General features: G+C 45.3%; 2 protein-coding genes across 5 annotated transcripts; one reads left to right on the top strand and one right to left on the bottom strand.

The window, feature by feature from the left end:
- Nucleotides 1-27,697: 27,697 nt before the first annotated feature.
- DCAF15 (DDB1 and CUL4 associated factor 15) lies at nucleotides 27,698-66,740 on the top strand. The gene is made up of 13 exons (XM_073622760.1): nucleotides 27,698-27,853; nucleotides 29,824-29,921; nucleotides 44,086-44,221; nucleotides 51,497-51,603; nucleotides 51,685-51,806; nucleotides 54,185-54,343; nucleotides 54,495-54,923; nucleotides 56,686-56,777; nucleotides 56,867-56,995; nucleotides 58,899-58,984; nucleotides 59,059-59,163; nucleotides 59,298-59,413; nucleotides 66,227-66,740. The coding sequence occupies exons 1-13, from the start codon at nucleotides 27,707-27,709 to the stop codon at nucleotides 66,280-66,282; spliced, it is 1,782 nt and encodes a 593-aa protein (XP_073478861.1). The 5' UTR covers nucleotides 27,698-27,706; the 3' UTR covers nucleotides 66,283-66,740.
- Nucleotides 66,741-72,886: 6,146 nt separating this feature from the next.
- RFX1 (regulatory factor X1) lies at nucleotides 72,887-138,974 on the bottom strand. 4 transcript variants are annotated; one of them, XM_073622756.1, is made up of 21 exons: nucleotides 138,659-138,973; nucleotides 124,226-124,433; nucleotides 121,088-121,194; nucleotides 112,342-112,410; nucleotides 111,514-111,609; nucleotides 107,796-107,861; nucleotides 106,223-106,318; nucleotides 102,166-102,260; nucleotides 96,723-97,026; nucleotides 96,119-96,300; nucleotides 95,342-95,461; nucleotides 93,368-93,483; nucleotides 93,171-93,289; nucleotides 92,195-92,295; nucleotides 91,910-92,061; nucleotides 89,747-89,844; nucleotides 88,419-88,568; nucleotides 85,828-86,036; nucleotides 85,327-85,480; nucleotides 85,166-85,211; nucleotides 72,887-78,544 (listed from the first exon to the last, which is right to left on the bottom strand). In XM_073622756.1, the coding sequence occupies exons 2-21, from the start codon at nucleotides 124,395-124,397 to the stop codon at nucleotides 78,393-78,395; spliced, it is 2,604 nt and encodes an 867-aa protein (XP_073478857.1). In that variant the 5' UTR covers nucleotides 124,398-124,433; nucleotides 138,659-138,973; the 3' UTR covers nucleotides 72,887-78,392. The 4 variants fall into 4 exon arrangements, with proteins under 4 accessions (XP_073478857.1, XP_073478858.1, XP_073478859.1 ...); XM_073622757.1 differs by lacking the exon at nucleotides 107,796-107,861 and having other exon boundaries at nucleotides 138,659-138,974; XM_073622758.1 differs by lacking the exon at nucleotides 112,342-112,410 and having other exon boundaries at nucleotides 138,659-138,972.
- Nucleotides 138,975-144,179: the final 5,205 nt, after the last annotated feature.

Genomic DNA, 144,179 nt, shown 5'->3' with positions numbered 1-144,179 from the left:
TTTTAAAGAAACATCCCTAGGGAAGCAGGGGCTTCCAGGATAAAGAGTGGCGGTGCTTACCGCAGCTGAAGCCACCCCATTCTTGCTGAGCGCGGCATCAGGTCGTGGGGGACCCCTATCGCGTCCACAGGGCCGCAGCATGGAGACTGTCCGCTCTCCCTGTACTCTGTACAGGCCGCAAAATTTGGAACCAGCGGGCTGGACGACGGGTGACGTCATTTCCGGTGGGGGGGCGGACGCTTTCCCTTTGACCCGCGACTTCCGGTTCCGGGTCGCGGTGCTGATAGGGGGCCGGGCTCAGGCTGGAGTGAGTCGCTACACGTGGAGACAGTGTGAGACTCTACACAGGCAACCACCTGCAGTCATGTCTGAGGCAGATGCTGCAACTCATACGGACGCTATCTCCAGCCTTCCAAAGGTAAGAGTTCCCTGGGGAAGGGTCCTCTCTATCTAAGGATTGCTCCTCCTCATGTATGGTTCCTTACTTAGAGGGGGGGCAGACCCCCTGGGTGGTCAGGGGGTGGGGGGGGTGTGCGCAGTTCCCTTAAGGTGGTTCTGGTACACTCCCAGGGTTGTTTCCACTTAAACATGCTGAATGTAATATGTGGTTTTTGTATGTAATTTCAGAAATCTACAGAAAAAACAAAGTCCACTCATGTCTCTAAAAGGAAGTGTGCCTCTTGCAGAGACAGTTTAGGGGAAGCATGGACTAAGGTTTTGTGTAAAGAATGCATATACTCCCTGGTTAAGGAAAGGGAATCTGAACAGCAGTCTGGTTTGGCAGCTTCTGTGAAGGAGCTGTCATCCACCTTTTCATCCTTTAAAACGTTTTTTGAGACGTTTCAGCTTCCCTCTAAACCCATTCAGCAGGATACAACCCCGCCTCATGCTCAGGGCTCTGCACCTGCCAGATCTTCTAATTTAGTTATGGCAGAGGAAACGTCAGGCCCTTCTGGGGTGGAGCTGAGGCAACCGGACAGTGACATGTCTGACTCCCATGAGGAGTCAGAAGAGGAAGACCAGGACGGGGAGTCCAGGAAAATCTCCAGGTATAAATTGTCCCTGGATGAGGTGGAAGACCTCTTAGGGGCAATATATACAACCCTCGGTATACACGAGGATAAGAAACCCCTATCCCTCCATGACCTTATGTATAAGGGCTTGGGAGATCAAAAAAGAAAAGTTTTTCCAGTACATGAAGTTCTGGTGGAAACGATTAAAAAGGAGTGGCAGGATCCTGAGAGGAAACCCTTTTTTTCTAGGTCCCTTAAAAGAAGGTTCCCATTTTCAGAGGATCCAGGGTCCATTTGGAATAAAAATCCCAAATTGGACGCCGCCTTCTCTCAGGTCTCTAGACACACAGACCTGGCATTCAAGGATATGGGGGCCTTGTCGGATGTCATGGACAAGAGGATAGACTCACTTCTAAAAAAGACGTGGGATTCAACTGTGGGTAATTTAAAGCCAGAAATGGCTGTTACTGTGGTAGCCCGCAATTTAGAACATTGGCTTTTCCAGATTCAGGAGCATATTGAAGCTGGCACAGCCAAGGAAACTATCCTAGCCTCGTTCCCCACGATTCTGCGAGGAATCGCATACATTGCAGACGCCTGGGCAGAGTCAGTCCGTATGTCGGCCAGATCAGCGGCGCTGGCAAATTCGGCCAGAAGAGCGCTCTGGCTGAAAACTTGGCCGGGGGACACCGCCTCTAAAGTCAAATTGTGCGGGATACCCCTGACAGGTGATCTACTCTTTGGTCCTGGGTTAGAGACGGTCTTAGACCGTACAGCGGACAAAAAGAAGTCCTTTCCGCTTAAACGGAAAGCCCCAGCTCAGGCAAGGAAGGGGTTTCGTCCGAAAAAAGGCAAGGATTCTCCCAAACGAGGGAAGAAAACTTGGGGCCAAAGAGGCAAGGGCAGAGAAGGGGCGATTTTTCGCCCTCCTGAGAAAGCCCGCAAAGATCAATGACTCTCTAGGCACGGTGGGAGGAAGATTGGGGGCCTTCCTTCCACAGTGGGAGACCCTCTCACCCAATCGATTTATCCTGGGGGTCATAAGAAGGGGGTATCTCTTGGAATTCTCAAAGCCCCCCCCGCAAAGGTTCCTTGTTACACAGCTTTCCACCTGCACAGCAAGGGCCGAAGCTTTGGTAGACGCCCTGAAGGAACTGGAGATTCAGAACGTAGTTCACAGAGTACCAAAGGGGCAGGAAGGAGAGGGGTTCTATTCCCACGTATTTGTAGTGAAAAAACCCTCAGGGAAATTCAGGTTGATTCTGAATTTAAAACCCTTAAACAGGTCAATTTGCTACAAAAGATTCCGCATGGAGTCAATTTTTACGGTCAGGGCCCTGCTGCCGCACAACGGTTACATGGTGTCTCTGGACCTCAGGGACGCATATTTACACGTCCCTATCGCAGAAACCTCCCAAAAGTTTCTCTGGTTAGCAATAGACCTGAAAGGTACAATGCTGCATCTACAGTTTCAAGCACTGCCTTTCGGGCTATCCTCCTCGCCCCGCATATTCACAAAGGTACTGGCAGAGGCGTTGGCCTTCCTGCGACTCCAGGGGGTGTCAGTCATAGCCTATCTGGACGACCTGCTCCTATTTGCAGTATCCCCAGAACAGTTGATCAAGGACCTCGATCTTACAAAGCGGGTACTAACAGGGTTGGGGTGGCTGCTGAACTTAGAAAAGTCCAGTCTCATTCCCTCACAGCGCATTGTGTACCTGGGATACCTGCTGGACACTACGCTTTTGAGAGTTTTCCTTCCAAGGAAAAAGATTCTAAAGCTGGACAGAGCAGTTTTCTCCCTCCAGTGCAACCATCTGGTGTCAAAAAGGTCCATAATGTCAACGTTAGGCCTTCTAACGTCTACTGTTCCAGCGGTGCAGTGGGCAGGATTACATTTTCGTCCCCTGCAGTCATATGTACTAAGAGTATGGGACCACAGTCAGAGGGATCTAGACACCTTAGTACAGGTTCCCCATCAAATAAAAAGATCTCTTTGGTGGTGGAGGAAGGAAGTGAACTTGTCACAGGGACGTCTGTGGCTTATCCCAGTCCCGCAGATCGTAACCACGGACGCAAGTGGCAAAGGCTGGGGGGCACATTTGGGATCCCTTCTAGCGCAGGGCACATGGAAGGGCGACGAACTGCAAAGGTCTTCCAACTGGAAAGAGCTGAGGGCAGTAGGCCTAGCCCTCAGATTTTTCAAAAAGGAACTCCAGGGCCACCATGTACAGGTACGGTCGGACAACTCATCCACCGTGGCCTATATAAACAAGCAGGGAGGCACCAGGAGCGGAAGTCTGTTGGCCCTAGCAAAAGATATTCTAAGCTGGGCCGAGTCCAACACCCTCTCACTCTCAGCGTTTTTTTTGAGAGGGGAGAGGAATATAATCGCAGATTTCCTCAGCCGGAGGAGTCTAAAGGAAGGAGATTGGGCCCTCAACCAGGAGGTCTTCAATCTCATATCCAAGAAATGGGGACCCCCGGAAGTGGATCTTTTCGCTTCAAAAGACAACGCGAAAACCCCCTGGTTTTTCTCCCTAAATTCAGGGGAAGGAGCACTGGGGGTGGACGCATTGTCTCAGAATTGGCATTTCAGGACATGCTACGCCTTCCCTCCTCCGGTGCTGTTACCGGCGGTTCTGAGGAAGTTTCACCTAGAGAGCACCTCTCTCATTCTAGTAGCTCCACATTGGCCGAAAAGGGCATGGTTTTCAATCCTCAGTCAGTTAGCAGCGGAGCCGCCCCTTTTCCTTCCACCTCGAAAGGATCTTCTGTCGCAGGGTCCAGTCCTCTGCCCACAGGTGCAGCAGTGGAAATTAGCGGCCTGGCTACTGAGGAGGGTATATTAAGATCCAAGGGGTTTTCGGAGAGCTTAATCTCTACCCTCCTCAACAGTAGGAAAAAGGAGACACGTAGGATTTACAAAAAGGTCTGGCTCCTTTTCAACAAATGGTGCATAGAAAACTCCTTCTCGGTGCAGAGTCCCGTAGCTGTGTTGGAGTTTCTGCAGTGTGGAGCGGACAAGGGTTTATCTGTAGGTACCCTTAAAAGTCAGGTTTCAGCACTCAGTGCTTATCTGGAGAAGTCTCTGGCTACCAATCCATGGGTGGTCAGATTCTTTAAGGCACTGTCAAGACAGAGACCTACCAGGGGTCCTCCCTTTCCCGGGTGGGACCTATCTCTGGTTTTACAGAGCCTTACGGGAAATCCCTTTGAGCCATTGGACAAGTGCCTGTTAAGGGAGCTTACCCTAAAAACAGTATTTTTAGTAGCAGTGACAACTGCCAGGAGGGTCAGCGAAATTGAGGCGTTATCAATTAGACCTCCTTTTTGTGTTATTTTGCCAGACAGGATAGTCCTTAAGACTGAACCAGCTTTTTTGCCTAAAGTGGCGTCAGGCTTTCACAGAAGCCAGGAAATAGTCCTACCCTCGTTTTGTCCCAATCCTTCAGGTGAAAAGGAACTAAAATTTCATTTTTTAGATGTAAGGAGGTGTATCCTACAATACCTAGAGATGACTAAAACAATAAGGAAGTCTGATTCTCTATTTTGTTTTCTGGGGCCAGAAAGGGTCTCAGAGCGTCCCGACGCACGATTGCCAGGTGGCTTAGATTAGCTATTGGGCAGGCATATTCTTTAGCAGGGAAGGAGATCCCTAGAGGCATAAAGGCACACTCCACCAGAGTAGTGGCAACTTCCCAGGCAGAGAAGGCTGCAGCAACGCCAGAGCAAATATGCAAGGCAGCAACCTCGTCCAGCTACTCCACTGTCGTTAGACATTACAGAGTGGACTTGGTGGCGGCAGGTGAGCAGGCTTTTGGGCGAAAAGTTCTGCAAGCTGTAGTCCCACCCTAATTGGTAAGTGCTCGATTATCCTCTCTATTGTGGCTGTCCTGAAATGACGAAAAGGGAAAATTAAAGTTACGTACCGGTAACGTCTTTTCCTGTAGTCTTTCAGGACAGCCCTAGTTACCCACCCTAAGCTTGAGGGGGTCTTATTAAAGACCAGAACGCAATATGGTAATGATATTGATTGGTATGTTATTAATGTGTTCTTGTGTCTCCCCAGCTGGCCGGAGGTACTCTTCAAAGAACTGAGGTCCGGCAGGGGAGGAGAGAATTTATGGGCTGGCGCAGTGTTTCCAGAGGAAGGGGAGGAGACTATCTCTCTCTATTGTGGCTGTCCTGAAAGACTACAGGAAAAGACGTTACCGGTACGTAACTTTAATTTTTTTTGTATAATGTGAAAGATGATGTAACACATCCTCAAGAATCGTGAGAGAATCGTGATCTCCATTCTAAGCAAAAAAAAATCATGATTCTCATTTTAGCCAGAATCGTGCAGGCAAGCCTAAAGCTGGCCATAGATGGTTCAAATCTTGGTCGGTTCAGCAGGGACCACCCGAGATTTGAACCATGGGCAGGCTGATTGTACCCAAGTTGATTGATCACATTGAGTACAACCAGCCTGTCAGATTTTCCATGCGATTTTATTTCCAGTGGCCATAGTCGCTAGCAATAATCACTGTGTTCTCGAAGCAGGGACTGCTCTCCATGTCCCCTACTGGGAGAACACAATAGATGACTGTTGATGGGGGAATCAAGTGATTTTTCTTTCCTGCAACCTGTGGTTACAGGAAAGAAAAAAACGCACCATCTATGGGCGGTCTAACTTTCTATTCAGGTGGCAAGAGTTGGGCAGAGCAGGTAAAGATGGGATATAAGGTAATGTCTTGTACAGCAGCAATTAGACTGGGAGAGGGAGGAGCAGCAGTAGAAGGTGTCCTACGTAGACATGTGCCCACAAGGATGATGCTGGAGAAGAGAGCAGAGGGATGTCCTCCTCAGCTGTTGCTGCTCCTTCACTATCCAGTCACAGACTGGAGTCAGAGAGGTGATTTAGCTGTGTTGTTGCAGTAGAGAAAAGTCTCATCACTGGGCAGGCGGTGCTCTCTGGTAAAGTGCTGTATTTTGGCTTTATAAGCGTGGGCAAAGTTTTCATCCTTTGTCAGGTTTTTATTGTTTTTTCAGTTCCCTGCCATGTTGTCACCTTCGCACGCTCATTTCTTGTCCTGCTTTTACAAAGACTGGAAGTGAGGGGGAATCTCCCCAATAGGGTCACAGACAGCACTCACTCCTACACACTCCATAGAAAACAAAAGTTTTGCCGGGAATTGGGCTTTAAAGAAGAATTCATGGTCCTTGTCCCTTGCTGACCCCGGCTGTGTGCTGGTTTTCCGCTATCTTCATTGGCCGGTGCCGGATGACATCACTCCTCTGCATGCGCAGGACCTTGTCATCCTGGTTTTCTCTATCGATTTGTGCCCTCCGTCGAAAAAGTCCGCGGAACTGAAGGGCACTCCAGCTGATTTGCTGATCAGCCGGAGTGACGTCACCATAGCGCATGCGTACATCGTAGGAGGGTTTTTTCCACGGGAGATACCATTTCACAGCCAAAATTTAAAGCTATGCAAAGAGCAGAGGGACACCGTAGATGTCAGATTGTCTCTTGATGTAAACCCGCGGCGCAACAGCGAGGCACGATATGACAAATACGGTGTTTGTATAGCTTTTATTTGTGGCAGAGAAATGGTATCTCCCGTCGAAAAAAGGCTGCTACGATGTGCAACGACGCCATGGTGACGTCGCTCCAGTTGATCCCCTGCCATTGCGTTCTGCGCATGCGCGGGCACTTTATGACGGTGGGCACATATTGACAGAACACAGGCACACAGGGATCGGGCCGCTGCTTTAAGCTGAGCTGTGCATGCATAGGTCAGTTTGCATGCTGGGGAATGCTGAGAGCAGGCAGGCTAGTCTCTTCTGCAATAAAGAGCCTGCTCGCAGCAAATGACTGTGGAACTTTAAAAGCGATACTTGCCTAGATAGATGCGGCATTGGCGCCTCTAACACTGAGAACTGAGCGATCAAGCACTGCCGATCACTCGGTTTTCACAGCTCCCCAAGCAGCTCTCTGCTCTGCCCCCCCCCCCCCCCCATGCTCACTGGAGTGCTTGGCTCTGGAGGGGGTGGAAGCAGCTGGCACATGCTCTCATCAGCTCGCTGAGAGGCTGAGCCGGGTGCCAGTCCAGGCATTTGGGTGGATCCCGACTCAATTGTATCGGCTCTGTGACGTCAGCCGACAGTGGGCTTCGGCCCGCTGTCTGCTGAAAACTGGTCACAGGAGTGCAAAGCAAGCTACACTTCTGTGATCCATAGAAGTACTGCCAAACCAACTTTGGCAGTACTTCTCCTTTAATTCTGCTTTAACCGCTTCCAGACTGCCCCACATACACAAACTGCGGCAGGGCGGCCCGGCTGCGCGAAATCATGTACCTGTACGTGATTTTGTGCACGCGGTTTAGGGGGTGTGCGCGCCGCTCCAGCTGTAATTGGACACAGCGGGAGCCAATCGGCGGGTTCGGCGGCCGTGATGGCCGCCGCGATCCGCCGATCGTTCACAGGAGAGATGGATTAGCGGTATACTGATGTAAACAGAGCACACCGCTGATCTGTCAGGGAGCAAAAAGTGAGAGATCGTGTTTCAGCTAAGCTGTATCACGGTCTCTTTTTTTCCTCCAGTGAATCCCCTCCCCCCCACAGTTTAGAAAACACATCCCAAGGAACACATTTACCCCTTGATCGCTCCCTAGTGTTAACCCTTTCCCTGTCAGTGCCATTTATACAGTGATCAGTGCATTTTTTTTTTTTTTTTTTTTTTTTTTTTAGCACTGATCATTGTGTTGGTGTCACTGGCCTCCAAAAAGTGTCGCTTGGTGTCAGATTTGTCCGCCGCAATGTCGTAGCCCCGCTAAAAATCGCAGATCGCTGCCATTACCAGTAACATAAAAAAAAAGTCCCTAAATCTATTCCGTAGTTTGTAGACGCTATAACTTTTACGCAAACCAATTAATATACGCTTATTGGGATTTGTTTTACCAAAAATATGTAGCCAAGAATACATATTGGCCTAAATTAATGAAGATTTCTTTTTCCTTTTTTTATTTATTTATTTATTTTTGATACATGCATTAAAGCAGAAAGTAAAAAAAAATTTTTTTTTTTTTTTTCAAAATTGACGGTCTTTTTTTTTTTTTTTTTTTTTTTGTTTACAGCGCAAAAAATAAAAATTGCAGAGGTGATCAAATACCACCAAAAGAAAGCTCTATTTGTGGGAAAAAAGGACGTAAATTCTATTTGGGTACAGCGTTGCACGACCGCGCAAATGTCAGTTAAAGCGTCGCAGTGCCGTATCGCAAAAAATGGCCTGGGTAAATCCTTCGGGGGCTGAAGTGGTTAAAGTATAACTAAAGTCATAACTTTATTTTATATATTTTTTTTTTTTTAGCTTTGAATAGAGTGGAGAGGAATTAGGACCCCTGTCAGTTTTTATTGCTGTCTGTGCCCCCCGTTATGGTGATTCACTTGTTTTAATTGTCCTGTTTATTATGATAATTGAAAGTAAAAGAAAATCCCAGATTTTGGTTTGTCCCCAGAAAAGTAATAAAGGGGAAATCTTCCAATGGGGACACTAGTTGTGGTGACCTGGGGGTGACTAAGGAATTTCCTTGATTTGCAGGGATTTCTTCTCACTTCCTGTTTGGCTATGGGACAGGAAGTGAAGGGAAATCTCCCCCATGGGACACAGATGGCAAAAAATTAACTGACGGGTTATAACCCTCCCTTATTCTATCCAAAAGGGAAAAAAAAAGTTTTGCCTATAGTTCTACTTTATGAAGTAGCTCTCTATGATGGATTTGGTTATGATGTTAGAAGTTTACTTCATCATCACTTGGCATTTTTACCTGTCTATTCTTATGGTGTGCACCACCCTGCCAGCTCGGTACAGCCCTGCCAGCTCGGCCCAGCCCTGCTGTGTCTGAAATTGCAGGCAGTAAATTGTGGTTAGAATTCCTGGTTCACACCTATGCAGGTTGCGGATGTTTTTTTTCACACATGTTTTTGACGCATTTGTAATGCGTTTTTATGTGTTTTGCGTCTTTTGGGAGGTGTCTAGTGTCTTGCAGGAGAAACCAGCAGAAACGCATCAAACAACGCAAGCACTGTGTTTGTGGTGCCTTTTTTAGTCCCTGGCCCTTTCCAAAAAACGCTTTGGTGGAAAACCTCACAGATGTGAACGTGACCCATAGGAAACCGTGTAAAATGGACTGTAGTGCATTTCTCCAAAACTGAAAACGCAACTAAAAAATGCATAGGTGTGAACCAGGCCAAAAAAAATTACTTTTCTGTAGGGAACTATGAAGCATTTCTCTGACCGTGATTTTTGATCTAGCTCTCAGCTTTGTACAAGCTTGCGGTTCATATTTGGTTGGTTGTGGTTCAAGAGGAACTGCGGTCTGCTCACATAATTTGTAATAAAAACATATTTGCCGTTCTGAAGCTTCCCTCCAACCACTTTGCATATTATTTTATATATACTCTGATTCTGTACTTGCCAAATATGCTGCAGAAATCTCCCTCCACTGAGTCTGGCTGCAGCCATTTTAACTGTGGGCAGCTGAAGCTGCTGCCTGTTCACTTCCTGGATTTACACAGACACACAGCTGCAGCTCTCATTGGCCCTCTTATGACTCACCCCCCCTCCCTTCCTAGCAAACTCTCACAAGAGTGAGAGAGAGAGAGCTGTGCATGATGTGGGAGCTACTGTGACAGAGGAGAGAGCACATAGGAGGGGGTTTGAGTCAGCTGTGAGCGTCTTAGGAAGGTCCCACAAACAAGACAGTACTTGATGCCATCTCTGGGAGTTATGACCTTTGACAGCTTTGACTAAACTCCCAGAAATGACCTCATCCCATCCTGCCTTGTTGCTACGACACTCCCAGCCATTACTGCTCCTCATCACAGGAGCGAGCTTTTAAACCCCCACATATGTGTAGTTTTACTATCTCTGACGTCACCCCATTGCTGAGGCGAGAACTACTGTGGCAGAAGAGAGAACGCATATGAGAGGGTTTGAATCGGCTGCGAGTGTCTTAGCAACGTCCTAGCAACAGGACAGGATAATCCCATCTCTGGGAGTTTCTCAGTCAGGCTATGGGAGTTACGTAAATGTCCTACACCTAAAGCAGGGGGATTATACAACTTTAGTCAAAGCCGCACATTTTGTTTTATCTACAAGCGCCCTTCACCTGCATAGGCAGTTTTGTGGTAAAAGTGAACTAACCCTTTTAATATGTTTTGGCTGGACCCTAAAAACACAATTTACCCATAATAATGTTTATACCACAAATCAGGTTCCACAGAGGAGCTATTTGTGTGTTATAGATATTTTGCTGTGACAGATGATGATTGCGTTATGGACGCCTTGTGTACTCTGCGCAAATTCAGTCATGTGAACAGATAGCCGGGGGGGGGGGTGGGGTGGTGACTGAGACTATAGTCCATGTGTGGGGTGCAGTGTGATTGTCCTACCTCAGCTGAGTAGTAGACATGTGCAATTCGTTTAGTTCCGAATTAGTTTTTTATGACAAATTCGTTAATTCCAAATGTTTCAATTTCCGAATTTTTGAATTTCCGATTTTCGGAAATTAGGAATTTCGGAAATTCAAACTTTCGGAAATTGAAACTTTCGGAAATTGAAACTTTCGGAAATTCGAAAGAATGAAAATTCGAAAGAATGAAAATTCAAAAACCTGAAAATCTGAAATAATAATAAATATTAAATTATAGGTATTGGAATTCCCTTTCAAATTTGGCTGTTAGTGAACGTAATGAGTACGAATTTATCCGAAGTTACGAATTATCTGAAATAACGAATGCCGTATTTAAACGAATGGAACGTAATGATCTAATAATAATAATAATAAAACCTTTTTATTATTATTTATTATTAATTTGTTCCATTCCATTTGTTTAGATGTGGCATTCGTTATTTCGGATAATTCGTAACTTCAGATAAATTTGTATTCGTTACGTTCACAAACAGCTAAATTTGAAAGGAAATTCCAATACCTATAATTTAATAGTTATTATTAGTTATTTCGAATTTTACTGATTTTTGGATTTTCACATTTTTGAATTTCCAAAAAAAGCAACTGAATGAAACGAAAATGAACACATTTTTTGTCAGTGCACATGTCTACTGAGTAGTGTAGTACATGCACGTAAATACGCGTCAAGCATGTGCGGTGAGCACGGCATGTACAGGAAATGTGTATATAACGAGGAGACCGAACATTTGGTATTATGCAGCACAGAAGCGCACTGCTACCGACTCCTATCACGGCGGCCATTTTGTCAGACAAATGAGGCCTAACCAGTAATCCCAGGCCTGTCCAGTACTGGAAAGCCATTGCTGTCACTTGAGGCATGTCTTGGACCTCTTTTCTAACCAGCACAAAAGGTTTCTATACTGGGATTTTTTGGTTTACCAGGAAATGGCCGCTCTGGACGGTATGGGCCTTGTATAAACACTATGCACTCTATTGTAGAAATGTACTGTGTTTACTATATAGACTGACTGACACCTCCAATAAAGGCCATATATAGAACAACAACGTGTCCGCCTGAGATTTTTATTTATTTTTTTATAACAGGGATATAAAGCTTTTGTGTAACTAAATCCTGGTTCACACCACAAAAACGCACTCCAAATCCTTTCTGGATGCGTTTCAGCACTTGCGTTTTCAACGTGTTTTGTTTTTTTTGAGGTTTTTTTTCCATTGTACTAGGATCCAGTGATTTTTGATGCGTTTCAGTGCATTCTGGTGTGTTTTTGATGCGTTTACTGCATTCCAGTACAGTCCATGGGAAGGAAAAATGTAGCAGGTTCTACTTTTTTTTTTTTTTTTTTGTAGCACCCTGATGTTTAGGGAGGGTTGCTAGTAAATTTACCTACCAAGTGTAGTTGCCTTGGCCAATTGATAGGAGATCAATTGATTCCACCCTATTTCTGGAATTGCTGCACTTCTCTCTTCTGCCGCTAGATGGCCGGGTATCTGCAGGCATTGGATAGGAAAAGGGCATTGAGAGGACAGATTAGGAATAGACGGGGTGTCTCAGTCAATGGGCAGGGATTTTCTTGGGTCCCTTGGCCTACTGGGAGAGCCTATTTATTTGGGTGAAGTCAGGTGATCGGGGTTCTGTGCCACCTGGACGGCTGTCTGGGTGGACATGTGTTGTAGTGCCCCGGGCTGCTAGGCCAGAGCCTGAGGGCTATCCCGGGAACATCTGGCTGCTAGGCTGTCTGAGGGCCTATCCAGAAGCAGGAGAGCAGCTCAGGGTTGGGACAGCGGCTTGCAGTCCAACCAAATGTAACGGTTCTGCCGGTCGGAGAACCTGTCGTGGTCGGAGGTAGAGGGGAAGCTGTCGCAACTAAGGGAGCAACCACCTTAGTACCAGGGACGACAGTGAGTAACTGAAGCAAGTACCAAAGCAGTATTCTCACCAACCGGAGACGGTGAAGAATTGGGAAACTTCAGCAGGTATCAAGCCAGGGACCCAACCAGCGGAGGTGACGCTTGCAGAGCAGCCTTCTGTGTCAAGCCAGGGACCAAGCAGGCCAGTGGGGTGACGCTTGAGGAGTATTTGTGAGTGCCAAGCTAGGGACCCAGCAGGGGCGCAGGGGTGATGCTTGAGGAAGATATTCGGTGAGAAGATTGGAATCGCTCAGGAGATCCAGTGGCAGTGGATCAGCGGGTCTAGGTGATAGGCTGGGAGCTCAGTTGAGTGAAGATCCAAAAAGGAGATTGTGGAGGAAGAAAAAGAGTTCATTGCAACCTTTGTTAGAAACTGTTTGATTGTTGCCATAGGAAACAGCGTGTCCGGCTGGGTGCTTTTCCCCACGTGGCTGTCTACCTATAGAAGTCTCGAAATCTGCCAATTAACATTGCAACTACTAAAGGGTGTCCTGAACCTAACCCCATCTCCCACAGTTCTGTTTAAGAGAAAATAAATCTCTTTGCAATTTTTTTAAGAAGTGTCTGGCGCCCATTAATCTACCTACATTGCACCCACCATGCCCCGTAACCTACTCTACACAGAAAGGGATGTCAGCTGTCCCTAATTCTGGAGGTCACCATTAGACCTGGAGAGGCTCGGGACTTGGCTACATTATTTTTTTGGAACTGGAAAGCCCTGGAACTGCAAGCACTGGTGTGAACTATGCCATTGGAAACCATATAACCTACTTTCCATGTGTTTTTGATGCAGAAAAAAAAAAAAAAAAGCACTGGACTGCAAGTGGTGTAAACTGGCCCTGACAGGGACTGGAGTAAAGATGACAGTGTTGTTTGTAGCAACCGATCAGATTTTAACTTTCATTCTCAGAATGGAGGATAGTATGTGGTGGATTGACTAAAAGACACTAATATATGCAATGTAATGAAAGTAAAACTAAGAGCAAAACTTTTTTTTTTAAGGGAGGATTATAACCTATAAGGTTTTATTTTTGTCGTGTCCCATTGGGGAGATGCCCCTTCACTTACTGTCTCCTAGACAAAACAGGAAGCGAGGGGAAATCCTCTAAAGCAGGGGTCTCAAACTGGTGACCCTCCAGCTGTTGCGAAACTACAACTCCCATGAGGCATTGCAAGGCTGACGGTTACAAGCATGACTCCAACAGGCAGAGGCATGATGAGAATTGTAGTTTTGCAACAGCTGGAGGGCCGACAGTTTGAGACCCCTGCTCTAAAGTAAGGCAATCCTAAGTTGTCACCAATCCTAGTGTCCCCACCGGAAGATTTCCCCTCTATTCCTGTTCTGGGGATTTTCTTTCGGTCTTGTTGATAAACAAGACAAATAGAGAGGGTGAATCTCCTTAAAGTCGGGTACACACAGGCCGAATGTCGGGAGACAACAGCGGTTCAAAAAAAAAAAAAAAAAAATGTCCGACATTCAGCACGTGGGTTTGAACAGAAAAAAGCTAGTGTTCCCGGCTTAAGGGTTTGTTCACACAAGAGGCCAGGGGGCTATAAAAGCTGGTGGTTGAGCTGTGGTTTTACTGCCCCCAACCGCCCACCTAATAAAGGGACAGCAGTCGCTCAAGGCTGTATATATGCCACGGCTGTGATGCTTGTCAACTGACGTCAAATACAACCTATGTAAGTGCAAAGGACAGCGACCTACAAGGCAGAGCATCTCTTCATTCCAGCTGCAGTGAGCCGGCAGTAGGGGGTGGTGTGTAACGCGTTTCGCATCACAGTCCCTTTTTTTTTGTCAACTTTATTTAAAGTACACAAAGTGACACAATATTTAAGTCCCTACACAGCAGCCCCATGTGATCCCTTCCTGTACACTGCGATAAAATGCAGCATGCCTCCTGGGCTGTGTTGCAATGTGATCAGAATAGAAAATAGTTTTCTGTGTGTCCTAGGGGGGTGACCTGGGGTCATCCAGTGCAGGAAAAATCAGGTCACCACACTGTATGTGAGCAGGGTCTTGAGGTAGAGGTCCGCTTTAACAAACAGAAGCCATACTCCAGCTAATGCTTTTTAAAGGGCTAGTTCACTCCATAGAAACGCAGTCCGGATGTGTTCCAGATGCTTTTTTACATGGGTATTTTTGATGCGATCCTGTGCATTTTTTCACCCATTTTACTGTGTGCTACAGTGCATTCTGTTTTTTTTTGTTATGCATTTTACTGCATTCCAGTACAGTTCAGTGCATAAAAAATGCAACATGTTCTACTTTTTTTTTTTTTTTTTTTTTTTACTGGAACTAGAACACACTGGGACTAACTGCACTGGTGTGAACTCTTCCATTGGAAACCATATAACCTACTATGCGGGCCAATTCACACCACAGAAACGCAGTCTGGATTTGTTCTAGATGCTTTTCTGCATGTGCGTTTTTGATGCAGTCCAGTGCATTTTTTCCCCTTCTTTTTTTTTTCTCAACCTTAAGGGCCAGTTCACATCACATGCAGGCCAGTGCCTTTTTTTCTGCATCAAAAACGCATAGAAAGTAGGTTATATGGTTTTCAATGGCACAGTTCACACCAGTGTTTGCAGTTCCAGTGTCTTCCAGTTCCAGAAAAAAAAAAGTAGAACATGTTGCATTTTTCCTGCACTGCACTGGACTGGAACGCTGTAAAACGCATCAAAAATGCACTGGAACGCACCAGAATGTACCTAAACGCACTTCAACCAGGGGCGGACTGACAACTTATGGGGCCCCCAGGCAATAGATTATGGGGACACACACACACACACACACACACACACGGGGACACACACACACACACACACACACGGGGACACACACACACACACACACACACACACACACACACACACACACACACACACACACACACACACACACACACACACACACACACACACACACACACACACACACACACACACACACACACACACACACACACACTGAAAAGGTACTGGAGAGGCGGGGCAGCTATAATCTTGGGATTTTTAAAAAAAAAAACACAGATTTTTACATACTGTCCCTGGTTTTATTGAGGCTGGCAACCCTGATGGGTCCCCTTAGTGGCATGGGGCCCTCGGGCAGTGCCCGAATGGTCAATCCGCCCCTGACTGCAACACACACGTCCTTATTTAAGGTTAAGAAAAAAGAGGGGGAAAATGCATTGACTGCATCAAAAACACACCAAAAGCACACTGGAATGCATCAAAAACGCGCATGCAGAAAAGTATCTTGAACGCATCCGGACTGTGTTTCTATGGTGTGAACTGGCCCTAAATAAGGACATATGTGTTACAGTGTGTTTTTACAGCATTCCAGTTTTTCTCTGGAACTTCAAGCACTGGTGTCAACTATGCCACTGAAAACCATATAACCTACTTTCCATGCGTTTTCGATGCAGAAAAAAAACGCACTGGACTGCATGTGATGTAAACTGGTCCAAAAAAGGAACTAAACCGTCCTATTATTTTCAGCCAAGGAAGCTGCCATCTTAGCCTCTGTTTGATCTGCCATTGCTGTGGTCCTGCACATGTGATCAGTTATGACACCAGACATTTTGGTTTGACAGTTCAGTTGAGGAAACAAGCAAATGTGTAACTGTTTTTTGAAACTGTTAAATCGATGGGTTTAGTTCCACTTTAAGCGATCACAGCAACAGTTTTTTTTGTTCCTTTTTGGGATAGAGGAATTATTTAAATGAATAAAAACTGACCATTATAAGTTCTTCCGTCAGTGGTTTGGTTTGTTGGTCAACGGTTTGTCTCAACCCTCTAACTGCCACTTTCGGTTAGAGGAAGTTGAAAAATAACAGAATTACTGGAGCGGATCACCAGGTGAAAATAAAGTCAAAAAGCCTAAAAATAGAAAACAAAAGCAGCCATCGCATTACAAGTAGTGCTAACGTCTTAACATTGAGGATCTTTACCCTAGGAAGAGAAAAATTAAAAGTCAGCAGCTACACATACTGTAGCTGTTGACTTGTAATAAAAGGACACTTCCCTGTCCATGGATCCAGTGCTGTTCTCACCTGGGCCGGTTCTTTGCCAGTCTTTGGGTCTCTCCCCAGTGCCGGCATGTTTACTGCGGAAAGCTGGCTCTGAGTCTTTACTTACAGCTGGCTTCCCACTGCGCATGTGCAAGCGTCTCTGCGCTTTGTGAATGATCCTGCAGCCTTCTGGGTCCTGTGACGTGTACCAGAAGGCTGCGAGCAAAGGAAGGGGAGGAGAACTTCACCTCGGATCACTCAAGTGATCCCAGCAGAAGTGGGAGCGGGTACCTATCAAAATTAGGTACCCATCCCCCAAAAAGAAATAATGTACTAAATGTGATGGGGGGAGGACATAAAGTGGAATGTTTTCTTTTGAGTGAAGTTTAATGCTTTAATGCATTTTGTCCAGTAAAATAAAGAAAATGCCCCACTACCTGTCCTGATCTCCTCTGCTCCATCCCTAAACACCTACCTGGCCCCAGTGTCCTTCCCCTCACTTCCAGATTTTATAGGAGAAAGCGAGGGCAGCCAATCCTGTAATGTGTGTCTATGTACATTAGTTGGCTGTGCGTCCGTACCCTTACACTGCAGTTTACAGCTGCCGTTTTGACAGCCGGGAATTGCCAGCAAGGGTAGGAGCAGCAGAGCAGGAGGACAGGACGTATCCCATATGCCCTGTGTACTCTGTATTTAGCCCGGGTTCACACCTATGCGAACTAGATGTGCGTTTCCGCACATCTAATTCGCATAGCAGGAGAATGTGACTGGCTCCCTATGGAGACGGTTCACATATCTCCGGGGCGGCTGCGGAGCGCACTGCACAAAAACGCTGTGCTTCTTTGGCTCCGTTTCAGGGCCGAATTCAGGCATAGAATCGGCCCTGATTCGTCCCTGAAATGGGGAACAGGGACGCACAGCGCTTCTGTGAAATCCGCAGCCCGTTATGGTGTGAACCCGGGCTCAGGGAAAAAAAAAAAACCTTCCAATGCCTGTCCCCCCTCCCACGCTAAACACTTACCAGAGTCCTCTCACGCTCCAGCGCTGTCCCAGCTGCAGCGCCACTCTTTTCCTTCCCTCACAGGATATATGGAGAGAAGCAGGAACCATTGGCAGTACAGTATATGTACATAATCAGCTGTGTGTGAGAGATCATACATGGGTTATATAGACCCATAGACTAGTATGGGAATGTACGACGCGTCTAAGGTGAGCAAACGCCAGCTCACAGACCCTTATGTACGACTCTGTTATCATGTATAATGTTATATATTGTTCCTAGTCATAATGCAGACTCCTCTACCCTGGCACTGCATGGAAGCAGTGGGCTCTCTGCAGCAGTCATCATGCCTCAGCAACTCCAAGCGATACAAAGCAGAGGATCAGCATACCAATAAGCCAACCAACATTTACAGAAGGCAGTAGCAGCCTGAATATTATTCTCATGATGACTGGTTTCCTCTACATCTCTGGTGTCCAACACGTGGCCCGCCAGCCTTCTGTATACGGCTGGCGAGTTACTGGGCACCAGTTAGACAGCAGGGTGGCAGGAGCTAAAACACACTTTGTGGGTGTGGGGATGGGGGGGGGGGGGTAAAATTAAATGCTTTGACCACTAATGCAACGAGGCTGGGGAATTACATTTCACTGTACGTGACCACCCATGGGGGCTTTTATTGCATCAACTGACACCGGTGCTGGGGGTTATTATTGTGTCCACTGATACCAGTGTTGGGGGTTATTATTGTGTCCACAGACACCAGAGCTGGGGGTTATTATTGTGTCCACTGACACCAGTGCTGGGGGTTATTATTGTGTCCACAGACACCAGCGCTGGGGGTTATTATTGTGTCCACTGATACCAGTGCTGGGGGTTATTATTGTGTCCACAGACACCAGCGCTGGGGGTTATTATTGTGTCCACTGATACCAGTGTTGGGGGTTATTATTGTGTCCACTGATACCAGTGTTGGGGGTTATTATTGTGTCCACAGACACCAGTGTTGGGAGATATTATTGTGTCCACTGATACCAGTGCTGGGGGTTATTATTGTGGTCACTGACACCATTACTGAGGGTTATTATTGTGTCCACTGATACCAATGCTGGAGGGTTATTGTTGCCTCCACTTATACTACAGCTGGGGGTTATTACTGTGTCTGCTGGTACCAATGCAGAGGGTTATTACTGCATCCGCTGATGTTAAAGAGGAAGCAAACTCTTACTGTTTTTTTTTTCTTCCCTGCAAAGAAAAGGCATAATGTGCTAGTATGCATCGCATACTAGCACATTTTGTGACACTTACCTGCAAACGAAACCCACGTCGTCACTGCTGGAGGCTGCATCCATCTTCGCCCGTCTTCCTTTCGGGGCTGCGGACTCCAGCTGTGTGACTGGCCGGGGCCGCGTGACATCACTCCTGCGCATGCACGTGGGAGCTACTGGTCACGGCACATGCTTCTGAAGAAACGGGACAGGCGGCCGTTCCTTTAGAGCACATGTGCCGATGATGGAATATCTCCTAAATGGTGCATGTTTAGGATACATTTACAGTACCTATAGGCAAGTCTTATTATAGGCTTACCTATAGGTAAAATTATACAGGAAGGTTTATTTCTCTTTAATGTTTGGGGTCATTACTGCATCCACTGACACCAATGCACGGGGTTATTATCGCATGCACTGACTCCAACGTTTGAGGTTATTGCACAATGTTTGGGCTTACTATCGCATCCACTGACAGCAATGCTCCTGCTATTATCCCATCCACTGACACCAATGCTGGGTGTTATTATTGCATCCATTGACACCAATGCTGGGTGTTATTGTCCTGTCCACTGACAGCAATGCTGGGGGTTATAATTGTGTCCACTGACAACAGTGTCGGGGGGGGCGCGCTATTATTATATCCACTAACACCAATGTTGGGGGTTATTATCGCATCCACAGACACCAATACTTATTGATATTATTGAATCCACTGACACAGTAATGGGAGTTATTATTGTGTCCACTGACACCAATGTTTGGTTTGGGCAGCCTAACTTAACATAACGCACTGCTACTGTGTGGCCCTCTGAAAGTGTTGGGGCCACGCTTGAGGCCCTCTATAGGTGAGTGGTGATGTCCCTTGTCCCCTCCATATCACTGTAGGAGGTGAGGACACAATGAAGGTGAGTGGTGAGGCTCCTTGTCCCTCCATATCACTGTATGAGGTGAGGACACAATGAAGGTGAGTGGTGATGTCCCTTGTCCCTCCATATCACTGTATAAGGTGAGGACACAATGAAGGTGAGTGGTGATGTCCCTTGTCCCTCCATAACACTGTATGAGGTGAGGACACAATGAATGTGAGTGGTGAGGTCCCCTGTCCCTCCATATCACTGTATGAGGTGAGGACACAATGAAGGTGAGTGGTGAGGCTCCTTGTCCCTCCATATCACTGTATGAGGTGAGGACACAATGAAGGTGAGTGGTGAGGCTCCTTGTCCCTCCATATCACTGTATGAGGTGAGGACACAATGAAGGTGAGTGGTGAGGCTCCTTGTCCCTCCATATCACTGTATGAGGTGAGGACACAATGAAGGTGAGTGGTGATGTCCCTTGTCCCTCCATATCACTGTATGAGGTGAGGGCACAATGAAGGTGAGGTCCCTTGTCCCCCCATATCACTGTATGAGGTGAGGACACAATGAAGGTGAGGTCCCTTGTCCCCCCATATCACTGTATGAGGTGAGGACACAATGAAGGTGAGTGGTGAGGTCCCTTGTCCCTCCATATCACTGTATGAGGTGAGGACACAATGAAGGTGAGTGGTGATGTCCTTTGTCCCTCCATATCACTGTATGAGGTGAGGACACAATGAAGGTGAGGTCCCTTGTCCCCCCATATCACTGTATGAGGTGAGGTCCCTTGTTCCTCCATATCACTTTATGAGGTGAGGACACAATGAAGGTGAGTGGTGAAGTCCCCTGTCCCTCCATATCACGGTATGAGGTGAGGACACAATGAAGGTGAGTGGTGAGGTCCCTTGTTCCTCCATATCACTGTATGAGGTGAGGACACAATGAAGGTGAGTGGTGAGGCTCCTTGTCCCTCCATATCACTGTATGAGGTGAGGACAGAATGGAGGTGAGGACAGAATGAAGGTGAGTGGTGATGGAGCTTGTCCCCCCATATCACTGTATGAGGTGAGGACACAATGAAGATGAGTGGTGATGTCCCTTGTCCCTCCATATCACTGTATGAGGTGAGGACACAATGAAGGTGGGGTCCCTTGTCCCCCCATATCACTGTATGAGGTGAGGACACAATGAAGGTGAGTGGTGAGGTCCCTTGTCCCTCCATATCACTGTATGAGGAGAGAACACAATGAAGGTGAGTGGTGAGGTCCCTTGTCCCTCCATATCACTGTATGAGGAGATGACACAATGAAGGTGAGTGGTGAGGTCCCTTGTGCCTCCATATCACTGTATGAGGTGAGGACACAATGAAGGTGAGTGGTGAGGCTCCTTGTCCCTCCATATCACTGTATGAGGTGAGGACACAATGAAGGTGAGTGGTGATGGAGCTTGTCCCCCCATATCACTGTATGAGGTGAGGACACAATGAAGGTGAGTGGTGATGTCCCTTGTCCCTCCATATCACTGTATGAGGTGAGGGCACAATGAAGGTGAGGTCCCTTGTCCCCCCATATCACTGTATGAGGTGAGGACACAATGAAGGTGAGGTCCCTTGTCCCCCCATATCACTGTATGAGGTGAGGACACAATGAAGGTGAGTGGTGAGGTCCCTTGTCCCTCCATATCACTGTATGAGGTGAGGACACAATGAAGGTGAGTGGTGATGTCCCTTGTCCCTCCATATCACTGTATGAGGTGAGGACACAATGAAGGTGAGGTCCCTTGTCCCCCCATATCACTGTATGAGGTGAGGTCCCTTGTTCCTCCATATCACTTTATGAGGTGAGGACACAATGAAGGTGAGTGGAGAAGTCCCTTGTCCCTCCATATCACTGTATGAGGTGAGGACACAATGAAGGTGAGTGGTGAGGTCCCTTGTTCCTCCATATCACTGTATGAGGTGAGGACACAATGAAGGTGAGTGGTGAGGCTCCTTGTCCCTCCATATCACTGTATGAGGTGAGGACAGAATGGAGGTGAGGACAGAATGAAGGTGAGTGGTGATGGAGCTTGTCCCCCCATTTCACTGTATGAGGTGAGGACACAATGAAGGTGAGTGGTGATGTCCCTTGTCCCTCCATATCACTGTATGAGGTGAGGACACAATGAAGGTGAGGTCCCTTGTCCCCCCATATCACTGTATGAGGTGAGGACACAATGAAGGTGAGTGGTGAGGTCCCTTGTCCCTCCATATCACTGTATGAGGAGAGGACACAATGAAGGTGAGTGGTGAGGTCCCTTGTCCCTCCATATCACTGTATGAGGAGATGACACAATGAAGGTGAGTGGTGAGGTCCCTTGTGCCTCCATATCACTGTATGAGGTGAGGTCCCTTGTCCCCCCATATCACTGTATGAGGTGAGGACACAATGAAGGTGAGTGGTGAGGTCCCTTGTTCCTCCATATCACTGTATGAGGTGAGGACACAATGAAGGTGAGTGGTGAGGTCCCTTGTTCCTCCATATCACTATATGAGGTGAGGACACAATGAAGGTGAGTGGTGAGGCCCCTTGTCCCTCCATATCACTGTATGAGGTGAGGACACAATGAAGGTGAGTGGTGAGGTCCCTTGTTCCTCCATATCACTGTATGAGGTGAGGACACAATGAAGGTGAGGTCCCTTGTCCCTCCATATCACTGCATGAGGTAAGGACATAATGAAGGTGAGTGGTGAGGTCCCTTGTCCCTCCATATCACTGTATGAGGTAAGGACACAATGAAGGTGAGGTCCCTTGTCCCTCCATATCACTGTATAAGGTGAGGACACAATGAAGGTGAGGAAGGTGAGGTCCCCCCATATCACTGTATGAGGTGAGGACACAATGAAGGTGAGTGGTGAGACCCCTTGTCCCTCCATATCACTGTATGAGGTGAGGACACAATGAAGGTGAGTGGTGAGGTCCCTTGTTCCTCCATATCACTGTATGAGGTGAGGACACAATGAAGGTGAGTGCTGAGGCCCCTTGTCCCTCCATATCACTGTATGAGGTGAGGACACAATAAAGGTGAGTGGTGAGGTCCCTTGTCCCTCCATATCACTGTATGAGGTGAGGACACAATAAAGGTGAGTGGTGAGGTCCCTTGTCCCTCCATATCACTGTATGAGGTGGGGACACAATTAAGGTGAGTGGTGAGGTCCCTTGTCCCTCCATATCACTGTATAAGGTGAGGACACAATGAAGGTGAGGAAGGTGAGGTCCCCCCATATCAGTGTATGAGGTGAGGACACAATGAAGGTGAGGAAGGTGAGGTCCCTTGTCTGTCCATATCACTGTATGAGGTGAGGACACAATGAAGGTGAGTGGTGAGGTCCCTTGTTCCTCCATATCACTGTATGAGGTGAGGACACAATGAAGGTGAGTGGTGAGGTCCCTTGTTCCTCCATATCACTGTATGAGATGAGGACACAATGAAGGTGAGTGGTGATGTCCCTTGTCCCTCCATATCACTGTATGAGGTGAGGACACAATGAAGGTGAGGTCCCTTGTCCCCCCATATCACTGTATGAGGTGAGGACACAATGAATGTGAGTGGTGAGGTCCCTTGTCCCTCCATATCACTGTATGAGGTGAGGACACAATGAAGGTGAGGTCCCTTGTCCCCCCATATCACTGTATGAGGTGAGGACACAATGAAGGTGAGTGGTGAGGTCCCCTGTCCCTCCATATCACTGTATGAGGAGAGGACACAATGAAGGTGAGTGGTGTGGTCCCTTGTCCCTCCATATCACTGTATGAGGAGATGACACAATGAAGGTGAGTGGTGAGGTCCCTTGTGCCTCCATATCACTGTATGAGGTGAGGTCCCTTGTCCCCCCATATCACTGTATGAGGTGAGGACACAATGAAGGTGAGTGGTGAGGTCCCTTGTTCCTCCATATCACTGTATGAGGTGAGGACACAATGAAGGTGAGTGGTGAGGTCCCTTGTTCCTCCATATCACTATATGAGGCGAGGACACAATGAAGGTGAGTGGTGAGGCCCCTTGTCCCTCCATATCACTGTATGAGGTGAGGACACAATGAAGGTGAGTGGTGAGGTCCCTTGTTCCTCCATATCACTGTATGAGGTGAGGACACAATGAAGGTGAGGTCCCTTGTCCCTCCATATCACTGCATGAGGTAAGGACACAATGAAGGTGAGTGGTGAGGTCCCTTGTCTCTCCATATCACTGTATGAGGTAAGGACACAATGAAGGTGAGGTCCCTTGTCCCTCCATATCACTGTATAAGGTGAGGACACAATGAAGGTGAGGAAGGTGAGGTCCCCCATATCACTGTATGAGGTGAGGACACAATGAAGGTGAGTGGTGAGACCCCTTGTTCCTCCATATCACTGTATGAGGTGAGGACACAATGAAGGTGAGTGGTGAGGCCCCTTGTCCCTCCATATCACTGTATGAGGTGAGGACACAATAAAGGTGAGTGGTGAGGTCCCTTGTCCCTCCATATCACTGTATGAGGTGAGGACACAATGAAGGTGAGGTCCCTTGTCCCTCCATATCACTGTATGAGGTGGGGACACAATGAAGGTGAGTGGTGAGGTCCCTTGTCCCTCCATATCACTGTATAAGGTGAGGACACAATGAAGGTGAGGAAGGTGAGGTCCCCCCATATCACTGTATGAGGTGAGGACACAATGAAGGTGAGGAAGGTGAGGTCCCTTGTCCGTCCATATCACTGTATGAGGTGAGGACACAATGAAGGTGAGTGGTGAGGTCCCTTGTTCCTCCATATCACTGTATGAGATGAGGACACAATGAAGGTGAGTGGTGATGTCCCTTGTCCCTCCATATCACTGTATGAGGTGAGGACACAATGAAGGTGAGGTCCCTTGTCCCCCCATATCACTGTATGAGGTGAGGACACAATGAAGGTGAGTGGTGAGGTCCCTTGTCCCTCCATATCACTGTATGAGGTGAGGACACAATGAAGGTGAGTGGTGATGTCCCTTGTCCCTCTACATCACTGTATGAGGTGAGGACACAATGAAGGTGAGGTCCCTTGTCCCCCCATATCACTGTATGAGGTGAGGTCCCTTGTTCCTCCATATTACTGTATGAGGTGAGGACACAATGAAGGTGAGTGGTGAGGTCCCTTGTCCCTCCATATCACTGTATGAGGTGAGGACACAATGAAGGTGAGTGGTGATGTCCCTTGTCCCTCCATATCACTGTATGAGGTGAGGACACAATGAAGGTGAGTGGTGATGTCCCTTGTCCCTTCATATCACTGTATGAGGTGAGGACACAATGAAGGTGAGGTCCCTTGTCCCCCCATATCACTGTATGAGGTGAGGACACAATGAAGGTGAGTGGCGATGTCCCTTGTCCCTCCATATCACTGTATGAGGTGAGGACACAATGAAGGTGAGGTCCCTTGTTCCTCCATATCACAATGAAGGTGAGGTCCCTTGTCCCTCCATATCACTGTATGAGGTGAGGACACAATGAAGTTGAGTTGTGAGGTCCCTTGTCCCTCCATATCACTGTATGAGGTGAGGACACAATGAAGGTGAGTGGTGAGGTCCCTTGTCCCTCCATATCACTGTATGAGGAGAGGACACAATGAAGGTGAGTGGTGAGGTCCCTTGTCCCTCCATATCACTGTGTGAGGAGATGACACAATGAAGGTGAGTGGTGAGGTCCCTTGTGCCTCCATATCACTGTATGAGGTGAGGTCCCTTGTCCCCCCATATCACTGTATGAGATGAGGACACAATGAAGGTGAGTGGTGAGGTCCCTTGTCCCTCCATATCCCTGTATGAGGTGAGGACACAATGAAGGTGAGTTGTGAGGTCCCTTGTTCCTCCATATCACTGTATGAGGTGAGGACACAATGAAGGTGAGTGGTGAGGTCCCTTGTTCCTCCATATCACTATATGAGGTGAGGACACAATGAAGGTGAGTGGTGAGGCCCCTTGTCCCTCCATATCACTGTATGAGGTGAGGACACAATGAAGGTGAGTGGTGAGGTCCCTTGTTCCTCCATATCACTGTATGAGGTGAGGACACAATGAAGGTGAGGTCCCTTGTCCCTCCATATCACTGCATGAGGTAAGGACACAATGAAGGTGAGTGCTGAGGTCCCTTGTCCCTCCATATCACTGTATGAGGTAAGGACACAATGAAGGTGAGGTCCCTTGTCCCTCCATATCACTGTATGAGGTGAGGACACAATGAAGGTGAGTGGTGAGGCCCCTTGTCCCTCCATATCACTGTATGAGGTGAGGACACAATGAAGGTGAGTGGTGAGGTCCCTTGTTCCTCCATATCACTGTATGAGCTGAGGACACAACGAAGGTGAGTGGTGAGGCCCCTTGTCCCTCCATATCACTGTATGAGGTGAGGACACAATGAAGGTGAGTGGTGAGGTCCCTTGTTCCTCCATATCACTATATGAGGTGAGGACACAATGAAGGTGAGTGGTGAGGTCCCTTGTCCCTCCATATCACTGTATGAGGTGAGGACACAATGAAGGTGAGTGGTGAGGTCCCTTGTCCCTCCATATCACTGTATGAGGTGAGGACACAATGAAGGTGAGTGGTGAGGCCCCTTGTCCCTCCATATCACTGTATGAGGTGAGGACACAATGAAGGTGAGTGGTGAGGTCCCTTGTTCCTCCATATCACTGTATGAGCTGAGGACACAACGAAGGTGAGTGGTGAGGCCCCTTGTCCCTCCATATCACTGTATGAGGTGAGGACACAATGAAGGTGAGTGGTGAGGTCCCTTGTTCCTCCATATCACTATATGAGGTGAGGACACAATGAAGGTGAGTGGTGAGGTCCCTTGTCCCTCCATATCACTGTATGAGGTGAGGACACAATGAAGGTGAGTGGTGAGGTCCCTTGTTCCTCCATATCACTGTATGAGGTGAGGACACAATGAAGGTGAGTGGTGAGGTTCCTTGTCCCTCCATATCACTGTATGAGGTGAGGACACAATGAAGGTGAGTGGTGAGGTCCCTTGTTCCTCCATATCACTATATGAGGTGAGGACACAATGAAGGTGAGTGGTGAGGTCCCTTGTCCCTCCATATCACTGTATGAGGTGAGGACACAATGAAGGTGAGTGGTGAGGTCCCTTGTTCCTCCATATCACTGTATGAGGTGAGGACACAATGAAGGTGAGTGGTGAGGTTCCTTGTCCCTCCATATCACTGTATGAGGTGAGGACACAATGAAGGTGAGATCCCTTGTCCCTCCATATCACTGCATGAGGTAAGGACACAATTAAGGTGAGTGGTGAGGTCCCTTGTCCCTCCATATCACTGTATGAGGTAAGGACACAATGAAGGTGAGGTCCCTTGTCCCTCCATATCACTGTATGAGGTGAGGACACAATGAAGGTGAGTGGTGAGGTCCCTTGTTCCTCCATATCACTGTATGAGGTGAGGACACAATGAAGGTGAGTGGTGAGGTCCCCTGTGCCTCCATATCACTGTATGAGGTGAGGACACAATGAAGGTGAGTGGTGAGGTCCCCTGTGCCTCCATATCACTGTATGAGGTGAGGACACAATGAAGGTGAGTGGTGAGGTCCCTTGTCCCTCCATATCACTGTATGAGGTAAGGACACAATGAAGGTGAGGTCCCTTGTCCCTCCATATCACTGTATGAGGTGAGGACACAATGAAGGTGAGTGGTGAGGTCCCTTGTCCCTCCATATCACTGTATGAGGTGAGGACACAATAAAGGTGAGTGGTGAGGTCCCTTGTCCCTCCATATCACTGTATGAGGTGAGGACACAATGAAGGTGAGTGGTGAGGTCCCCTGTGCCTCCATATCACTGTATGAGGTGAGGACACAATGAAGGTGAGTGGTGAGGTCCCTTGTCCCTCCATATCACTGTATGAGGTGAGTGGTGTTACTGAGGCTCCTTATCCTCCCCATATCCCCGTATGTGATGACACAATGATGCCATCACACTACACCCAGCCAGCTCTGCAGTACTGAGCACCGAGCCCAGGCGTCTGCAGCGTTTCCATGGGACCTGGTCCCGCCCCTCCCCGGCGCCCTGATTGGCCAGATTCCCCTGCAGGACAAAAGTCGGCGTCAATCACACCGCGGGAACTTCAAGTTCTCCTCCCGCCAATCAGCGCGCGGGGAGCGCCGGGACATGACGTCACAGGAAAGGAGGGCGGGATTGGTTGCCGGAAGCGAAGGCACCGGCGGGGAAATGGCGCCGAGCTCGAAATCGGACCGGGGCGCAAGCCGGAAATGGGGACCCCGGGACCACGTGATCCGACAGCTGGACCGGGTGAAGGTACCGGGAGGGGCGGGTCCGGGGCTGAGAGGTGTTAATACTGAGGAGGGAGGATTACAGAGAGCGGGGGTGGGAAGAGGGACAATAATAGACCATGGGGGGGATGGGCTGGAGTGTAATAATGGAAAGGGGCAGTGTGTAATGGGGGAGGGGCTGGAGTGTAATAAAGGATAGGAAGCAGGATGTCATAAGGAAGGGGGAGGGGCTGGAGTGCAATAAGGAGAGGGGGGGCTGGAGTGTAATAAAGGGGAGGGAGCAGGTTGTAATAAGGGGGATGTGCTGGTGTACAAAGATCAGGGGGAGGGGCTGGAGTGTAATAAGGGGAGAGGATAGAGCGTAATAAGTAGAGGGGCCAGAGCATAATAAGGACTTGAGCTAGAGTGTAATAAGGAGAGGGGGAGGGGCTGAAGCATAATAGAGGGGAGGGATGGAGCATAACAAGAGGGGGGACTGGAGTGCAATAAGGAGAGAAGGGGGAGGGGTTGAGTGTAATAAATGGAATGGAGTGTAATACGGAGAGGGAGGAGCGTAGTGTAATAAGGGGAGTGGTTGGAGCATAATAAGGAGGAGAGGGAGGGACCAGTATGTTATAAGGGGAGGGACCAGCATCTTATAAGGGGAGGAACCAGCATGTTATAAGGAGAGGGGGAGGGTCCAGCTTATAATAAGGGGAGGGGGGAAGGACCAGCATGCAATAAGGGAAGGGTCCAGTGTATAATAAGGGGAGGAACCAGCGTGTAATAAGGAGAAGGGGAGGGACCAGTGTGTAATAAGGAGAGGGGCAGGGACCAGCGTGTAATAAGGGGAGTGACCAGCGTGTAATAAGGGGAGTGACCAGCGTGTAATAAGGGGAGGGACCAGCGTGTAATAAGGGGAGGGACCAGCGTGTAATAAGGGGAGGGGCAGGGACCAGCATGTAAAAGGGGAGGAACCAGCATGTAATAGGGGAGGAACCAGCATGTAATAAGGAGAGGGGGAGGGTCCAGCGTGTAATAAGGGGAGGGTCCAGCGTGTAATAAGGGGAGGGTCCAGCATGTAATAAGGGGAGGAACCAGCATGTAATAGGGGAGGGACCAGCATGTAATAAGGAGAGGGGGAGGGACCAGCGTGTAATAAGGGGAGGGACCAGCGTGTAATAAGGGGAGGGACCAGCGTGTAATAAGGGGAGGAACCAGTGTGTAATAAGGAGAGGGGCAGGGACCAGCATGTAATAAGGGGAGGGACCAGCGTGTAATAAGGAGAGGGGGAGGGACCAGCGTGTAATAAGGGGAGGGACCAGCGTGTAATAAGGGGAGGGACCAGCGTGTAATAAGGGGAGGAACCAGTGTGTAATAAGGAGAGGGGCAGGGACCAGCATGTAATAAGGGGAGGGACCAGCATGTAATAAGGAGAGGGGGAGGGTCCAGCGTGTAATAAGGGGAGGGTCCAGCGTGTATTAAGGAGAGGGGGAGGGTCCAGCCTGTAATAAGGGGAGGGTCCAGTGTGTAATAAGGGGAGGGACCAGCATGTAATAAGGAGTGTTGGATGGGGCTGGATATTATTCTGATGACTAGTGAAATGCGGTATTATGGCCACTAGGTGGAGCTGAGAAGTGCAGGAAATACAAATGTGATGTAACAAGGAATACAATGTAACAATTGTAGAGGATTGGGAAATATAAGGCGTGTATTTCCTGGGCTCCTCCCTCCAGTCATTGTTTGTAATGTAAGATTATAATACAGAAGATGGGGGTGTGAGGAGGATCCGGTAATCAGAGTTGTCCATACACACATATACACACACACACACTGGGTGGAGGAATGTCTGTGACCCCTCAGTGTGTGGATATCGGATCCATGGACTCTCCTGGTCTCTCTCCCTCCTCCTCCGGGGTGTCTGTAGTAGAATTCTCCTCCTTGCAGTGGCCATAAATGTTGGTATTATTTCCAGTATGTGGTCCTGGAATAAGGAAAGGTTTCTCTCTTCCTCAGATCACAGGTCAGCTCTCCCCTCGTCTGTTCCGGAAGCTTCCGCCCCGCCTCTGCGTCTCTCTGCGCAATATTGTGGATGAGGAGTTCCTACAAAAAGGGTAAATATCACATCCTTTCCGCACCCCGCCTGGGAGAGTGCTGCTTGGTTTACACACCAACTGATCCTCATGTTTATTAGATTCCAGGGACATCCAAACAAACCTTGTTCATAGAATTCCAGTTAGTTTTCCTTAGGAAGCGGCCAACTGCCATCAGCTGCAGAGATGGATCCTTGCTCTCTATGTGGAAGCAGTGGTCTCTCTGCAGAGATCTGACACGCCATGGGCACCATTCAGAGAATGCTTTGCATTTTCTAAAAGAATACGAAGAGGGATACTTACTAAAACTGGAGCACTCAGAATCTGGTGCAGCTGTGAATGGTAGCCAATCGGCTTCTAACTTTAGCTTGTTCAATTAAGCTTTGACAACAAAACCTGGAAGCTGATTGGTTTCTATGCACAGCTGCACCAGATTTTGCGCACTCCAGTTTTAGTTAATCTCAAGTGGTTTCTGGTTGGATGATGTGGAGGGGTGGGGCTGTGAGCTGTCTCCATCCTGTCCAATCAGAGAACGCTTTGCATTCATTCAGAACACCCAAAGCATTCTTTTGAATGGTGCCCAGCTGACCTCCTGTGTTCTCAATGCAGCAGAGCTTGGTGAGGGACCTGGAAGCTAGCGGAGATCACTGGAGTCGGGGTGTCTGAGTGATTTCCAGGAACTTCAGACAAGTATGTTCTATACAGAGTTACATTTGATCCAAGCTATATAAAAAGTATAAAATAGCCATACCTGGGATTCCTCTTTAAAGCTACAATATACACAAATAGTGCTTTGCAGCATCAATACATGAGGGTTTTTTTTTTTTTTTTTTTTTTTAATTGCAAGCAGTATAAGTACCTAAGCTTGCCTTGGTATCGGCCTCCTGCAGGCCCTATACAGCATAGCTTAGGGAGGGTGAAGGAGAAGCAGCACAAGGAGCTAATCAGTCCATGTGCTGATAGGAGGAGAACACAGAAATGAGCTCATCATGCGGTTTCACCTTTACTGTCTGGTCATAGATTAGGGTAAGGGTATACGACAGGCTTGGGCTCAAGGATGTGGGATGAATGATGCAGACAGTCATTCATTCTAAAAGAATGAGCACATCATGAGGCCAAAAAGTACTGTGGGGGGGGGGGGGCAGGTCTATATTGAAGGTGAGTAGCAAAAGCCACTTCTTTCTAGCCCACAGAGAGACTGACCTTTAAGTTATACTGCCACCTACAGGAGGATTTAACACATGCAATAAAAAAAACTGTTGGCCAGCTCAGTATAACCCCTCCCACTACCAGCATGCCTCGGTGTTTTTGATTGTCCTCTAGGAGAGTGGACATATTTTCTGCCGCTCTGCTAGAGACTCGCCTATTCTTCTTTATTCATGGTGTGTTCTCTACACTGCTGCTGAAGGCTTCCCTCAGATTTGCAGCTATCCGGAGTGATTGTCCTCAGCCTGACCTTTTGGAGTGCCTCACCCAGACCCTGCTGGACTAGATGTTGCCGGGGTGGTGACCTTTGGGCACTGGGCTCCTTGTCGGGCGCTTTGGAACCACCTGCATTGCCTCAGTGCTTACCCTGTTGTCTCTGAAGAGTCACTGTGGGTAGGCGGGTCAGGCTGAGCATTGGGAGCCACGTAATTTTTATCGGTCGCTGGGTGCCATTATCACCGCCCCCCTTTTTCTTCTTGTCTGGAAAGGGGGTTAACAGTGTGGGACTGAGCTCACAACAACCTAAACGCTTGCAGCGAGGTCACTGTATCCCTTTGACCGCTTTGGTGATCCACAATTGGGAAGGGTGCAGGCGCCTGAAAAACTCATCTAGGAAGTGCCATGGCGGTGCAGTACAGAGACGCCGCACACCTCCAGCGAAATGTTTGACAGAATTTAAGAACGGCCTCAGCCTTGGCTCCTCTTAGGCCGTGTCCCCGACGTGTTTCGCCCTACCCCCCGGGGGCTTAGCCATAGATGTCACTAACCCCTGGGGGTGGAGTGAGACATCAGAGGGCGTGGCCTAGGAGGAGCCAAGCCTGAGGCTGTTCTCTACATCCTGTCAAACATTTCGCTAGAGGTGCCCAATGTCTTTGAGGGCTGATTTCACCCTGTTGGTGGAGTCTGTGCTCCCATCTGCTATAAAGTAGCATCTTTCTGCTGCTGCTCCTCCCTCTTATAAAGACCAACGTGGAATTTCAATCTTTGATCCATTCCTGCTGCTCACCTACAGCAACTTGTCACCTGAGGCCATCGGACCCTCACTTGCTATCAGCTGTATGCCTGGGTACTGGAGACTTTGCCCCTTACCTTGAGCCCTTTACGCTGCCTTAGAGCACTGTGGCAGCAATATGTCTTATCCTAGATATGAAGGTCCGGCCCGATGCCTCAGCTCACTTTCTGCCAACACTGCTTGCAGCATGGCTGCCGAGTGGAATCATGCTGTTCGTCTCTCCTATTTTTGTTCTTTCTGTTGTCACTGGATCCTCTGCCCTCCAGGGTGGGGTTTTTACTACAGTCATACAAAACTTAATGACCCAGGTATTTACTGACCTTGAACACAGAGGCCAGAAGCGCACACCCACGCCTTCTAAAGCAAATTCAAAGCAAAGCAAATGTATCTGGTTTACCCGTGGCCCTGGCTGCTTTTGACTTATCAGCCACAGAGACTAAGCCTGGGTTCACACTATAGCGATGCGGGAACCAGAGCGACTCCAGTGCCTGTTCCCGTATCGCATCTCTCCCGCAGGTAGTTCACACCGCCTCCTGCGAACCGCTGCGGGTGTAAATACGATGTGAATGACACCCCCAGATCGGTTCACAGATCTCAGTGTGAACTGTGGATTCGGACAGGAATCAGATCGCATGGGTGTGAACACTTATGCGATCCGATTCCAGTGCGGGGGGGGGGGTAGTCTCTGCACCTTTTTTGTGCGAATCCAATGGGAGTTCAGCCATACAACTGTATGGCTGATCTTGCATTGCACAGACATTGGCACAGCAATGCGGGTGCGAATGACATGCAATGTCTGTGTTGACATATGTGTGAACCCAGGCTAAAACTGGAGAGTACAATCTCTGGTGCAGCTGTGCATGGTAGCCAATGCAGCTTGCCAAACTGACACTATGTGCGATGACAGACGTTTTACTGAATGGTAAAATGTCTGTCACTGCGGGGACACGCCAGAAATAATTGTTTCCTATGTGTCCCATTCACACTGCAATGCAGCCCAGTGCTGCACTAAAATGCAGACATGCTGAATTTTATCGCAGCACACCAGCCTGAATAGCATTGTTCTCCCGGACATTGCAGTTAATGAAGTGCACGTTTTGTAAACACAAATGAAAAAGGGAGCAGTGCGATGCGATTAAATTGTGCACCACACTGCCCCCTAGCATGGCTGGAGTTGCGAATCATTCCTGCCACTCTGTGTTGCAGTGTGAATTAGTGCTTAAATTTGACAAAAAAAACCCCAAAAACCTGGAAGCTGATTATAATGCAGAGCTGCACCAGATTTTACATTCTCCGGTTTTAGTAAATCCACCCCTTAGTCTGATTCTGATCGCTCAAGCCCCTGACTAATAAGATTGCTTCTGAAGAGTCTTCTGCTATTACTCCTAAATTAACACTTGATTTGATTGTAGCTGTATTAGTGCAATAAATTAACAAAATCCAATTTGACTTTTGTTATACTGTGCACCACTCAGAAACTGGAGGATTATCGTTTTGCTTCTTTAAAGACTCCACATTGCACCTGCTTTTCCCTTTTTTTTTTCCTTTATGGAGATTGGACTTGTCATGATAAGTGACTTGCTTCCCCAAAAGCGCTTGTTAGCAGTGTATGCTTTTTTGTGAGGATTTTGTTCAGAAGTGGTCTATTCCCATTGAACCTGGCTGTGTCTCACCTTAGTACTGTGCTTGCTCTAAAGGTAAGAGTATACATCTGTCTGTCGGCACCCAACATGCAGTTAGAAGCTCTTTCCAGGGCTCTGTTTTCACAGATGGATCCTGCTCTACACCTGATTCAGGCTGCTTTACTCTGTTATATCATCTCTGACTGGCCAAAACCCCATAAAGCGGAATTTCACCCAAAAGGGGAGGTTCCACTTGTTTGCATCCTCTACCCCCGCATTTGGCACTTTTTAGGGGGAACAGGTATCTGCTCCTACTTCCGGTCAGATTACTGTGGCGATCTGTGTGGAAGTTTGCCCCCCCGTAGGAAACTGGCTGTGAAGCCGCAAAGCTTCACTGTTGGGTTCTCTTACTTAAGATGCCTTCTACACCCAAAGCCAATTGACGAATCCGCTCGGGTGAGGACATCACTGGATCCCTGTCCTTGGTTTAAAATAGATTTTAATTTTGTGGGGGGGACTGGAGCTCTTCCTTTAAAGTGGTTGTATACCCTGTACAACCACTTTTCCCTACAGGTAAGCCTATAATGAAGCTTACCTGTAGGTATTGAAATTATCGGTTTAGGAGATATTCGTCATATACACTTGCTCTGACGTCATTGGCCCATGCGCACTGAAGAAAGGGCACGGTCGTGCCATTTCTATAGTGACCGTCGGCTCCCGCGCGGAAGGTGACACCGGCCAGTCACAGAGCCGGAGTCCATGGCCCCAGAAGGAAGAGGGGTTGAAGATGGACGCGGTGACATCGTGGACCAAGTAAGTGGCACATAATGGGCTAGTATGCGATGCGTACTAGCCCATTATGCTTTTACTTTGCAGGGAACAAAGAGGAAGTAAAACCCACTAGGGTTTACTTCCTCTTTAAGGCCCCTTTCACACTGAGGCGGTTTGCAGGCGGTATTGCGCTAAAAATACCGCCTGCAAACCGCCCCTAAACAGCCTCCGCTGTTTGTTCAGTGTGAAAGCCCGAGGGCTTTCACACTGAAGCGGTGCGCTGGCAGGACGGTGAAAAAAGTCCTGCAAACCGCTTCTTTGGAGCGGTGAAGGAGCGGTGTATTCCCCGCTCCTGCCCATTGAAATCAATGGGACAGCGCGGCTATACCGCGGCTATAGCCGCGCTGTACGAGTGATTTTAACCCTTTTTCGGCCGCCAGCGGGGGTTAAAACCGCACCGCTAACGGCCGAATACAGCTACAAGATCGACGGTACAGCAGCGCTAAAAATACCGCTGTTGTACCGCCGACGCCCCCACCGCCCCAGTGTGAAAGGGGCCTAAGGGATCTAGCCAGTGCTGCGGTTGTTCCCTTGTTTTTGTACTCGTGGAGCAGATGGCTGCAACATTTAATTTTGGCTGTGATGGTTTCCTGGCAGCCTTCCATCTCCTCTCTCACATGAGGTGCCTCAATGTGGATGCATATGTATAAGGCACTTTGGCTAAAGTACTGGTTTGAAGAACCTTACTGACAACAAGATCATCCATCTTCCTCAGCGCAAGTAACCTAAGCGCTAGACTACAAAGTCATCTCCCACTCTGGCCGTCAAACATTTCTTTGGTTTCTCCACTTCCTCAACTTCCACTTCAAGGATACTTTGTTCACCATCTACCCACAAAGTTTGGCATTCCATATTTGCCAAATCCTCACAAGCCCCCCTCCCTTATAGAAGTGCACCCCAATTTTTTTATCTTACATCACGGGACACAGAGCCACAGTATTAATTGTATGGGTTATAGGCAACCTTTAGGTGATGGACACTGGCACACCCAAGACTGGAAATTCACTCCCTATATAACCCCTCCCTTTACCAGGAGTACCTCCGTTTTTTCGCCAGTGTCTAAGGTGTTGGTCACAAGTAAAGATGTGCTGAGCTCCGCTGGAATAATCCTTGTTGGAGCAGGCCATGCACCCGGATCCATTCAAAGTGTCTTTTTAGGCCAAATTCAATGGTACCCAGGCCTCATGTCGGAATAAAAAAGGTTTTGCCTGTAACGCTTCTCTTTTTAGAGAGCTGTACCCCGTGATCCAGTGCTTTTGTTTTTTCAGCCATATTTCCTGGCGGGGTGCTTTACAGGTCCAAGGGTGTGGAACCCCTGATAAAAAGTGGCCCGGGTCCTTGAAGGTTTCCTAACGGAGCCCACCGTGAAGAGTGAAGATTGGGTCTGTTTGGTTTACCACAGAACCCTGCAGCAGGATAAGGTAAGGCAGATTCCTAAAGAATTTTTTTAGTTCTCATGGGTTTTCTCCTTTAACTAAATGTTGTCATGCCTAAAGTCGCCACCGGGGGCTGTCAAGAGCACGTACCTGTTCCATGCTTGTCAGTCTCGCTTTGTGTCAATACAAGCTGCACGCTTCCTCCAGTCCCAAGCCTCAGGTAAGATGTTGGAAGGGGTTTTTTTTTCTCTTTTAACATCCCCCACCTGGACAGAAGTATCTCTTCTCTCTCCAGGAGGCAGAGGGAGCACGGACCAGTCGGCGGTATGCTGCGCTGCTGGCGGTTCTCCGTCCATCAGCTTCCCTACAGAGTGGCGGGGGTGGTGGGAAGTCGGAGAAAGGGACGGGGCTTAGCGCCGCGTTGACGTACCTCAGGCATTCATAACGCGGGGCTGTTTAGAGCAGACGGGGCATGTGAGTGTTAGTGACAAAGGCATTTCCAGGGCACATTTAGTTAGCATCAGGCTGAGCATTAATAGCAGCGGCAGTTGCTGGACTATTTGCTCAGCAGTCGGTGCGTTTTTATTAGTACCTCTGCATTTGTGTTTAGCACTATGGTCAGAAGGGGAGGTACAAGTACCCCAAAAAACAAGGGCTCAAAGGGTTCGCCCTCAGGCTGTAAGGACCCTCCCTCTGCAACACCATCCCCCCTGAAGGGCCTAGGAAGAGTGGTCAGAGTAAGCCGTCGGGGTCGTCAGGGGTTGCAATTGCTTCCGTCATTTCAGCCCCTGTCTATTACTGAGGAGGTTTTCTCCTCAGCCATGATTGGATTAGAGGAAAGGTTAACATTTTTAATCGCATGTTCACAGAGTGGAAGAAAATGCATTAAGTCCCCTTCTACCACTAGGACCCTCAAACAGAGGAACAGTGGGAGGGGGAAGATGAATCCCCCTCAGGGGACCGTGATGAGACTGATGACTCCTCTTCTGAGGAATCAAAGTGGGGAAGGACCTTCTGCAGCTTCACAAGCTGAGAAATTGCTGGTGCATTCTCTTACTGAAATGGTCCGCTCCACATTTAAAGTTTGGGTTCACTAAAGCCTCCTCAAGCTTGCATGACTTTCCTGTCCATTCATTGCTGGAAAAGCTTAAGTATTCTGAGTGGGATCACCTAGAGAAGCACTTTTTCCCTCCTAAAAATTTTTCAACACTTTATCCTATGGGAGAAAAAATTTACTAAGAGGTGGAGTATACCAGCAATTGACGCTGCTATATCCTCTGTAAATAAAAGTTTGACTTGTCCGGTTGACAATGCACAAATGCTTAGGAATCCAACTGATAAAAAATTGGAATTCCTGTTAAAAAACATATTTTTTCTTTGGCAGGTCCAGTAGCCCAACCTGCAGTGGCAGCAATTGGGGTGTGTCAACCCCTGAGAGACCATTTGAGACAGGTGCTCAAGGTTTTCTCTGAACAGCAGGCCCAGGATTTAGCTGAGCTGCCAGGGGCTTTGTGTTTTGCAATTGATGCAATCAGAGATTCTAGTCTGCAAACCTCTCGCCTTACTCTTGGGTTGGTGCATATGCGTAGAATCTTATGGTTGAAAAGTTGGTCAGCCGAAACGCCATGCTAAAAAGCTCCTGGCTGTTTTTCCTTTCAGCGGTGAAAGGCTGTTTGGGGATGGGGAAATGTACCCTTTTGCCAGTTAAGAAAAAGAGTAAATGTCCCTCATTTAAACGGGGCTCTTTCTCCAGTGCCAGGGGCATCATCCTCCAGGTATTTGCGACTGCCTCCACCGTCAGGTTCAAGAGGACCTCAGGGTCAACCCCAGGGACAAAAGAAGTCCTGGGGGAGCAAACCTACAAGACAGAACACTAAAGCCTCTTATGAAGGGGCGCCCCTGCTCACTTGAGTGGGGGGAAGACTTCTGTAGTTCTCAAGGGTCTGGCAGGAGGAGTTTTGAGACAGATGGGTGGTCTCCATAATAGCTCTAGGTTACAAACTAGAGTTCCGAGATTTCCCACCTCCTTGTTTTCCTCAGGTCAAATGTCCAAGGATCCAGAGAAAAAGAAGTCTCTTTTTCAAGCATTAGACCGACTTTTGTCTCAAAAAGGGATCATGTCAGTCCCCGCGGAGGAGCAGGGGGTTGGGGTTTTTCAAACCTTTTCACGGTGCCAAAACCAAATAGGGATGTCAGACCCATTATAGATCTCAAGGATCTAAACCGGTTCCTGAATATCTGCTCTTTTCGCATGGAATCAATCCAATCTGTTGTCTCCATCCTACAAGGGGGAGAACTTCTGGTGTCAATCAACATCAGGGATGCATACCCACATGTACCTATTTTCCCTGCTCACCAAAAATATCTGCGTTTTCAAAGTAGAAAGGCTCCATTTTCAGTTTGTAGCCTTGCCTTTCGGTCTAGCTACTGCACCTCGGGTGTTTACAAAACTTCTGGCCCTTCCTCTGGCCAGATTAAGGACTCAAGGTATAACAATTGTAGCATACCTAGACGACCTACTCTTGATAGACATGCCATTAGTCCGCTTAGACCAAAGCATGGTCACCACAATCGACTACCTGGAATACCTAGGTTGGGTCTTCAACCTAGGGCTGGGAGATTTTCTTAAAAAAAAAAAAAAAATGTTCGATTCTCTTAAAAAAAAAAAAACTCGATTCACGATTCGAATCGAGTTTTTTTTTTTTTTCTTTTCTTTTCTTTGGAAACCGTGCCGGTCCCGAGGCGCTGCGGGCATGAGCTTTTAGGCGAGGCTTCGGCCTAGTCCGCGGCGTCCGGCCTCGCGGACTAGGCCGAAGCCGCGGCCTCACCTAAAAACTCCTTGCCTGCAGCTCTTCAGGCCCGGCGCGGTGTCAGCGCCGGTCCGGAGGCGCTGCGGGCATGAGTTTTTGGGCGAGGCCACGGCTTCGGCCTAGTCCGCAGCGTCCGACTGTAGCCGCGGACTAGGCCGAAGCCCCCGCCTAAAAACTCATGCCCGCAGCGCCTCGGGACCGGCGCGGTGAAAAAAAAAAGATCTAAAAAAATTGATTTGCTTAAATTTTGAATCGATTTGACCTCTCAACTCGATTCAAGATTTAAATCGATTTTTTTTCCCAGCCCTACTTCAACCTAGAGAGATCTTCTTTAAAACCATTAAGAAGACTGAGAGTACTTGGGTCTGAATATAGATACAGCCGAGAAGAGGGTGTTTTTACCCCAGGCAAATATCAGTTCCATAAAGGAGCTGGTTCAGGTGGTCAGGGCAAAGAAGGGTCCTTCTATTCGCCTTTGCATGAGTTTGTTGGGAAGCATGGTGGCTTCATTCGAAGTGATTCCCTTTGCTCAGTCTCATTTGAGACTGCTGCAAAACAGTATCCTGTCTGCCTGGAACAAGGTGGTCCAAACGCTAGATTTTCCAATGCGTCTGTCACCAAAGGTGTGCCAGAGCCTGAGTTGGTGGAGGATATCCAAGAATCTGCAGAAGGGGAAATCCTTCTTACCAGTTACCTGGAAGGTGGTAACAACAGCTGCCAGCCTTTCGGGTTGGGGAGCAGTGCTGGAAGAGGCGACTGTCCAAGGAAAATGGTCCAGAACTGAAAGGACCTTGCCCATCAACATTCTAGAGATTCGGGCAGCGCGTCTAGCCCTAAGGGCCTGGACATTCAGGTCGTGGAATTGTCCTGTCAAGATTCAATCCGACAATGCCACAGCAGTGGCTTATATCAATCACCAAGGGGGCACCAGAAGTAATGCAGCTCAGGGAGAGGTAAACCATATCCTAACCTGGGCAGAAAAGCATGTACCGTGCATATTGGCAATCTTCATTCCAGGGGTAGAGAATTGGCAGGTGGACTACTTGAGTCGCCAGCAGTTGTTCCCGGGGGAATGGTCCCTTCACCCTGACATCTTCCTAGCTATATGCCAAAGATGGGGGATCCCGGACGTAGATCTGTTTGCACCCAGGTTCAACAACAAAGTCGATAACTTTGTGTCAAGTACAAGGGATCCACTCACATAAGGAACAGATGCGTTGGTGACCCTGTGGGATCAGTTCTCACTGATTTATGCATTCCCTCCTATTCTGCTGCTACCACAACTTCTTTGCAGGATCATGCAGGAAAGGAAGTCGGTGGTTCTTGTGGCCCAGAAGATTTTGGTATGCAGAGATTGTAAAGATGGCGGTAGGGGCCCCATGGACCCTACTACCACATCCAGACCTGCTATTGCAGGGGCCGGTGTTCCATCCTACCTTACAAACGCTGAATTTAACGGTTTGGCTATTGAAACCCACATTCTGAAGAATCGTGGGTTTTCAGGTTCAGTGATCTCTACCTTGATTCAATGCAAGGAAGCCAGCTTCCAGAGTCGTTTATTATAGAGTCTGGAAGGCATATGTTTCCTGGTGCGAGTCCAGGGGTTGGCATCCTAGAAAGTAGGTTATAGGTAGAATCCTTGCCTTTCTGCAAATAGGATTGGAGATGAAGCTGGCCTTGAGTACTATCAAAGGCCAGGTCTCGGCCTTATCAGTATTGTTTCAACGTCCACTTGCTTCGCATTCCCTGGTCCGTAGTTTTATACAGGGGATGACATGGCTTAATCCGCAGGTTAGGTCACCCTTAAGACCTTGTGTATATATATATATAGTATAGTGAACCACAGAGGGAGATTACATAACCCTCAATAACATGTTGCCAACATTCCAAATTATAATACAAAAAAGCAAGGACCCTAGAAGAGGGAAACCTTTGTACCCCCTGGTACAGCGGGACTTTATAGGCGAACAAAACAGTTAAGTTATGATAAAAAGTTTGTTTGTTAGAAATTGCTTAAAAAAGCATAAAAACAAGTCGATCTAAACATAGATCTATACAAAAGTGCTTATACAAAGTGCAACAAGATTTCTTCTCATGATATATTTCTTTACACTTTCGATTATGAATACATATTTCTCTATAAGCCTGACATGTTTCAGGACACCGTACCGGGGGGGTACAAAGGTTTCCCTCTTCTAGGGTCAGGGCCGTCTTTAGCGCAGGGCAAACAGGGCACTTGCCCTGGGCCCAATCTTTGTTGGGGGGCCTGCGCTAGCCGTGAATTGGGGCCCCGATGACAGCTTTGCAGAGCGCACAGAGTACACGGGAGGATGTATTCCTCGCTAGCCAGCTGAGGGGGGGTGGGGCCGGGAGCTCCACTGACGCTCTGACCCCGCCCACGTGCACGTGCAACCTGTGTACTCGGAAAAGAGCTTCTGTAGTGAGAGCCAGTGATCGGAGTGGGAGTATCAGTGGAGCTTCCGGCCCCACCCCATCTATACTGGCTGGTGAATACAGAGGTCCGGGGGCGGGGCCGGGAGCTCCAATGACACTCCGATCACTGTCCCTCACTACAGGTGCTCTATTCCGAGTACACAGGCTGCACGTGGGCGGGGTCAGAGCGTCAGTGGAGCTCCCGGCCCTGCCCCTCTCAGCTGATTAGCGCGGAATACATCCTCCCATGTCCTCTGTGCGCTCTGCAAAGCTGTCATCCGGGGCTCAATTCACGGGTAGCGCAGGCCCCCCAACAAAGCATCAGTGGAGCTCCCAGCTGCTTTAGTGAGAGCAGAGAGTGGAAGCCCCGCCCACAGTCCTGAATGTATGTAGTGAGTTTGGCTGTCCAGGTATGTCCTTACACCCATAAAATGCCTGACTGCTTAAACCCTGAGCTGTGTTATTCAACTGTAAAGCTATGCATTGCTGAAAGTTCTCTGACCATCACCTGTATAATGTCCGCAGTCTCTGATTGTCTCCTGCAGTATGTCCGCAGTCTCTGATTGTCTCCTGCAGTATGTCCGCAGTCTCTGGTAATCTCCTGCAGTATGTCCGCAGTCTCTGAGTGTCTCCTGCAGTATGTCCGCAGTCTCTGAACCTCTCCTGTAGTATGTGTATTAATGTGCCCCTTTACTTGCTCAATTATTTGGGATTGCTCCACTGCTCAGTGAGAGGTAATGATGTGCATGAACCTCTAGCAACCAATCACCAAACAGTAGTGATCTGCTTTAATCTCTAGCAACCAATCAGTAAGTGGTAATGATGTGCTGTAACCCCTAGCAACCAATTAGTGAGCACTAATAATGTACATTAACCTCTAGCAACCAATCGGCAAGCAGAAATTATGTGTTGTAACCTCTACAAACCAGCCAGTGAGCAGCAAGGATAGGCTGTAACCTCTGGCAAACAATTGCAATCGCTGCGTGATCTGCTGCAGTAAACTGATTTTGAGTCTACCTGCTATTTTTTGTATGTCTCAGAATGGAGGGGGGGGGGGGCCCAAGAAAATGTTTGCCCAGGGCCCAATCAAAATTAAAGACGGCCCTGTCTAGGGGCCTTGCTTTTTTGTTTTCCCATAAAACCTTGGGACTTGAATTTGGTTTTGTCGGTTTTACAAAAACAGCCTTTTGAGCCGGTATGACATACTTCCTTGATCCTTTTGACAAGGAAGTTGTTTTTTTCTGGTTGCCATATCTTCTGCAAGAAGGGTATCAGAATTGGCTGCTCTTTCTTGTAAAGAGCCATATTTAATTATTCACAAGGATTAGGTGGTATTGCGTCCTCCTCCTAGCTTTCTGCTGAAGGTGGTTTCAGGTTTTCATTTAAACCAGGATATTGTTCTACCTTCATTTTTTCCAGAACCCTGTTTTATGGAAGGAAAGTCATTACATTCTCTTGATGTAGTGAGAGCAGTCAGTCTATTTGAAGGCAACTGCTCAGATTCAAAAAACGTTTTGTTTGTGTTACCTGAAGGTCCTAGAAAAGGACAGGCAGCGTCAAAATCTACTATTTCTAAGTGGATTTGGCAAGTAATTATTCAAGCAAAGGTTCCACCTTTTCAAATCAAAATGCACTCCACCAGGGCTGTTAGTGCTTCGTGGGCAGTGCATCACCAAGCCTCAATGGCTGAAATCTGCAAGGCCACAACTTGGTCTTCAGTTCATACATTCACCAGATTCTATCAGGTGGATTTAAGAAGGCATGAGGATCTCTCCTTTGGGCGCAGTGTGCTGCAGGCAGCAGTATTGGTCCTCAGTTCTGATGGCAACCTACTTTTGTTTGTGTCCCCTCCCCTCAGGTGGCATTGCTCTGGGACATCCCATACAGTTATTACTGTGGCTCTGTGTCCCCTGATGTACGATAAAGAAAATAGGATTTTTATAACAGCTTACCTGTAAAATCCCTTTCTTGGAGTACATCACGGGACACAGAGGTCCCTCCCCTTTCTGGTTACACGTGTATTGCTTTGCTACAAAACTGAGGTACTCCCGGTAAGGGGAGGGGTTAAATAGGGAGTTGAACTCCCTGTTTAGGGTGTGCCAGTATCCATCACCTGAAGGTGCCATATAACCCATACAGTTATTACTGTGGCTCTGTGTTCCGTGATGTACTCCAAGAAAAGGATTTTACAGGTAAGCTGTTATAAAAATCCTATTTTTCAAGCTCCCCTTTTCTGTTCCCCTGGGATCTGAATTTGGTTTTCTCCTTGCCTTTAGAAATTGTCATTTGAACCCATTAAACAAATTTCTCTATTAAAGCGGAGTTCCACCCAGAAATGGAGCTTCCGCTGATCCGGTTACTCCCACCCCCCACCCCCTCCGGTGTCACATTTGGCACCTTTCAGAGGGGAGGGGGGAGCAAATACCTGTCTAATACAGTATCTGCGACAATCTACGCCATGTCCGACCCCTCCTCCGTTCCTCCTGCTGTCTTCTGGGAGACACACAGGTCCCAATTTTCACTGGAGTTCTGCGTTGGGGTTTTTATTTATGAATGCATAGATTAAATGTTTTTTTTTTTTTGTTTTTATACCTGAATGTAGTTCTGCTTTAAAACACATGCAATTTTTTTTTGAAGGAATGCCAGGACTTAAATGTTGGTATGCCACTTTATGTTGTTCCCTATATATAATTTGCCTAGATGATTCAATAAATTAAAAAAAAAATGACCTTCCCTTCATAAAATCTAACAACAAAATGCTAGAACATACTTGCTGCCTTCATATTCCTACAGCAGCAGGTAGCTCCCTTTTTCCGTAATTCCTCCTGCAGGGCACTGGCCCTCCATACATTATCTGTTCTTTCATTTGACTTGTATGTGTTTCTGTCCCTGCAGACACATCTTCCTGGGTTTTTCCAAGTGTGGCCGCTTTGTGTTGTCATATACCAGTGATGTCCTGGACGATGACTTCTCCTTCTACTCCTATCACCTGTACTGGTGGCATTTCCAGGGACACAGCAAGCTGCGTCTGGTAAGAGCCATTTCATGTTAAGACTTTTTACTAACAGACACCAACATCTGACCTAATCTGTTACAGCTGTGCAGAAATTCACGAATTGTGGCTGCCAAAAAGATGTTTTCGAGCCCAACGGTCCACTACAGCTAGTCGCCAAGAGGGGAGCATTAAGGTTCATAAATGATTTCACACTGCACATATACAGCTATGAGGGTCAAGGCATGAGAAGTGCCTTTTAGGGCAGGGGTCCCCAACCCCTGGCCTGCGGACCAGTGCCGGTCTGTGCCTTGCTTGAAGCCAGGCCGCACTGAAAGAGGTGGGCAAGCAGAGACCAGAGCATCATTGCTTGTCACCAAACGCCTGATTCTCAACTCTCATAGGAGCAGAACCCTGTAACCAACTGCATATGTGCTGGTTTCCCGCTCCGGCCGGATTCCTTGCAAGGCCGTAGCACCGGGGAGAGGCTTTAGTATTGGTAAGTTCTTTCACTGCACTTTCACTGTCGGGATGATTAAAGCGCTAACACCCACCCCTCCAACCGCCAAACACCCATCCCTCCCACCCAGGCCACGAAAGTGGTCCCTGGTTCCAAAAAAGTTGGACTGCTGTTTTCGGGTACTTCTTAGGTACAATTAAGACTGCTAAATGTTTCCCATAACATCTTCTAGATTGTAAGCTCTAACGAGCAGGGCCCTCTGATCCCTCCTGTATTGAATTGTATTGTAACTTCTGTCTGCTCCTATGTTGTAAAGCGTTGCGCAAACTGTTGGCACTATATAAATTCTGTATAATAATAATAATCACAAATCTGGACTTTTTGACTTCAGGTCCACTTTATTTATAACCCTTCACTTCTCTACAGAAAGGGCTAGTGGATGAGTATTGTTTGATACCTTATGGGCAATAAGGAGGTTGAGCAAAGCGAAATAATTTTTTGCTGCCTTACTTCTTAGACAGCGACTGTAGGTTATCAACACTAGCAGGAACTGAGATTTAAGCCTAATACACACTGCTAGGTTTTTTTTGTTCAACCCAGTGGGCTGAACGAAAAAAAAATTGACTGCTCCAGTCACAGCTGCTGTACTAACAATCTCGTCTACTGTTCTATTGTGTTCTGACAGGGGGACTGCCCCCCCTCACCAGTACACTCTGGTCAGCACTGTCAGCCATTGGCTATGAGCGCGGATCTGGAGCCGGTCGTCAGACCTTTTTCGGTCATTCCCCTTCAACAGAAGCCAGCCGAATGGACCAGCTGCAGTACACATGTGCCGCCCGACATTCGGCCCATGTGTACGAGGCTTAACACACTAACCTCTGGTTCTCTAAGTGTCCATTGGTAAGATCAGGGAGCAGGGTTTGCAGACTTTTGGCCTGGAATCTTACACAAAGGAATTTGAAATGTGTTGAAATTCTTGTATTACCTGTAAGTTGCAGAGGCTACTTCTCTTGAAAGGGATCCTGACTTGCCTTTTGAGTATCTGCAAACCATGTGGAATTTCCTTCTTAAGTGAAATATTTGCGGCCAGTACAAGTCACTGTCAGATTGCTCCTCAATCCACCCCTTTTTAATTGTCCAGCAAAACAGCCCACTAAATCTTTAGTTGACAGCGTGACTGGACATATTCTGACACAGACTGTGGGAGTGTGCTAGAGCCACAGATCGGGACCCTAGACCAGGGACTGACTCTTCCCCCTATTTCATTAAATATTACTTCTTCCTTGTTGTTTCTGGTTCATCTGACATGGAAAGGGTAGACTCCAATAAACCTGGTGCCACCAAAGGCAACGTCTACACGGCTTTTCACTCTCAATTGCTTTTGGCACTTGCAAGTTTTTGTTTTTCAAATGCAGAGTTCCGCCGGAAAAGAAAATTTAAGTCAGCAGCTGACTTTTTTAAAATGAGGACACTTACCTGTCCTGGGCGTCCGTGATGTCCTCACCCGAAGCCGACCCCGTCCCTCGGCTCTGGGTGGAGGCACCAGCATGTAAAGTAAGGGAGTCGGGAAGTGAAGCCTTGCGGCTTCACAGGCTGTTTCCCTACTACGCATGCGTGAGTTGCGCTGCGCGTTCTGACTAGTCCCTGCTGTCTTCTGGGACCTATGTGTCTCCCAGAAGACAGCAGGGGGAATGGAGGAGGGGATGGACATGGCATAGATCGCCGTGGATACTGCATTCCCTACTACGCATGCACTTTCTGAGTGGTCCCTGCTGTCTTCTGGGACCTGTGTGTTTTCCAGAAGACAGGAGGGATGGAGGAAGGCCCGGCGGATTCTGCAGCGCTCTTTAGCCGAAAGTGGGAGCATATACCTATATTGGACAGGTATCTGCTCCCCCCCCCCCCCCTCCCTCCTGAAAGGTGCTAAGTGTGACACCAGGGGGGGAGGAACCAGATCAGCGGAAGTTCCACTTCTGGGTGGAACTCCGCTTTAAGTTTAAAAGCAGGCAAGTATACACCTCTCTCTTATACATTCCTTTATTCATCAGACCTCAGAGAAAAAGTGAAAGAACAAAAAGAGAGGCCTAGTGCATCATCAGAAGACCCTTCGTGGTAAAATAAAATGAAATAAAATCCAATGTATTTACAAAGGTACACAGCTGTAAGCATATAATCAGTTCAGTCCCAGTGCTTGAGCGGTGCCCATCTGCAGGGGCATAGCTTACCTGTATCAAAGGGCAATGCCCTCTTCATACAGCTCTGGATTGGAGAATGGTTAACTAAAATTGCAACAATAAAACAAAGGTTGGCACTTGAGTTGTGTGGTGTTTTCTTTAATCCCTACTGAGGGAAGTGAAGATATAAAAAACACATTTTACATGTGGTCACAGTCCGATAGAGCAAGAGGATAAGAAGGGAAGGGGGCTAGTAAAAAGAGGTTGGGAGATGGGCAGGGTACAGGGAAGTTGGTAGGGTGATTGGGCAGAATGGGTAAAGGAAGAGGGTGTATCAGGAGTGATTTTGTAAGTGTACACAGATCTGGAAGTGATTTTCTTTAGGAGGAGGTGAGGCAACGGTTGTATGGGAGCCAGCGGTGCCAAGGGAGTCAGTTTCATACTTGGCCCCTCAGAGAACAAAAGAAAAAATAATTGCACCTGTGGTCCAGGCATGTGTATGAGTAAATGAGAAAAAGAAATAACCCCTCATGAAATGGTGGGACTTTAAAGGCAACGGAGTAAAATAAAAGCAATTTTATTGGCACAAATATACAAAAATATACATATAAGAAAACATCTACTACAAACACATAGAATAGTCGATTAACAATAAAATCAGGAATATACTGATGAGCGAACCAAATGTGTATTCATGTAGTCTTCCACCTGAGCCTACGCGTTTCGGGACTGCTAAAGGAGTCCCTTCATCAAGGGCAAATTGTAGGAGGATTTTACACTACATAACAAAACATGAAATAGCGTAATTAGAAAAAAATGCATTGAACATATTTCCTGCATCTAACATCATTCTGTACATTTTAACAAACAAAAAAAAAAAAAGGAAAAATGCACATACCCAAGTATATTCAGGAAGGGAGGCTGACTGTCAGAGTAAATCTCGGGGGCAAAAACACACAGGACGCCAGGAATCCAATTAAGGAAACGGGCGTGCATCTGGCCCCGCCTTCTCCACACTGGTCCCAATGCGCCACCCCAGGAGAGGATTCCGGGAGTGACAGCACTATCCCGAAGGGGTCCAAAAAGCGAAGAGCCAGAGGGGGGAGGAAAATTGTCTGAAAACACAAAAGAAAGGGGCCAAATAGGCTGGGGTACTGTAAAGAAGCAAAAAGCACCCATATGCTAAAAATGCATGGACGCAACGCATCATGCAGGTATGCGTACAGGCCGGGTGTAAAAACAGTAAGTATGCAAGGGGACCACATATTATGGAATGTCTCCTCTTTATTATGAGGAATAGCAATAAAGTCTCCCATTTTGTGAACTTCTATTCATTTTCACAAACCATAAGGACAGAGGGGTTAATGGTTTGTTTATCAAAATGAAAATTCCGGTTCCGAAAATTCAGGATGCACTTGGCCGAAAAACCGAAATGGACAGTTTATTATTATTATTATTATTATTATATATATATTTTTTTTTAGTTTACAGTTTAACTCGGCTGGCGTTTTCTGCATGCAAGTCATGGGGGGGGGGGTTTGCATGGAAGTCAGTGGGACACAGCACACAGCATGCTATTAGCAGCTGCTTTTTTTTTTTTTTTTTTTCCCTCTTATGAGCAAAACGCTGATAACCCCTATTTTTTTTTTTTTTTTTTATTTTGGCTGATCCTTTTTCACGGTGCATTCCTAATTTTAAAGAGAGGTATTAACCCAGGGCTTTCCCCAGCATGCAGACATACATCCAACCTGTACTTTACCTGTGCAAGACAAACAAACAAACTGGTTCTTAATACCTCCTCCCACCCAGTTCAGCTGTTGGAAGTAGGGAAAGAAAGCACTGTGTAATCTTCGAGTGACCTACTTGGCTATAGATATATACAGTGCCTTGAAAAAGTATTCACACACCTTGAAATTTTCCACATTTTGTCATGTTACAACCAAAAACATAAGTGTATTTTATGTGATAGACCAACACAAAGTGTCTGAAAAGTGTGGCGTGCATTTGTATTAGGCCCCCTTTACTCCGATATCTCTAACTAAAATCTAGTGGAACCAATTGTCTTCAGAAGTCACCTAATTAGTAAATAGAGTCCACCTGTGTGTAATTTTAACCTCAGTATAAATACAGCTGTTCTGTAAAGCCCTCAGAGGTTTGTTAGAGAACCTTAGTAAACAAGCAGCATCATGAAGACCAAGAACACACCAGACAGGTCAGGGATAAAGTTGTGGAGAAGTGTAAAGCAGGGTTAGGTCATAAGAAAATATCCCAAGCTTTGAACATCTCACGGAACACTGTTCAATCCATCATCCGAAAAAAGAATATGGCACAACGGCAAACCTACCAAGACATGGCCGTCCACCTAACCTGACAGGCCGGGCAAGGAGAGCATTCATCAGAGAAGTAGCCAAGAGGCCCATGGTAACTCTGGAGGATCTGCAGAGATCCACAGCTCAGGTGGGAGAATCTGTCCACAGGACAACTATTAGTCGTGCTCTCCACAAATCTGGACTTTATGGATGTATGGCAAGAAGAAAGCCATAAGAAGTCCCGTTTGCAGTTTGTGAGAAGCCATGTGGGGGACACAGCAAACGTGGAAGAAGGTTCTCTGGTCAGATGAGACCAAAATTGAACTTTTTGGCATAAAAGTAAAATACTATGTGTGGCAGAAAACTAACACTGCACATCACCCTGAACACATCATCCCCACTGTGAAACATGGTGGTGGCAGCAGCATGTTGTGGGGATACTTTTCTTCAGCATGGACAGGGAAGCTGGTCAGAGTTGATGGGAAGATGGATGGAGCCAAATACAGGGCAATCTTAGAAGAAAACCTGTTAGAGTCTGCAAAACACTTGAGACTGGGGCGGGGGGTTCACCTTCCAGCAGAACAACCCTAAACATACAGACAGAGCTACAATAAAATGGTTAAAATCAGGGCTCTCCAAACTGCAGCCCGAGGGCCAGATGTGGCCCTTTCCTAGTTTTTATCCGGCCCTTGGGGGACTATTCCTCCCACTGACACCAACAAGGAGGGGCTATTTCTTCCACTGATAGGGGCACTAGTCGTCCTCCTTACCACCAATCCTGAGGCCATATTAATTCTCACTGATGCTGGGCCCAGGACATTTTCGGCCTCCACTGGCCACAAGTCTAGCACTCCAAGTCTGAAGGACAATAAACTGGCCCTTTTGTTTGCAAAATTTGAAGACCCCTGGTTTTAGATCAAAGCATATTCATGTGTTATGCCCCGTACACACGAGCGGAATTTCCGTTGGAAAAATCTTGGATGTTTTTTTCCGACGGAATTCCGCTCAAGCTTGGCTTGCACACACACGGTCACAGAACGCGGTGACGTACAACACTATGACAAGCCGAAAAAATTAAGTTCAATGCTTCCGAGCATGCGTTGAATTGTTTCCGAGCATGTGTGTTTTTTTGCTTGTCGGAATTGCATACAGATGAACGGAATTTCCGTCAAGAACTTTTTTCATCGGAAAAATAGAGAACCAGTTCTCAATCTTTTGCTGGCGGAAATTCAGACAGAAAAAGTTGGATGGAGCATACACACGGTCGGAATATCTGACCAAAAGCTCCCATTACACTTTTTTTGATGGAAATTCCGACCGCGTGTATGCAGCATTAGACTGGCCCACTCAAAGTCCAGACCTAAATCCAATTGAGAATCTGTGGCAAGATTTGAAAATTGCTGTTGACAGACCCTCCATCTAATCTGACAGAGCTTGAGCTATTTTGCAAAGAAGAATGGACAAAAATGTCACTCTCTAGATGTGCAAAGCTGGTAGAGACATCCCCCAAAAAGACTTGCAGCTGAAATTGCAGTGAAAGGCGGTTCTACAAAGTATTGACTAGGGGGGCTGAATATAAATGTACCCCACACTTTTCAGATATTTTATTTGTAAAACATTTTGAAAATCGTTTATCATTTTCCTTCCACTTCACAATTATGTTCCACTTTGTGTTGGTCTATCACATAAAATCCCCAAAGAATACATTTAAATTTTTGGTTGTAACGTGACAAAATGTGGAAAATGTCAAGAGGTATGAATACTTTTTCAAGTCACTGTGTGTATGTGTATATATATGTGTGTGTGTGTATGTATATCTGCTTAAAGTGGAGTTCCACCCAAAAGTGGAATCTCCACTCATCAGATTCCTCCCCCCCTCCGGTGACACAGTTGGCACCTTTCAGGGGGGAGGGGAGTACAGATACCTGTATATTACAGGTATCTGTACTCACTTCTGGCATAGATAGCCGCAGAATCTGCGGTTATTTACGCCACTTCCTCCTCCCTCCCCGCTGCCTGCTGGGAAACACACGGGTCCCAGAGGCAGCAGGGACCATCCATATTGCGCTGCGCGACTCGCGCATGCGCAGTAGGGAACCGGGAAGTGAAGCCGCACGGCTTCACTTCCTGATTCCCTTACCGAAGATGGAGGCGGCAGCACCCGAGGACGGAGAGACGGTTCGGCCTCGGGTGCCGACATCGCGGGCACCCTGGACAGGTAAGTGTCCATGTTTAAAAGTCAGCAGCTGCAGTATTTGTAGCTGCTGACTTTTAAAAAAAAAAAAATTTTCGGCGGAGCTCCGCTTTAAGAACTTGTAAAATTAAAAAGAATAAAATTGACCTTTTTTAATTCTGTTGCGCTTGTCCCCAGGTACGGCAGGTACGTCTCTTCCAGGATGAGGAAATCTACAGTGACCTCTTCCTGACGGTGTGCGAGTGGCCCAGTGACAGCTCCAAGGTCATTGTGTTTGGCTTCAAGTAAGTCTTCCCCCTTCATACATCCTGACAGTCCTTTACCTGTCCAGTCCAGTCCGCAGTAACCTCTATTTCCCTGTTCAGCACTTCTGGCAATGGGATGATAATGAATATGATGAGCGATGAGAATCATCGAGATATTTACATCAGCACTGTGTCTGCTCCTCCAACATCGCCCTGTATAGACTGCCGGGAGTCAGGGACTGGTAGGTAGAGTTTGTAATATGTCACCTCTTCCAGTACATTATACTGTCATGTTTCCGCAACTCTAAATTGCCCTTATTAATTCAGGAAAATTTCATTACCTTTCTGGTTCTCCATGTCTGCATCAAATATAGTACCTAAAAGGGAAGTGTTTTTATTTTTTTGCTTCTTGCCATTGGGGAGCTGTAATCATATTTGTGTGTATGGAATGCTCTGTTTCTGTAACAGTAATATTTGAAAAATTGCCTGCTGGGAACAGTCTACACAGAGTCTGTACCTGGGGGCAAGCTCTGTATTAGCTGCTGTTTTACAGTGTTAATGGTTTTGCTGTTTGGATTTTCATATCTTAAAGTGGTACTAAACCCTTTTGTGCCATTTTTACCTACAGGTAAACATATATTAAAGGTTACCTGTAGGTAAAAGGAATATCCCCTAAACGTGCACAGTTTAGGAGATATTCCAGCGAGCAGCAGCCGGTGATGTCACAGGCGCATACGCTCTGAAGGAACGGCATACCCGTGCCATTCCTTCAGGGCTCTGTACCATGCCTGGGGCTCCCGCGTGCACAGGCAGGGGCTCGTGAAGATTGAACCCCTGTCAGCGCTGACAGGGCACAGCTGGAGGGATCTGTTCTAAAGGTAAGTCTAACATAATGTGGTAGTATGCAGCACTGTGACATCCATCTATGTCTCCACTAATTATTTGGTTGAGAAATCGCTTTAAAAAACGCCCCCCCTACCATTTCTCATCATAGCCAAATGATTCATGTAGCATTTACTTCCTGGAATCCATCTGCCTTTAGCTCAGGCATGCATGCAGGAGCATGTGTTTAGCTGAGAAAATCCCTCCTGATGACTCCAGGGATGCATGACATAATTTGCCTATGCAAGAAACCAAGAAGTAACTGAAGAAATAAACTTTTTTTATTTATTTATTTTTTTTAAGGCTGGGTTCACACCATTGCGAATTGGATGCAGTTTTCCCCGGAATCAAATTTGCATGACAGGAGATTGTGACAGTTTACATATCTCCGGGGCAGCTGCGGAGCGGCTTGCACAGGAGTCCTGTGCGTCTTTGGCTCCATTTTAGGGCCGAATTCAGGCAAAGATTCATCCGTGAAATGGAGAACAGGGATGCACCGGACCCCTGCTGAGATCCGCGCCCGTCTGCAGTGTGAAACCAGCCTAAAACAAGTAAATGATATACTTTCCTATCTGTTTACTAATGCTAGCAGCATGAGGATTAAAAATAATCCAATGTTGATTGGGAGAGTGAAGTTCCACTTTAATGTTGTTTGGGTGGCGTTTACTCTCTAACTTGTTCAGAATAGTGACTTCAAAGAGGCCAAAACTTTGGTGTCCATACGTCTCTTGTGGGTCACAGGAGTGCACTTACTTTTGCTCTCCTGTGACCGAGTCAGTGGAGAGCAGGCAGGTCACTGAGTCAGCTGCTCCCGCCCCTCTACTGCTCAGCACCCGCCCCTCTCCTGCTGGGCAGCAGCTGCTCCCGCCCCTCTCCTGCTGGGCAGCAGCTGCTCCCGCCCCTCTCCTGCTGGGCAGCAGCTGCTCCCGCCCCTCTCCTGCTGGGCAGCAGCTGCTCCCGCCCCTCTCCTGCTGGGCAGCAGCTGCTCCCGCCCCTCTCCTGCTGGGCAGCAGCTGCTCCCGCCCCTCTCCTGCTGGGCAGCAGCTGCCCCCCGCCCCTCTCCTGCTGGGCAGCAGCTGCCCCCCGCCCCTCTCCTGCTGGGCAGCAGCTGCCCCCCGCCCCTCTCCTGCTGGGCAGCAGCTGCCCCCCGCCCCTCTCCTGCTGGGCAGCAGCTGCCCCCCGCCCCTCTCCTGCTGGGCAGCAGCTGCCCCCCGCCCCTCTCCTGCTGGGCAGCAGCTGCCCCCCGCCCCTCTCCTGCTGGGCAGCAGCTGCCCCCCGCCCCTCTCCTGCTGGGCAGCAGCTGCCCCCCGCCCCTCTCCTGCTGGGCAGCAGCTGCCCCCCGCCCCTCTCCTGCTGGGCAGCAGCTGCCCCCCGCCCCTCTCCTGCTGGGCAGCAGCTGCCCCCCGCCCCTCTGCTGCTGGGCAGCAGCTGCCCCCGCCCCTCTGCTGCTCGGCGGAGGAGCAGATCGAGAAGCGGTGACTGGCAGTCACTGCTCTCCACTGTGAGCAGACTGAGAATCATGTGATCGCTCAGTTCTTGGTGTAAGAGCCAACGTGGGACAGCTGCCGCATAGGGGGAGAGTGTGTGTTTGTGTTTGGTTTTCAAATCCCACACTTCTCCTGTAAGCGGTAGTGAAGCAAACAATAAGGATCACAGTTGACAATAATATTTCCTGTATTTCTAGATTTGTAAAGTGTATGTTGTGTGTAGGATTCCTGATTGTATCCTCTGTTTTCAGGCCCGTGCTTGTTGCACAGTTTCATGCTGCATACAAAGTATCAGGTGGTCTATCCGTTCCCCACCTTTCAGCCAGCCTTCCAATTGAAGAAAGATCATGTTGTATTGCTGAATACGAGTTATTCCCTGGTGGCCTGTGCCATATCTGTACACCCTGCAGGTAAGTGGTCTGTCCAGCTTCGTTGACTCGCACTTGATCAGCACTGTCTTATGTACCTCCATATGACCAGACAAGGCTGTGACTTGCTCTTTGTTTAAAGCTTGTAATGGGAAGAGCATAGGTTTTATTTTTATTCTTTTGTTTATAAAAGGTGACCAGGAATCCAGCCGTATCCTCTATAGCAAGCAGAGCCACCACAGCACCCGCCCTAACTCCTCCCCTTCAGCCAGCCCCTGTACCCCTTCTTCTTCAAGCAGCCAGTCCCCTCACCTACCTGACCCCAGTTCCCCCCCTCCTCCAGAAACTCCTCCCGCTGTCACCCGCGCACGTGAGTTTGTGGCTGGGATATTCCGGCGAGCTCGCGAGGCTTCAGGCATAGAGCACCAGGACAAGGGAGAGAAGGCCGGGCCCAGCCGACAGAGCCCTTCGCAGCCTGCTGAACCAGACTCTCCTGTATGGCACAGGCCTGCCGGGGAAGGCTCAGCACACAAGAGCAATCGCAGCGAGGAACCCAGCTATGTCAACTACTCAAGACTGCGATACGTCCTGGGAGAGGTGCCCGAGAATGATCGAGCGAGCGGTAAGAGCGCTGGGGTGTTGGTATAGAGCGTTATACTACCCTTTGTCTATGTATGCATAATTGACATTGCATCTCAAATAGAAACTGAGGGAAAGTGCAATATGTAAATAAGACACACGACACAGAACTAGTAAGAAGTGGTAATTTTATTGGAAATAAGTAAAAAATGGAGGATCTTTAATGGGCTGGCATGTAATATGTGATGCATATTCACATCTATTTGGTCTCCTTCACACGGGCATACTTTAGCTCATAATGGCGATATAGCTGAGTGACCGCTATGGCGAGCTTGCACATTGCCGGGAGGGCGTCCTATGATGTCCTCTTGTAATTGCACTTCTCGTGCGCCCCCCTGAAACGCACATCCGCAGGCATCTGTGATCACTGTGTCCTTGAGACACAGTTGATCGCAGATTGTGGTAAAGAGCAATACAGCAGCTCTTTACCACATGTACAGCTGTGTCCAATCACAGTGTAAACAGGATTTGCTGGTTATTGGCATTCTCCCTCCTCACGCTGACGGCACATGAGGAAAGGAGATAATCAGGGCACTGATCATCAGTGCAGTGCCCACCAGTATTGCCAACCAGTGCCCATCAGTGCTGCCTGTCAACCTGGGCAGGAAGGGGGTAAAGGTGCCCAGTATAAATAAGTGACAAAACCTGCGCTATTATTTTAAACTGTTGAAGATGTGAGGCGACTAGCACAAAAGGCAGTATAGCAAACCTTAGTCAAACTTGCACTGATATACAAGATTAAGCATACGTACCCGCGAAGGGCTGTGTTTGCCAGCACAGCATTCGCAGGTGTTCCCAGGAGCCAGGGCTTTAAATAGGCGCTGCCTTGCCCAAGATGGTCGTCGAGTCGCATGGGGCAGCAACATCCAATTGGATCCCTTCCCCAGTGACCCAGGAAACTATAGAGGAACCATGTTCCTCTTGGCTTCCCTTCTAACTGCAGGATGGAAGAGTGCCACCTGCAACGCAGAAAGTGGACTGCACCTGCCTACATCCCCACCCCCTCTTTAACAGATGCAGTCCTCTTCATCAATATAACGTTGAAATCCCCCCCACCCCCTCTTTAACAGATGCTGTCCTCTTCATCAATATAACATGGAAACCGCAATAACACCGGTGACGAAAAAAGTGCAATAAGGGCAGAGCAATAGGCAATTTCAAACGACAAAGTCCCATTCATGTATGTTGGTACACAGCAGCTGAACAGACACAGCCTCAGATCCCAATTTGACAGCCATGAAGGGGTGTGTCCCTAAACGCACGCTGTCTGCATTCGGGGACAGGCACTTGCACAGCAGTCAAATGGGGACCAGCGACTATGTCTGGGCTGGAGTACATCTGGGGGTAGTCACCTCATCGAGAAGTGCCAGAACAAAGACCACCCTATTATAATCTAATGAAAGCTGCAGACTTAAAAAGGACTAAAAAAAAAAAACCTCATAAAATTATGTTAAAATGTTACAGCTCGAATGAGATTTTGGAGATTGTATTTGCATCTATTTTAGACACAGAAAATATCTTCAGGTGAGGATTTGCACCCGGCCTGCCGTTTTCTGATTTATATGAATTGGCATATGGTTGAGAATTCCAGTAAAGCTTTCTGGGGACAGTAGGGGCAAGGGAGACGGTTATATTTGCTTGATTTTTTTTTTCCCCTGGATATATCAAGAGCCAAGTGTTTTCCAAGTTATTCTTGTTATTCTAAGTGGGTTCGATCGCATTTTAATACTTTTGTGTCTAAGCAGAATATGAAGATGACAAGATGTCTCTGCCTTTCCTGGTCACTGATCTGAAGGGTCAACACCTAAAGCCTCTGAATGACAAGGCGTGTTTTCAGGTGAGCAGTGATCCTCCTCTCTGCTGTGTCATCTAAACATGCTTTCCAATCTTATCTTATCTCTGTACTCTCTTTTTATTTATTTTTAGGGCCAGCACCTTTGTGTGGAGCAGCTGACACTGGACTTTGAATACGTAATTAACGAGGTCATACGACATGATGCATCGTGGTCCCAACAGTTCTGCTCCTTTAGTGACTATGATATTGTCATCCTGGAGGTAAGCAGTGTGTGTGGCTGCTATAGGTTTATCACATTGTATCTCATGCAGTGAAAGACTCCATTATTGTAGTCTGGACCAGTATGGGAATGGAAGCCAATCCGTTTACTGGAAACTGTCCTGGGGTTTTCAAGTGACAGGTTTCCTTGCTCGCCACTACAATTACATTCACTCTGTATGTTAAACCTAAACCTTATTTAAAGCTCATCTCCAGCTTTTAGTGATGTTTATATAGTTTGTTTGGACTAAGCTGGTCCAAATGAGCTATTACCTCCACTATGAGATGCAGCGGCTGGGAGCGCTTTATAATCTGTGTGTAGCTTCAGCTACATATAGTACACAGTCCTGTGTTCCGACAGAGGGATGGGAACTTTCCTTCACACTCCTGGGACAAATCAGAGTCTAGCTGAGAGATGCTCAGCCTTTTCTAGGGAGCTTTGTATTATGTGAATGAATACAAAGGTTCCTCTGATTGGATGAGTCAGAGAAGCGGGTGGATAACATCAATCAGAGGAAGCTTTGTATTCATTCATAGAATACAAAGCTTCCTGTGAAAGGCTGAGCCTTTGTTTCCGGAGGTGGGACAGGAAGTTCTCATCTCAGTGCTGGAACACAACACTGTATACTCTATGTAGCGGAAGCTTTATACAGCGCTCCCAGCTGCTGCGTCTTAGTGAAGGTAATAGTTTGTTTGGACCACCTTGGTCCAAACAAACTATTTAAAGTGGAGCTTCACCCCCACCCCACCCCCCCCCCGGGCATATTTCCCCCTATCCACACATTCTCTCCTTCTCTGCTGCAGAAATATTTCATTTTTTTTGTAAAAAAAAAAAGGCCTGGCCTGCAACCCTGTGCACGTCCTTTGTCTAGGTGAATGATGCGCACTTTGCCTGCATTGCCTCCTGGGATGAGTATGTCTCATATCCGTGGAGGCATAGTCCTTTATTGGCAAAGGAGGAGGGGGCGGGGTCAGGCGGCACATCAACAGTGAGGCAGTCGACTTAACCCAAAAGAGCTGGCAGCTTACTGATGGAGTCACAGAAGAAGATGGCGGCGCGAGACCGAGGAGGACGCAGAGAAGAAGTGAATCTCAGCAGGACAACACTGGATCTGCTGGACGGGTGAATACCGTAAAAGTGCAGGACCTTCAACCAGTTTAGATGGGGTTAAAAAAAAGTGGTGGGGTGGGGGGAGTTGGGACAGGGAGCGTAAAGTTCCGCTTTAACATTTGGCACTCTTTGAGGTGGGGGAGGGGAGCAGATGCCCGTTCCCACTTTCGGTCTGATAGCCTTGGCGAACCGAATGGAAGTTCTGGGACACATCATAGGCCCCCAGAAGACCGCAGGACCATTCAGAGTACAGCGTGGCTTGCGCAGTGGGAAAACCGGGTGTGAAGCTACCAACTTCTGGAACTGAAGTGAGGACATCGCTGGATCCCTTTACTGGTAAAGTGTTCTTTTATTAAAAATCTGGAGCTACAGTATTTGTAGCTGCTGACTTTTTTTGCTCCTTGTGTGAGCCTAAACAGACATATGGTGACCTGATCCCCCCTCGCTCTCTCATAAGTTTGGACCTGATGACGGACTGGCAGGGCATTGAATCCTGGGTTAAAGGGCTGAAGGTCACATGCTCCGTCATTCCCAGAAACACCAGATGGACTCCAATCCAACCAAGGACTGGTGTGTGGGAGACAGCAGTGATATTGCGTATCTATGGGCCGGAGGTTGCTCTTTCAAGAAAACAGTCACTTTGGCCTGAATGAACAATTGTCATATTCTCATTAACCCTTTTACTGCTGCCACTGTAAGTAATATGGCACAACAATAACTGGGTGTATTCTTACGGACAAATTTTGGTTTAAAAAACTACAATTTTGCCAATTTTTTTTCTTTTTGTCCCTCAGATGTGTCCAGACACCAACAAAGTAATCATGAACATCGGCCTGTTACTCCTGGCTTTCCCCCCTCCTCAGGAGGACACTCAGCTCAGGTAGGCGATGTGACAGCTTTTCTCCCTGTCTATCTGTGTCAGGACCCGCTTAGTGATCTTCTCTTTTTTCATAGGCCGAAGACTCATCACACAAGCCTGAAAGTGGCCTGGGACCTGGACACCGGTGTCTTCAGCACGCTGAGTGTAGATGACCTCACTGAAGTCAAAGGTCAAACCAGGCAAGTCCTCTGTTTCTAGTGTTGCAACACATGAAAGTCCTATCCGCTCCCCCCTCTAGGCAGTGGATAACAATAGTCTGTCTTCCATTATACTGTATGTAGAAAGAGTGGACTGACTTGTTTTGCTCCCACAGTGGCAGTGTCTGGAGCTCGTACCGGAAGAGTTGCGTAGACACAGTTATGAAATGGCTGGTTCCAGAAAACAGCGTGCGATATGTGCATCGTATGACCAATGAGGCTCTGCATAAAGGTATGGGGAGTCTGAAGGGAGTTTGATATATTACCAAAAGTATTGGGACACCTGCCTTTACACGCACTTGAACTTTAACTACTTGCTGCCCGCCCACCGTCATATGACGGCGGGACGGCGCAGCTGTTATCCTGGGCCGCCGTCATATGACAGCGGCCCTGCCAGGTCCTCCAGGGGGCGCCCCCGCCGCGTTACTCAGGTCCCGATGCGCGTGCCCGGCAGCCGCGATGTCCGCCGGGCACCCGCGATTGCCCAGTAAACGAGCAGGACCGTGTGTGTGTGTGTGTGTGTGTGTAAACACACACATCCACGTCCTGTCAGATGGGAGGAGACCAATGGTGTGTTCCTTGTACAGAGGAACACCGATCGGTCTCCTCCCCTTGTGAGTCCCCTCCCCCCACAGTAAGAATCACTCCCTAGCAACATGATTAACCCTACAGCGCCCCCTCCTGGTTAACCCCTTCATTGCCAGTCACATTTATACAGTAATCAGTGCATTTTTATAGCACGGATCGCTGTATAAATGTGAATGGTCCCAAAAATGTGTCCGATGTGTCCGCCGCAATATCGCAGTCACGATAAAAATCGCAGATCGCCGCCATTACTAGTAAAAAAAAAAAATAATAATAAAAATGCTATAAATCGTTTCCCTTATTTTGTAGACGCTATAACTTTTGTGCAAACCAATAAATATACACTTATTGCGATATTTTTTACCTAAAATATGTAAAAGAATACGTATCGGCCTAAACTGAGGAAAAAATTTGTTTAAAAAAAAAAATTGGATATTTATTATAGCAAAAAAAGTAAAAAATATTGTGTTTTTTTTCAAACTTGTCACTCTTGTTTCGTTTATAGCGCAAGAAATAAAAACCGCAGAGGTGATCAAATACCACCAAAAGAAAGCTCTATTAGTGGGGAAAAAATGATAAAAATTTCATACGTGTACAGTGTTGTATGACTGCGAAATTGTTATTCAAAGTGCGACAGCGCTGAAAGCTGAAAATTGGCTTGGGCAGTAAGGGGGTGAAAATGCCCTGTATGGAAGTGGTTAATGGCAGTTGGCCTGCCCTTTGCAGCTATAACAGCTTCAACTCTTCTGGGAAGGCCGTCCACAAGGTTTAGGAGTGTGTCTATGGGAATGTTTGACCATTCTTCCAGAAGGGCATTTGTAAGGTCTGATGTTGGACGAGAAGGCCTGGCTTGCAGTCTCCGCTTTAATTCATCCCAAAGGTGTTCTATCGGGTTGAGGTCAGGACTCTGTGCAGGTCAGTCAAGTTCCTCCACCCCAAACTTACTCATCCATGTCTTTATGGACCTTGCTTTGTGCACTGGTCCAAATCATTTGGTGGAGGGGGGCATTATGATGTGGGGTTGTTTTTCATGGGTTGGGTTTGGCCCCTTAGTTCCAGTGAAGGGAACTCTTAAGGCGTCAGCATACCAAGACATTTTGGACAATTTAATCCTCGCAACTTTGTGGGAACAGTTTGGGGTTGACCCCTTCCTGTTCCAATATGAATGCGCACCAGTGCACAAAGCAAGGTCCATAAAGACATGGATGAGCAAGTTTGGGGTGGAGGCACTTGACTGGCCTGCACAGAGTCCTGACCTCAACCCGATGGAACACCTTTGGGGTGAATTAGAACGCAGACTGCGAGCCATGCCTTCTTGTCTGTTATTTGTATTAATACCGATATTCTGTAAATTATATTGACAAGGAAAGTTCCAGGAAAATCTGTTAGTTCTTGTGTAAAAACTTAAAAAATTGATTTAATAATAAAATAGCAAAATATTACAAGAACAATATCAAAATGTAAAAATAACATCAATATTGTCATTTATTTCTTAAGATGAAGATTGAATCAGATGTGTGTCTTTGTGTGTGAAGCTGTGGCAGCTTCCTTCAATGTCTGCCTGCATCAGTCCGCCCAACTGTGTTTCTGTTTCTAGCTTTTACTCCTAAAATCTGACCCCCACTTTATCTTTAAAAGGGCTGGTTTAAAGTTCCTCTGAGCCTTATTGTCCTACAGACTCTTCTAATGAGCCCTAGCTTCCCTCCTACCTCTCACGCAAGGATGGGGGTTATTCAGTCTCTATGCATTGACATTCCTGAGAAGTGGGCAAAAACAATGTATGAAACTATTAAGTATATGATATAACTTCTTTAACATTTAAATCAAATGCTACATATACTAATTAATATATATACATTATATTAATTGAAAACCCAATGTTCTTATTAATATCCTAGTCAAGAAATATTTGTAGTATAGAGAACTTATATTCCTAACTAACATACTGAACCTTTTACATCTTAAGAAATGTGAAACCTTTCTTCTCATGTGATTGGGGAAGGTGAGGGGAACCAACTCAAGATTCCTAATTACTAACAACACGTTTGGTTCTCCATAGGAATGCTTATAACAAAATGTATACGGTACCTTTTACAAGTATAAGAGTCTATATATTCTTACTTTTCCATATCTAGAAATAAATATATTAAATTCAATCATGCTATAAAGACCCAATCCATTCATTCATTTGTTAATATTTGGTAATTGATAAATATTAGATTAAAGAAACTTTCTAACATCATCCAACATCACTCCCTGACCTCACAACATAGACACACTCCTAAACCTTGTGGACAGCCTTCCCAGAAGAGTTGAAGCTGTTATAGCTGCAAAGGGTGGGCCAACTCAATATTGAACCCTACGGACTAATGCCCCGTACACACGGTCAGATTATTGGACGAATTTTCGTCATTTTTTTTGTTTGATGCTAGTCTCAAATCGAAAGTGAAGAGGGTACTCCCCATCAGATAATTTTGTGACGACAGAATTCAATGTCAGAAGTGACGTAATGTGTTGAATTGTTTTGTGTTCTTTCATTTCTGAGCATGCCTAGTCTTGCTCTGCCGAATTTTTTTTTTTTTTCTGTTAGAAAACCGTACTAATGAAAAGAAAATCGGACGTTGTGGTCACATCAGACAAAAATTTTCAAGCCTGCACATCCCGTTTTTGTTTGCCGAAAATTCGTAATCGGCTGTCAAAACAGCATACTACAGATCAGAAAATTGGCAGATCGTTCACCGGACGAAATTTATTTTCAGATTTTCTGACCGTGTGTACATGCCTTTAGACTGGGATGCCATTATAGTTCATGTGTGTAGAGGCAGGTGTCCCAATACTTTTGGTAATATAGTGTGTCTGGCTGAAGCTTTGTGTTATTGGTTGGTATAGCGACCCCATATAATGCGAAGATTAGCCTGTTCAAAATTCTACACCAGTCACATTTGCTCAATGCAAATGCAGAAGTTTGCTTGTTGCTTTGCAATGGTTTGTGTTTTTCTATTTCTTGTCATCTCTGTAAGTCTGGCTGATCAACAACAACAACAAAAAAAGAACTGAAAGTGAATATATGTCCCTTGAGGGGACAAACCAGTAAAATAACAACTCAAGCTTTATAAATAGGCCAATTAAGATTTACACAGTAGGTTTCTTTTGTCTATTCAAGATAAATTGGCAGTCTCTTGGAGGCTTACCCCGCCTGACCCATTTACACTCATCTTTCCTCTGCTCCCTGCTGCTCTGTTTTTCCAAAACTCCATGTCAAATCTGGAAACGCTGGTAATTTGTGACGGCTCAGATGGTGTAAAAGAGTGGTGGGGAAGCTTGGAAGAAGGTGAATAGAAGTGGGTAGAGGCAGTTGCATTCATAAAACTCTTTACACTGAATAGACAATGTGATTGTCTCTTTAACCACTTCAACACTGGCCATTTTCACCCCCTTGCTGCCCAGGCCAATTTTCAGCTTTCAGCGCTCCCACACTTTGACAATTATGCGGTCATATGACATTTTAATTATTGTTTTCAGACAAATAGAGCTTTCTTTTGGTAATATTTAATCAACACTGAGTTGTGTATTATTATTATTATTATTATTTTTTTTTTTTTTTACTAAACAAATGAAAAAAGACCGAACATTATGGAAAAAGAAAACATGTTTTTCTTCATTTCTGTTATAAAACTTTTACAAATCTTTCTTCATAAATTTAGGCCAAACTGTATTCTGCTACATTTCTTTCGTGCAAATAGCCCCAAACAGTGTTTTATTAGGTCTGTAGGAAACATCTGAAAATCGATCAATCTTGATGTAGTGATGGCCTATCTCAATTCTTGAGGCCTGAAAATGCCAGGACAGTACAAATACCCCCCCAAATGACCCCTTTTTGGAAAGTAGACAGTCCAAGGTATTAAGTAAGAGGCATGCCGAGTTGTTTTGAAGTTGCAATTTTTTTGTTTTTTTTTGTTTTGTTTTTTTGTCACAATGTTTTGGAAAATGAAGGAATAAAAACATTTCACAATTATTATTATTATTTTTTTTTTTTTACATACTATCACCAGTGCAGTACACTGTCATCACATAACTGGTGTGGCTGTAATAAGACTGGTGACAGTGTAAAAAAATTATATATATATAGTGTGTATGTGTATATATGTGTGTATATATGTATATATATGGTATATATAATATAAATTTAATTTTTTCACTGTGACGAGAGCAATACAGTGTTAGCATAGTAACCTTGTGTACTACTCTGGGGAAGTAATCAGGATTTTTTTTTTTTTTTCTTTACACATCATTACTTATACCAGTGAATTTCGCTGTTGTAAGCAACCATTTTTACTGAATGAAATTGATTCATTCAGTGTGTATTGTGATTAGCTGTGATTGACCACAGCTAATCACATGGCACAGATGGTCTGTGATTGTGATCACTGTGACCAATCACAGCTAGCAATACAATTGTACACAATGGCATGAATCAACGCCATTCATTGTTTACAATTGTAATGTGATGTGATTGGTCAGTGATACATGGTACTGACAGCGAGCCAGTACACTGATTAGTCATCGGTGGACACAGCCAGTGACAGATTGCGCTGCAGCGCGGCCCGATCTGGGAGGACGTCCTCCCCGAAATAACGAAGGTCACGCCCAGCCTATTCTCAAATGAGCTTCGAAGTGGTTAAGTAGTTTGTGGATTTGCACATCCAAAATATTTCATATTGTTGTCTAGGGGTGCGCATCTTCACTGGTCTCACGATTCGATTCGATTACGATTATCTGCTCAACGATTCGATTCGATTCCGCGATGCATCACGATTACCGACGAGCGAAAACAAACTGAAAAATACTGAACCTCCCCCATCAAACGCAGCCACTTGTGCCCGTCAAACGCAGCCACTTGTGCCGTCAAACGCAGCCACTTGTGCCCGTCAAACGCAGCCACTTGTGCCCGTCAAACGCAGCCACTTGTGCCCGTCAAACGCAGCCACTTGTGCCCGTCAAACGCAGCCACTTGTGCCCGTCAAACGCAGCCACTTGTGCCCGTCAAACGCAGCCACTTGTGCCCGTCAAACGCAGCCACTTGTGCCCGTCAAACGCAGCCACCTGTGCCCGTCAAACGCAGCCATCTGTGCCCGTCAAATGCAGCCACTTGTGCCGCCCAAACGCAGCCACTTGTGCCGCCCAAACGCAGCCACTTGTGCCGCCCAAACGCAGCCACCTGTGCCCGTCAAACGCAGCCACCTGTGCCCGTCAAACGCAGCCACCTGTGCCCGTCAAACGCAGCCACCTGTGCCCGTCAAACGCAGCCACCTGTGCCCGTCAAACGCAGCCACTTGTGCCCGTCAAACGCAGTCACTTGTGCCCGTCAAACGCAGCCACCTGTGCCCGTCAAACGCAGCCACCTGTGCCCAAACGCAGCCACTTGTGCCTGTCAAACTCAGCCATCTATGCCCAAACAATGCAGCCATCACTAACCCCCCACAATTACTTTATTTTAATTAATGTTATATTACAATAGATGCTGTGCCCCCGCTGTATGTGCTTTTAAAAAACCAATGTCACCTCATACTGAATTTCTCCATAGTAGTACGATCATGTGACTCCCGGCTTGTCCCGTCCCGCCCCTCTCCGCTCTCCTCTCTCCTCTCCTCTCACGTGTCTCCTGAGTCCTGACGTCAACGGGGAATTCTCAGTCCCGCCCGCTGACTATAGTTATCGTATCAGAAGAGATGCGGGCGGGACTGAGAAATCCCCGCTGACGTCAGGACTCAGGAGACGGAAGAGGAGAGCGGAGAGGGAAGAGCAGAGTGGAGAGGGGAGGGACGGGCCGGGAGTCACATGATCGTAATACTACGGCGAAATTCGGTATAAAGCGACATTTTTTTTAAAAAAGCACATACAGCGGGGGCACAGCATCTATTGTAATATAACATTAATTAAAATAAAGTCTTTTTAAAAATCCGCTCGGAGCGCTTTCCCGGGAGGGGCGGGGCTAGTAATGACGTCACCGAACATCGATTTTCCGGTCCTTACGCATCGATGCCGCATCGGGGACACCCGAATCGCGATGCAGCGATTAATTTCAGCACCCCTATTGTCTGAGTCGGCCATCGCATTGCTCTTTTTCTAATGAGATCAGTAGTGCGATTGCTACAATGCAGTTTCCAACTGCGGTTATTTCACATTGCTGTTTTCTTCATTGGATTCTACATGTGGATGATCAGATTGAAAAGGGATAGAGAGACAAAGCTGTCATTGCTGACTTTGGTTTTTATAGGTGCCAGTTCAAGGGCTGGCATTCATATTTGCCACTTATTCACACAAGTGGTGGCACAAGGATGAAGATGACACAACCCCAAAAGACTGAAATGGCTTCTTTCCTTGTTTTTTGTCCTGGGTTGTTCCTATTGTAATGGTCACATATCACCGTTGTTTGACACACTGGTTTATTTGTCTGCAGGTTGCTCACTCAAGGTTTTGGCTGACAACGTTCGCTACACATGGATCGTGCTGTAATCTGGCTTCCCCAGAGACCTGAACACTACCTCAGCACATGTGTCTCTGTGCACCTGGATAAAGGGATCCTGTGGATTGAAGCTTCATAGCAGTTCTGTGTTGTTGTTCTGCCATCTAGTGGCCACTGAGTGGGGGGGGGCACCCATTACGGCTATTATGAAGAAAGGTACCGTGTCCTGTAGCAGGATAGGTGGACTTGCGTTTTAGAGGTCTGTGACATTCCCCGCTGAGGTGACAAGCATTCCTCTCGCTGCAGGGGACAGATCACCACAGCATCCATTTTAATTTTAAATTTTTTTTTTTTTTTTTTTTTTTTCTGTCCGGACAGGAGCAGTCATTTTTCAAGAGCATGTGTATGTAATTGTGTATATAAAGTGTATTCTCTAGAATTTTTTTTTTTTCACTATATGTAACTGTTCATTTTTGTGAAAATAAATCAGTATTTCAGTTTATGAGCAATTTGTGGATGGGTTTTATTTTCTGTTAGCAGGATTATCTTATTAAACATTAGCCTTATAGTTTTCCTTAATACACAGGGGTTGATTTACTAAAACTGGAGAGTGCAAATCTGGTGCTACTCTGCATGGTAGCCAATCAGCTTCTAACTTCAGCTTCTTCAATTAAGCTTTAATAATAAAACCTGGAAGTTGATTTTTTTTTTTTTCCGAACGGCGACTTTCAGCTCTGCTCAGCTCCAGCGCCCCCCACCTCAGGCCAAAAGCGGTACTGCACACCGCTTTTGGCCTGAATCCTGCTAGTTTTGCGAGACATCACTCGCAAACCGAGCTAGGGCTTTTAGAAATACAGTGCTCGGTTTGCCAAACGCTCGTTAACCGCGTTACTCTGTATATAAATTTACAGTATCTCACAAAAGTAAGTACACCCCTAACATTTTTGTAAATATTTTATTATATCTTTTCATGTCACAACACTGAAGAAATTACACTTTGCTACAATGTAAAGTAGTGAGTGTACAGCTTGTATAACAGTAAATTTGCTGTCCCCTCAAAATAACTCAACACACAGCCATTAATGTCTAAACCGCTGGCAACAAAAGTGGGTACACCCCTAAGTGAAAATGTCCAAATTGCGCCCAATTCGCCATTTTCCCTCCCTGGTGTCATGTGACTTGTTAGTGTTACAAGGTCTCAGATGTGAATGGGGAGCAGGTGTGTTAAATTTGGTGTTATCGCTCTCACTCTCTCTTACTGGTCACTGGAAGTTAAACATGGCACCTCTCTGAGGATCTAAAAAAAAAAAAGAATTGTTGTTCTACATAAAGATGGCCTAGGCTATAGGAAGATTGCCAAGACCCTGAAACTGAGCTACAGCACAGTGGCCCAGACCATACAGCTGTTTGACAGGACAGGTTCCACTCAGAACAGGCCTCGCCATGGTCGACCAAAGAAGTTGAGTGCATGTGCTCAGCGTCATATCCAGAGGTTGTCTTTGGGAAATAGATGTATGAGTGCTGCCAGCATTGCTGCAGAGGTTGAAGGGGTGGGGGGTCAGCCTGTCACTGCTCAGACCATACACTGCATCAAATTGGTCTGCATGGCTGTCGTCCCAGAAGGAAGCCTCTTCTAAAGATGATGCACAAGAAAACCGAAAACAGTTTGCTGAAGACAAGCAGACTAAGGACATAGATTACTGGAACCATGTCCTGTGGTCTGATGAGACCAAGATAAACTTATTTGGTTCAGATGGTGTCAAGAATGTGTGGCGGCAACCAGGTGAGGAGTACAAAGACAAGTGTGTCTTGCCTACAGTCAAGCATGGTGGTGGGAGTATCATGGTCTGGGTCTGCATGAGTGCTGCCGGCACTGGGGAGCTACAATTTATTTAGGGAACCATGAATGCCAACATGTACTGTGACATACCGAAGCAGAGCATGATCCCTTCCCTTCATCGACTGGCCGCAGGGCAGTATTCCAACATAATGACCCCAAACACACCTCCAAGACGACCACTGCCTTGCTGAAGAAGCTGAGGGTAAAGGTAATGGGCTGGCCAAGCATGTCTCCAGACCTAAACCCTATTGAGCATCTGTGGGGCATCCTCAAATGGAAGGTGGAGGAGTGCAAGGTCTCTAACATCCACCAGCTCCGTGATGTTGTCATGGAGGAGTGGAAGAGGACTCCAGTGGCAACCTGTGAAGCTCTGGTGAACTCCATGTCCAAGAGGGTTAAGGCAGTGCTGGAAAATGGTGGCCACACAAAATATTGACACTTTGGGCCCAATTTGGACATTTTCACTTAGGGGTGTACTCACTTTTGTTGCCAGCAGATTAGACATTAATGGCTGTGTGTTGAGTTATTTTGAGGGGACAGCAAATTTACACTGTTATACAAGCTGTACACTCACTATACATTGTAGAAAAGTGTCATTTCTTCAGTGTTGTCACATGAAAAGATAGAAGAAAATATTTACAAAAATGTAAGGGGTGTACTCACTTTTGTGAGATACTGTGTGTGTGTGTGTATATATATATATATATGTGTGTGTATATGTATATATTTATATTATTACACACCCCTAGCCACACTCTCCCTTGCCATTTCCCTGCTGCAGCATCCCTGTCTGTCTAAACTTCTTGGCATCCCCCCACATGACAATGTTTGGGCCTGGTGGTGATTGGCCGCTAAGACCGAGCACTGTCGCGTAGAATAGATCATGTGATTCCCCCATACCTGTAAGCTCTCCTTTTATTAGTTACAGCAGTGCAGGGAGGTGGCTAGGGAGTGGGGCTAGCATACATGCCTGTGGGGTTGGGGGATGCCTCGGTGTTTTGCTAGTGTCCTATGAGGATAGATGTCATTTCTTCAGCTTTGCTGGGAAAAGTCTTATTTTTGTTTAGCACATTTCTCTTTAATTAAGGTTCTCCTGTGTATCACTTCCAGAGCCAGTCATTATGAGCGTGGCTTTTGGAATGCCATTATCAGACCCTGTTGGACTGACCGCTGCAGAGTCCAGTCCAGCCTGGAATTGGAAATGGGTTCCACGTAGAGCGAGTTTCAGACCCCGTTCAGGTAACAAGTTGGCTGTACAGTGCTTTTCAGGTCAAGAGCCTTTGCCATTGCTACAGCACTTGCCCTATCTCTGAAGACTGTAAATTGACTGGGCTGAGCAACAGGAACTACTTCGCTTAGATTGCTGGGCACCTTTTATAGTTCCCGCTGTCAGTTGGTCTCCACTAGGGAAAGGGGTTAACAATAAGGGACTGATTGCTGACGCCATCCGCTGGACAGTGTTTCACGCTCTCCACGCTCTTTACCACCATCCAGCATCAAGGAAATATCTCTCTGCTGCTGTGCAAAGAGCCGTGTGGAACTCTGATCTTTGGTCAGCTCCACCTGCCTGTTTGCAATGGCTTGGTCACCTGAGGCCTTCTGATCCTCACCGTCTGCCAGCTGTCTGGCTTTGTTAGTACCTGAGGCTTTGCCTTGTACCCTGAGCTTAGTTGCCTTACTTCCATATACAGCCAGAACACTTACATACTGAGCCACAGAGGAAGGCGGTCTCACCCTAATGGGGGACCCCACCTCACACTCCCCTAACGGTTCTAGGGAAATTTGTTCTGTGCTTTTCGAAGGTACTGATGTCTGGAATCCTGTTATACTAATTGTAAGGTCTACCTTCTCATCAGAATCCTCAACTACTCCTGATAAAGCAGCTGAAAGTCTGACCACATTCACCCGGTTCCTTGCTGGTCTTGACCACTGAGGCTCTAAGCCTACTCCTGCGGCATTGTCTGCAGAGTCCATTGGTAATCTACACAGCCTTGGAGGCAGCCAGCCCCTCTGTTGCAATGACAAGTTTGTGAATTGTTTCTGGGTCCCTTTAGTCTCTGACAAGACTATCTTTGAGGAAGCACAATCTTCTGCCACTGCCCTAGATTTAGGAGCTTGTTTTTGTTCTTTATAGCTGTAGCATATACTATCCTGCATCTAGAGTGTTACCCTGTTGTCCCCAGGTCTTTCAGAGTTCCTACAGCTGCAAAGACTTTCCCATTACAACTGCTCTTCAAGTTATTCCTCTATGGCACATATGTAAAACACAAGGCCCCACCAGGTCTTGTCATGTGGCTGTCCCAACCAGTTTTGCAGCTGAATCGTGGGGGAACTCCATTCTGCCACCTCTGGCTATCGCCCTCTGCTCTCGATCCACGTTGCCACTTAGGGTTGGTGTTGAACACTGTGCATAGCCCACCCCTGCACCCTGTACATAACGCACCCCTGAACTCTGCATTCTGTAGGTAACATTCTGTAAGTAAAGTGAATGGCACTTTGGATAAAGTCAGGAATGTGGACACTGAATTCAAGGGGTCCCTTACCCACTTGGTCTTCAATGGATGATTTCTTTTTGGACCTACCTATGACATTGTCTTCAAGGATATCGCTGAAGGGCAGAGCGTCCACCTGCCTCAGCAAAAGAAGTTTAGAGGAACGTTGGCTAAGTCCCCTTACAGTTTTCCCCACCTGCTCCTGGAGTAGGGACACCTAAGCCTTCTAAGCTGGTTCTCTGGTCATCAAGTTACACTTTCAACCATTTAGGCATGGACATGCTTTTGCTTTTATACCTTTTTCATTATGTGCTCAGTTGGAATTCCTCAGATTTATGACCAGTCTAAATTGGAACTAAACTCCGCAAGATACTCTCCTCCACCTTCAGTGTTGCAATGTTATATCCCCTATTGATCGCTGTCTTCTTCTCCCCAGGCTGCTTCGGGGGGCTGGGTTTTTGGCCTCTTGCTTTGCCAGCGGAGGATGACCTGATCCTGCAAACGCTTATGGGAGTCAGGCATTCTGGCACAGCCACAGTGCAAAAAAGCACTCTGATCTGATAGTAGGCAGATTGCATGTCTCTTCTGCGGTAAAGAACTGCTTGCTCCAATTTTTTCAATTGTAGGTTTAGTTCTGCTTTAAAACCAAATAGAACAACTGCATAAGTTGGGGAGTGTCTGCCAACAATTTTTTTTTGATGGATTTGAGTGGTAAAAGTTTGATTATTTTCCATTAACAAGTTACATTTAGTTATTAAAAAGATTTATAAAATAGTACACAGAGCATACTTCACCCCTACAGAGTTCATAAAGTGGATCTGAATAACCCTCAAAATTGTTGTCACCCCTTGGGAGATTTCACTCATATCTTCTGGACTTGTCCTGCCATTGCACAATATTGGGAGTCAGTGTTATCGACGCTGTCTCGGGAGTTCCTCCCCCCCACTATGTGTCTGTATGTTGGGCTTGGTTGAGGATCTAATCCCTACAGTGGCTTCTCTTATTTTAAACTAGGAAGGCCAACACCCTTACATAGAAAAGCCCAATCCTCCAACAATCGAGTTTTGGAAACAGCTGGTCAAAACACCTCAGCCTTTGTATAGAGACACCTACTGCAAATGGGTTACCCTAAAAAGTTTGACAACGTGTGGTCCAAATCGGGTCCTTCACGATGATTCCATGGCGCGAATGTAGGATACTTTTAACTAAAGCCTAGTACACCCTATCCATTTTTTTTTCATTAAACCCAGTGGGCTGAATAAAAAAAAAACTGAAAAGTGCGAGAGGAGCCACTGTACTAACTATGCAATGTTAGTACATTGATCTCCCCCACTGGGGCTATTGTGTCCTGATGGGGATTACCTCTTCTCCCCCCATCAGAACACACACACTAGTCAGGGCTCTCAACTATATCGGCTGAGAGCGCTGATTGGGTGCCGAATCGGCAGACTTTTTTTTTTTGGTCATGCCCCTTCGACTGGCTGCTGTACACAGAAGCCAAATGTAGGGTTTCTATTGAACTGGCTGATACTGCCCGATATTGGGCCTGTGTTTATGGCCCTTAAGTGATGCCACTCCACGTTTCATGCTGCTTAGAATGTGGGAGGGGAGATTTCTGAACAGGGGGTGGTATCTCTTCTCTTCTGATTCCTTAAAGTGATTGTAAGGGTTCTTTTTTTTTTTTTAAATAACAAACATATCATACTTACCTCCACTGTGCAGCTCATTTTGCACAGAGTGGCCCCGAACCTCTTCTTCTGTGGTCCCCCGGTGGCTCCTCCCCACATCAGATAACCCCCTAGGAGAAGCGCTCTCCCGGGGGGATTACCTTGCGGGCGTACTCCCGAGTCCAGCATTTGCGTCCATAGACACGAAGGCCAGACTCTGCCCCGCTACACTGGCGCTCGTGTCATTGGATTTGATTGACAGCAGTGGGAGCCAATGGCTACACTGCTATCAATCTATCCAATCAAGACCCGGGACGAGAGGGGGAGAGTGCATCTCCGCCAACAGAAATACGGGGCTCAGGTAAGTAAAATGGGGGGGGGGGGGGGGGGGGGGGGCTGGTCACTGCCAGGTGATTTTTCACCTTAATGAAACAACACGAAGGTTTACAACCCCTTTAAGATGATAGTGTGAGCCACACACACATAGGCCGTTGCAGTCTTGTTTTCCACAAAGTTTTATGGTTTGTGTGGCAGGCGCCCTACGGTCTGCCACCGTTTTGGCCCCGTGTGGGCTTTTTCTCTGTACTACCTTTTAAAACTTTCAATAAAAAAAAAAAAAAAACACATTCATAAATCCTGATAATGAACAAGCTTGTTAAGTAACATACAGAACACCGCAAAAATTTATTGTGCATTTAAGAAATATTACAAAAAGTTAGAAAATGGTTTGCTTGCTGTTTCCCCCTCTGCTTGATCATCTCGTCCTTCACGCAACATCCAGACAAAAATGAAGATTTAAAGAGATTTCATGTATACAAAATACAACGTATTCCCTCATACAGACTAACCATCATCACAGGTCTGACAATTAAGAGACAGGTAAGGCCATAAGGTGGGGCAGAGCACAGAGGCTTCCCACTGCGACATCACAATATCCAACAGATGAACGATTAGTCATTTTTTAGCACAGACAGAAGCACAGAAGAAGCAGTCAGAGCCGGGAGTCGCTCTGCTGTTGATGGGGCGGTTTAAGGCAATAGACTGTAGCTTTAGATTAGAGGTAGGCCGTTGCTGGACCTCCAGGCCCTGAGGAACTACATACCCAGCAAGCCTTGATTTGTAGCTCGGCAAGGAGTAGGGAGGGGGGGCTCGGCTCCAGTTTTGATCACACCTACTGGAGGGGAAATTTGGCCACAGGAACAACATGTGCCCCGTGTGTACAAATGTACATGTCAGTCATAATTAGGCCTTCAAAGTGTCGCAAATTAAGATCTAACAGAAGGATCATATTATGAATAGGTGTAGGTCTTCATTATGAGATCAAAACGAGGATTATTCCGACATGTTGGTGACAATGACAATGTCACACCAAGAACCACACACTGTTACTAAATTCCCCAACCATAGGACATAGAATGCATGTACTTACTATGTTACCTTCCTTTTAAAGCTAAACTGATTTAAGAAAATCTCAGTACTTCACATCTGTGACTGTTCTTTTAATCAGCAGAGAACGGCTAGTTCTGAATGCAGACAACTGGAATTATCACGATGAATGGCTCCTATTCAGAAGTATCTTATTCGCTAAACCATTGGTCTCCAAACTGTGGCCCGGGGGCCGGATGCGGCCTTTTGCTTGCCTTTATCCGGCCCTTGGAGCACTATTCCTCCCACTGATGACACTACTCTGCCATCTGACACTGACAACGGGGCACTATTTCTCCCACTGACAAAAGTAACGGGTCCCTATTCCTCCCTATGGTGACCATGATGGGCCACTATTCCTCCTCCAATACCAAATGTGGTGATATTTACTCCCACTGATGCCAGGAAAATTTTAATCCCACTGGTCAAAGTCCGGCCCTCCTAGAGTCTGAAGGACAATAAACCGGCCCTTTGTTTAGAAAGTTTTGAGACCCCTGCACTAAACCATCAGGTCACGTCTGTTACTCTAAATACAATACATCCCAAACAGAAGGGGACAAGAAAGAATTGGGGCTTATTGAATGACAGTAAACACTAGTTTGAAAGTATCAAAAACTGTAATTTATTGAATAGATATAAAACATGGAGGTAAAAAGAAGTAACAAGTACTAGACGTCTGTTACTCAGCCTTAAAGCCGGCCATAGACGGTTTGAATCTCGGGTGGTTCAGCAGGGACCGGCCGAGATTTGAACCATCTATGGGCAGGTTGAATGTACCCAAGTTGATCTATCAACTTGGGTACAACCAGCCTGTCAAATTTTACATGCGATTATTTCCTACGGGTATTGCATCTGCTAGCAGTAATCACTGTGTTCTCCTGGCAGGAGGACACAATAGCTCTGTGGGGTGGATTCCCCCATCAACACTGACTGTGTTGATTAGGGAAGCAAGCGATTTTCTTTCCTGCAACCAAAATCGCTCCATCTATGGCCAGCTTAAAAGATTAAGACAAAGGGCTGCTAAGACTACAACAATGTTCTTTTTTAAAGGCATCAATCATGGCCATGGGTTGAAAAAACTGGAATCAATTGATTCTCCCCATTCATGCTAACGCCGTGGTTAGAAGAGTCTCCAATGCTAGCTATTGTAATCAGGCAGCTGTCTAAATACAGGGGCACTGCCAAATGTGACTGCATCTGCAGCTACTGTCCACCCGTTAAATTTCCACCCAGATCAGTCGATATATATATATATATATATTATCAAGCTGGGTGCTGCTTGCAAGGCCACTCACAGCTCCAATTTCAGGCCAAATCAGCATAGAACACATCAACAGCATGAAAAGCAAAGGTGGATCCACTCACATGTACTTCTTTGGTAAACAGCGCTGTGAGTGGATCCACCTGTGCTTTTCATGCTGTTGATGTGCTCTATGCTGATCATTGCGCAATGATGAATTTCTCTTATTTTATGAATGAAACACCATAATCGGAGGATTTAAGTGGCGGAGCGGGAGTCGGCAGCAGTGTGTGATCCAGGCTGTGTAGCCCGCTGAAAGTGATTTTACTACACCCAGAAACTGGTTTGGTTTTCCATATATATGGTACACTTTGGGACCTATATTGAACCTGGCTATATCCATTATGGTGTAGGTGAGTCTACTATGCCCTATCACTGGTGATTGAACAAGAGCATTTATTGATGGGTTTTTTTTGATGATTTTTTTTTATGTGCTTATTGCTGCTTTTACATTATTTGTTTTTAGCACTCAGCACTTTTATTTATCACTTATTTTCCACTGCTTGTTTTGGAGTTTGTGCAGATATTAGGAAATTAATTTATAGCGCACTATTATTTGTTTTATCATTTACTATAGAGGTGTCAGATCACTTTTAGAATGGTTGCGGCTTGATTATTTGGGTTTTTCCTAATATTGATTCATTACACACAATATCAGTGCTTTAGTACACCACTGCACAAAGCTTTGTTGAAGCTTGTAGGCCCCTTTCACACTGGGGCGGTTTGCAGGCGCTATTGCGCTAAAAATAGCGCCTGCAAACCGACCCGAAACAGCCGCTGTTGTCTCTCCAGTGTGAAAGCCCCGAGGGTTTTCACACTAGACCGGTGCGCTAGCAGGACGGGAAAAAAGTCCTGCTAGCTACATCTTCGGAGCGGTGAAAGAGTGGTGTATACACCGCTCCTGTCCATTGAAATTAATGGGACAGCGCAGCTATACCGCCGGCAAAGCGCCTCTGCAGAGGGGCTTTGCGGTGGTTTTTAACCCTTTCTCGACCGCTAGTGGGGGGTAAAACTGCCCCGCTAGCGGGCAAATACCGACGGTAAAGCGCCGCTAACAATAGTGGCGCTTTACCGCCGTTGCCCCCGCCCCAGTGTGAAAGGGCCCTTAATGTACCATTCAGCTCCAGTTTGTACATGTTGATCACAGATCCTAATGGGAGTGCTGATAGGTGCAGACATGTACCCAGTATGTGATCGGACACCTCCGGGTCTGGGGCACGCACGCCGCCGGCGACCTGCTTCCGCTGTGATCACACACACAGCGGGAACCCAGCGACAGGTACCGCGAACTCACACCTATGCGAATTGGCTTACACTGCATTCCAATTCGCAGGACATTTTAAAATCCGTTAATTTTAATGAGGCTGGTTCACATATGTGCGTTGCATTTGCACTCTGCATTACCCAAAAAACGCGTGCGTTTTCTGGGCATTGCAGTGCAAATTGCAGGCGCATAATCTTCTATGGGAACGCATCTGATTCGCAAGAACAAGAATTCTCTCCCCCTCCTCACTACACCTCCCCCCTCTCCCTGCTCAGCTGATCCGCAGATACAACGGAGAGGAATCAATGAACAGCTGCTTTTTCTCTTTGCAGAGAAAACGGAGCTGGAATTCGCACCACACGTGTGAATCCAGCCTCAATTTGTGCAGAAGCCTGCTAGCAGCTTGCTTAAAGTGGCAATCAGCACCCCGTATTAGGATCTGTGTTCAACATTTACAAACTGGAGCTGAATGGTACTTTAAAAGCTTCAATAAAGCTTGCTGAAAGCTCTGCAAATGATTTGTCAAAGCTTGCTGTTCACACTGCTCTTATACAAGCTGAACCCGTGTGAAACAGGCCTTACGATTTTGCAGTGTTTCCACCAACAGATGCAATTTGGGATTGTGTCTGTTGTACCTCTGGCAGTTCAGCCACTGGTGACAGCTTACTAGTGGCTGAATCACAGTGTGACATGACCTTCATCATGCATGACAAAGAGGTCCTGTGTGGCCCCCCTGACCTGCACTTGTGATGTGATCATTTTCATAAACTTTTGGACTATGGATCCATGGGGTGCTGGTAAGAGTTGTTCTTACCTTATGACCTGAACAGATCACCTCTTTCCTCCATTATATTTAACTTGCTAATGGATGCAGCAATATGCCTGCTTTAGACGTCAGCTGCCTTTCTCCTAAAGCCTAAGTTGCAGAATAGCCCCAGGACCCTGACGTTACTCAAGTTGAGACCTCACTGTCTTGCAACAAGCAAGCAGCCCAGGGTTCAACTTCCAATTGAACCTTTGCATGCGTTAGGCCGACCATGCACAGTTCGAATCGATTCGAACCATTAATGGGCAGGCTCAATGTACCCAGTTGATTGATCAATCAACTTGGGTACCAACCAACCTTCTGGATTCTCTTGCGGTTATCGGTAGCGGTTGCTATAGCCGCTAGTGGTAATCACTGTTTTTTCCTGGTGGGGACTGCTTCCCCCCGCCAGCAGAAGACAATGGACCGGCAGGAGAGATTCCTGTATCAACACTGTCTGTGTTGATGGGGGAATCAAGCAAATTTCTTTCCTGCAACCTGGTTGCAGGAAAGAAATTCACTCCGTTAGGGCCGGCCTTAGTTTTACGTCATGTTCGTTAGACGAAATACAGTTCTGCCAACATGTTGGCAATGCTGGGGTTTCTGTTAGACACCCCTGCATGATATGCAAACTGTGTCATGCATGCAGTCTGTAACCAATATTAACTTTCTCTAAAAATAAATATAAAAGTTATACAAAACATCAAGATTTCAAACCGTTTTTTTTTTTTTAAAACATACCAAAAACCATTCTATTTTCCCTTATCAATAAGCTTTCAGAGGGATCCTTCTGTCAGATCTTGGTGTACGGCACACTGAACGTTTTAATTACGACCTCCCCGTACACTTGTCATGGCACAGAGAATTTACCCGGCTGGCACAATACGGGTTCTTGTTTAAGACTGATGGACCTAGATTTTCCAAAATTTTGCAGGATTTCATGAGGGCAGGACTTCTGCATTTTAAAATACATTTACTCTATATATAGAATATGAATATACATATAGACACGCACAAGATAAGCTTGCATTAAGCTCGCCGAGCTATGTACACATGTTGAATGCACAGCAGCACAATGGACAGTATACTGATATATACAATTAGCTTTCCTTGCAGTCTGTGCTTTGTGGGAGGAGTTGTATGTATATAGAGTTGATTATATACATACACATATAGTGGTCATCGGTGACTGGTATAGAGGACACAGCCAGGTCTTACTGGTACAAGAGCCCTTATCCTTGTAGTAATGATCTCATAAATAGTGCATTGTGGGGATTTTGTTGGTACGGAGGTAATATCCCCCTCCCCCGTCCAATCCATGTGCTTCCCAGAAGGCTCTGGTGTAGCGTTGGCCAATCAGGTGCTGATTAGGTAGTGGACGGGACCTGCACAAAGATCCCCTGCGAGTCCGTACGTGCTAGCTTGCTCGGTGGCTCGAGGGAGCTGGAGGAATCGATATTTAGTGAAAGCTCATGGGTTACTTCCTCATCACTCTCATCATCTTCTTCCTCTTCCTCATCTGGCCAGGTAGAATTAAATAGACAAAAATGAACATGTAGAACTTTTTTTATATACCTTTTAAAAAAAATAATAGATTGTATTCTTTATTACAGCTCATTCACACGTGTGTTGATTATGAAGAACGAAGCAATGCTCATGAATGCTCCTATAGCATTTATGAGATAATTGGAAGTTGGAATAATGGACTTTAAAGGCACGTATAAAAAATAATACATTTTATTGATCTACATTAAAATGAATAACATCATACAAAAACAATAACGTCATAAAAAATGGGTAGGACTACATGTGGTTCCCCTGGAGGGTATAATAAATAGTACTTCCTGTGTGGCAGTATCTGTGTGGGCATATCTCAATTATTGCCACACAGGAAGTACTATTTATTATACCCTCCAGGGGAACCACATGTAGTCCTACCCATTTTTTATGACGTTATTGTTTTTGTATGATGTTATTCATTTTAATGTAGATCAATAAAACGTATTATTTTTTTATACGTGCCTTTAAAGTCCATTATTCCAACTTCCAATTATCTCAAGATTATCTAGAATGTGGCACATTTATACTATGGGTGCCCCATTACCACCTAAGGGCACTGTAATTTGATCAAGTATCCTATAGCATTTATAATTTGTTGTGTTTTTGTTGCGTTTATGAAGCATTTAAAAAGCTTCAAGAATTCTCAATAAGTGTTGCTTTGATAGTGGGAAGTGATATCAGGGCCTGGACAAGGGGTGGGCAGGAGGGGCAGCTGCCCTGGGCATTCTGGTATCATGTGAGGTGGGGGTGCACCACAGGGAAATTTGGGGGGGGGGGGATATGGGAGGCGAGAATTGTTCTAGGAGGGCAAATTTCGGGAGGTGTGTTAAGAGTGGTGAGTTGGGGGTATTTGTGTTGGAAAGGGGGATGGGGGAAGAGGATTTATGCTAAGAGGGGGGATTTGTGGGAGCGATTTGTGCTAGGATGGGGGATTGGGGGAGGGGACTTTGTGCTGGAAGGGAAGGGATTTGTACTTGGAGGGAAAATTTGGGGGATTTTGTTTTTGTGGAGGGGGGGGTTGTGCTGGGGGCCTATGGGGAGAGAGAGGGTTTTTATAAATGTATTCTTAGGGGGTGAGCATTCAGATTAGTGCTACTCCTTTTTTTTGGGGGGGGGGGGGGTATTTAGTGTGCTTGCCCTAGGCTCTAGATGACCTTGTCCCAGCACTGAGTGATGTAGAGGACATGATCCACATTTGGAGTGGTTAGATTGTGGAGTGATAGCAGACATATTTGTGAATTCTCTGCAAGATGTATTCATATGCTTTGACCTTTTTGACACTTGGCTTGGTTGAGCTCAGCTTTGCTGAAACAAAAAGCTTTGTCACAACAATACTCAATGCCTCTACACCTGCCTGGCACTGTCAGTATTGCTGGCTGGCTTGATTCTTTTGGCCGCACACAGAAGCAAATGGTGCTCTGTACAAACAGGAAGTGACTGGAAGCTCTCTGTCCTAGTTCTCTATCTCCCAGTGCATTCTGGGATACAGGAACCTCCACTGCCTCTCCCCCAATGCCCAGCTAACACTATATAAATGCGTAATTAACACAACATAAATATTATAGGTGCAGTTTTAGAGCAATACCACTGAAATCAATGGAGGTGGCTGACAAGTGTCGATGGCTCATGGAAACAACATGCTGTTTCATTTTTTAACACAACAAAGCGCTACCGTTCCTGTGTGAACAGCACTGTGTGCTGCCATTTTTATATTCATAACAGAAAACAACCTGATGTATACAGTGCTGTGAAAAAGTATTTGCCAACTTCCTGATTTTTTTTTTTTTTTGCATATTTCTCCCACATAAATGATTCAGATCATTAAACAAATTTTAATATTACACAAAGATAACCAGAGTAAAGCCAAGATGCAGTTTTTAAATTATTATTTCATTTATTAAGGGAAAAAAGCTGCCTGGCCCTATGTGAAAAAATGTAATTGCTCCTAGTAAGATCTATAGGAGATCCATATTGCCTATCCTGCTCACTGCGGCAAAAGGCTGCACCCCCCTGTGCTGGAAGCAGACACAGCCACCGTCGGTGGCCGTCTGGTTGAGGAAAGTTGCGGACATTCACACAATGGAGGACTTGGTGGCTACAGAAAAGTGCCTAAGTGAGACATTTTCCAAAAAATAGTTTCACTGGCACGAGTTCATCTACTCTGAGGAGTACGGAAAGCTGACGGCTTTAGCTTCCCTGAAGTGGGACGACTTTGGAGGCTCCCCAGACGGAGTTGGTATGACTGGATGGTGGTATTATCCCTTCCCCTCCTTCCCTCCCCCCTTTTGTTTTTCTCCTCTCTTTCTTCTTCTTCCAGTTTTTCCTACAAAGTATAAGAGTGCCGCAACTTTAGAGCTGGTTGGTATCTGGCTTTAGTCCTATTCCTTAAAACGGCGACCGCCATGGAAAATGGCCATGCGGGGTACAGAGGACTCCAGGTCCCTTGAAGCTCAATGTGATTCCCTTCTGATGGATGACCATTTTTTCTTACATTGTGATGTATGGACTATTGACTATGTTCTACTTTATTTTGATACACACCATTGTGGTCTCTGTATTTCCGCATGTCCCTCTTTCTTATATAAATAATTTATAAAAAAAAAAGTATTTGCCCCCTCCCATGCTGAATCATAATGGAACTATGATTAACCACAATTTTTTGAAAAGCTGAGTTAAATTTCATTTGCCACACCCAGGCCTGATTACTGCCAGACCTGTTGAATAAAAAAAAAAATCACTTAAATAGAAGCTGTCTGACAAAGTAAAGCGCGCTAAAAGATCTCAAAGAGTAACACAGCATGCCACGATCTATAAAAATTCAAGAAAAAATGAGAAAGTAATTGACATACATCAGTCTGGAAAGGGTTACAAAGCCATTTCTAAGGCTGAACCACGAGGAGAGCCATTGTCCACAAATTGGGAAAACTTGGAACAGTGGTGAACCTTCCCAGGAGTGGTCGACCTACAAAAATTACTCCAAGAGCATGACGACGACTCATCCAGGAGGTCATAAAAGAATCCAGAACAACACCTAATGACCTGCAGGACTCACTTGCCTCAGGTAAGGTCAATGTTGATGATTTAACAATAAGAAAGACAAAAATGCAAAAATGGCGTCCATGGGAGAGTTCCAAGGCCAAAGCCACTGCTGACCAAAAAGAACACAAAGGCTCATCTCACATTTAGCAAAAAACATCTTGATTATCCCCAAGACTTTTAGGCAAATATTCTGTGTACTGATGAGACAAAAATATTACTTTTGGAAGGTGTGTGTCCCATTACATCTGGCATAAAACTAATACAGCATTTCATAACAAGGACATCATACCAACAGTCAGACATAGTGGTGGTAGTGTGATGGTCTGGGGGTGCTTTGCAGCTTCAGGACCTGGACGACTTACCATAATTGATGGAACCATGAATTCTGCGCTCTACCAGAAAATCCTAAAGGAGAATGTCCGGCCATCAGTTTGTGACCTCAAGCTCAAGTGCACTTGAGTTATGCAACAGGACAATAATCCGAAACACAACAGCAAGTCCACCTCCAAATGGTTCAAACAAAGCAAAATTTAGGTTTTGGAGTGGCCTAGTCAAAGCCCGGACTTAAGATGCTGTATCATGACCTTACACAAGCCGTTCATGCTGGAAAACCCTCCAATGTGGCTGAATTAAAACAATTCTACAAAGAAGAGTGGGCCAAAATTGCTCCACAGCGATGTAAAAGACTCATTGCCAGTTATCGCAAACGCTTGATTGTTGTTGTTGCCGCCAAGGGTGGCACAACCAGTTATTAGGTTTAGGGGGCAATTAATTTTTCACATAAAGCCAGGCAGGTTTGGACAGCTTTTTTGCCTTAATAAATGAAACCATCTGCATTTTATATTTACTCGGGTTATCTTTGTGTAATATTAAAATTAGTTTGATGAGCTGAGTCATTTAAGTGTGACAAATATACAACAAAAAAAATCAGGAAGGGAGCAAATACTTTTTCACAGCACTGTACTTGTACTGTAAGATTGGTTTTTACGTGGGAAATATCAATAGAAAAACGCCAGCAAGAGCGCTAAACCCAAGCACCAAACCCACCATGACCTTAAAATCTTAGGGCCAATTCACACTGCCCCTCCATGAAGTCACAGAGCAATAGGAACCGTCGTTCCAGCTGCTCTGCATTTCCTCTGCACTAGGGGGCAGTGTGATGCCTGATTATTCACATCGCACTGCTCTTTCTTCTTTTTATACTTTATTCACTGCAATGTCGGGCAGCTTTGCCAGACATTGCAGTGCAATTTGGCCCAGGGCGCTGCGATAAAATGTAGCATGTCTGCATTTTATCACGTAACACTAGGCTGCGTTGCAGTGTGAATGGGAAATATAGGACACAATTGTTTCTGGTGTGGCCCTGCGGTGGCAGACATTTTACAATGCAGTAAAACGTTAGTCACCACATATAGTGTGAATTAGCCGTTCGCTTTTTTTGCATGACTATCTAAAACCCACGATTTAGGAAATGGAAGGAAGTCATCAAAAATGCCAGGTGTATAACCTTCTAGGGCAATGCGGAAATAGTGCATGAATCCAAAATGGTGGCACAAAAATTCAACTGCCTTCATTACAGGGAGATAGCAACCAGACAGCAAATATGTCTTTAGCTGCTGTTGGTCAGTCTTTCTGTCTGAGTGGAGATGTGTATAAGGTAGGGTCAGTATTCTGGCCACATACCTCAACCTAAAGGCATGGAATAATACTGAGGGTTACTGTGGTTGCTTAAAGGCTCAGCTGCCCATTAATATCAGATATACCACAGTGCCCTACCAGCCTAGTAAAAAAAAAAAAATAGTCCTATCAATCCACTATCTCCACCAGTCCACAAGAACTTCCCTATGTTATATTTATGGTAGGTGTTGAAGGGCAGTTATGAGGCTTTAAATATGCTGAATAAACCACCACCTCTAAGACTGGAAACTGAGCAATCAAAGAACGCTGATCGCTCAGTTCTCAGTCTCCAGTGAGCAGAGAGACAGTGACTGTCAGTCGGCTGAATTCGGGTCACAGGGGTGCAGGACAAAATGCACTCCAGGAGAAGTAAGGCCAAAAGAGCTTTGGCCGTACTTCTCCCTTAAAGAGGTTATAAACCCCCATTAAAAAAAGAATAAAACCTGTAAGACAAAGGCATAATGAGCTAGTATGCATCGCATACTAGCTCATTATGAAATACTTTCCTTTAAACGAAGCCCTGCAGTGGCGCCCGCAAACTGCTGACCCGGCTGACATCTTCTCCATGTTTCTTCCCGGTTCGGGGGCTCTGGCGGTGTGATTGGCCCGGAACCGTGATGCTGTCACTCTGCGCATGCGCCCGGGAGCCACCAGTCACGGCACAAGCCTTGAAGAAACGGCACGGACGGGCATTCCTTCACAGCATATGCACCGATAACGTAATAGCCGCAGTATACAGTAAATATCTCCTAAACGGTGCAAGTTCAGGAGATATTTACAGTACCTATAGGTAAGTCTTATTATAGGGCTTACTTATAGGTACAAACAAACAAAGGGAGTTTACTTCCTCTTTAATAAAAGAGGTGGACATCGAAAGCTCTGGGACAATTGTATGAATGTTTATGCCCTGTATAGGCTGTATTATACACACAGAATCCTGTGAGGCAGATATGTACATTCTCCTACAATTCTAGATATGCAATCAGGCTCTGCATAGAGCTCACATAGTAAAGCTGCACAACAACATTTCTTAAATGCTCCAAGACCTCTCTGACCCAATAGCCCCCCACCCCACCTTCCATTAAAGAGGTATTAAACCCAAATCCTTAGATGTGTTGATGGCATTTGTTTTCTTTTTTAAGGCTTTTCCCTCTATCTTCACCTAGTGATCTGGCCAGTAACACACCACATGTATTAGAGTGCCTACAGCAGCATACAGCAACGGAGACACCTTTGGACAGCAGCATCAGGGCTGGCACCAGCATAAGGCTGCTTAGGGAGCCACCTTGGGGCACCAGGATAGGAGGGGTGGAAAAATCGGAATCGCCAGCCACTTGCTGGGGATTCCGATTTTTACCCATTCCCGCCGCCTGTACACACCAGAGTTTGTGCTGGGAGAGGAATGCACAGCACGCTCCCAGCACAGAGACCGGGCTCTCAATGAGAGCCCCAGGTCTCGTACTAACAGTGGTAAATGGTTATCTCAACTCTCTAACTGCTACATCTGCAGGACAGATATTACTATTGAAAAACAAAAAAGTATTGCTGTCCAGATCACAGGTGAAAATAAAGGAAAGGGTATGTGCAGTTGGCTCTGTTTTGTATCTCTTTTTTTTTATACAAACGCAATAAAAAGAATTTTGAAAAAAATAAAGAAAAGAAAGCCTAAAAAAAAAAAAAAAAAAAAAAAAAAAAACTAATGCAGACATCACACCTAAGAATTGGTAAGCTGCAAAGTAATAAATGTTTGCATTTGGTATTAGCACCACTTTAAAGCCCTGTCCACAGTGAATTAACATGACATATATACTCAGCTCATTTAGAAACCGTCATCCATTCCTCCTGTCAGTAGTTGCACACTTACCCTTGTCCTGATCCATGGGTTGTGATGAGCTGCTCACGTTTGCAAACTAAAAAACAAGACATTACTCTTAGGTAAAAGGAAGAGGGTATACGGGAGCGTATATGTTTATATGATGATCACCAACATTTGAAGCTTAAGAGCGGAGCAGCTGTGGACCTTACCTCTCCCATGACAGCGATGGGGGTCTCTCCCCGGGCCTGGGCCACCCTATGCTCTATCAGATAGTACATGTACTCGTCATACAGCAGGCGGATAAGATGGAAGGACCCAAAGCTGGCCGCACTGCGCAGAGTGAGATCTCGAATCACCATCGAGCTGGAAATTAAAACAGAAGAGTCTGTGTCACGTCACATGACTGGTTCTGTGTCCAATCATATCTCTCCCTCACACTTCACAACTACAGCACAACAGAAAATGAAGGGAAATCTCAGAAAGGAACAAAAACCCTTTAATTATGTCTGGAAATTAACAGGTTTTTATTACAGTGTCACCAGCGAAGAGATTTAACCTCACTTCCAGTCTTAGTGACTGGTGCCAATGGGTCAGGAAAAGCAGATAAATCTGCCCAACAAGGATCCAGACAGCAAAAAACTTGTCAGAGCTTCTATCCTTCCCCCCTCTCTACAAAACAAATGCCTTATTTTTAAACGGTTATCTCCCACCTGTAGAAGGACCACTTGAGGAGGAAGAGTTTGGCAGCCTTGGAAAAACCGGGTGATCCTTGATGTGGCTTCAGCACTTGGGAGACAACACTATCCAGCCACTCGGCCCACTGCTCCAGTGAGCTCTGCTGTTGTAACGTTAGCTTAAAGTCCTGCTCCAGCCGATGGACAACGCGATCCGCACAGCGACACACCCAGGACGCCTGCTCCTGAGGAGAGAGGACACAGTTTGCTTCAGTGCTAGAGGACAACCTCAGAGACATGGCTTGTACAGAAACAGGGGGGAAGAGAGGAGAAAGTGCACTTAAGTGCTAGAGGAGAGCAACAGAGATACAGGATGTATAGGAAGAATATACAGGAGACAGTGCTTCAGTGCTGGAGGAGAGCACCAGAGATACGGGATGTATAGGAAGAATATAGAGGAGACAGTGCTTCAGGGCTGGAGGAGAGCACCAGAGATATGGGATGTATAGGAAGAATATAGAGGACACAGTGCTTCAGGGCTGGAGGAGAGCACCAGAGATACGGGATGTATAGGAAGAATAGAGGGAAGACAGTGCTTCAGTGCTGGAGGAGAGTACCAGAGATACGGCATGTATAGGAAGAATAGAGGGAAGACAGTGCTTCAGTGCTGGAGGAGAGCACCAGAGATACAGCATAGAATATAGAGGAGACGGTGCTTCAGTGCTGGAGGAGAGCACCAGAGATACAGCATAGAATAGAGAGGAGATGGTGCTTCAGTGCTGGAGGAGAGCACCAGAGATACGGGATGTATGGATAGAATAGAGATGAGACAGTGCTTCAGTGTTGGAGGAGAGCACCAGAGATACGGCATGTATAGGAAGAATAGAGGGAAGACAGTGCTTCAGTGCTGGAGGAGAGCACCAGAGATACAGCATAGAATAGATAAAATAGAGAGGAGACGGTGCTTCAGTGCTGGAGGAGAGCACCAGAGATACAGCATAGAATATAGAGGAGACGGTGCTTTAGTGCTGGAGGAGAGCACCAGAGATACAGCATAGAATAGAGAGGAGACGGTGCTTCAGTGCTGGAGGAGAGCACCAGAGATACGGGATGTATAGATAGAATAGAGATGAGACAGTGCTTCAGTGTTGGAGGAGAGCACCAGAGATACGGATGTATAGCAAGAATAGAGAAGAGACAGTGCTTCAGTGCTGGAGGAAAGCACCAGAGGTAGGGCATGTATAGGAAGAATAGAGGGAAGACAGTTCTGAAGGAGAGCACCAGAGATACAGCATGTATAGCAAGAATAGAGAGGAGACAGTGCTTCAGTGCTGGAGGAGAGCAGCAGAGATACGGGATATATCGGAAGAATAGAGAGGAGACAGTGCTTCAGTGCTGGAGGAGAGAACCAGACACATAGCTTGTACAGAGACATAGGAGACAGTGCACTTCAGAGCTGATGGTCAAAGACCAGAATTACACAAGAGGCAAAGAGTGGAGAAGTGAGTAGAGAGTGCCTGTCTGTGCTAGAGGACAAACCCAGAGACATGGCTTGTACATTGACACACATGAGACAGAGAGTGGGGGGAGAGGAGGTAGGACTCTTCAGTACTGGAGGACAACCCCAGAGACATGGCTTGTACAAAGACAAGGAGGAGAGAGGAGAAAGCATGCTTCGGTGCTCAAGAACAACAGAGACAAGTGACAGCATTTCTGTACTGGTGGACAACCCCAAAGACACGGCTTGCACATTGGTCTACAAGAGGCAGAGAGGGGAGACAGCATCCATCTGTGCTGGTGGACAACCCCAGAAACATGGCTTGTACAAAGGTGCACAGAAAAAAGCGTGGGGGGAGAGGAGGCAGGACTCTTTAGTACTGGAGGACAACCCCTGAGACATTGCTTGTACAGAGATGCATGGATGGGTGAGAGTTGGAGGGAGAGAAGGCAGTGCTCTTCTGGACTAGAGGACAACATTAGATACATAACTTGCACATTGGTATACAAGAGGCAGAGAAGGGAAACAGCGTCCGTCTGTGCTGGAGGACAACCCCAGAGATATGGCTTGCACAAAAGACGCACAGGAGACAGAGAGTGGGGGGGAGAGGTGGCAGGACTCTTAGGTACTGGAGGACAACCCCAGAGACATGGCTTGTACACAAACATGTGGATGGGCGAGAGTTGGCGGAAAAGGAGGCAGTGCTCTTCTGTACTGGAGGACAGAGACATGGCTTGTACAGAGGTATACAAGAAGAGGATAGATGCGACAATGTGCGTCCATGCTAGTGAACGACCTCAGAGACATGGCTTGTACAAAGACACACAGAAGGCATAGGATGGAGGTAAGAGGAGACCATACTTCAGTGCTGGAGGGCAACCCCAGAGACACACAAGTGGCAGAGAGAGTAGACTGTGCTCTTCAGTGCTGGAGGATAATACCAGAAAATTGGCTAGTACAGAGGTCTATAACAGGCAGAGAGAGGAGACCGTTCACTCCAGATTTGGAGAACCACATCAGAAACACATTACTTCCCTTTGCGAGAAGACACAGAAGGATGTGAGAGTGCTGAATACTTGACAGAAGAAGTAAGAGGTGAAAATTGCAAAAAACACAGAAATGAGGCTACCTGCACATTGGTGAAATCTACACGGTTCAGGTCGCTTAGCATCTGGTTGATCTGAGCGGTATTCTGCAGCACAGCGCGGGCGGCCTGGGCCAGGTGATTTAGCGATGTATAGCGCCGCAAAGTCTGGGCAAATGCACTTGCAGCACCAACCTGGGTCATAGGAAAAGACAGACGAAAAAAAAACTGCTTCAGCATGCTATAGTTTTTTTTATGACTTTAGTGCCAACATTTCCAGTGGCACTGTAGAAAATAGGATTAGGAAAAAGAAATAATACAGGTACATAATAACATGAAACATCAGGTACATTCAGTGTAGTACCGTATATAAAACTTCAGATCACTGAGATATTAAAGTGTTTCTTTTAGTAGAGTAGGAGAGCTAGAACCCCTATCAGCTTACTAGGTACTGTGTCCCTGTTGCAGATTTGTCATCACTTCCTGTCTGTTGAAGCGGAGTTCCACAAGTTTTGTGTTTATTAAGAGTCAGTAGCTACAAAAAGTGTAGCTGCTGACTTTTATTAAACACACACTCACCTGTCCCACAATCCAGCGATGCGGCTGCCCAAACCCTCGCTTCTCTCCCTCGCCTCTCCCCGGCATTACAAGTGTGGGCACCGGCTGTGACAGCTTGTGGCTTCACAGCTGGGTGTGCACTGTTTGCAGGGAGGGAGGGAGGGGGAGAGGAGAACATTAGCTCGAGTCACCTAGGTGGCATGAGCAGAAGAGGGAGCAGGTACATGTCAAAAAGAGGTACCTGCTCCCCCCCCCCCAAAAAAAAATAACATGCCAAATGTGGCATAGGAGGGGGGGAGGAATGCTTAAAGCGGAACTTCCCTTTTTGGGTGGAGCTCCACTTTAAACTGTTATCACCAAGACAGTAAGTGAGGGAAAATCCAGATAGTATTAAAAGCCCAACAGGGGTTCCAATCCTCCACTCTATCCAAAATAAAGACTATATTTTATCTACATGAGAGGCAATACCTTCACCATCTCTAACACAGGACTCTGGCAATGGCTCACGTTACCAGAGGAGTGACATTTATGCGCCGCTGTCAAGTCTGCATCTCTGCCTGAACAGTAATCCTGGCAACTGGAGAGACATGTGACCATAGTCAAGAAACTAATCAAATGAGCCACCTCTTGAAGAGAGAAGAATGTGTTACATTCATGGAGAAGGACTTTTTTTTGATGTTGAAAGGATTTTATGCAATCATCCACTCTTGAGCGTGAGATAGTTGCAATCATCTTAATTTCTTCTGAGTTGCAGTTCCACCATTAACCACTTGGGAGCACCACTGAGAATAGGGAATGATTCCTGTTCATCTTACCTTCACTCTGACCATCTCCTCTGGAATATTCATCATTGCACTTGTTAACCAACTCTCTAGACTCTTGGCAAAGTTTCGGATGGCCTGTGTCAGGGCACCTGAGGAAACAGAGTTTGGGAAATTGCTACCTGCAAGCCATGCTAGAAAACGCAACATATTACAGAAAATACCTACAGCCACTTAAAGGAAACCTGTCAAGAGAGAAACATTGAGGCTGACACTGCTGACCTTTTTTTCTTTAAATAGTTTCTGCCTGTCATGCTGATCCTGTGGCTTCATTGATCTACAAAAAAATATGCAGATAAAGACTTACGAGTTTTCTAATCTGCATACATATGGTCAGTGAAGCAAAGCAGCCAGGTAAGCATTTACAAAAGGAGGTCAGGCTTGGCAGACACATATTTCTCCTATGACAGATTTACTTTAAAAGATCCCTAAAAACGCTAATCTTGCAGCTTAATGCTGCATGTCAATGTGCTTAGGAAGTGCGGTTTCAGAATCAGTCCCACCTTGGGCTGTGCAGTTACTGGCAGTAAAGCTAGCACCGTTTGGAACATGTAAAGATTTAGTTGCCCTCATCGTTTGGAGTTGTCCCGCCACATCTTTTGGAGTTGTCCCGCCACATCTTTTGGAGTTGTCCCGCCACATCTTCTGGAGTTGTCCTGCCACATCTTTTGGAGTTGTCCCGCCACATCTTTTGGAGTTGTCCCGCAACATCTTTTGGAGTTGTCCCGTCACATCTTTTGGAGTTGTTCCGTCTTTTGGAGTTGTCCCGTCACATCTTTTGGAGTTGTCCTGCAACATCTTTTGGAGTTGTCCCACCACATCTTTTGGAGTTGTCCCGCAACATCTTTTGGAGTTGTCCCGTCACATCTTTTGGAGTTGTTCCGTCTTTTGGAGTTGTCCCGTCACATCTTTTGGAGTCGATCTTTTGGAGTTGTCCCGTCACATCTTTTGGAGTTGTCCCGTCACATCTTTTTGAGTTGTCCCGTCACATCTTTTTGAGTTGTCCCGTCACATCTTTTGGAGTTGTCCCGTCACATCTTTTGGAGTTGTCCCGTCACATCTTTTGGAGTTGTCCCGTCACATCTTTTGGAGTCGATCTTTTGGAGTTGTCCCGTCACATCTTTTGGAGTTGTCCCGTCACATCTTTTGGAGTTGTCCTGTCACATCTTTTGGAATTGTCCCATAATTACTGACTTTTGGACGCGAGTCCTCCAAATTTATCTTTATGGTGATAGCCATTTTTGTGCTTCGTGAGTTGAGAGTCTGCTTGTTGGGTCTGGTGTAACCTTTAGCCCCCCGCAACGTCACAAGAGTGCTTTGTTGTTAAATTATGCTAGAAAACGTATAGTTTTCCACTGGGGATCGTCTAGTCCCCCTTTCCTACAGCAATGGAAATGTCTGGTTCACTCAATGCTTCCCCTGTGCAACTCTTCCTACAGCGGTAGAGGTTGTCCAACTAAATTTGACAAAGTCTGGAACCCATGGTTAGAGCACCCAGACACTATTACAAAACCATGAGTGTAACTGTCCCCCTAAGGTCCTTTTACTGGTGTCTTGTGGCCCTTTTATTAGATTCTCTGGGGGTGCAACTTCCTAACTGCGTCTCTCTTTGAGGGACGGTGCCCCTCATTTATTTACCCGAATTTCATGCCTCTATCGTGGTGGAAGCTTGAAGATCTGCCGTTATCCCTCCTGTCCTATGGTGTTAAATGCAATAATGCTTCCTAATCATATCTTACCACGGGGCTTCTATGCACCCCTCAAATGGTACTTAAAGCACCCTGCTTAGTCTGTAATTGAGGAGTTATATCTATGTTGAGTGTAACTTATTTTTTTTGATTGCTTTTTGTCTGGCAGTGGTTTTCTGTACTGCCTTTTGTTGTGAACTTAAGTATTCAATAAAAATAGAATTTATAGAAAAAAAAAAGGGATTTAGTTCCCTTAGTTATAGCAAGCTTTCAGCTCCCATTGAAGAGGCCCCACAATACCTAGCGTAAGCCCCCACAATTAGAACAGGCATGCACAGCTCAGGATAAGCTAGATCATTTTGCCTATTAGGTAAATAATGACAGGCCATCTTTAGCTACTGAACTTTGTGCTCAGTTTTGATGTGCCTGGATTGCTATTACTTTTTTCTGGCTACAAGAAAACACTCACTGGGAATTGGACGTAGCACATCCGGGATGAGGGTCTCCACAAGGCCCTGGTATAGCAAGTGGTCACAGTCCCGACTCCATTTCAGCAAAGGCTCATACTTTGACAAAAGCACCAAACTGTCCTTTGGCAAACGTTTCTCTGCTTCATCATCTCTGTAGGGTGAAAAAGAAAGGAATCATTGTAGAGGTACGGAAACATAGGTATGGAGAAACAGTGGGGGTGAGGGGAACTGGAGAAAGAAACTACTGAGATACAAAGGTGTCCGGTGGTTGTATTGATACGCACACAGGGCTGTCGCTGTGCTGAGTCTGGTTGAACCTCCAAAATTTTTTCCACAGGGTCTCCACCAGGGTGAACTGAAGATTCACCACCACGTCCACTATAGCCTGTGGCACACGAGAAGTCATTAGTAAGACGAGTTGCTCTTAATTAAAGGCAGTTCTGCTAATCAGATATCAGTGGAATGTAAAGCAAGGAGCACAGCATACATTTACCTAAATACATAGGGCCTTTTTATTAAAATAAAATAAAAAAGTAATAAAACAAAAAAGTAGAGTGGTTTGCCATAGTGACCAATCAGACGTTTGTTTCTTTTTCACAGGTAATAAACAGATGAAACATGATTGGTCATTCTGAGCAACAAATCCACTTTTGTTCTCATTCTTCTTTATTCCTGCTTTAATAAGTATAGATATAAGTCTGGACTATATATAGTCTTCTCATGGTCATAGTGAATTCTAGATCCCAGAAGCCCAGATCTCCCCACTCTCAAAAAACTCCAATCCTGTTTTGGAAGCACCAGCAGCATCACCCCAGAAGTCAACCATACAGAGACATTCATGTGACAGATTGGTAGATCAAGAGAATGGAGGCAAGTGTATTTCTCAAAGCACATCCATCTCTCCTATTCCAACAGTCCTTTTTTTTTATGGAGCTCTGTTACAGAGATACAACTAGAGCGCCTTTCTCAACCTTTTCAACACAGAGGAAACCTTGAAATAACCTTCCGTTCTCAGGGAACCCCTGCTAAAAATTACTCAACTCACGATACATTAGTGTGATGGTCAGTGGGAAGAACGCTCCTTACACTCGTGGTCATTGGGAAGAATTACCCCCTTACAGATAGCTAAAAAGTCAATGGTGTCAGTAGGAACTTGATAAAGCAGATGAATTCCTGGAATTGTGTGTTTTATGGACAGAAAGGAGAAGGTCCAGAGTCTAGTTCATAAAGAAAATAAGAGGACAAGATGCAATCACTTACCTCACAGTGCTCTCGATAAAGCAGCTGGAAGGCCTTGATGTCAGCCAAAATGACTCCATCAGGAAGTGGTTTTTCCTGTAGGTCTATGTCTGAAAACTCAGGCAGAGTCCGGGAGGCATCTGCACAGAAGACAATGGGGGATTATCAGGGATTGGTGATGTATGTACATGGGAGAGAACTCATTATTCATCACCTACCTAGGAACTGCTGGTACTGCTGAACCTGGGAGCTGATATCTGAAAGGCCAGAGGGTGGTTGCTGGGCTCCTCCTATCCCATTACTCATTCCTTCCATTTTCTGAATGGGCTTCATCCTTGGAGAAACAAAGGTTGTCAGATGCACAAAGTGGCACTGGTAAGCATGGAACAAGTTAACAGGGTATGTTAGATTCTCTTTTAATCTAACAAATGGCCTATTCAACTCCCCCTACCCCTACTGTCTGTCAGAGCCCTTACTTTATTCCCTTTTTAAGAACCGCAACAGTCAATGTCGGAACATATACAGGGTCAATGACTTGCTCCCTCTCCTCCATGACAGTGTTTGGGTGAGGCGATTGGTTTCTTAGGTCAGAGCTCTACATCCTGGGGGGGAATGAAGGACTTCATATACTCCTCTCTACCAGGAAGCAAAGGTTATTTCAAGAGCACTAGAAGAAGCAGAAAAGCACAAGGAGCATGGGTAAAACTGGACGAGGGTACCCCTATCAATAGAATCTGTTACCGTTCTGAAAATGGGCAAACTGACAGAATCTCTTGAACCACAATTTGTAGTTGACTTCAGGGATTGTATCAATATTCACAATGTTACCACAGTTCACATAAAGTGATTCTAAGAATATAAATCTTCATTTTTTTTTTTTTTTTAAACAAACATGTTAAAACGTACCTGCTCTGTGCAACAGTTTTGCACAGAGCAGCCCCCAAACCTCCTCTTCTGGGGTTTTGCTGGCGCTCCTGGCCCCTCCCCCCACGCCAAGTGCCCCCATAGCAAAGTGCGTGCTCGCTCCTGAGCCGGCTGTGTGTGTCCATAAGAAAGACATACAGAGAGCATCTTGGCCCCGCTCCCTTCTCACTGGCTTTGATTGACAGCAGCAAGAGCCAATGGCTCCTGCTGCTGTGTCTGAGTCAATGAGGAAAGAGAGAGACAGGAGAGCCTCTGGTCTCATGCATATGGGGGGGGGGGGGCTGCTTGCAGAAGGTTTTTTACCTTAATTCTGAGAATTCATGAAGCCTTTAAAACCACTTTAATTAAAAAAATTGATTTTTGATATGCATAGTAAAATATATTTTGCATTAAGGTCATTGGGAGACCCAGCAGACTTTTGGGTAATATAGCAGGAGGGCAGAGACAAAGACAATGCTTCCTCCACTATATATACAGTATATCCTAAATGTAAACATCCCAGAGCCCTACTATGTGCCCCACCCAAAAGTAATAGAAATAGAAACAATCCCTTCCACTTAAAGCTGAAATTCAGTCTTGTACAGTTGTCCAGGCTCATATCCTCTACTAAAACTGCTTACTCTGATTTCACCGCAGACTACAAGCTTCTTAAAGTGTATATTAGAAGCTGCAGCCAGTCAATCAGAGCCTAAGCTCTTTCTTTCCTAGCCGTACTGTTCCTGACCCGCTCCTTTTATTCCTTGGATTTCAGTTATTTCAATCATGGAGGCTCAGCATGACATGTGGGCGTTACCTAGGGTGGCCTGCAGGCAAATACAGCCCATTTCTTCAGACTGGCATCCACCCATCAAGGCATTTTACTATTTGCACAACTTCTCCCAAAAGCCAACCCACTGACTGCATCAGAGCTAAGAGTTCTTGCGAGAAGTACTGAAGCAAGGTGCTGTGATGTTTTCAGAAACCAAAATACAGCACCCTGCTGGTCTCTCCCACCATCCATGATCTGCCTGCATTGCATAGAGATACAAAGAGATCCAGTGATTATGTCACTGGGTCTAAAATAAGATATGTAATGAAAATGAAAAGGTTCTCTTTAAAAATGTCATTAGCATGTTGATGTGGAGGAAGGGAGGGAACCGGGGAAGGCAAAATATGAGTAGATTAAACCATCTTTAAAGGCCAACAGACACCGAAGAGGAGCAAGAATCACTAATGACTGATCAATGATTATTATTAATTCACAGAGGGAAGAGACTGTAGAAAATTACCTCTGTTTCTGGGAGAATGGCTGTTGCCGCATAGCAAGATGCTGCTGATCCTCCATGAGCCGCAAGAGGGGAGAGCTGGCTTTTATACGGAGACCATAGTAGTGATATTTGGAGTTTCCTCTAGTAATAAGAAATAATAATGTTAGTCTTAACATATATAAATAGTGCACATCACAGTGCAGGACTGTGTACTCCTTATGTACATCACAGTGAGGACTCTGCGCTTCCAATGCACTTCACAGTGCAGGAGTGTGTGGTCCTTATGTATAGTGCAGGAGTGTGTGGTCCTTATGTATAGTGCAGGAGTGTGTGGTCCTTATGTATATTGCAGGACCGTGCACTCCCTTTGCATATTCACAGTGCAGCACTGAGCACTCCCTATGCACACCGCAGTGCAGGACTGAGCACTCCCTATGCACACCGCAGTGCAGGACTGTGTGCTCCATAGGCACATCACATTTTAAAAGACATAGGGGTTGATTTACTAAAGGCAAATAGACTGTGCACTTTGCAGTTGCACTCCGCAGGTGCAGTTGCTCCAGAGCTTAGAAAATGAGCAGAAGCTCTGCTGACTTTCATCATCAAATCATGTGCAAGTAAAAATGCTTTTTTTTTTTTTTATTTTCCTTGCACGTGATTGGGTATGCTTTGCAAAATTAATGTTTACCTCATTTACTAAGCTCTGGAGCAACTGCTCTTGCAGAGTGCAACTGCACTTTGCAAAGTGCACAGTCTATTTGCCTTTAGTAAATCAAACCCTCAGTTTTTAGACTGTACCTGGTTCCCAACCGTCGAGTGCGCAATCCCATGAAGACTGAGCGGATGAGCTTTCCAAAGGAAGCAGCATTGACGGGCTCCAGCTTCTGCTCCTGGCAGTGCAGCAAATAGTGGCAATAAAGGGTGCTGCGTGGGAGGCTCACTCCCTCTGCCGTCTCATAATTGTCCAGTAGCCACTGCACCTGGCACAGAAGAAACGACAGTCATACAGCAAGTAGGAGGAGGATCCATAACAACACAATGCATTTTTACTTATCACTGCTCCATTGGGCTGCATAAATACTCATGGATGCAATGTGTAAAAGCATCAACCATACACTCGTGCTCTGCCATATATAGATGCCAGTGTTGGCTAACTTTTAATTACACATTGTTACCCATTGTGTGCAGAGTCCAGGGTTTATCCAGCACTATGGTAAATGTTTAGTATTGAAAGCATCACCCCCCCAACGAACATCTACCTCTATAGTGGATGCATTTTACATAGGACACCCAGGAATACTGAGGAATACTGAATGGAGGAATGATTAGGTGGCCCTAGTGCAATAAGCCCATGACAGCTGTCTCCTAGAATGGTTTCAAACACAAACACTGGCCTACTTACTGTGGCAGGAGAGGCACGCGTGGTGTGAGAGTAGGGCTGCGTAGAGTTGCCCATTATAAATCCACCCTGTATGACATAGGTCCCAGATCCTGATCCTCCACTTGCTGCAGCTCCTCCAGAAGACCCTGGAGGGGTGGCACTGGCAAGAATCTGCCCTCCGGATACATACATGGGGCTACTGGCCACAGTTGGTGAGGATGTGGGAGAGCTTCCCTGCCCTGTGGCACTTTGAGACTCAAAATAAGTAGATCCTGTGGCCTGGCTGTAAAGCGGGGTCTCGGTGTAGGTGTAGGAACCAGAGCGGCTGTAGGGACACAGATAAATATGCAAATGAGGTGTGACGATTTTTAGAATCTCTTACTTTAAAGTGGTTGAGAGACAAAAGGCACTGGATTAAAATTCAACTACCAGAAGAAAATATTGAAAAAAAAAAAAATCTTTGCGTACTCTCACCTTCCCTTTACAAGATAAACAGCAGGGGTGGGGAACAGAGGTAGGTCTATGTCCCGGTACATTGTGAAAGACACATTAATGTTACTGGTAAAAATTGCCACTCATTATAGATTTCATTTCAAGTCAAAGTCCTAAAATGTTATGGGGCTACAACACGTTGTTACAATGCATCAATCATACTGTTTACTTTTTTTTTTTTTTTTTACATTTTAACAAAAAAAAAAACATTTAATTCAATTTTATGCACTGCAGTATGTTGTGTTGCAACACGCTGCACTGCATAAAAATGAATCCTGTCCACCTTTTTTTTTTTTTTTTTTCGATGCACACCAATGCAGCACATTGTCGTGAATTAAAACAATAGGACATAAGGCAAATTGTTTTATCTATGCTTTGGGATTGCATTGGGCAAGACTGCCCAAAAAAGCCCAGTGCATATAGTGTGTGTGACGGACTGCCTAGCACCCTGCTTGGGTGCTTCCGCTAAAATACAGCTTCCTCCACTCTGGAACCAGGAATTATAGCTGAGCATTGCACCCAAGAACTAGACGACATTAGCTTAGGTGCAAACTGGAACTGACTTTTTTGCAAACTCACACAGTATATCTACACCACACAAAATCAGGTAAGAGCTGGATCACATTATCCTAAACAATGCAAACTTTAAAAACAGTAATATCATCAGTACATCTAATGAACAGCCAACATAAACATAAACAGTAATCTAATTAAACAGTAAACTAATTAACAATCTAGACAAGCCTAGGTGACTCAGGTCAGTGCCCACCCAGACAAGTATTCAAGAAGACCCAGGGCTGTCCAAAACTCATTAACCAGCTTTCTTTTCACATACAGTGCCTTGAAAAAGTATTCATATCCCTTAAAATGTTCCATATTTTGTCACGTTACAACCAAAAAGGTAAATGTATTTTTTGGGGGATTTTATGTGATAGACCAACACAAAGTGGCACATAATTGTGAAGTGGAAGGAAAATGATAAATGGTTTTCATTTTTTTTTACAAATAAATATGTGAAAAGTGTGGTGTGCATTTGTATTCAGCCCCCTTTACTCTGATACCCCTAACTAAAAGCTAGTGGAACCAATTGCCTTCAGAAGTCACCTGTGTGTAATTTATTCTCAGTATAAATGCAGCTGTTCTGTGAAGCATTCAGAGGTTTGTTAGAGAACTTTAGTGAATAAACAGCATTATGAAGACCAAGAAACACATCAGACAGGTCAGGGATAAAGTTATGAAGAAGTTTAAAGCAAGGTTAGGTTATAAATAAATATCCCAAGCTTTGAACATCTCACAGAGGACTGTTCAATCCATCATCCGAAAATGGAAAGAGTATGGCACAACTGCATCCACCGCTTCAGGCGGGAGAATCTGTCCACAGGACAACTATTAGTTAGGCACTCCACAAATCTGCCCTTTATGGAAGAGAGGCAAGAAGAAAGTCATTGTTGAAAGAAAGCCATAAGAAGTCCCATTTGCAGTTTGCGAGAAGCCACGTGGGGAAAACAGCAAACATCTGGAAAAAAGGTGCTCTGAACAGAGACCAAAATTGAACTTTTTGGCCTAAAAGCAAAACGCTATGTGTGGCGGAAAATGAACACTGCACGTCAACCTGAATACACCATCCCCACCGTGAAACATGATGGTGGCAGTATCATGTTGTAGGGATGCTTTTCTTCAGCAGGGACAGGGAAGCTGGTCAGAGTTGATGGGAAGATGGATGGAGCCAACAAATACAGGGCAATCATAGAAGAAAACCTTATAGAGTCTGCAACAGACTTGAGACTGGGGCAGACGTTCACCTTCCAGCAGGACAATGACCCTAAACATACAGCCAGAGCTACAATGGAATGGTTTAGATCAAAGCATATTCATATGTTAGAATGGCCCAGTCAAAGTCCAGACCTAAATCCAATTGTGAATCTGTGGCATGAAAATTGCTGTTCACAGACGCTCTCCATCCAATCTGACAGAACTTGAGCTATTTTGCAAAGAAGAATGAGCAAAAATGTCACTCTCTAGATGTGCAAAGCTGGTAGAGACAACTTGCAGCTGTAATTGCAGAGAAAGGCGGTTCTACAAAGTATTGACTGGGGGGGGTGAATATAAATGCATTCCACACTTTTAACATATTTATTAGTAAAAAATCTTGAAAATTATTTATCATTTTCCTTCACACACAATTATGTGCCACTTTGTGTTGGTCTATCACATAAAATCCTAATAAAATACATTTACGTTTTTGGTTGTAATATGACAAAATGTGGAAAATTTCAAGGGGTATGAATACTTTTTCAAGGCACTGTACATCTTCTCAATAAATTTCAGTTTGGCAGAGACCATCATGGCTTCCTTGACTGTTAAATTTGGTAATGTCATCTTGCATTATATAACAGGACATCTTCCTGAATGCTTGTAGCTCCCTCAAATGCCAGGGCCATAGTCAGTAGGCAAGAAGCTACCCTGCAGTCCACCCCAAAAGCCCCTGTCCCGGTTGGGTCGGTCACAGCATGAATGGGCCTTTAGTGTGATGGTATCCTGATAATGGTGCTTAGAGTTGATTCTGGTAAGATAGAGTGAGCTGCTTGAGGAAAGTCTTAAGGGGAAAGTCAAGAAATCTGTCACCTGGTATCTTTTTTTATGTTTCTCTTTCATATTTTCTTTCTGCCTTCCAACACACATGGCACATCAAACTTTTTCACACTGCCATTGCCCTGTGCCTACAGGAAGAGCTAAGGATGCAAAATGATAGGTGGGGATTTTAAAAGGAAAACTAGCACTCTGTTGTAGATGAATGACAAACACAAATTTACTAATGTTAAGAAAAATCCTACTAAAGCCTAATGCCTCGTACACATGACCAGAAAACCACTTTCGGAGTGATCATACGTTAATCTGATCATTAGTACACAGCTTTCAATAGCCGATCAGAACAGTTCATCCAACAATATCTGAGAGGAAAAGCATGAAAACTTTTCTAGCACGATACCAGATCGTACGTTTTTTATTTAATCAGTACAGTATACGTCTGAAAAAAATTGGAAGACCAAGACCACGCATGCTCAGAAAAAAGAAATCATTACAATACAATAAAACACATTACATCACTTCCGAAGTTGTATTCTGTCATACGAGAATTTGTGTGACTTTAGTAACCTCTTCTTTTTTGATATAGAGACTGGAATGCAACAAAACATGGACGATCATTCGTCCGATAATCTCATTGTGTGTACTAGGCTTAAAGAGGTGTTCTGGCCCCCCCATGAAAAATTAAATGTCAGCAGCTACAAATACTGTAGCTGCTGACTTTTAATATTAGGACACTTACCTGTCCAGGGTTCCTGCGAAGTCGGCTGTTCAGGGATCCGAAAATCTGCTGTCGGGTGCTGCCACCGCCATTCCTGTTAAGGGAAACCGGCAGTGAAGCCTTTTGGCCTCACAGCTGGTTCCATGCTGCGCATGCACAAAGCGCTTTATGACTGGCCCAGCGGAGGAGGAAGGAGGAGGGGGGCCAAACTTTCGAGGGATGGCGCTGCAGCGCCGTCTCTGGAAGTAGGGGGGAAGGGGTACCTGTCAAAAACAGGTACCCCCCCCCCGAAAGGTGAAATATATATATATATATATATATATATATATATATATATATATATATATATATATATATATATATTAGAAAAAAAAGGTGAAAAAAACTGTGCTAAAATCTATAATTTAAACACCGTAAGCAGCAACTGTCCTGCAAGACATATGTACAGTTTGAAAATTGGTAAATGTTACAGAGTTGCGCTAAATTATAAATAACACTAAAAAAACTTAAGCCGCTGGCTTAAAGATATATATATATCTATAGATAGATATCTATAGATTTATATATATATCTATATATATCTATACATATCTATCTATCTATCTATCTATCTATCTATCTATCTATCTATCTATCTATCTATCTATCTATCTATCTATCTATCTATCTATATCTTCATTATGCACAACTGCTTTAACATTTTTTTTTAGACTTACTGTAATGCCCCGTACACACGGTCGGACATTGATCGGACATTCCGACAACAAAGTCCTAGGATTTTTTCCAACGGATGTCGGCTCAAACTTGTCTTGCATACACACGGTCACACAAAGTTGTCAGAAAATCCGATCATTCTGAACGCGGTGACGTAAAACACGTACGTCGGGACTATAAACGGGGCAGTAGCCAATAGCTTTCATCTCTTTATTTATTCTGAGCATGCGTGGCACTTTGTGCGTCGGATTTGTGTACACACGATCAGAAATTCCGACAACGGATTTTGTTGTCGGAAAATTTTATAGCCTGCTCTCAAACTTTGTGTGTCGGAAAATCCGATGGAAAATGTGTGATGGAGCCTACACACGGTCGGAATTTCCGACAACAAGGTCCTATCACACATTTTCCGTCGGAAAATCAGACCGTGTGTACAGGGCATAAGTCTGATGACGAGCAGCTATTGTATTTTTTGTTTTAGGTTGCAATTTTTTTCTGTTTTAGGTTGTATTATTATATATTTTTTTGCATTATCAAAATATTGCACTTTGGTTGCATGGGTGTGAGATATTAGATTTACATATTTATTCAGATGTCATCACATAGGTCAAACAAAGCCAACGTATCAGGGCTGACAAGAGCCTTCTCCTCAAAGTGACACAGTGACAGGAGGGACCCTGGACTGCCCTGAAATGTTGGCATTGTTTGACCCAAGTGACCCATGTTGATTGATAATCTATAACGGAGTGCTGGTGACCTTTTTCCTTTTACTGTAGTTTTGCGCGGCACTATCCACCATCGCAACTCTATAAGGAGTGTAGCCCAGAACTGTATTACTTTAGGGGATTTTAATGTCATGCCTCCTCTGTTCAACCTTCCTATCCAACTATTTTGCATCATTACGCCAGCCACAGGTCCTCTTTATACAAAATTTTAACACACTGGTCTTACATGGTGCTTGCAGTGTAGTTGGCATCTCCTCCTTCCACATACTGGACCTGCCCAGGATACACGTGCTGTACAGGGACTTGCTGCATCTGCTGAACCTACCAGTGAGAGATACAAGTCAAACAATGGTATGATACAGAGGTCCAGGTAAGCGTCAGGCAGTCTCCACTCCTCCTCCCCAGTATCCAGTCACAAAGTCCTGACCCTGGTCCCAGCCTCGTCTCCCTGTCACCTACTTTCTGGAGCTGTAGCATCTGTGCCAAACAGCAATACCTGAGGGACCTTTTGCACCTTGACTCTCTGAGGGCTGTCTGTAAATACGGAGGAGCGGAGTAGAGACCGAGACATGACAGACAGCAGCTCCAGACACTCCTCTATGGACCCTGAAACCACAGGCTGCATGGTGTAGAGGTCCTGAGCTGAACTGGGCAGGAAGGTGTAACTGATGTCTACAGACTGCTGATAAGTCTCCTCCACAGCTGTACTACAAGGGGCCGGTGTGCCTGAGCTCTGAGAAATAAAGACACAGGTATACAGTGACCAAAGGACATTGAGTATATATTCCTAATGGCTTCACATAATGCTCACAAATAGGTATCCATTTATAAAACATTTTAGAACCAGAGGTATGTCATCTAGATTTATTACAGCAGGACATATTTCTGAGCAGACTTTCTTTTTCATAATCCCATTTAAAATAAACAGGCTGTGCATGATAATGTTCTGAAAAGAATGTGCCAAGAGGAGAAGAAAGACAGTAAGTAGAGTTTGCTGTTGCTCTTTCATTTCCCAGTCAGCAGGAAGGGGGTGAAGAGATGACACCACTGTATTCTGTAACTGGGAAAATGGTGTCATCCACCTGGCTGTGCTGTAACCACAGCTGTGTAAACCTAAAGACAGGATGGACAGAAATTTAAATTCTTTGATAGTTAAAGGAGAAGCTTTGGCTATACTTCTGTGGATCACAGGAGTGTAGTTCGTTCTGCACTGCTGTGACCCGTTTTCAGCAGACAGCGGACTGAAGCCCGCTGTCGGCTGACTTCACAGAGCTGATCCAGGCTCGGGAAAGATCGGGACCATATGGTCAGGATCCGCCCATATGCCTGGACCGGCACCTAGCTCAGTAAGTTGCCGGCCACTCCCACCCCCTCTAAAGCCCAGCGCTCCAGTGAGCACGGGGCGGGGGCAGAGCAGAGAGTGCTGACTGACAGTCACCAGCTCTCTGCTCACCGAGCTGTGAGAACCGAGCAATCAGCGGTGTTTGATAGCGCGGTTCTCAGTGTTAGAGCCAGCGGGGAAAGCTAGGTAAGTGTGATTAAAAAAATAAACAATAAAAATTCCCATACTTCTCTTTTAAACCAGCCCTCTGATATGCATTTCATCCATGTATTTAGTGGTTTGCCTAGAGCTCTGCTTTAAAGGCATGTAGGAGGCTTATAGGATCAACATTGACTCCCCACTATTATTTCATTAAAGCGGAACTAAACACTTCTATCCTTTTCCACCAAGGAAGTTGCCATCTTGGTCTCTGTTTGATATGCAGTTGGCATGGTGCTGCACATGTGATCAGTTATGACTCCAGACATTTGCTGGACAGTTCTGTTGAGAGCTGATATAAGCACACTTGGAACTCTGACAGTTATCAATCACAGCTTGCCTTGAATGTAACTGTTTTGGGAAACCATTAAATTGATGGGTTTATATCCACTTTAAAGGGTTATTACACCTTTACCAAAAAACTGCCTATGCAGATAAAGGACGTCTGTAGATAAAAACAAACTGTGCAGCTCTGACTAAAGTTGGATAATGCCTTTGCTATAAGTGTAGGCTATTTACTTGCCTCATGAAGCCTGAATGGAATACTCCCAGGACGTTGCTAAGTGAGACAAAGTCATTACTGCTCACCTTCTCCATCACAGGAGTGAGCTCTTCCTCTAATTCAAACCCCCTTACATGCTCTTTCTCTCCCCTGAGGCAGTAGCTCTGAGCTTAGCCCATCCTGTGATGGAGGAGGAGAGCAGTAATGACAAGGCCTCACTTAGCAACATCCTAGCAACATCTTGGGAGTATTCCAGTTAGGCTTCATGAAGTATGTAAACGCCCTCTATAGCAAGGGCATTACCTGCTCACTGAAAACAATGAACTGTGACCAATATCTTATGACAACAGCTGTTAAGGAGTTAGGTAGAGCCACTGTATTGTCTAATTATCTATTCCAGCTCTAGTGACTAAGGCCGGCCATAGAAGGATAAAATTTCTTTCCTGCAACCATGGCTTGCAGGAAAGAAATTAGCTTGATTCCCCCATCAACACAGACAGTGTTGACAGGGGAATCCCTCCAGCGGAGCTACTGTGTTCTCCTGGCGGGGGGGAAGCCTTCCCCACCGGGAGAACATAGTGATTATTGCTATCAGCTACACCAGCCGCTAGCAAAAATTGCATGTAAATGTACCCAAGTTGATCGATCTATCAACTTGGGTACATTCAGTCTGCCCATACATGGTTTCTTGGTCGGCTGATTCAGCGGGATTCAAACCATCTATTGCTGGCTTGATATTCAAACCTCTACATTTAAAGTGTACCTAAACCCAAGAAGAAAATTGTCATATATTGCAGCTTACCAGTCCTTAGATGTGGTGCATTTGTTTTCTTTTTTTCAGGCTTTTTTACCCTTTATTTTCACCTAGTGATCCTGCCAGGAACACACTTCCTGCCCTAGGGTGACAACGCTCATTCACTGCACCAAAGGGAGATAAGGTGACAACATTGGAACAGTGTTGTCACCTTAGAAGGGGACTAAAGAACAATTCCCCATCTGCCCATCTACACAACATAGAGGGGATTTGTCCTGTGGCTCACAGAGGGAAAGGACTGATAACGTCCCATGCACTCTGCAGTGTTATCGGCTTGCTTTATTTCTGGCAGGATCAACAGGTATTTTTTTTTAACTTATCAAACAGATATAAGAAAAATGCTTTTAATGGTATATTTAACAAAATAGAACAAATAAGAAAATAACAAAGATATGTAAGGGCAAATGTGTGAAAATATTAAAGCTGCATTAAAATTTACTTTAATGTAAATAGTGAAATAATAACTTAAAAAATGAGCCCACTGAGAATGCACTGTCCTCTTATTCTCGTTACAGAATTCTGTTATCTCTCTTCTCCGTTGTCAAACATTTATATTGCAAGGTTTGACAAGAAAATATAACAAGTGTGTGGATGAAATACTGCAAGGCCGGAGGTCTTTGGACACCTGACCAGGACACCTATATGAGCTCAGTGGACATCCCATTCCAAAACCATGGGCATAGACATGGAGTTGACCCCCTTAGCAGCTATTGGAGCCTCTACTGTTCTATAAGATTTTGGATTGTGTTTGTGGGAATCTGTGCCAATTCAGCCAAAAGAAACAATTGTGAGGTCAGGTACTGATTTTGGATGAGAAGACCTGACTCTCAATCAGTGTTCCAGTTCATCCCAAGGATGTTCAGTTAGGTTGAGGCCAGGGCTTTGTACAGGCCAATCGAGTCCCTCCACACCAAACTCATCACACCAAGTCTTTTTGTAGCTGGCTGTCACAGGGCACAATCATGCTACAACAGAAAAGGGCTTTCACCAAACTGTTGCCACAAGGTTGGAAAAGTACAATTTTCTGGAAACACCTGGACTCATTACTTTTAGCCATAAAATGTACCATTATAGATATGACCCAAATCACTAAAGCTTTTAAAGTGAAGCTGTCACAATACAATATTGGGAGCTCCTTTTGCTGACTTGTTTAATGTATGTTCTAGCGTGGTCATTAACACCCAATATACACAGGCTTGTTCCATGGTAGTGACATCAAGTTGTGAAAGAAGGTTAAGGATGACAATCCTGGAACATGCACCAATGTAGCTCCTATACTTCCATCTCATCAGGTTCCTTTTAAATATGTAAACATGAGAATCAAACACAAGTTCCTGAATTTGCACCCAAACTGTATAAAACAGTATCTAGCATGTTTTTGATTTAGTAGACAATAAAACTTCAGCCCTAAGACAACACAACCGTACCTCCGATGTGCTCTGGACATGCTGCAAAGCCTGGACATTGAGCTGGTGCACTGGAGAAGACTTCTGGGGCTGAGATGTTGTCTGTACAACGGAGCGCTGGAAGAAGAGAGAACAGTCAGAACACATAGCGGGAGAGTTATTACAACTGGTGCGCACAAAATGTGGTGCAGCTCTGCATAGTAACCAATCAGCTGCAAGGTTTTAATGTCAAACTAAACAAGCTGAAGTTAGAAGCTGGTTACTTACCAGTTTTAGTAAATCTCCCCATAGCTTTAATAAATATTATTTATGTTAAAGTGTATTTAAAGAAAAAAAACTTTTATTTACGGATAAGTGTGGCCAAAGCCATTCTCTTATGGATCATAGGAGCACAGTTCGTTCTGCACTCCTGTAACCCGTTTTCAGCCAACTGCGGGCTAAAGCCCACTTTCAGCTGATGTCACTCAGCAGAGCCAGGCTCAGGAAAGATTCTGACCAGTCAGTATCCGCCCAGAAGTCTGGCAGGCACCTGGCTCAGCCTCTCAGAGATCTGCTGAGAGCCTGAGCCAGTCCCTCCCACCCCCTCCACAGCCCAGTGCTCCAGTGAGCGCTGGAGGAGAAAGCAGAGAACAGCTGACCGAAAGTCACGGCTCTCTGCTCAGAGCGAAGAGGGAGTGGTCCTTGATCGCTCAGTGCAGGGCATCGATGCTGCATCCACCTAGGTGAGTATAAATGTTTATTTTTTTTCTTAAATCCCCGAACTTCTGCTTTACATTTTTGATAGGGTATGGAAATGTTAAACTCCTGTCAAGTTTTTATTGCTGCCCTTGTCCATGCTGGGGAGATTCACCCTCTCTGTTAGTGCTGGTGATCATTGTCACAGGTACAAAAAGTAACATTAAGTCCAGGCGATGGTAAATCTTCAAAAAACAAAGAAAAAAACTAGAGCCACAGATTTTAGTGGACGATTGAGGACTTTAACTAAAATTGCTGCCACTCCACACCGGTGAATCACCAGTTGATAAGGCAAGAAAAAAAAGAAGCAAGCAGCGCAAATCTAAGAAAATCTTGCAATCTAGTGGTGATGCTATTAACACATGTGAAAATAAAATCAAAGCAACCATATAAACACTGTGCCATTGCCTACAATATTCATCTAACATGTAACAATCTATATGTTCTATGTTCAAACAATTAAAGTGCAAATGCAAAAAATAAAAAAGTGCAAAAGAAAAAAAACTGTATCAACACAGTCAAAAAAATATTTAGTGCAAAAAAAAAAATAAAAAAAAAAAAAATTATATATATATAAATAAAATCTCCCCCCTGAATGTCCCTAACAAAGGCACAGACAGCAATAAAAACCCGACAGTGGTTCTAATCGCTCACCGCTCTATCCAAATCTTATGAAAAAAAATTGTCTTTGGCTACACTTTAAAGTCACAAGAGGCTTGCTTTAAACATAAGGCTATCAAATCACACAGAAACTTTCTTTAAAGGAAGAACAAAGTACATTGTCTACAGTCCCATCCTTCACAGAGCTACATGCTTAGGCAAGCTTTAGGTATCTGGAAAATATACAGCATCTACCAACCTCCTGTGGAGTTCCATGTACTATCAGTGCCTGGCTCTGACTTGTCTTTAGCGGAGAATTGTCAGTCTGCAACACAAGACAATATCCATGTAATGCTGCAAAAATAACCCCCTGTATCTAACAAGAGTTTTCATTCCAGATTCATTGTAAAAACTCAATTCGTAACATCTTCAGAGAGCGGTAATATTGCTTCAATTTAAAGTGTTACTAAACCCACAATAGAAAAATCAGTCTGTATATGCAGTAAAGCATGCTTGTTATACTAAATGTGGAACCTAAGGGGTTAATCCTCTAAATTGTGTAAAAAAGCTGTTTGATCCCGTTCTTCTATGATCCTCCCCTTCTTCCACAGTCCCCACACATCTCCTGATAGGACAGAGGCTAGGGGACAAGCTGCACATGCTCAGTTTGGTGTGTAATGCTAGAGATTTCTTATTTTCTTGGGAGGGTGCATGTGATTAGCACAGGGCCAATGAGCACTGTCCAGACAGAGGGTCAGGGGTCATGCAGCCTGATAGGACAGTCAGAGCAGAAAGAAAACTCCTCCTACAAGCTTTAACCCGACACTGATAGAAGTCACAAGACTGCTCTAACTGCTAATGAGAAAAGGGATTTAGCAGTTTATTTACTAAAACGATTGCATTTCCATGTTCTGTGTACTGTGGGAGACCAGATATAATGAATGCAGGGTCTTGTGTTTAGTAACACTTTAAGAGGCAAGGAGCTAGTAAACAAAAACTGAAACTTGAGATTTCAAAATAGAAACTTCTAGTCAATTATCTGAAAGTATTGGAAAATACCTATACATAGGTGAGATTCACATTCAAACTTAATGTGGTTTTACATGCGTTAACAACATATTTGTAACATATGTTGTCATTTGCTGCCACGGTCACCAGTAGGCCTTAAAAGAAGAATTCCAGGCATAGTATATTTTTTAGATAGTCACATTGGTCCAAGCTGAACCAATGTAACTATGTATTTACTATACCTGGCCGATACTTCTAGAAGCTGGAAATCACAGAAGTAGACACCACTACTCCAGTGACCTTCACTTCCAGGTCTCGTGCCAGGCGACCGGCCGGTTGCACTGTGAACACAGGAGGTCAACTGCTCGGTACAGGTGCCATTCAGAAAATGCTTTGCACCTTCTGAATGAATTCAAGGCTTTCTCTGATTGGATTAGGCAGAAAGGCAGGCTGGTGATGTCACGCTCTCCACCTCATTCAGTCAGAGAAAGCTTTGCATTCATTCAGAAAATGCAAAGCATTCTCTGAATGGTGCCTGTGTCGAGTGGCCAGCATCCTTTGTTGACAATGCATCAGGACAGCAGCTCACAACGGGACCCGGAAACAAATGGAGATTATTGGAGTAGTGGTGTCTACTTAAGGGATTTCCAGCTCCTAGGAGCATCAGCCAGGTAAGGAATACACAGTTACATTGGTATCAAGCTGGACAATTTTATCTATTTAACAATATACCATGCCTGGAATTCATCTTGACACATCAAAAAATAGATATGAACTTTTTCACCTAAAGTACGTTGCATAGATGTGACCTAACGCTATTTACCCACTTCATTACCCGGCTATAGTAATATGACGTCCTCAGGAGGGATCTCCCATCCCAGGCGGGCGTTATATGACGTCCTGGGCTTCCCGGCCGTCTAGGGGGCAAACACGCCGCGCACGCGTGCACCTGCCGCGTTGCTCAGGACCTGGTACGCATGCCCGGCACCCGTGATGTCCGCCGGGCACCCACGATTGCCTGTGAACAAGGCAGGACCGTGGATCTGTGTGTGTAAACACACAGATCCACGTCCTGTCAGGTGAAAGGAGACCGACGGTGTGTTCCCAGTACAGAGGAACACCGATCGGTCTCCTCCCCTTGTGAGTCCCCGCCCCCTGCAGTTAGAATCACTCCCTAGGAAACATAATTAACCCCTCGATCACCCCTAGTGTTAACCTCTTCCCTGCCAGTCACATTTACACAGTAATCAGTGGATTTTTATAGCACTGATCGCTGTATAAATGTGAATGTTTCCAAAAATGTGTCAAAAGTGTCCGATATGTCCGTCGCAATGTCACAGTCATGGAAAAAAAAAATTGCAGATCACCACCATTACTAGTAAAAAATAAATAAATAGATAATAAAAATGCCATAAATCTATCCCGTATTTTGTAGAAGCTATAACTTTTACGTAAACCACTCAATACACGCTTATTGCGATTTTTTTTTTTTACCAAAAATATGTAGAAAAATAAATATCGGCTTAAACTGATTAAAAAATTAGTTTTTTTTTAAAAGAAAAAAATTGGGATATTTATCATAGCAATAAGTACAAAATATTGGGGGTTATTTACGAGAGGCAAATCCACTTTGCACTACAAGTGCACTTGGAAGTGCAGTTGCTGTGGATCCGGGGGGACTTGCAAGGAAAATAAAAAACAGCATTTTAACTTATACATGATTGGATGATAAAATCAGCAGAGCTTCCCCTCATTTCAGATCTTCCCCTTAGATTTACAGCGACTGCACTTCCAAGTGCACTTGTAGTGCAAAATGGATTTGCCGTTTGTAAATAACCCCCATTGTGTTTTTTTCAAAATTGTCGCTCTTCTTTTGTTTATAGCGCAAAAAAAAAAAAACGCAGAGGTGATCACATACCACCAAAAGAAAGTTCTATTTGTGGGGAAAAAAACATAAAAATGTAATTTGGGTACAGTGTTGCATGACAGCGCAATTGTCATTCAAAGTGCGACATCGTTGAAAAATAAAAATTGGTCGGGGCAGGAAGGGGGTGAGAATGCCTTGTATTGAAGCGGTTAAAACACTGGCTAACCTGTGTAAATTTGTTACTGTGTGTTAATACGCATGCGTTAAAAAGCATAGGTGCAAATGGCCCTTTAAAAACACCAATCCTACATAACTCTCTCCCTCCTCATTCCTATGGCACTGAGAGCTTCAGTACTCTTATCAGCCGGTGGGGCTGTGCAGTTGTATGCATGAGCAGCTTTTGTCAATAAACCCTAAGGAAAAGGTGTCTACTTGTATGCCTGCTGGTTAACAGCTTTTCTATGTAGATTTTTGGAGAATATTTCACATACAGGTATGTGCAGTACCATGTGTGCCCACCAGCTCCAAGAGCGCTGTTTGGCCTGACGTAGGCAGCAACTTTTGGACCAGGTAACCTGCTCATCTGAGTGGAGTCCAAAGGGGTATAGGGAGTCACTTAAAAGAGAAGTATGGGTATTTTTTTTTCTTTTTGATTCATACTTACCTAGGTGGATGCAGAATTGGTCCGATGTTGCATCTGTTCCCCGGCACCTCTAACACAGCTCCCTGAGCAGAAAGCTGGTGACTGTCAGACACAGCTCTCTGTGGAGGGGGTGGGAGCAGCTGGCTCAGGCTCTCAGCAGTTTGCTAAGAGGCTGAGCAAGGTGTTGGTCTGCAGGGATCTGGGCGGATCCTGACTCCGTGGTCATGACGACGCGGAGCCTGGTCCGACTCTGTGACGTCAGCAGGGAGCAGACTTTAGCCCGCTCTCTGCTGAAAACGGGACACAGGAGTGCAAAATGAACTGCGCTCCTGTGAAACATAGGAGAAGTACAGCCAAACGAGCCTTGGCTGTACTTCTCCTTTTAGGTCTCAGAAGATCAGCAGGTCTATTATTTCTCTAACTGCAGATTTCCGTTAAAATGGGATGGGCAGTACCTACCTCAGGTGGGGAGTGTGCTGTCTGCTGCACCGTGTGAACCGCGAGAGAGACTTGTGCTGCCTTGGTACCCTGCGGAGTGCTCTGCACCACCAGACGCTAACATAGAAGGGGAAAAAAAGCAAACAGTCTGAAATCAGAACCGAATACAATTCATAAACCTAGATACACTTAGGAATAGATGAAAAATGTAATGGAAAATCTACGTATGACTCCACTAGATGAGACGTCACTACACCAATGCATACTGGGCACTATGTTAATCTATATGTTCCCAATAAGGCCACAGATCTGTCTCCAGAAAAGCCTCCCACCCTGTTCCAGCATAACACACATGATGACAAGTATTTCACATGAACCATGATGACTGAGATCATTGGGCTGAATTTGAGCAGGGACAATGGAGCAGTAACCTGTAGCAGCCAATCAGATTTCAGTTTGTCAGTTTGCTGGCATGTGGAAAATGAATATGGATTGGTTTAGTGCCCCTTGCACGTTGTAACTTATTTAATCAGACCCCTTTCACACTTGTACGACCTGAAAGTCGCGCAACTGTTACGCAACTTGAAGCAATGCCTGTGTAATCTTGAGGTCTATGGACCTCAAGTCGCATCAAAGTTGGACCAAAGTAATGCAGGGACTACTTTGAAGTCGCACAGATATGAATGGTACTCATTGGAAATCATGGGGTACGAATTGTCATGTGACTTTGCAGTCCCAAGTCGCAGGACAAGTCGCACAAGTGTGAAAAGGGCCTAAACATGGAGGATAGTATGACAGTGGGGCCTACAGACACAGATAACTGAGACTGGTGATTGCATGGTGACATACTTGCTGAGCTAGTTGCAGAGGGGACACAGCAGTAATTTTAGGCTGGACCCTGGCTTGTACCAGCAGTCTCTGTAGTGTAAAGGCAAGGAGAAAGGAAAAGAACAGGTAAGAAAATGTCAACATGAAGACATGTAACACAGAATAAAGTGAAACTATAATGTACATTTAACTTTGTGAGCTTATTTAAAGTGAACCTGACCTGGACTTAAATGTAACAACTAATGTTACTGCCCCCATGCCTGATACATGTTAGACTGACAATAATGTACAACACACTTAGTACTGTGCAAATGTTTTAGGCAGGTGTGAAAATAACAGAAATAGAAGTGTTAATAGGTAGTTTTATCAATTAACAAAGTTAATAATAAAAAAAGTGAACAGAAGGGAAATCCAAGTCAAATCAATATTTGGTGTCACCACCCTTTGCCTTCAAAATAGCATCAATTCTTCTAGGTATACAGTTGCACACAGTTTTTGAAGGAATGCAGAAGGTAGGTTGTTCCAAACATCTTGGAGAACTAACCACAGATCTTCTGTGGATGTAGGCTGCCTCAAATCCTTCTGTCTCTTCATGTAATAATCCCAGACAGACTCCATGATGTTGAGATCAGAGCTCTGTGGGAGCCAAACCATCACTTCCAGCACTCTTTGTTCTTTATGCCGAAGATAGTTCTTAATGAAGGAGATATGGCTTTTTGGCTGTATGTTTGCAGTCATTGTCCTGTTGCAGAATAAGTTTGAGGCCAATCACACGCCTCCCTGATGGTATGGCATGATGGAGAAGTATCTGCCTGTATTTCTCAGCATTGAGAACACCATTGATCCTGACCAAATCTCCAACTCTATTTGCAGAAATGCAGCCCCAAACTTGCAAGGAACCTCCACCATGGTTCATTGTTGCTTGCAGACACTCATTATTGTACCACTTTCCAGCCCTTCACCAACAAACTGCCTCCTGCTACAGCCAAATATTTTACATTTTGACTCATCAGTCCAGAGCACCTGCTGTCATTTTTCTGCACCCCAGTTCCTATGTTTTCAGGCATAGTTGAGTCGCTTAGCCTTGTTTCCACGTTGGAGGTATGGCTTTTTGGACACAATTTTTCCATGAGAACCACTTCTGGCAAGACTTCTGCAGGCAGTAGATGAGTGCACCTGGGTCCTACTGGTTTCCGCCAGTTCTGTGCAGATGGCACTGCTGGACATCATCTGATGTCGAACGGAAGTAAGCATATGCATGTGCCTTTGTTATATTCTTAATATCTAAATTTAAATTCGGTCCTATAAGTATATAGCTGAGGTTATGAAATCCCCTGTAATTATGTGTGGATGGAAGGTCTTTTGAGCTAATGACTTACAGATGTTGACATTTGAACTGAGTTCTCAATTTCAAGAAGCTGTCAAGACATTTTGATTGATATTTCTGGTTATATTTTCTTAAAAGGAATTCATATGTTACTGATATTCTGTTTGAGAAACTATGTGTATATTCATTCTGTGGCAGGTCGATTTTCATCCACCACTTCCTGTGTCTAGTGTTAATTATACCCTGCTGGTCAAATGGAATTCTTACTCCTAGCCCCACCCTTGTGGGGAGTGGACGGGAGGTGATAATGGGAGTAATATGGGAGTGGTTAGTTTGGCGCGAAATTTAACAAAGGGATCAGGTTTATTTAAGTCAAGAGCTGGATGCTGGAAGTCTCTCTTCTTCTCTTCAATTCTAACATATCTACAGAAATCTGCATATAGACAGCTGCTCTCAGGACAAAGGAAATTTCAGCCATCTTAAGCACGTCTTGAACCTATATTTTTGAAACAAACAACTTTATCTTATAATCTTTGATCTTATTTGAAGCAACATTTATTTTGTATTTGAATATACAACTTTTGTACGTATTTTTGTAACTTTTGTGTGGAAATAAAATCACACTATTTGATTCAAGCTGACTCAGTCAGTAAGAAATTTGTCTCACAATCATCCATAAAAGTCAGAAGAGTCTTTTCACAGCTATATTGACTTTATTACAGTCTTTCATCTGCTGCATTAAGCCTCCTTGGCCGACCACTGTGTCTAAGATCCTCAATGTTGCCCATTTTTTTGTGCTTCTTCAAAAGAGCTTGAACAACACATCTTGAACACATCTTGAAATCCCAGTCTGCTTTGGAATCCTTACCTGGGAGTGACTTCCTAATGCAATTTAACAACCATGTGTTTTGTTGCTGCGCTCAGTCTTGCCATGATGTATGACCTGTAACATGAAATGGTCTTCCACAACTTCACCATAGTAGCAGAGTTTGGCTGTTACTCACCCAGTTTTAAGCCTCCTACACAGCTGTTTCTGTTCCAACCCACATGTGAAATTGATGATCATTAGCACCAGCTTGGTATAATTGGTTAATCATACACTTGACTCTAATCCTACATAATTCCTGACTTTGTGCAATGTACAAAGTGTGCAAATGTAAGAATTGATGTGAGTTTGAAGCCAAAGGGTATTCACACCAAATATTGATTTGATTTAGATTTTTTTTTGCATTTTGTAAATTGATAAAAATATACAATTAAATATATATTTTTGAAAGCAATCTTACTTTACAGCATTTCTTCATTTATCTCTCTTTCTCTCTCTATATATAGATACACACACACACACACTATATACAGTTAGGTCCATTTATATTTGGACACGGCATGCCGCCAGAATAAAATTAAAACAAAATAGTCCAAATTAATTTGAAGTGCAGACTTTCAGCTTTAATTTAAGGGGTTGAACATAAATATTAAGTACAAATTTTAGGAACTGCAACCATTTTTATACACAGTCCCCCATTTTCAGGGGCTCAAATGTAATTGGACAAATGAATATAATCATAAATAAAATGTTAATTTTTTTGTTAAGAATCCTTTACTGGCAATGACTGCCTGAAGTCTGGAACCCATGGACATTACCAAAGACTGGGTGTCCTTCTTTCTGATGCTTTGCCAGGCTTTAACTGCAGCTGTCTTCAGTTGTTCTTTGTTTGTGGGTCTTTCTGCCTTTAGTTTTGCCTTCAGCAAGTGATATGCAATTGGGTTGAGATCAGGTGATTGACTCGGCCATTGCAGAATATTCCACTTATTTTTCTTCAAAAGCTCCTGTGTTTTGGATCATTGTCCGTCTGTACTGTGAAGCGCTGTCCAATCAACTTTGCTGCATTTGGCTGAATCTGGGCTGACAGTATATCTCTAAAACACTGCAGAATTCATTTGGCTGCTTCTGTCTTCTGTCACATCATCAATAAACACCAATGACCCAGTGCCTATGGAAGCCATGCACGCCCATGCCATCATACTGCAAGCTCCATCATGTTTTACAGATAACGTTGTGTGCTTTGGCTCATGAGCTGTTCCAAGCCTTCTCCACACTTTTTTCTTCCCGTCATTCTGGTACAGATTAATCTTAGTTTCATCCATCCAAAGAATGCTTTTCCAGAACTGGTCTGACTTTTTTAGATGTTTTTTTGGCAAAGTCTACTCTGGCTTTTCTATTCTTCAGGCTTATGAATGGTTTGCACCTTGTGGTGAACCCTCTGTATTTGCTCTCGTAAAGCCTTCTCTTGATTGTAGACTTTGACAATGATACGCCCACCTCCTGGAGAGTGTCCTTTACTTTTATGGATGTTGTGAATGGGTTTTTCTTTACCATAGAGAGGATCCTGTGATCATCCACCACTTTTGTCTTCCATGGACTTCCAGGCCTTTTTACGTTGCTGAGCTCACCAGTGTGTTCTTCTTTCCTCAGAATGTACCAAACGTTGATTTGGCCACTCCTAATGTTGCTGCTATCTCTCTGATGGATTTGTTTAGTTTTTGAAGCCTTACAATGGTCTGTTTCACTTGCATGGACAGCACTTTTGAATGCATGATGTAGATTCACAGCAATAGATTCCAAATGGAAATACCACATTTAGAATCAACTCCAGACCTTTTACCTGCTTAATTGATGAAGAAATAACGAAGGCGTAGCCCACACCTGGCCATGAAACAGCTTTTGATTTAATTATCCAATTACTTTTGACCCCTTTAAGGGGGGGGGGTATTCTTTAGAGCTGTAATTCCTAAACCCTTCCTTCGATTTGGATGTACAGTACATACCCTCAAATTAAACCAGAGAGTGTGCACTTTCAGCCCATATTCTCTATATAACTATAGCTTGAATGTGTTTTGGTAAATACCTGAAAAAAACTAAAATTGTGCCTGTGTCCAAATATATATGGACCTAACTGTATACACTGTATTGTCAAAAGTATTGGGAAGCCTGCCTTTACACACACACAAACTTTAATGGCATCCCAGTCTTAGCCTGTAGGGTTCAATATTGAGTTGGCCCACCCTTTGCAGCTATAACAGCTTCAACTCTTCTGGGAAGGCTGTCCACAAGGTTTAGGAGCGTGTCTATGGGACTGTTTGACCATTCTTCCAGAAGTGCATTTGTGAGGTCAGGCACTGGTGTGGACAAGAAGGTCTGGCTCGCAGTCTCCACTCCAATTCATCCCAAAGGTGTTCTATCGGGTTAAAGTCAGGACTCTGTATAGGTCAGTCAAGTTTCTCCACCCCAAACTCACTCATCCATGTCTTTATGGACCTTCACTGGAACTAAGGGGCCAACCCCAACCCCTGAAAAATAACCCCACACCATAATCCCCCCTCCACCAAATAATTTGGACCAGTGCACAAAGCAAGGTGGAACTCGAGAGGAACTTAACTGGCCTGCACAGAGTCCTGACCTCAACCCAATAGAACACTTTTGGGATGAATTAGAGCAGAGACTGCAAGCAAGGCCCGCTCGTCCAACATCAGTGCCTGACCTTACAAATGTGCTTCTGGAAGAATGGTCAAACATTCCCATAGACACTCCTAAACCTTGTGGACAGCCTTCCCAGGAGAGTTGAAGCTGTTATAGCTACAAAGGGTGGGCCAACTCAATATTGAAACATATTATATATTATATTTTTTTGTAGTTCACCTTAAAATTAAACAGATTCAATTCAAACTTTTAAAAATCCTGCTGCAACCATCTACCACAAGAAGCAGTCTTATTTTCGGTTATCATTATCACTTTGTTACAAGGGGCTTCACTCCCTGATTTCTGGATCAAGCCTCACCAACTGTATTATTTTATTTCTCTTCTCAATCAGTACAATGTAAAAAATCCCAAGGAGCAGAGCCGTTATCCTGTGACAGGAAGTGGCTTTCAGGAACTGAAGCTAGAACATAAAGGCTCCATTCAGGTTATCTTCAATGATCTTATCATGTTTTTATTTTTAGATGGTGCAGAAGAAAAGGAAGCTGCCTCTATGATTTCTCGCCAGACTTATAAGGTAGCTAACCATGTTATATATTGAAGAATGTAGTAACTAAATAAAAATGTATGTTTATTTTTGGATAGTGAAGAAGAAAAGGAAGCTGCTTCTATTCTGTTACCAATTAAAAACTTTAAATTATCTAAAGCCAAAAATGTGTTTTGAATAAAAGAAAAAAAAAAAGTTAAAAGCTAAAGTTTACCTTTCGAAAAAAATAGTAAATGCACATACTGTATTTTTGCAGGTAAGAAAATGTGCATTTATTTTATTTTTTTCTAAGGAGCTTGCAGATCACGAGCGCAATGCCAGAATCCTGCAGACTCTCAGGATAGTGGTCTATCTGTACCTCCAATACGGGCAGGCAGGTACCTGAGGGCAGGAAGATCAATGAACTATGAGAGTGCTCACCAGCGCCCTAGCAGTTCACTGAAAACAACAAGCCTTCTGCCACAATGGCTGATGGTACTTGTAGTCTATTCGTTCCCAGGAAACTGTGAATGAATGATGCAGCCGTGTGGGCGGAGCCCCACACAGCTACGTTGTTTTCAAATTGTGACTGCCCACTGTCGTGGGGTGGGGGGCGGGTGAGAGGGAGAAGGTGCAGATCCTGAAACATGTTACATGTTCGACCCTAAAAACAGATGGAACATGTAACATGTTTAAAAAGTGAACTTATCCTTTATCCCATTGGGGAGATTCCCTTTCACTTCCCATCCCTGAGACACAACAGGAGGTAAGGGGGTAAAGTTGGCAATAGATGCCTCCTTTTTTTTGATCAGCCAGAGTAAAAAAGGGTCCAACAGTTCTGTTCAACAGAATTCACTGCTGAACTGGTGAAGATCAATCCATTTATGTGCAGCTTAATTCTCTAAAGAGAAGGAAATCTCCCCTTGCACAGTTGTCACCACAACAGGTGCCCCCTTGATAAGATTTCTCATCTCTTCCTGTTTTGAAGACAGCAATAGTCACCAGGACAAATATAGGGGGTGAATCTCTACACTGAAGACACAGACAGATAAATACATTTGACATGGCTTTCAAACACTTCCCTACTATGGAAGCAATCTGTGACATATATTAAAGTGCATCTGTCATGTCTAAACCCTACTGTATAGAAGCCATGGCTTGCATACACTACACGGATGATGGCTATATAGCTTGAAACAGCTGTATGTAGTGTGGAATAAATAGTCTGGCAGCAGCATTCATGATAGACTAAAGGGGTGATAGCCTATGTAAAGGTGGGCCAGTTAGGAGGTAGTTGCAGTAGTCAAGGTGGGAAATAACCAAGGAGTGAATAAGTGGTTTTATGGTGTCATTAGGAAGGGGCGAATTTTGGAGATGTTGCGGAGGATAAGGCAGCAAGATTTAGCCAGCGATTGGATGTGGGGGCTGAAGAAGAGGTCAGAGTCCAGGATTACACCCAGCACCCTGGCATGTGTAGAGAGACCAATGGTTGTGCTATTGATCTCAATGGTAAAGTCATGGGGAGGAGATCATAGAGGGGGAAATATTACAAGCTAATATTTGGCTATATTTGCACTATACCTCAACGGTTATGGGTGTGTATCTGGCCAATGAGGCCTAAAGTAATAAAATGCTTGGCTCCGCCCACTGTGTTGAAGTGAGGAATATGAGGAAATGTAACGTGAATAACTTCAGTTTTAAGAAGGCTTTGCTGTGCTAATAACTGATTCAGGCTGAGGGCTTTTGATGGCTTTGGTTGTGGTTATACTGTCTAAAAAAATAAACAAATAAATAAATTAAAAACCAGTGCTTGCAAAAGAACAGAATACTTACCTGATTTGCAAATTTTTATTCTCATTGCCAAAGACCCTTCTGCATTTAAATCTCTGGCTGTGTTGGAAGTCTGCTCCCCTGTTGTGTTCTGTGATTTCTCCCACCACTCTAGATCATTGCAGGACAAAGTAATGACTGAGGTGGGTCAGTAGGAGGAAGCACAGAATGCAGAGGGGGATCAGGCATCCAACACTGCCAAAATTGTCAGATGCAGAAGAGTTTTCAGACAGCGATATTTAGCTAGCCCTTTCCCAATGGCTATCCCTACTTAGCTAGCCCTTCCCTAATGGCTGTCCCTACTTAGCTAGCCCTTCCCCAATGGCTGTCCCTACTTAGCTAGCCCTTCCCCAATGGCTGCTGCTCCTACTTAGCTAGCCCCTCTCCAATGGCTGTTCCTACTTAGCTAACCCTTCCCCAATCGCTGTCTCTATTTAGGTAGCCCTTCTCCACTGGCTGCCCTTGCTGAGCTAGCCCTTCCCCACCAGCTGTCCATTTTAAGCTAGCCCTTCCCCACCAGCTGTCCATACTAAGCTAGCCCTTCTCCAATGGCTGTCCCTACTGAGCTAGCCCTTCCACAGTGGCTGTCCCTGTTGAGCTAGCCATTCCCCAATGGCTGTCTCTATATAGCTAGCCCTTCCCCAATGGTTGTCCCTATATAGCTAGCCCTTCCCCAATGCCTGTACCTACTGTGCTAGCCCTTCCCCAATGCCTGTACCTACTTAGCTAGCCCTTCCCCAATACCTACCTAACTAGTCCTTCTCCAATGGTTGTCCCTTTATAGCTAGCCCTTCCCCAAATTCCTGTCCCTACTTAGCTAGCCCTTCCCCAATGTCTGTCCCTACTTAGCTAGCCCTTCCCCAATGCCTGTCCCTACTTAGCTAGGTTCCCCAATGCCTGTCCCTACTTAGCTAGTCCTTCCCTAATGGCTGCCCCTACTTAGCTATCCCTTACCCAATGGTTGTCCCTATACAGCTAGCCCTTCTCCAATGCCTGTACCCACTGAGCTAGCTCTTCCCCAATACCTGTACCTACAGAGCTAGTCCTTACCCAATGGTTGTCCCTATATAGCTAGCCCTCCCCAATGCCTGTCCCTCCTTAGCTCCTTAGCTAGCCTTTCCCCAATGCCTGTTCCTACCTAGTTACCTAATTTTTATTATGTGTCCTTTGCTGGTGCTAGACTTGAGCGATGATCATAGGTGTGGGAAATAAAAGGGAAAGAAACAGTAATCTGCAAGTTGGTACCTCCTGTTTATTATTTTATTGTTGACAAAAAGGATGTTTGCATGCATGCTAGGGTTTAGACAAGGATGGTTTTGCAACCTGTAAATGTAAAAAGGATGCCTGTGCAGTTATTGTAGTGGATGTTTAATGCTATCTTTGTATGATGCTTTGTCACATGATGCCCTGATGTCCACCAGCTCTTTCTATGATGCATTTACCTCCATTTTTGTTTTTGCTGTGATTTTTTTTTTTTATGTAAAAAAAGAAAAGAAAAACAGTGGCAGGACAAGTAACTGTTCTTTTACAGGCACTCTGCATAGGGGTGGCCTGTGTGTCCAATCTACCTGCTGATTGTGACTTCATCATAAACATAGCGCCATACCTGCTGTGCAGCTTGCACTTGCTGCACTACCTGTGTGGGCACAGAGGTCTGCGGCGTAGAGGATCCCCCGGGACTCAGCTCTCCATCACTGGCTCTCATGGCTCCTTCTGTGGTAGAGAAAACAGTCACTGTGAGGAGAATAGCTCTAGGGTAAAGTAACTGCAGAATGATAAACCCGAAGCATCAGTTAAGAGCCCATTTAGCTCTATGTGTATGCCTAGAGGTGTATTTTTTATCATTTTAGGTGGATGTGTTGTCATGTGTCAATGTGCATTTCGTTTGTGTATTGGCATGCATTGACTTGTGTTTCCAATGTGTTTTTGTATTTAGGATTTGGAGTGCATAGCGTTAACAGCCATTGATCAAGGCCTGTTAGTACCTGTTGTCAACAAACCATGTTTAAATATAAAAAAAAAACTCTAAAAACATTTTCTTTAAACAGACTTCTGATTGAAATATTCACAGCATAATTTTACTGTATATTCTGATGGTGTAATAGTGTACTGGTTTCAAGCTATTTTGCTTTGATTGGTAAGATGCCCTTCACCAAACTTTTTGGATTAAAATATATTTGTTACAGATTTTGCTGATTTTTTTTGCACATTATATGTACTTACTGTATTGCTTGTTATTGCACATCTTCAATGTGGTATTGTATATCTCCTGAAGAAGCCTTAACAGGTGAAACATGTTGAGATTACTACACCATCAGAATCTACATTAAAATTATGCTGTTAATATTCCAATCAGAAGTCTGTTTATGGAAAATGTTTTTAGTGTGTTTTTAGATTTAAACATGGATAAATAAAAATTAAAAAATATATATAAAAATAAAATAATTTTCATTACATGTTTTATTGTATATTGTAGTACATTATTGGCATCTTAAAAATCCCAACTCCTTTAGAGCATTTCATGTCTTGTGCATGTTATATCTGTTTTGATGTCTTGCCATTGACTTCTTTGGGCCTGTCAATGCACTAAAAAATAAGTATAAAACAGACATGTTGTATTTTTCAAAACACACCACACTACATTGCTGGGATGGAAACAGACACTATTTTTTTATGGGGAAGTTGAAAACATGCGCTTCAGTATGTTAAAACTCAACAGGCTGAATGAGCCGGGGAGCACCAATGAAATCACAAATATGCCCAGTAACAGAAATACAGGGGCTGCCACTGCTGACTGCATTCTAAAAATACTAGTTGCCTGGTTGCTATCCGGACTGGTGGCTACAATAATTTTTAAATCACAAATACAGAACAAGTAAAGAAATCACACAGTTCAGAGACAACTTCATCTATAGTGCATCCAGAAAGTATTCACAGCACTTCACTTTTTCCACATTTTGTTATGTTACATCCTTATTCCAAAATGGATTTAATTAATTATTTTCCTCAAAATTCTACAAACAATACCCCATAATGCCGTGAAAGAAGTTTGTTTGAAATCTTTGCAAATTTATTAAAAATAAAAAAGGGAAAAAAATCACATGTACATAAGTATTCACAGTCTTTGCTCAATACTTTGTTGAAGCACCTTTGGCACCAATTCAAGTCTTTTTGAGTATGATGCTACAAGCTTGGCACGCCTATTTTTGGGTAGTTTCTCCCATTCTTCTTTGCAGGACCTCTCAAGCTCCATCAGGTTGGATGGGGAGCGTCGATGCTCAGCCATTTTCAGATCTCCCAGAGATGTTCAATCGGGTTCAAGTCTGGGCTCTGGCTGGGCCACTCAAGGACGTTCACAGAGTTGTCCTGTAGCCACTCCTTTGATATTTTGGCTGTGTACTTAGGGTCATTGTTCTGTTGGAAAATGATCCTTCGCCCCAGTCTGAGGTCCAGAGCGCTCTGGAGCAGGTTTTCATCAAGGATGTCTCTGCACATTGCTGCATTCATCTTTCCCTCGATCCTGACTAGTCTCCCAGTTCCTGCCGCTGGAAAAAAATCCCCACAGTATGATGCTGCCACCATCATACATCACTGTAGGGATGGTATTGGCCAGGTGATGAGCGGTGCCTGGTTTCCTCCAGACATGATGCTTGCCATTCAGGCCAAAGAGTTCAATCTTTGTTTCATCAGACCAGAGAATTTTGTTTCTCATGGTCTGAGAGTCCTTCAGGTGCCTTTTGGAAAATTCCAGGCTGGCTATCATGTGCCTTTTACTGAGGAGTGGCTTCCGTCTGGCCACTCTACTACACAGATTGGAGTGCTGCAGAGATGGTTGTTCTTCTGGACCGTTCTCCTCTCTCCACAGAGAAACACTGGAGCTCTGTCAGAGTGACCATCTGGTTCTTGGTCAACTCCCTGACTAAGGCCCTTCTCCCCCGATCGTTCAGTTTGGCTGGGCGGCCCACTCTAGGAAGAGCCCTGGTGGTTCCAAACTTCTTCCATTTACAGATGATGGAGGCCACTGTGCTCATTGAGACCTTCAATGCTGCAGACATTTTTCTGTACCCTTCCCCAGATCTGTGCCTCCATACAATCCTGTCTTGGAGGTCTACAGACAATTCCTTGGACTGCATGGCTTGGTTAGTGCTCTGACAGGCACTGTAAACTGTGGGACCTTCTATAGACAGGTGTGTACCTTTACAAATTATGTCCAATCAACTGAATTTACCACAGATGGACTCCAATCAAGTTGTAGAAACATCTCAAGGATGATCAGTGGAAACAGGATGCGCCTGAGCTCAATTTTGAGTGTCATGGCAAAGGTTGTGAATACTTATGTACGTGATTTTTTTTGTCTTTTATTTTTAATAAAAATTTGAAAACATTTCAAACAAACTTCTTTCCCGTTGTCATTATGGGGTATTGTTTGTAGAATTTTGAGGAAAATAACGAATTTAATCCATTTTGGAATAATGCTGAAACATAACAAAATGTGGAAAAAGTGAAGCGCTGCGAATACTTTCCGAATGCACTGTATATACTTAAAGGGTCAACGTGTCAACCAGACAAACAGCATTATCAGGAAAGGCCAGCAATGGCAGTCTTGGTATTAGGAAGTTACGTTTTTCATCCCTTACCTCTTACATCCTAATGGTAGTAATCTACTGTACATTGGTCACGGGAAGGTAACAAACGTTGGGATTTTTCAATCCATCCCTTCAATTAATACAGAGCTATCACTCACCAGATACAGTGACCACAATGTACTGCTGGGGGGCTGGCGTCTGCGGTCCCGTTGTCTGGGTGGTAGGTGTGGGTGGAGCCACTTGTAGTTCTGCCACATACTGTTGAGGTGTAGCCTGGCCTGAAGCAGGTGGAGTCGTCTGGAGTTCCGCCACGTAGGTCTGAGTCGCCATCCTGGTTGGTGAACAGGTCTGCAACCCTACGGGAGACTGAGGAGATCGGGAGTCATTACAGGTGTGCTGCACCAAACATATTATAATGATTCACAGTGCCTTGAAAAAGTATTCATACCCCTTGAAATTTTCCACATTTTGTCATATTACAACCAAAAACTTAAATGTATTTTATTGGGATTTTTTGTGATAGACCAACACAAAGTGGCACATAAATGTGAAGTGGAAGGAAAATGAAAAATGGTTTTCATTTTTTTTACAAATAAATATCTGAAAAAAGTGTGGTGTGCATTTGTAATCAGCCCCCTTTACTCTGATACCCCTAAGAAAAATCTAGCGGAACCAATTGCCTTCAGACGTCACCTAATTAGTACATAGAGTCCACCTGTGTGTAATTTAATTTCAGTATAAATACAGCTGTTCTGTGAAGCCCTCAGAGGTTTTTTTAGAGAACCTTAGTGAATAAACAGCATTATGAAGGCCAAGGAACACACCAGCCATGTCAGGGATAAAGTTGTGGAGAAGTTTAAAGCAGGGTTAGGTTATAAAAAAACATCCCAAGCTTTGAACATGTCATGGAGCACTGTTCAATCCATCATCTGAAAATGGAAAGAGTATGGTATAACTGCAAACCTACCAAGACATGGCCGTCCACCTAAACTGACAGGCAAGAATAGCATTAATCAGAGAAGCAGCCAAGTGGCCCATGGTAAATCTAGAGGAGCTGCAGAGATCCACAGCTCAGGTGAGAGACTCTGTCTACAGGACAACTATTAGTCGTGCTCTCCACAAATCTGGCCTTTATGGAAGAGTGTAGCACCCTATAGTGTGCTAGAAGAATGGTGCAGAATTTTTCAGGGTAGGTACATTTCCAGGCTGTGTGTTTTGCTGATCTGGGTTAGAAGTGACTTAGAGTAGTGCTGGGTGACTCACAGGTGGTGTCAGTAGGAACTCCCACTTCTTTCCAGAATGTTCTGGTAATTTCTGGAAAGAGAGGTGGAGAGGAGAGGTGGAGCCACCTAGGGTGTTCTGAGGAGCTCTGACCAATCCCCAATCTGGATTGGCAGGGGGCAGGCCACCTTAAATACCCAGGGTCAGCCCAGCTGGGGAGGAGTTGATCGGGTTGACCTGGGATGGTGGAGTGTTAGGCTGTCGGGGCCTTTGAGGAAGCTTCCCAATCTGGGGAGGGGTTTGACCTGGGGCCTGAGCTCGGGTGTGGACGGGACCCTCTTACAATCCACAGGGGAGTCCTGGCCAGGAGGCACAGGAGGGGCAAGAAAGGACAGTGGGAGAACACTGCCAAGCAAGTCTCCAGGAGTTCCACAGAGGCGGCCAGTGAGTGATCCCACCGTCGGGAGGACTGGGAGGTACGCCTGAGAGGACTGAGATGCAGCAGTTTGGGATGGGTGTAGAGCCAATGTTAGAGGTAATTTATTCTTGCAAAGCAAATACACCTTTGCACACTGGGGCTGACTAGTATGCCAGTGTTTCTCTTCTCCCTCAGTTTCTCTCCTTCACTCAGCTAATGTGACTCTAGTGCTGATGGAGAGAGGCAGGGGAGAGGCAAACAAGGATGCTGTGCAGGAGCCAACGTCCTTCTTATCGACCAATGATGTAATTGGTTGAAAGGATGCCGACGACAAGAAGGTTGTAATGGTGCACAATGAAAACCTGTGGCTTTGTGTAAAAAAAAGTTAAAAAAAAAAATAAAAATAGACAGGCTTCATTCACCTGCTGGATTGTATATTCAGTTTTTTGGGCAATTTGCTTAGACACCTCTAAAGAAACCTGAGGGTATCAAGGCACCTTGGTTGAAAAAGGCTGATTTATATATATCTATATAGCCAATGTGTGCCACAAGTGCCAATTATCTAGTATCCATGCTTCAGCATCCAGCAGACTCCCACCTAACGCTCTTTGTATAATCCGACAAACAAAGAGGATGGAGCACCGGTCATATATAATATATCTGCAGCCTCAATGCAGCCTAATCTGTGCACTTCTGCAGCTTCAGTGCAGCCTGTTCTGTCCCCATCTGCAGCCTGTTCTGTCCCCATCTCCCCCATCAATGCAGCTCACCATCTCATAGGACATCACCGAGCCGTCATCCTTTTCCTCGGCTCTCTGTTGGCAGTGACACACACACAGTCCCGCCTCCGCCCTTGGCATTGGACCAGCTCCTGTGATAGACAGAACACTGGTCCAATGCCGGTGGCGGAGGCGGGACTGTGTGTGTGACGTGTGGGACGCGCGAGCCGAGTTAGAGCCGAGTGGAGAGGAGATGACGACTCTGTGATTTCCGGCGGCACTCGTCCCCCTCCTTCCCTTGAGAGGTACGCTGTCGGCGTATAACACGAACCCCAAATAAAGTTCCTCTGTTCTAGTAGGTCTTTCCTGACATTTTCTTAGTCACATCCTACAGCAAAAGCCATGGTCCACAGAGAGCTTCCAAAGCATCAGAGGCATCTCATTGTTAAAAGGTATCAGTCAGGAGAAGGGTACAAAAGAATTTCCAAGGCATTAGATATACCATGGAACACAGTGAAGACAGTCATCATCAAGTGGAGAAAATATGGCACAACAGTGACATTACCAAGAACTGGACGTCCCTCCAAAATTGATGAAAAGACGAGAAGAAAACTGGTCAGGTAGGCTGCCAAGAGACCTACAGCAACATTAACCACTTGCTGACCACCCGCCATCATTATACGTCGGCTGTTTGAAGAGAAGGATTATTGTTATGACAGCAGCTAGCTGCCATAATCCCCGGTATCCTCTTGTTTAGCAGGTGGGCGGCTTTCCGATAAAAGTGGTCCCTGTGGCGGATCACTTTTATAGGTGGTGGGAGAGGGCCCCCCCCCCTCCCTCCGCGCTCCAGTGCCCTCCGCCGCTTACCAGAGCCGACAGTAGTGGCGGAGGCGATCAGATCCTTCTCGGTCTGTGATATGGAGCTGACTGAGGGGAAGATGGCCCCGCTCGGCTCCATACCATTGCAGGGTGGAAGCAACCTCAAAATGTCACTTTCCGCCCATAGCTCTTATAGGGACATTTTTTTTTTTTTCAAACAACATTTTTTTTTTTTTTTTGTTATTGCATTTTAGTGTAAATATGAGATCTGAGGTCTTTTTGACCCCAGATCTCATTTTTAAGAGGTTCTGTCATGCTTTTTTTCTATTACAAGGAATGTTTACAAAGTGACACAATTTTTTTTTAAAAGAACAGTGTAAAAATAAAAAAGTAAAATAAATAAGAAAAAAAAAAATTTAACACGCCCCGTCCCGCCGATCTCGCGTGCAAAAGTGAATGAATACGTGAGTTACGCCGTATATGAAAACGGTGTTTAAACCACACATGTGAGGTATCGCCGCGATAGGTAGAGCGAGAGCAATAATTCTAGCCCTAGACATCCTCTGTAACTCAAAACATGCAACCTGTAGAATTTTTTAAACATCGCCTATGGAGATTTTTAAGGGTAAAAGTTTGTCGCCTTTCCACAAGCGGCCACAATTTTGAAGCGTGACATGTTGGGTATCAATTTACTCGGCATAACATTATCTTAAGTGCGCTTTTAAGACCACTGCGCAAATACAGTGTGACAGAAAGTATTGCAATGACCACCATTTTATTCTCAAGGATGTTAGAAAAAAATATATATAATGTTTGGGGGTTCCAAGTAATTTTCTAGCAAAAAAAAAAATGATTTTAACTTGTAAACACCAAATCTCAAAACGAGGCTCTGTCCTGTGGTTAAAGGAGCTGCAGGAATATCTGGCAAGTACTGGCTGTGTGGTACATGTGACAACAATCTCTTGTATTCTTCATGTCTGGGCTATGGGGTAGAGTGGAAAGACGGAAGCCTTTTTTTTTTTAAGAAAAACATCCAAGCCCAGCGAAATTTTGCAAAAACACATCTGAAGTCTCCCAAAAACATGTGGGAAAATGTGTTTGGTCTGATGAAACCAAGGATGAACTTTTTGGCCATAATTCTAAAAGATATGTTTGGCGCAAAAACAACACTGCACATCTCCAAATAAACACCATACCCACTGTGAAGCATGGTGGTGGCAGCATCATGCTTTGGGGCTGTTTTTCTTCAGCTGGGACAGGGGCCTTAGTCAAGGTAGAGGGAATTATGAACAGTTCCAAATACCAGTCAATATTGGCACAAAACCTGCTGGCTTCTGCTAGAAAGCTGAACATGAACTTCATCCTTCAGCATGACAACGACCCAAAGCATACATCCAAATCAACAAAGGAATGGCTTCACCTGAAGAAGATTAACATTTTGGAATGGCCCAGTTAGAGCCCAGACATGAATCCCATTGAAAATCTGTGGGGTGATCTGAAGTGGGCTGTGTACAGGAGATGCTCTTGCAATCTGACAGATATAGAGTGTTTTTGCAAAGAAGAGTGGGCAAATATTGCCAAGTCAAGATGTGCCATGCTGATAGACTCATACCCAAAAGGGCTGAGTGCTGTAATAAAATCAAAAGGTGCTTCAACAAAGTATTAGTTTAGGGGTGTGAACACTTATGCAACCATATTATTTTAGTTTTTAATTTTTCCTCCCCTTCACCTAAGGCTGCATTCACACCTGAGCGTTTCAAAGTCGCGCATTTTTGCCGTGATTTTCCCCCGATTTTGTACAGGTCACCAATGTAAAAAGCAGAAAAACGCCTGTAATCTGCCCCAAAGAAGCTCATGTTCTTTTTTTAAGCTTAAGGCGTTTTTCAGACGTTTTGCTTCAGGTGACAAAACGCTCAGATGTGAATAGGTGCCATTGAAATGAATGGGATTTTTCTTGTTGGGTGTTTTTCAGGCATTTTATAAGCTGAAAACGCTCAGGTGTGAATTCAACGCAGTTGTACAGTTTATAGGTCACATTAAAGGTGGAAAAAGTTCTGAAATGATTTATCTTTCTCATTTTTTTACATCACAGAAACCCAATGGCATCCCAGTCTTATGCCCTGTACACACAATTGGACATTCCGACCACAAAATCCGTCAGATTTTTTCCGACGGATTTTGTGCCAAACTTGTCTTGCATACACACGGTCACAGAAAGTTGTTGGAAAATCCGATCGTTCTGAACGCGGTGACGTAAAACACGTCGGGACTATAAACGGGGCAGTAGCCAATAGCTTTCGTCTCTTAATTTATTCTGAGCATGCGTGGCACTTTGTGCGTCGGATTTATCTACACACGATCGGAATTTAAACGATCAGATTTTGTTGTCGGAAAATTTTATATCCTGCTCTCAAACTTTGTGTGTCGGAAATTCAGACGGAAAAAGCCCGATGGAGCCCACACACGATCATGAATTTCCGACAACACAATCTGATTGCACTTTTTCCGTCAGAAAATCCGACCGTGTGTACAGGGCAGTAGTCCGTAGGGTTCAATATTGAGTTGGCCCACCCTTTGCAGCTATAACAGCTTCAACTCTTCTGGGAAGGCTGTCCACAAGGTTTAGGAGTGTGTCTATGGGAATGTTTGACCATTCTTCCAGAAGCGCATTTGTGAGTTTAGGCACTGATGTTGGACAAGAAGGCCTGGCTCACAGACTGTGCTCTAATTCATCCCAAAGGTGTTCTATCCAGCTGAGGTCAGGACTCTGTGCAGGACAGTCAAGCTCCTCCACCCCAAACTTGCTCATCCTTGTCTTTATGGACCTTGCTTTGTGCACTGGTGCGCAGTCATGTCTGAACAGGAAGGGACCATCCCCAAACTGTTCCCACAAAGTTGGGAGCATGAAATTGTCCAAAATGTCTTGCTATGCTGACACCTTAAGAGTTCCCTTCACTGGAACTAAGGGGCCAACCCCTGAAAGACAACCCCACACCATAATCCCCCCTCCACCAAATGATTTGGACCAGTGCACACATGCACACAGCTAGGTTTCTTCTTTTGCCTCCATCAATACAGTACACGGAGTGAGTGTTGTCCTGGCAGGGCAGGAAGTGTGTGCATGGCAGGATCATCAGGTCAAAATAAAGGGAAAAGAAAGAAAAAAAAAACTAAAAAAAAATATTTTTGTTTTTGGGTTTCAACAGACATTGAAGGGTAAGTTTAGTTTTCTTTACAAAAAAATAAAAAGGTGAATGTCATGGCCACCGCTCTGGACCCCGTTGCACATAGCGGTACTGACGCTCCGTTCCGCCGGTGTAGTGGTCTCTACACCAAAGTAAGGCTCCTTTCACACTTGTACTACTCCAAAGTTGTGCCGATTTTGGAGTGCAACTTTAATGCAACTTTGGATGGGTGCACCTTGGGTATGACTTTGGCTTTGACCAATGATAATGGACAACTGTTGAACAATTGTTGCATTGTATAACATTCAGGTACAACTTTCCTGCAACTTTTGAGGGTTAACATTGAAGTCTATGGCCCTCAAGTTGCATGAAAGTCGGACCAAAGTAGTGCATGAACTACTTTGAAGTGGCTGCAACTTTAGGTTGCACATATATGAATGGTTATGGTTAAGTTGCACATATATGAATGGTTGAAAAACATGGGGAACGACTTGTCATGCAACTTTGGTTGCATGAGAAATTACAAGTGTGAACGAAGCCTTAGTATCAAACATAATGCAAATGCCCATTGGTCAGTGCAGCCCTGTGATCATGCTGACCAATGAAACGCGCCTCTGAGGCTTCATCTTCTGGTAAGGTGCCCCAGAAGAAAGAATTGCTCCTCATTGGTCAGCATGATCACGTCATGGTGAGCATTATGATGGCTACTCTGTATTGCGTTGTATAGACTGCTACTGCGGCAGGGTCCGAAGGGGTGGGCGGGATATTTAAAGTTCGTACATTTTTTAAATAAACTTTTAAGGTTTGATTTACACCGATGCGATTTCAGATGCGACTTGGGTCACACTGAAAATTTGGGATGAGCCCTCTGCACACTGCTATACACCCTTTCTAGCAAACTTTGCACAAAAACAGGGATTTTTGGTTCACACATATTGCAATACATGTTTAAGCTGGCCAACTGCGTCAAAGTAATCCCCTCTCTGGCCAGTCCCTACTCTGCTCTGCATAATGCAAATGATCCAGTGGGTATAGTGACAATATGGGGCAAAGAGACGCAACTTGGAAGGAGAGCTACAAGGTTCAGGCCGCACTGAATCACATGACAATGGAAATAACATTGCTTCCAATGGTGCCTGTTCACATCAATGCAGCACAGCTGCAGTGCTACTTTGGTTCAATTTACAATGTGATTTGGCCCCATAGATTATGCAAACCACATCCAAAATGCAACAAAAGTAGCATCAAAGTTGCACTACATAAATCGCACTGCAAATCGAATCAAAATCGCATCTCAGTTGTATGAACCAAACCTATGTGAACTTACCCTTCAACTTAAAGCAAAGCTTAAAGTGAAACTTTAGACAGAAAATTAAGTCCTGCTAGATGACTTCAGGCTGGCCCCTTTTGTAGGTGTATGTAAAACATAAAAAAAGAAGTATCTATACTGTTTACACTCCAGTAATACACTGTCTCACCCTGCTCCGCACATGCTCAGTTGCTCTCCATTTTTAGGCACTGCTGACTTTGTAGAGGCCGATCTGCTGACAGCCTTCAATCGAAATTAAACCCTCCTATCCTTTACAGCTGAGGAAGCTGCTTCTCTTTGATCTGCAACCGCCACGGTGCTGCACATGTGATCAGTTATGCCACCAGCCATTTGATGATTTATTGAGATAACAAACAAATGTGACAGTTACCAATCCTGGCACTGCAGGAATGTAACTGTTTTTCATAAACGGTTAAGGGCGATTCACAATGACCCGCAGCAAAATCGCAGAGCAGCCAGAGCGGTTCAGCGCTCCGGACGCTTTTTAATGCCAGTTGGGGGCAGTGTGGTGCACGATTCAGCTCACCGTCTCTTTTTTCTTTGTTGTTGTTTGTTTTTAGTTTTAACCACTTCAATACCGGGCACTTTCACCCCCTTTCTGCCCAGGCCAATTTTCATCTTTCAGCACTGTCACGCTTTGAATGAAAATTGCGCGGTCATCCAACACTGTACCCAAATACAATTTTTATCCTTTTTTTTCACACAAATAGAGCTTTCTTTTGGTGGTATTTAATCACCGCTGGGTTTTTTTATTTTTTTGCTAAATAAACGAAAAAAGGCCAAACATTTTGGAAAAGAAATGCTGTTTTTTTGTTTCCATTATAAAACTTAGTCTATAGGAAAGTTATGGAGCCCACAAACTATGGGATATACATCTAAAAATTGATTAGTCCTGATGTACTGATGTCCTATCTCATTGCTTGAGGCCTGAAAATGCCTGGACAGTACAAATATATCCCAAATGACCTTTTTGGGAAGTAAACAGTCCAAGGTATTTAGTAGGAGGCATGGTGCCTTTTTTGAAGTTGTAATTTTTTGTCACAATTTTTTGGAATATAAAGAAAAAAAAATGCAGCTGGTCACGGCACACTGCTCTGAAGAAACGGCATGCACAGCAGCTCCTTCAAAGCGCATGCGTCAGTGACGAAACTGGCTGCTAGGACAGTAAATATCTCCTAAACGGTGCATGTTTAGGAGATATTTACACTACCTATAGGTAAACCTGATTCATGAACTTTGAGCTGGGCACATACAGTGGGGACGGAAAGTATTCAGAACCCCTTACATTTTTCACTCTTTGTTATATTGCAGCCATTTGCTAAAATCATTTAAGTTCATTTTTTTTCCTCATTAATGTACACACAGCACCCCATATTGACAGAAAAACACAGAATTGTTGACTTTTTGCAGATTTATTAAAAAAGAAAAACTGAAATATCACATGGTCCTAAGTATTCAGACCTTTTGCTCAGTATTTAGTAGAAGCACCCTTTTGTCTTTTTGGGAAAGATGCAACAAGTTTTTCACACCTGGATTTGGGGATCCTCTGCCATTCCTCCTTGCAGATCCTCTCCAGTTCTGTTAGGTTGGATGGTAAACGTTGGTGGACAGCCATTTTTAGGTCTCTCCAGAGATGCTCAATTGGGCCATTCAAGAACAGTCACGGAGTTGTTGTGAAGCCACTCCTTTGTTATTTTAGCTCTGTGTTTAGGGTCATTGTCTTGTTGGAAGGTAAACCTTCGGCCCAGTCTGAGGTCCTGAGCACTCTGGAGAAGGTTTTCGTCCAGGATATCCCTGTACTTGGCCGCATTCATTTTTCCCGCGAGTGCAACCAGTCGTCCTGTCCCTGCATCTGAAAAACACCCCCACAGCATGATGCTGCCACCACCATGCTTCACTGTTGGGACTGTATTGGACAGGTTATTAGCAGTGCCTGGTTTTCTCCACACATACCACTTAGAATTAAGGCCAAAAAGTTCTATCTTGGTCTCATCAGACCAGAGAATCTTATTTCTCACCATCTTGGAGTCCTTCAGGTGTTTTTTTAGCAAACTCCATGCGGGCTTTCATGTGTCTTGCACTGAGGAGAGGCTTCCGTCGGGCCACTCTGCCATAAAGCCCCGACTGGAGGAGGGCTGCAGTGATGGTTGACTTTCTACAACTTCCTTCCATCTCTCGACTGCATCTCTGGAGCTCAGCCACAGTGATCTTTGGGTTCTTCTTTACCTCTCTCACCAAGGCTCTTCTCCCCCGATAGCTCAGTTTGGCCAGATGGCCAGCTCTAGGAAGGGTTCTGGATGTCCCAAACGTCTTCTATTTAAGGATTATGGAGGCCACTGTGCTCTTAGAAACCTTAAGTGCAGCAGAAATTTTTTGTAACCTTGGCCAGATCTGTGCCTTGCCACAATTCTGTCTCTGAGCTCTTCAGGCAGTTTCTTTGACCTCATGATTCTCATTTGCTCTGACATGCACTGTGAGCTGTAAGGTCTTATATAGACAGGTGTGTGTCTTTCCTACTCAAGTCCAATCAGTATAATCAAACACAGCTGGACTCAAATGAAGGTGTAGAACCATCTCAAGGATGATCAGAAGAAATTGACAGCACCTAAGTCAACCACTTGTCGCCCGCCATATAGCAGAATGACGGCGGCAAAGTGGTTTCAATATCCTGACTGGACGTCATATGACGTCCTCAGGATATTAAGCCGCTGCGCGCCCCCAGGGGCACGCGTCGCGGCGATCGTTGTTGCAGTGTGTCAGTCTGACACACCGCAACTCTGATCTAGGTAAAGAGTCTCTGATGGACTCTATACCACGTGATCAGCCGTGTCCAATCACGGCTGATCACGATGTAAATAGGAAGAGTCGGTGATTGGCTTTTCCTCACTCGCGTCTGATAGACGCGAGTAGAGGAGAGCGAATCGGCTGCTCTCCTGACAGGGGGGGGTCTGTGCTGACTGATTATCAGCACAGCCCCCCCTCAGATCCCGCCCAGGACCACCATCATGCCGCCCAGGACCACCAGGATGGCCATCCACACTGATCCATCAGGTATGCCCCACTAGACCCCCAGGGAAATACTATTCTGTGCTCAGGCAGCTGCCAATCAATGCCCAGGCAGCTGCCAATCAGTGCCCACTCATAATGCCTACCACTGCCAGTGCCACCAGGGATGCCTATTAGTGCCTCATATCAGTGTCACGTATCAATGCCCATCAGTGCCCATCAGTGCCGCCTATCAGTGCCACCCATAAGTACCCATCTTTGCAGCCTTTCAGTGCCCAGTGTCGCCTATCAGTGCCCACCAGTGCCACCTATCAATGCCCATCAGTGCTGCATATCAGTGCCACCCATCAGTGCCGCCTACCAGTGCCCATCAGTGACGCAAATCAGTGACCATCGTCAGTGCCCGCTCATTGGTGCCACCTCATCGGTGCCGCCTTATCAGTGCCTGTCAGTGCCCCCTTATCAGTGCCCATCAGTGAAAGAGAAAACGTACTTATTTACAAAATTTTACAACAGAAACAAAAGCAAAACTTTTATTTTTTTCAAAATTTACTGTCTTTTTTTATTTGTTTAGCAAAAAATAAAAACCCCAGAGGTGATCAAATACCACCAAAAGAAAGCTCTATTTGTGGGAACAAAATGATAAAAATGTAGTTTAGGTACAGTGTAGTATGACCGCGCAATTGTCATTCAAACTGCGACAGCACTGAAAGCTGAAAATTGGTCTGGGCAGGAAGGTGTATAAGTGCCTGGTATTGAAGTGGTTAAATATATGAGTGTCACAGCAAAGGGTCTGAATACTTAGGACCATGTGATATTTCAGTTTTTCTTTTTTAATAAATCTGCAAAAATGTCAACAATTCTGTGTTTTTCTGTCAATATGGGGTGCTGTGTGTACATTAATGAGGAAAAAAAATGAACTTAAATAATTTTAGCAAATGGCTGCAATATAACAAAGAGTGAAAAATGTAAGGGGGTCTGAATACTTTCCGTCCCCACTGTATATCTGTAGTGTTTTGTTATCTTTCCTCAAAGCACTAAGTCCCGTGTATTTGTGCTTCTTGGTTCTTCTGTTATCAGCATAATAACTTCTGACAAGTTCTCCAAAAAGGGAGATAAAAGCAGCCTGGAATGTGTGTCCTGGGAGGGTGCTATAAATAGATTAGCAGAGATCTTGCCTGGTAAAAGAACAGCACTGAAAGCATTTCCTTCTTTTGCCAATGTGGGGGGGGGGCGCCAATCAGATATCACACAGAGTCAGAACGACACTTCTACTGCTGAATGAGTAAGTGAAAATGATGTAAGAATTCTAAAGAATATATAGAGCTGAAGGCAGCAGATATACATGTAAAACTTATGTAGGGAGATTTGTTTCTTTCCTGTGTATCATCTGAGGCTGTTCACTTCACTGGGTATATGTGAGGGTTTACATCCACTTTAACCGCTTGCCGACCAGCCCCCGTCATTATACTGCGGCAGGTCGGCACATTCCTGCGAGCCGTCGTAGCTATATGTTGGCTCCTTTAAGCAGGATAGCAGGTGCGCACCCGCTGCACTCGGGGGGTGCCGATGCTCGTGACCGATGGTCGCGATGACCGCCGGCCATGAGCGATCGCGGGCACAAGAGGCAGAACAGGGGCGTGTGTGTGGGGTGTGTAAACACACAAATCCCTGTTTTGTCCTGTGAGGAGAGACAGATTGTGAGTTCCTAATAGCTAGGAACCACGATCTGTCACTTCCTCTAGGTCAGTCCCCTCCCCCTACAGTTAGAACCCACATAGGCAACCCCTTGATCGCCCCCTAGTGTTTAACCCCTTCCCTGCCAGTGACATTTTTACAGTAATCAGTGCATTTTTATAGCACCGATCGCTATATAAATGCCAATGGTCCCAAAAATGTGTCAAAAGTGTCCAATGTGTCCGCCATAACGTCGCAGTCCCGATAAAAATCGCAGATCACCGCCATTACTAGTAAAAAAAAAAAAAAAAATAATAATAATAAAAATGCTATATCATTATATAAATATATATAAATCTATGCCCTATTTTGTAGACACTATAACTTTTGCGCAAAACCAATCAATATACGCCAAAAATATGTAGAAGAGAGTGCAGTACGCACCCGGCTATGAAGCCGTAAGCTGTCACAGCCAGGTGCCCACACTTGCAATGCCGGCGCCGCGGAGAGGCGAGGGAGAGGGGCTTCGGGCGGCCACAACGCTGGACCGTGGAAAAGGTGAGTGTCTGTTTATTAAAAGTCAGCAGCTACACATTTTGTAGCTGCTGACTTTTAATAAACTTACAAACGAGTGGACCTCCGCTTTAAGAAATGTAAAAAAAAAATTTTTGAAACAAGTAAATATGATTTACTTTCCTATCTATTTACTAATGTTAGCAACATAAGGAGATTAAAAATAGTCAATGTGGTATGAGAGAGTAAAGTTCCACTTTAAAGAACTTCAATCTCTCAAACAACATTAAAAAATTGTAATCCTAATTGTAATTGCTAACATTAGTAAATAGATAAGAAGGTATGTCATACTTACTTGTGTAAGGCTGGGTTCACACGTGTGCGGTGCGAACTGAAGCTCCGTTTTCCCAGCTAATTGACAAAGTCGTTGCTCAGAGTTTCATGTCAGTTTTTGATCGGGATCAGGTCAGGTTTAGATTTTATCCTGTTCACAACGGAATGCATCTGCGAATCAGATGTGTTCCCATAGAAGATAATGTGCTTGCAATTCGCACCGCAATGCGTTTCTTTGGGCACTGCGGAGTGTAAATGCAACGTGCATATGTGAACCAACCTCATTCAAATGAACGCATTTTAAAATGCCATACCCGCATCCAATTTGCATAGGTGTGAACTTTTCTTTTTTCCATTTCTTTAGTTACTTCCTGGTTTCTGGCCTAGGCCAAAATGATGTCATACATCCCAGGAGTGTTCAGGAGGGGAGGGGGTGGGTGGGGGGGCTTTCTCATCTAAGCATACCCTGTCTGCATGCCTGATCTAAGGGCAGATGGATTCCAGGAAGTAAATGCTACATTTATCATCTGCCCTTACTCAAGATGGCCAGAAATGTTGAGAGGGGGTGTATTTCAAAGTGATTTCTCAACAAAATAAAGCATGGAGACCTGAATGGATGGGGGAGATTGCTTTGAATGTAAAAAAGTAATTAAATCGCGTTTTTAGATTGTGGTGCTCAGATGCCGTGGAGTTCTGCTTTAATATAAAAGAACAAGTTGATGCATAAAACGCTTTGTGAATTGAAAGCGATCTCCGATCGATTGTAAAGATCAGCGAACAGAAGGTAATGAAGGGAAGCATCTAATCAATGAGCCCCAATGTGTTCTATTCGCAGCCTTTGCCCTGATCTCTGGCAATGGATGGTCAGGCTGGAAGTTGTGTGTTGATCACGTGGCCTCTGGCCCCGCCCCCTCAGCACAGTCCTGTCTATACTTAGTAAAGTGACTGGTCAGCTTTCAGTCACGTGTCTAAGCCCAAAGGGCGTGTACTGAGGTCCCCTGTCATTGGCTGTCGCTGCACGTTCTTACATAACTCCACAACAGTCACGAGTTCCAGCTATAAAAGTCACTTCCTATACAGTCACACTCCGCACTGTGATGGTTTCGTCCAACGCCCCCTACTTTCCGCTCCTGCCTGGTTAAGACCCGCCTGCCCTGAAGGCCTCGGCCAATCCACAACCGCAGCAAGGAGGGCCACGCCCACCTCTTCTCAGGTCTCCATGGCGACGCGCGGCCTTGCGCCTCTCCCGCTCGCAGCAGGCGCCGCCATTTTAGAAAAGGGGAGGGGCGACAGCACCGTTTTGACGTCGTCATAACGACCGAATGCCGCCCGCTTCCCCCAGTGTAGTCGGCGCGGTTCGGGGCACTTACCTGGCAGCGCTTCCCACCTTGCGGCGGCGCCGTGTCCGCTCAGTCAGCGCGATGTTGGGGCTTCACTCCGAGGCTGGACAGCTGCGTGTGCCCGAGGTGGGGAGACACCGGCCCCGCCCTGCCGGCGGGAAAAAATGCCGCCCGGTGCGGCGGGGGACCGGGCCCGGTGGCGCCGGGGGTTGTTGTTGTTGATTCCTGTTGCCGGGGTTCTTGTCGCCACGACTACCGTGGCTATGGCCGCTCCGTCCCTCACCCGGGCAACTGTTGCTAACGTCCCTCCCCCCTCTTCCTTGTCGTCAACGCAGGCAAAGCGATACAGGCGCCGGATTGGCTGAGGCCCGCGTCAGTCAAATCTCTCGGGGCGTGGATTAGGAAGAGCGAACGTCACTTAGTGGGCGGGGAGCTCTTGGGCTAGGCGTGCTATGATTGGCATAGCGCCTGTCAGTTAGCTGTAGGACGCAAATGATTGGATGGATGTAGCATGGGCCCCAGTCCCGAGTGTCTGTATAGCAACGGTTGCCAACCCTACAGGGTTGTTGATAGGCCTGTGCTGGATTCCTGTCACTATGTGACTGGGCGAGTACAGCGGCCTGGCCCTGAGAGCAGTGCGCAGGCGTGAGAAGCAGGAGCTCCTGGGAGTTGTAGTTGTTTACACTGTCCACGTAGTCTGCTTGAAGTCTGTAGTCCTTCTACATTCATGTGACTGTCTGAAGAAAGAACAGTGTTTGTTGCCACGAGCAACGGGGTCTGCTGCTGCAGGCTTTCATATTCTTTATCCTAGAAGTTTTAACACAAATCTTTTTTTTCTTAATTATTATTACTATCAATATTTAATAAACTTTGTTTTTACCTCAGAGTTAAGCATGAATAATGGGCTTAGAATGATTGCTCTCAATCCAGCAGCCAGCTTGAAATCTGTAAAAGATGTAGAGCGAATTGCTGGTCCTGTGTGTGGGCACCCCCGACTCGTGCATTCATGGGGGGGGGGGGCCTCTAAATGTTTCTGGGGGGATGATGATTAAGCCCATCAATTTAACCGTTTAAAAAACATTCCGACCACGTGTCAGGACTGTAAGGTCTCCTTTACTCCTTTACACTTGCTTCAAAATGTGGCATTGGTCGCGCTTTAACCAGTTCTGGACCGTCCACTGCATATATATATATATATACTGCTGCAAGGTGGCCCGGCTGCGCAAAATCACGTACAGGTACCTGATTTCGTGCACGAGATCCAGGGGATGTGCCGCCAGATGCGTTGCTCCCGCTGTGATTGGACACAGCGGGAGCCAATTGGCAGGTCCGGCAGCCGCGATGGCCGCCGGGACCTGCCGATCGCTCCATGGGAATGACAGGACGGCGGTCTGCTGATGTAAACAAAGCAGACCGTCGTTCTGTCAGGAACAGAGAGATCTGTGCTTCCTGCTAATCAGGAACAGGTCTCTCTGTTCCTGTGTTCCGTCAGATTAGGCGACCCGTCAGATTTTGTAACGGAAGTGAGGTTTCTTCGCGGCCATCTTGGTACACCCCGCACTCGGCCGCACTAAGCCTACAGGCTGAAGTCGCCAAGCGGACATCTTTCTACACCCACCTGGGTCTTGCATTTCAAATGTATATTTTTTACCAGTAAACTAATCTTGTATAGTGAAATACAGGATTTAGAAATTTGTCTGACTGTTTTGATGTTGAATTTTAAAAAGCAGCGGTGTTCTGTCGGATTAGCAAAACAAAGGTAATAAGCTGGGGATCTGCTGAACAAGGGTAGTAATAAGCTGGGAATTTGCTGAATGAGTGTACCAATAAGCAGGGGATCTGCTGAACAAGGGTACCAATAAGCAGGGGATCTGCTGAACAAGGGTACCAATAAGCTGGGGATCTGCTGAACAAGGGTACTACTAAGCTGGGGATCTGCTGAACAAGGGTACCAATAAGCTGGGGATCTGCTGAACAAAGGTACCAATAAGCTGGCAATCTGCTGAACGAAGGTACCAATAAGCAGGGGATCTGTTGAATGAGGGTACCAATAAGTTGGAAATCTGCTGAACGAGGGTACCAATAAGCTGGGGATCTGCTGAACAAGGGTAGTAATAAGCTGGGAATCTGCTGAATGAGGGTACCAATAAGCTGGGAATCTGCTGAACAAGGGTAGTAATAAGCTGGGAATCTGCTGAACTAGGGTAGCAATAAGCTGGGGATTTGCTGAACGAGAGTACTAAAGAGCTGGGGGGCATTACTGAGTTGGGGGTATTAGTAAACTGGGGTTCTATTGAGCCCCCTTGAAACAAATAGAAACTCAACACACACAGAGCATTTGCCAAGCTTCATTAAAGCTTAAAAAAAAAGCATCACAGAAGCATTAAAAGCATTAAAAAAGCATGTTGAAATGGTAGGTGCTTTAAAGTGGTTGTAAACCCTTACATATATCCAGTGAAGTGACTAGACTCAGGTTATATAGATATAGAGAGATGAACCAAATCCTCCTACATAAGTTGTACCTGTTTATCTGCAGTGTTCTCTTCTCTACATCCGTTTAAAGTCCAGAATTTATACAGCTTGTTTGAGCTGTCAGAAAAAAAGGGGACGGAGAGCTGAAATTACACTGACATTACAGTGCTCAGCGAGGAGAGCTGATTGGAGGGAAGGGACACACCCCCTCCGCAGAGCACACAGAAAACAGCTGAGGCTGTCAGTCAGCTGGAGGTCTCTCTCCTGTCACTTTTTTTCTCTTGGTGTCAGGAAAACTTGTCAGAAGTGATTCATACAGATAGCAGAGGAGCAAAGCAGCAGACAGGAAGGACACTTAGTGCTCTGGACTGAGACAAGTACACACTATAGAGGGATATGGTTTGTTCATATTTCGTGTCAGAAGTTTACAGCCACTTTAATGTGTGTTTTGGCCGGTTCACACTAGATGCGGTGCAAATTCGCTGAAAATCGGCACCGCATCAAAATCGCAACATGCTCAAGCAAACTGATTGCGGAATGTATGTTAACAACACCCCGCAATCAGTTTGCAAAACGCAGCGCGATTTGCAGAATCGGATCGCATGGGTGTTTACAAAAAAAGGGTCCTGCACGAGTTTGGTCCGAATGCGATGTGAATTCAGCCATACTGTTTGTATGGCTGAATTCGCATCGCACAGACATTACGTGTGATGTGCACAGGAATGCGGTGCGAATCACATTCGATGTTTGGCATCCCACTAGTGTGAACCGGCCCTTAAGGACGAAGCAAGTGTAAACAAGCCCTAACTGTCACATTGATTGTGCTCTCAACTAAACTGTCAAACCATCAAATTGTTGCTGTCATAACTGATCACGTGTGCAGCATTATGGGAGATCGAGAGGAAGGTTTAATTACACTTTAAAGAGGATGTTCAGTCATTTTTCATCTTTCCATCTATTAATTCTTCTGCCCTTCTTGTTTTAACTTTGGATAGTAAAACATTTTTTTCCTGCCAGTAAATACCTTATAAAGCCCACTTCCTGTTTCTTGTCTGGTAAAAAGCCTAGGCTTATGACATCATGCACAGCTCTCTCTCTCACTCTCGTGAGAGTTTGCCAGGAAGGGAGGGGGGATTAGTCATAAGAGGGCCAATGAGAGCTGCATGGCTGCAGAATTAGAGGTGTGCCTCTCTGTGTCTGTGTAAATACAGGAATTGGACAGGCAGCAGCTTCAGCTGCCCACAGTTAAAATGGCTGCAGCCAGACTAAGTGGAGGGAGATTTCTGCAGCATATTAGGCAAGTACAGAATCCCAGTATATATAAAATAATATGTAAAGTGGTTGGAGGGAAGCTTCAGAATGGCAAAGATGTTTTTATTACAAATTATGTGAGCAGACTGCAGTTCCTCTTTAAGTGCCTGGGCGTACCTTTTTTCTTTTTCTTACACTTTTTTACTAAACTTTTTTTTTTTTTTTACCACATATACGGTTCAAAAAATTCCCCTACGTGATTTTTGGTGACAGGTGCTCTTTATTGAGACATCGGGGATATAAAAGATTTGCTCGCCTGCCTTTGTACTCCATTAGATTTTTCCCTAGCCATACTGGAGGAAGTGACACCAGGACCTGGAAGTGATGTTTAAAAATGAATGGCAGCCTGCTACAGGTGGTTGTGGGTACAGTAACTGATCCTAAAGCCTCGTACACACGATCAGATTTTCCGCAGACAAAACCTCAGACTTTTGTCCGAAGGCGTGTGCCTGGATTTTGTCTTGCCTACAAATGGCAAGGAATTGTTGGCCAACAAACACAAACGTAGTGACGTACTATGTGGTTTTTCAGCTCTTTAGCGCCACCCTTTGGGCTCCTTCTGCTAATTTCGTGTTAGTAGAAGTTTTGTGAGTGTTGATTCACACTTTTCATTTCGCGCTTTTCATTTAGCGCTTTTCAGTTAGTTTCTGAACGGCCGTTCGTCAACCAGCCATGTTGCAGAATCAGAGGAGATAACGTGTTAGTTATTATTAGCCTTGGAGTTATTGCTTTGACCCGAGTCCAGTCCAGGAACAGGAGGAGGAAGAGTTCTTGGACCAAAAATTGGTTACTTTATTAATCGTGACCAATTATGTCATATGCCTTTGCTGCGGAAGCTCCAGGAGAATAATCTGGAAGATTTTCGGAATTATCTCCGGATGACGGACCCCTGCTTTCACCAACTCTTGGCATTGTTGACCCCCTATACTAAGAAGCAGGACACATGCAGGAGGCTTTTATTTTATTTTTTGGTTGAATAATAATGATTTGATTTGGTATATTTTTGGATGCATAGAATGCACTTTCCAGTTAAGTTCTATTGGCAGATAGCATGTCTAATTTTATTTGTTTTCTTTTTTTAATGTACAATAAAAAAAAATGTGTAGAATAATACTTGGTTATGTGTTTTACTTCAAATGACAGTTTGGGAGTAGGCAGTTACAAAAAAAATATATAATGTAAAATTAACAAGGGACACCAACATAGTTGTATCTTTGATCTTAAAAACTACGGGATAATGGTGTTGTGGTAACTTGCCCAAAAAAAAGCATAATAATATTTTTCTTGATATCACTAGAAAAAAAAAGCCTTTGAAAATTAGTTTGCAATAACTCCATCAGTATCACCAGCAAAGCAGCTTCATTATTATCCCATTAAAGAAGAAGAGAATTGTGCGCTGCATTTGGAGATTTCATAATTTGCAGCGTCAGGAATGTTAATTCTCCATTATGAACGCTAGTTTACAAGACCGACCGCTTCCGGCTCGCCCTTGCTTCCGAGCATGCGTGTTTGTACTTTGGACTTTTATCCGATGGACTTGTGTACGCACGCTCAGAAAATCCGACAACAGACATTTGTCCGCGGAAAATTTTTAAAACCTGCGATCCAACATTTGTCCACGGAAAAATCCGACAACAATTGTCCGATGGAGCGTACAAACGGTCGGATTTTCCGCCAACGGCCTGTCATCACACATTTCCTGTCAGAAAATCCGATCATGTGTACGCGGCTTTAAGTCGCGTACACACGATCAGATTTTCAGATGGGA

Source organism: Aquarana catesbeiana, linkage group LG03, assembly GCF_042186555.1.
Source record: "Aquarana catesbeiana isolate 2022-GZ linkage group LG03, ASM4218655v1, whole genome shotgun sequence".
In the NCBI taxonomy this organism is placed as follows: Eukaryota; Metazoa; Chordata; class Amphibia; order Anura; family Ranidae; genus Aquarana; species Aquarana catesbeiana.
Note: the sequence above shows the minus strand (reverse complement) of the source record. Positions and strands in the feature narration are given on the sequence as shown.

Bases quoted from the DNA above. Each gene is read 5' to 3' on its own strand.
- DCAF15 (XM_073622760.1), top strand. From the start codon at position 27,707: ATGACGTCACAGGAAAGGAGGGCGGGATTGGTTGCCGGAAGCGAAGGC. The intron at 29,922-44,085 runs GTAAATATCACA...CTGTCCCTGCAG, and splicing joins GAGGAGTTCCTACAAAAAGG to ACACATCTTCCTGGGTTTTT. The intron at 56,778-56,866 runs GTGAGCAGTGAT...ATTTATTTTTAG, and splicing joins ATGACAAGGCGTGTTTTCAG to GGCCAGCACCTTTGTGTGGA.
- RFX1 (XM_073622756.1), bottom strand. From the start codon at position 124,397: ATGGCGACTCAGACCTACGTGGCGGAACTCCAGACGACTCCACCTGCT. The intron at 106,319-107,795 runs GTTGGTAGATGC...CTCTTCTTCCAG, and splicing joins TACATGGAACTCCACAGGAG to CGCTCCGTTGTACAGACAAC. The intron at 93,484-95,341 runs GTAATTTTCTAC...TGTTTCTCCAAG, and splicing joins CCATTCTCCCAGAAACAGAG to GATGAAGCCCATTCAGAAAA.